The sequence below is a fragment of the Gavia stellata genome, chromosome 8, assembly GCF_030936135.1.
Source record: "Gavia stellata isolate bGavSte3 chromosome 8, bGavSte3.hap2, whole genome shotgun sequence".
In the NCBI taxonomy this organism is placed as follows: domain Eukaryota; kingdom Metazoa; phylum Chordata; class Aves; order Gaviiformes; family Gaviidae; genus Gavia; species Gavia stellata.
The window spans coordinates 18,712,315-18,827,795 of NC_082601.1; the positions used below are offsets into that span (position 1 = coordinate 18,712,315).

The 115,481-nt window shown below is 65.8% G+C and overlaps 7 protein-coding genes across 13 annotated transcripts; 4 read left to right on the forward strand and 3 right to left on the reverse strand.

Annotated features, from left to right (window-relative positions):
* The first annotated feature begins 5,168 nt into the window (after positions 1–5,168).
* Positions 5,169–10,330, forward strand: DNAJB2 (DnaJ heat shock protein family (Hsp40) member B2). Of its 2 annotated transcripts, none has more exons than XM_059820411.1 (10): positions 5,169–5,190; positions 6,158–6,231; positions 7,224–7,333; positions 7,749–7,802; positions 7,955–8,074; positions 8,257–8,346; positions 8,475–8,580; positions 8,706–8,776; positions 8,973–9,194; positions 10,149–10,330. In XM_059820411.1, exons 2-10 carry the CDS (start codon positions 6,167–6,169, stop codon positions 10,157–10,159), a joined length of 849 nt encoding a protein of 282 aa, XP_059676394.1. In that variant the 5' UTR covers positions 5,169–5,190; positions 6,158–6,166; the 3' UTR covers positions 10,160–10,330. The 2 variants fall into 2 exon arrangements, with proteins under 2 accessions (XP_059676394.1, XP_059676395.1); XM_059820412.1 differs by having other exon boundaries at positions 7,958–8,074.
* Positions 10,331–11,307: 977 nt separating this feature from the next.
* On the reverse strand, positions 11,308–20,426 carry PTPRN (protein tyrosine phosphatase receptor type N). Its single transcript, XM_059820357.1, has 21 exons — positions 20,402–20,426; positions 20,040–20,145; positions 19,708–19,906; positions 19,218–19,542; positions 18,899–19,015; positions 18,695–18,774; positions 18,324–18,610; positions 17,787–17,873; positions 17,556–17,635; positions 17,249–17,313; positions 14,676–14,888; positions 14,339–14,548; positions 14,103–14,250; positions 13,879–13,952; positions 13,503–13,580; positions 13,250–13,369; positions 12,969–13,135; positions 11,836–11,889; positions 11,655–11,719; positions 11,475–11,548; positions 11,308–11,379 (listed from the first exon to the last, which is right to left on the reverse strand). The coding sequence occupies exons 1-21, from the start codon at positions 20,409–20,411 to the stop codon at positions 11,308–11,310; spliced, it is 2,631 nt and encodes an 876-aa protein (XP_059676340.1). The 5' UTR covers positions 20,412–20,426.
* Positions 20,427–23,392: 2,966 nt separating this feature from the next.
* Positions 23,393–28,745, reverse strand: DNPEP (aspartyl aminopeptidase). Its single transcript, XM_059820532.1, has 15 exons — positions 28,740–28,745; positions 28,525–28,612; positions 28,344–28,432; positions 28,142–28,255; positions 27,644–27,769; positions 27,375–27,505; positions 26,931–27,015; positions 26,341–26,442; positions 26,028–26,105; positions 25,589–25,672; positions 25,148–25,308; positions 24,954–24,993; positions 24,463–24,564; positions 23,934–24,101; positions 23,393–23,508 (listed from the first exon to the last, which is right to left on the reverse strand). Exons 1-15 carry the CDS (start codon positions 28,743–28,745, stop codon positions 23,458–23,460), a joined length of 1,425 nt encoding a protein of 474 aa, XP_059676515.1. The 3' UTR covers positions 23,393–23,457.
* Positions 28,746–35,177: 6,432 nt separating this feature from the next.
* On the forward strand, positions 35,178–40,940 carry DES (desmin). 6 transcript variants are annotated; one of them, XM_059820817.1, is made up of 9 exons: positions 35,178–35,784; positions 37,544–37,604; positions 37,808–37,903; positions 37,992–38,153; positions 38,245–38,370; positions 39,127–39,326; positions 39,461–39,510; positions 39,806–39,888; positions 40,029–40,935. In XM_059820817.1, exons 1-9 carry the CDS (start codon positions 35,231–35,233, stop codon positions 40,068–40,070), a joined length of 1,374 nt encoding a protein of 457 aa, XP_059676800.1. In that variant the 5' UTR covers positions 35,178–35,230; the 3' UTR covers positions 40,071–40,935. The 6 variants fall into 6 exon arrangements, with proteins under 6 accessions (XP_059676800.1, XP_059676801.1, XP_059676798.1 ...); XM_059820818.1 differs by having other exon boundaries at positions 39,175–39,326; XM_059820815.1 differs by having other exon boundaries at positions 39,106–39,326; positions 40,029–40,934.
* Positions 40,941–43,501: 2,561 nt separating this feature from the next.
* On the forward strand, positions 43,502–83,016 carry SPEG (striated muscle enriched protein kinase). The gene is made up of 41 exons (XM_059820449.1): positions 43,502–43,910; positions 57,029–57,118; positions 57,370–57,751; positions 58,875–60,406; positions 61,417–61,560; positions 62,312–62,494; positions 64,256–64,467; positions 64,755–64,843; positions 65,050–65,231; positions 67,360–67,620; positions 68,938–69,096; positions 69,245–69,434; positions 69,581–69,810; positions 69,989–70,108; positions 70,526–70,630; positions 70,753–70,959; positions 71,087–71,210; positions 71,629–71,801; positions 72,618–72,730; positions 72,941–73,109; positions 73,193–73,286; positions 73,627–73,827; positions 73,988–74,048; positions 74,246–74,323; positions 74,483–74,655; positions 74,761–74,787; positions 75,030–75,182; positions 75,396–75,438; positions 75,534–75,602; positions 75,759–77,943; positions 78,055–78,207; positions 78,278–78,394; positions 78,481–78,648; positions 78,929–79,051; positions 79,252–79,416; positions 79,596–80,286; positions 80,377–80,616; positions 80,689–80,912; positions 81,277–81,352; positions 81,596–81,745; positions 82,022–83,016. The coding sequence occupies exons 1-41, from the start codon at positions 43,502–43,504 to the stop codon at positions 82,227–82,229; spliced, it is 10,473 nt and encodes a 3,490-aa protein (XP_059676432.1). The 3' UTR covers positions 82,230–83,016.
* A 1,403-nt stretch (positions 83,017–84,419) lies between these two features.
* GMPPA (GDP-mannose pyrophosphorylase A) lies at positions 84,420–89,256 on the forward strand. Its single transcript, XM_059820356.1, has 13 exons — positions 84,420–84,462; positions 84,531–84,628; positions 84,754–84,857; positions 85,257–85,449; positions 85,620–85,679; positions 85,829–85,959; positions 86,096–86,110; positions 86,706–86,840; positions 87,018–87,115; positions 87,273–87,319; positions 87,417–87,509; positions 87,603–87,771; positions 87,863–89,256. The coding sequence occupies exons 1-13, from the start codon at positions 84,420–84,422 to the stop codon at positions 87,961–87,963; spliced, it is 1,287 nt and encodes a 428-aa protein (XP_059676339.1). The 3' UTR covers positions 87,964–89,256.
* A 945-nt stretch (positions 89,257–90,201) lies between these two features.
* LOC132317416 (rac GTPase-activating protein 1-like) lies at positions 90,202–94,889 on the reverse strand. The gene is made up of 16 exons (XM_059820645.1): positions 94,805–94,889; positions 94,477–94,679; positions 94,259–94,395; positions 93,959–94,037; positions 93,704–93,757; positions 93,016–93,093; positions 92,556–92,676; positions 92,125–92,285; positions 91,740–91,901; positions 91,492–91,587; positions 91,218–91,419; positions 91,034–91,139; positions 90,741–90,873; positions 90,563–90,665; positions 90,329–90,446; positions 90,202–90,253 (listed from the first exon to the last, which is right to left on the reverse strand). Exons 1-16 carry the CDS (start codon positions 94,887–94,889, stop codon positions 90,202–90,204), a joined length of 1,890 nt encoding a protein of 629 aa, XP_059676628.1.
* Between the last annotated feature and the right edge of the window lie 20,592 nt (positions 94,890–115,481).

Genomic DNA, 115,481 nt, shown 5'->3' on the forward strand with positions numbered 1-115,481 from the left:
AAAACAACAGCTATTTGGCAGGATTTCCCTGTCGTAAGTACTCAGGTGCCCCGGTTTGCTGAACTCCCATGCCTAATGTGGCCCTCCTTGTTAGGATGAGCCATCCCCAGGTGCCCTGTGCACTCCGGGGCTGTTGTGCCCTCCCCTGGGACGGTGTTGCTCTCGTGCTGCCATTTAATATCCCTGCACTGGACACAGCCAGGAGGGCTTTACCACCTCCCAGTCAGGAGGATGCAGATCCTGGCGAGAGCCGGGTACCAAGGGCTCCTGTGTGTGTTGGGGGACCCTCACCATCCTTAACAGGCGTCGATTAACCGTGGAAAATCCACCTTGCCAAATAAGCCTGGTTTCAATTCTTGAGATGACAGGTCTGCTCAGGGGAAAGGTTGAGATGTAACTGGCTTGTAGCGCGGAGGGTGCCCCGGGGAGCGAGCAGCAGTGTCGGCGCGGTGCCTGGCGAGGCAGCTTGGGGTACCCAAGTGCTGGCTGGCGATGATGAATCCTCAGCAAAGGGCTGCCGGGCTTCTGTGGGGATCCCTGCCAGGCACCGCCGGCTTCAGCGCTTTAATCAATGGTCTTGAAATGAATCCCAGATTATCGCTGATAAAGTTTGAGGGTGGCAAGTGGATGTGCAAGTAATAAGTGACAAGACTGCCCCTTCCTCCAAATTCCCAAATGAGTTACTTTGCATTTTACTATATTAAAGGAAATTTTCCTGCATTAAAGCAAATTTAACTGCAACATAGCCTTTTCATTGGGCAATTCTAAACCATCCCTACTAGTTAATTGTCCCCTTCCCTAGCTACTGCCCCACGAAGCTTAGTGTTAGCCCTACTTTTTCTTAGTAAACATTTCTTATCACCATGGGCCTTGCACCCATCCCTGGAGTTCCCTACTACAAAGACCCCTGGCAGTGTATCTCCTAGCTAACAGGTACACCTTTGCTATTGATGCACCTGGGGTGTCCTTAGCAATGCAGGAGTATAAACAGGCTGGCTTGGCATACTGAGATAAATATTCTGGGACAACACAAAATGTAGATCTGGAAAGACTTTTGGCAGCAGCTATGAGCCTCCTTCTTCCGTGGACATGGAAAACAGATTATTCCATCCCTCTTTGTGGCAATATCGTGATTTATGCAAATGCTGTTATCATTATCTCCTGCTAGCTGCCAAGTAAGGATGTCATGCCAGCGGTGTTGATCTGAATCAGCCAGACATGTAATCGTGCTGAAAGGTGACGACAAGTTTGAATAGCAATACCTGCCTTCCCTGACACAAGGCTGATCTGTACTAAATGCATTTTTCGGTCTTTAATTCTCTGCTGACAGAATCAAAATTAATTCTTCTGTTATTTTTTTTCTGGTATCATCAGTAATCTAGAGTTTTCTGGGTCAACCATTTTGTTTTCTTAATGATTGGAGTGATTTCTGTCCTTCAGTCCTTTGGAATTAGCCTAGTTTTCCTAGCTCTGTTAAAAATTACCATTAGTGGCTCAATAAGACCCTCAGTTAGGTCCATTAATACTCTCAGCATGAGCCTGATGTATTGAAAATGTCAATTTTAGCAGCTGATGCTTTACACGCTGGTTTGTTACAGGTGGCATCCAAATTACAGCCTTCTCCATTGCATCCACAGTGTTGCACTGGTATTTAGGCACCGACGGCTATGGAAAACAGCAGAAGGCTGCTTACCCGCATCCTTTTGAGCTTTTTCTTGTTCTCTTCTAATGCAAATGCATTTGCCCTATCTCCTTTTTTATTTCACCCTGCTTGGCTCGTTTTTCACCTTTGAGCCATACCTAGCATGAAGGCAATGGGCCAAAGCTGGGCATATAGCTGGAGGGCAAGGTGAGGACCAGACAGCCGGTGCCCCCAGTCCTATCGGGCACTGAGGGAAATCCTGGCCAAGGATGGACACGAGGGTCTTGGTGCTTGGGAGCATGTGGGCATGAGTGTGTTGGTGCGCGTGAGTGAAATCAGGTTTTGCTTTGCAATAAAATCCCTTCCAGTCCTGTGTCAGCTGCAGCTTCTGCTTCCCTCTGCGGCTGAAGGGCTCCCCAGCATTTGGAGGGGGTGCATGTGATATCAGTCTTTTCATTCCCCTGATCTCCCTTCCCTTGGGGACAGATCTAGACCATGCAGCCCCCAGCCTTACTCACGGGTGGGTCACAGGATTATCCAGACTCTGCAGCCCACCCTGTTCCCAACCGCGTGCCAGGGATGGAGGTGAAGCCCCTTGCCACCGTGAAGCTCAGCTGCTGCCTGGGCCCGTGCATGTGCTCGTCCTGGATAACCTATTTAGTCATGGGCTTCTGCCACCTCCGCCAGCCTCTGACTTGGTTGATTTAAAATCTGCAAGCATCTCGGTTTTGCCTGGGTTTTGGCTGGGGCAGCAGCCCCGGCGTCAGCACAGGCGAGCACTCCCGCGGGGCGGTGCCTGGGACGCACAGCCTGTGTCTAGCACATTGCTGAATCCAGCCCAAAGTCATTTCCCTGCTTGAATGAAAGTCACCCTGACTTTGCTGTTTCTCACTTCTCTGTCCTGCTACACTGACTTCTGCTAAAAGCACCCGGATGACTTTGCCTCCCTGGATACTCCCCAGCTCCTAGAAGGTGCAACTCTAGAAAAGCCGGCTGGGGTGAGAACAGAGCGGCTTGGGAAAGAGACGGGCAGGTGGCTGAGAGCGCGGCCATCGAGACAAACACAAGGACCGCCAAAAACACGAGAGTGTGGAGAAATTGGCTGTGCAGGGAAGCCAGGGGAGCTGGGCAGGGCTGTTCAGATGAGACAGTGGGACTGTAGGTGAAAGAATGAATGTGGATTTTTAAAATGGATGCTCCTCTCAAGTGATGTCCCTGGCTGTCACCAGCCCTCTACGCTTGGGCGTTCCCACCCCAGCACAGCCTTTCCAGGGATGAGCAAACCCACTGCTCCCACTGACCCCTTTTCTGGGGGCTGCACCAACCCGGTGGCTATGCCCAGAGATGGGGAGCATGGCCATAGCCGCTGCCATTGTCTCTCCTGGGAGCAGGTAGGCAGAGGAAGGCGGCATGGAAGTGGCACCCAGGAGCCTGCCTCGCTCTGCTCAACCACTTCTTACCCCATCCCACTGGCTCTGGCTCCTGCTCCCTCCCTGCTGCATCTCCACACGGCTGCCCCGGAGTTGGGACCTTCCCTCGGGGAGTGGGAAGAATGGGAGGGGAGACAGCTGGGTGCGACAAGGGGAGCAGTGGGCACGCGACTCCCCGCGCACATCACTCCACAGCTGAAAAATCACCAAGAATACGATTTTGCAGTACGTCATTGCCAGTTTTGAGGAGGCTGTGAAAGGGTTTGTGTTCTCCTGAGGAAATCAAAAGCTGAAATGCTGCATAGTGCTGAAAAAAATATCTCTCTTAAATGTGGTTTGCATAATAATATAGCACGAGTTTGTGACGCAATTCAGTTGGCTTCCTAAGAGATGGGGCAACCAGGATAAAAAAAATTGGTCCCTTGGGGTCCTGCTTTGCTCACCCAAAAGCTTTTCTCTCAGAAAGCCTCAAGAGTATTTCATGAGCATTTTTGTGACCCTGGGAAGCTAAAAACAGGGTTGCAACACACCAGTCCCCAGAATTTGTAAAGAAATAAGGGTCTTCTTGAGACACACTCAAGATGCCTGTGCTGGGTTCAAAGCTGTTGTGAGCCAGTTTGGCAGGTAGGTGCACTGGGACTTCAGGCAGACCTAGAAGGAAAGGGCAGGGAAAAGAGAGCCAGGTGCTGTGGCTGAAGGTGTGCGCCATGTGCGGCACCAGCGGGTGATGGGCTGCCTCTCTTTGGCTGCTGTAAGGTGGCTGGCTTCGCTCATGTGAGTAGGGCAGGGATTGTGGCAGAGGCGTGGTTGGCACAGCATCCTCTGTCCTACCACCGCCTCGGTGGGCTACTGCCCAACTCCGCACAGCCTCCCCTAAGAGCATTAGGGAGGTGTAAGTCCTTCTCACTGCATCTCCTGGTCTCATGGGTGAGGGACACACGTGCCATGAAGGCAGCAGCCATGCGTACCCCTGGCTCCAGAGTCCCGGCCAACGTGGGGGTTCCTCCCCTCTCCCTGGCAGGGAGGTCTCCCCAGCTGGTGGGCACAGAGCGGGCTGAGACCTGGCAGCTCTGGGGCCTCTTAGTCCCCACATCAGCTGCAAATGCCAGGGAAAGGCAAGCAAGGTGCGGAGACACGGCTAGGTCCCGGTGGCATCTGCACGGCTTCCCAGCCAGCAGGATGGGGTCCCCGTGAGGCAGCCTGTGGCTCCATCTAGTGCCCATGCCAGCCCGGCCCGGGCCAGCCCTGCACCCACCGCTGGGCAGATGGGCCAAATCAGAGCCCCCGGCAGCCGGCGAGGGCACCCTGGCCGGGGACAGCCACCCCCGGGAGCCCGCTCCCTGCTCCCGGGCTGGCAGGGACCTGTGCCCGCCAGCCTGCACCCCTCCGTCCTCCCCCACGGCGGGACGGCCCGGGCAAAGCGCTGAGTCACCCCAGCTGTCCCCTCCCGCTGTCCCCTCCCGCTGTCCCCTCCCGCTGGCCCCTCCGGCGGGGACCGGCCGGGCAGCTGACTCGGCGGGAGGCCAGGGGCCAGCGGAGCCCGGGGGCTGCCCCGGGGCGGTGGCCGTGCCCCGGCGTGCCCGCAGCACTGACTGCACCACCGGGGCCAGCGAGCGAGGTCAGTGCCGCCCCGGCCGGTGCCGCCCCGGGGAGCGGGGAGAGCCGGAGCGGAGCTCCGGGTCCCAGAGGCAGACCCTGCGGGCGCCCCCACCGCCGCCCGGTTTCTCCCGCAGCGCCCTGGAGGGTCCCTCGCGACCCGGCCCCGCTCCCCGCCCCCCGGGAGGCTCGCCCAGGGCTGGGGGGCGGCGGGGCGCAGCGGGGCTGGAGCCTCCCGCCAGGCCCCTCCCGGGCTGCGGGGCCGGGGAAGCGGGGCGGGGGCGGGGGCCGGGCACCGGCAAAGCCCCGCTCCGCGCTCGAGCACGCCTCCCTATGACCTCACCCGCTTGAAAGGCGAGCGCCTGACGTCACGAGGCGACGGCGCCGCGGTTGGCTGCAGCCGCCGCTCGTCGGCCAGCGGAGCCCGCCTCCAGGCCCCGCGGCGGCCCGGGCGGGGGGGACGTGCGACGCCGGCCGCGGGCGGCCCGGGGCGGGCGGGGAGGGCTCGGCGGTGGCACTCAGGTGGGCGCCGGGTCGGGGAGGGGGGCGGGGGGCGTGCGGGGGGAGCGGGGCGCCGGGGGGCGCCGGGGGGCCGTGGCGCACCGGGGGAGCGGCGCACGGGGGGAGCGGGGCCGGGCCGGTGCGGTCCCTTCCCGGGCTGCCGCCCCCGCCCCTCCCGGTGGCCTCGATCCGCTGGCCGCAGCCCCGCCGGTGGCGGCGAGGGGGGCGGGACGGAAACTTCCAGCAGCAGCGGCGGGCCGGGCAGACCCGGCAGCGCCGTGTTTACAGCCGGGCCGGGGGGGGGCGGTCCCCGGCGGCACCGCCCCGCCGCGCTCCCAGTGCCGTACTGGTGCCGGTGCCAGCGCCGCCCTCCCCGTCAGCTGATGCACCCGGGCAGCGCGGGCGGGGGGCGAGTACGTGTGTGTGGGGGGGTCGGCACCCCGGGGTTCGGGGTGGGGGGGGTCTGGGGAGGCGGCATCCCGCTCCCGTCCCCGATCCGGAGGGGGTCGGCCGGTTGAAGTGCCCCGGAGTGCCCCGGGCCGGGGCGGGTCCCCGCTGAGCCCTTAATCCGCTCCCGCCGCTAAGCACCTTAGGCTGCTCCCGCTGCTTCCCCCCCCCCGCTGCCCCAGGACAGAGCCCCCCGGGGGGGACGGGAGGGGAGCTGGGGGGGAGCGGGGCAGACATCGAGGATCCCTGTCCCCTTGCTTGGGCAAGTTGGGGTGATGCAGGTGGGATGGGGGTGCGGCAGCAGCAAGGGGTCCCCGGCTGGGGCTGTGCCTGCATCCCGGTGGCCGAGGCGCAGGCAGGGTGCTGGGAAGCCGTGTGCAGGGTTGCTACTGAGCCGCTGTCGGGGGGACCTGTGGGGTGGCCGGGGTGCCTGGGGAGGGCAGGGCAGCCCGCCCTTGCTCTCTCGCACCCGGCGCTGCCAGGGTGTGCCTGCAGACCCCCTGACATTGCCTTTCCCCCCCACGGTGACCCCGCGGGACAGCCGCACGTCATGGTGGACTACTACGAAGCACTGGGGGTGAGCCGCAATGCCACCGCTGAGGACATCAAGAAGGCGTAAGTGCGTGGCAGGTGTGACCCTGCTCCCCCGGGCAGAGCAGCCCGAGCCACCCACCCCCCCACCCCCGCCCTGCGCCAGGGCCGGTGGGGACAGGGCCCAGCTCCAGAGGTGACAATCCAGCCTTTGTTTCCTTTGTGCGGAGGCCAGAGTGGGGCCGGGCTTCGTTGCCGCACAAAGGCATCTCTTGGTGGGGTTTGGTCTCTTTGTCCCTGCTCTCAGCCCGGGACTGGGGATGGAGGCGGAAGGTGGGTCCCGCTGGTGTTTGGAGGCATCCCTTCTCTCTGCTGGAGGATACGGGGATAGCAGAGGGCTGGGGCGCGTGGGCTCTGCTGGCATCAGGGTCAGGGTGCTGGAGCTCGCGGGGTGAGGAGCAGCGTGTCCCCCGGCACAGGGACCAGGCCCCGTTGGCAGGTCCCGTGCTGCACCCCGGGCACTGCTGGGGAGCCCCGGAGGCGGACAGAGCCTCCCGCAGCTCCCACCTGGCACCTGCCGAGGTCATGCTGCTCTCACTGGGGAGAGGCATCACCCAGGGGGAATAGGTGCGGACTTGGGGCTTGCCTGGGGGGCAGAGGTTCGTAAGAGTGGATGAGAGAAGCTGGTCAGCCTGGGTTAAGCTCAGCTAGTTGCGGGTGGGAGGAAAGGGCTGCTTGTGCTCAGCTGGCCCCAGAAGCGCCCCAGCAACCCCTGGTCCATGCACACCCACGGCGGAGCCCCGGAAGGCTCCGGAGCAAACCTGTGAGCATCAACCAGAGAGGGCAGCTGGGGCAGGCACAGGCTGCGCTGCTGGGGTCATGCTGCAAATGCCTGGGAGGCAGAACCAGTCCAGGAAGCTCACCTTTGATGCCTGAGGCTGTAGGGCGCTGGGTGAAGCGGGCTTGGGATGCCCCTGTGCACAGGGTCGGACGTGTGTGTTCAGAGGGGGTTCGCTGACATGGGAGCCCCCGCCACCCGAGGGCTGCTGCGTGCCCATCGCTGCCCGTCTGTGCAGGTACAGGAAGGCCGCGCTGAAATGGCACCCGGATAAAAACCCAGACAACAAGGAGTATGCCGAGCAGAGATTCAAGGAGATCGCTGAGGCGTACGAAGTGTTGTCGGACAGTAAGAGGCCACAGTGCTGTCTCGCGTGTGTCCCCCGGCCCTTGGGGCAGCTCACCCTGGGGTGTCCTGCTGCTGGGCTCACCCAGGTGGCATCCCTGGACGTCCCCGGGAGGTAGCGGGTCCCTTCAGGTTTACTGCCCGGCTTGTGGGGCTTGGTTGCCTCCCCACGTATCCCCCAAAACGGCTCTTGGTAGAGATGCTGGGATGCTGGCCTCCAGGATGAGGTCTCCCCAGCGGGGCTGAGGCTTGCGCATCCTTGCTCGATGCCCCGACTTGGGTTTAGGAGCAGTGCCAGCGCCACCCCGCTCCTCTTGCTCCCTGCTGTTCTGCACCTCTCTTGGCTGGGGGAAGTGTCGGTGCTCCTGCCCACACCTAGCAGCCGGCTTCCCCACAGCCCCTTCTCTTCTCCTTCCAGAGCAGAAGCGCGATGTCTATGACCGTTATGGCAAGGATGGGCTCATGGGGGCAGGTGAGTGGGCAGGCGGGGCTGTGGGGGGTTAGTGCAGCCCTGGATACGGCCCCATCTGAAGACCTGGTGTGGGTCTGCACCCTCTGGGGCTCCCCGCCCTTCGGGGAGTTCACATGCAGAGCTCCACTTAACTCTGAGCCTTTTCCCTCCAGCAGGACCGGGGGGCTCCAGGGCTGATGCCGGGGCACCTGAATTCACCTTCACCTTCCGCAGCGCTCACGACGTCTTTCGGGAGTTCTTTGGCGGGCGAGACCCCTTCGCCGAATTCTTTGGTGCGTGCAGGGCAGGAGGGGCTGGGGGCCGGCTCTGGGGCACCTCTCTGGCCCTGGGGCAGCCACTGGGCTTGGGAACGGCGTGCGTGGCTGGTCCTGGGAGGGTGTTCCCCATGGCAGTGCTCTGCTTCTGGCTCACCAAGCTGTGGGGGTGATGCTGACGGGGGGTCCCTGCCTTCCAGACGAGATGCTGCCCTTCTCCGAGCTGCGAGGACCTGGTCTGCGGCACCACGGGGGAAGCCACTTCTTTTCCGCCTTCCCAGGATCCTCAGGTAGGAGATGCTGCCAGCCCCTACCCAGCAGGGGGGTCCTGGGACACCGCGTTCCCCTGCCCAGGATCCATCCCCTGCCTTCCTCGTGCCCCACACCTTGGCACCGGCCTTGTTGCTCCCTTCTCCAGATTTCTTCGCCTCGTCCTTCAGCTCCGGGGCTGACGCAGGGCTGGGCTTCCGCTCCGTCTCCACCTCCACCACCTTCGTTAACGGCAGGCGCATCACCACCAAGCGGTGAGGGCAGCGCCGGCCCACCTCGCCCCCGGGGACCCCGCTCATCGGCAGGCCTCGGACCTTGCAGCTTGCCACTGGGATACTCTGGCTGCCTGGCCCTTGACCGTCCATCTGTCTGTCTGCAGGATTATTGAGAACGGGCGGGAGCGGGTGGAAGTGGAGGAGGACGGGGAGCTGAAGTCAATCCACATTGATGGTGAGAAGTGGCACTGCAGACCGACTTGTTGCGGACTGGCAGGGCCACCTCCCAGTGCCCTTTCCCTTTGGGGACACCTCTCCTTTGGGGACCCTTCTCCTCCTTTGGGGTGGCAGGGGGGTGCTGCATCCAACCCTCTGCCAGCTCTGGGGAGCTGGAGCGGATGTGACCCCGTCCCCTGCCCTTGTCCCCACAGGCGTCCCCGATGACATGGCACTGGGGCTGGAGCTGAGCCGGCGGGAGCAGCAAGCCTTCCCCAGCCCGCGGCCCCCCTCGCCCCCGCCGCCCACCCCGCACCAGCCCCCGAGCTCCTCGCCCGTCTGCCTCTACACAGACAGCGAGGACGAGGACGAGGACTTGCAGCTGGCCATGGCCTACAGCCTCTCCGAGATGGAGGCCGCGGGGCACCACCGAGCAGGTGGGCACAGCCCCGGCGCCCCGCTGGCACCAGGGGACAGCTCTGGCACCCCGTCTTCCACCCGCAGAGCCCGCGGTCCCCGGGGGGGGCCAGAGCAGGAGCCGCCGGGGGCCGGCAGCCCCACCGCGGTGGGGCACGAACCTGCCCCCAAAGCGAAGCAGTGGCACTGCCCCCTGTTCTGAGCGTGGGGCTGGGGTTGTGCCCTCCCCGTGGGGCAGGGAGAGAAAAGGGGGGTGGGGGTCCACTGCGTGGGGCTCGGCTCCTGCCTCCCCTAGCAAGGGAGGGGTTCTCTCCTGCCCTGCCCCCTTGCTGCTGCTGGGGTGGGGGGGGTGGCTGGTGGCACCCCGGGGTGGGGGTGGGCTGCCAGAGTTGGGGGTTGTGGCTGGAAGAGGGGCCCTTGGTGGGGTCCCTGGAAGAGGGGCAGCTCCCTGCCCTGGCTCCTGGAAGTGCGGGGTGCGCAGGGGCAGGCGTGCCCTGGCTCTGCCGGCTGCTCTTTCCCTGCCTGCCCTGCAGATGGGCAGGGGCTCCAGCCGGTGCCTCCCTGGCTGCTGCCTGCCCCTGCCCAGGCTGGGGAGGACTGGGTCGGGCTCTCCCTCCTCGCAAGGAGGAGTGCGCATGTGGGCTCTGCTTGGTGCCTTGTGTCTGTCTCTCCCCTCTGGATGCTGTCGCTCCTGCCTGTACCCCCTCTTCCTTTTCCTCTGTCCCCCCATCGCAGACCTCCCCCCCTTCCCTATGCCTTGCACACCCTGCAGGGCACTGTCCCTCCCCGCTTCCCGCAGCAGCAGTGACCCTCAGTGATGCTCACAGGCATTCCCACCCTCGCCTTTGCCTGTGCTCCTGCCTTGGCTCTCCTCCTCCTGGGACCTTCCTCCCTCCCTCCCTGCCTCTCCCCAGCCCTGGGCCGAGGAGGGTTTCACGGATGCTGTTGTGTCCCCCCTCCGCTTGTCTCCCCAGGTGTGTTCTGAGGCCACTGCACCCGGGGACCGCGCACACCCGCTCGCCCGTGGAGCCTCTCCCAGCCAGGACTCTGCTTTGTCCCTGCACGGCCACCCCCTGCCACCCCCTTCCCCAGCACCCTCTGGCTCCGTAGGATGCGGTGGGGGGGCGGGGGGCTGGGGAGCATGACAGGGCTTATGGCCGAGCAATACCTGGGGGCTGGGGGGGGGTGCCCAGAGGGAGGGAGAGGCCCCAGGCATCACGAAGTGGTGAGGAGGGTGGTGGTGGGGGGGCTGGACAGGGGTTGCTGTAGATTAGGCTGCAGGGGTGCTGGCAGCAGGCAGTGAGGGGGGGCAAGGCTGGGCTCAGCCAGGGGGGCTGGGCTCTGCCCCCTCCTCGCTGCAGCCCCCCCCCCCCCAACCCCCTTCTGCTGACAGCCATCAATAAACTTGTTTGCAGTAGCTGCTGGCTGCAGGGTGTCTCTGGGCTGGGGGGCTGCAGGGTCCTCCCTTCTCTGCCTTTGGAGGGGGCAGTCCCTGCTGTGCTGATCGGGCTGTGCTCCTGCAGGGATGGGGGGAGGATGTGGGGGGGCTCCCTGTGCCCCTCCATACACACACACAGAGGCCAGACCTAGCTGCAGCTGCACGAACGCGACACGAGAACTTTATTCACATCAAGATACAAAATTATATTTCTCTAGAAATTTCTCTTCTGCTCAAGTGATGAGGTGGGGAGCACACGGAGGGGACAGGCCAGGCCCCTCTGCACCCAGTGCTCCTCCTCTGGGGGGGACCCTTGCCTAACCCCTGCCCCCTACTCTGGTGCAGAGAGGGAGGGCTGATGCAGGACTGCCAGGTTGGGGTGCAGGAGAGCAGCTGGGGGGGCCCCGCAGCCAACTCCCAGCAGCATCACCTGGTTCCCTCTTCCACGGGGGAGCAGGGACACAAGCCCAGTCCCCTCTGCAGTGGCAGCGGGTGCGAGGGGGCTCTGTGCACTGCCTGCAGAGGGGCTGAGCCATGTGTCCCTGGGGAGAGGGGCAGGGGGGGCTGGGGAAGGGAGAACAGAACCAGCAGCACAGACAGCATTTTATGGGGGGAGCAGCCCCATGGACAGGGCAAGAAGAGCGCACAAAGCCGGGGGGACATGGGGGGAGACGAGAGGGGAGGGCTCCTCGTCATCACTGCGGTAGCGCCTTCAGGATGGCGTTCACTTCCTCAGCCACAGCCGTCAGCGCAAACTCAAACTGGTCCTAGGGGAGCAGAGGAGAGGGGCATGAGGGTCTCCACTGGCCCGGGGGGCCGTGCGTCCGCAGGGAGGGAGGGGATCCCCGGTTTGGGTGCGTACCTTCGTCTGCACCATGCCAGGCCGCTGGTCTCGGATGTGCTCCAGCGTAGCAGCTATGTCTATCTCCTTCACCCCTGGGACAGAGGGGGAGAAGGGTGTTAGGAGAGAGGCCACGGGCCGAGCACACGGCCCCTCACCGCCCCCAGGGACGGGACAGAAGCGGTGCTGCCCCACACCTACCTTTGGCCATTCTGTTCAGGACCATGTCGACGAGGATGTATGTCCCGGTCCTGCCTGCACCGTCACTGCAAGACGCAGACACTTGGACCAGGGGGACGGGCTCCCGGGACTAGTCCTGGTCAGCAGGTCCCAGTCTAGCAGCCCCCCCAAGCCTGTGCCCCCCCTCCAGCCCCAGCAGTACCTGCAGTGCACGATAATAGGGCAGGAGCGACCCCGATAGCACTTGTTCACCTTCCTGCAAGGACAAGAGGGAGCAGGTCAGTGCCCTGCCATGCTGGGGACAAGGCTGTGCTAGGTGCCCCTTGCTGTTCTGAGCCAGGGGGCAGCGGGCACCCCACAATGTGGCCATGGCAGTCCGGCACATGGCTCCTCCTGCCTCCCCAGCAGTGCCGGGCACGGGACAGGGACCGCAGGTGGAAAGGGGCTGGGGCAGGGAGAGAAGGCCGGCTCCTTGGGTGCCCAGCCCAGGGAGGGGAGCAGCAGCAGGACCCCCGAGGGAGCAGCTCTGGTCCGGTGGGGCGCGAAGCTGGGGGCCAGGCGCCGGCGGGGCTCCCGGCATGCTCCATGCAGCAGGCACGGCTGCCAACGATCACTTTTGTGACTATGCAACTGGAGCCAGATTACTAGCTGCAAATCACAAAAATGACGGCGGCAGCTGCGAGAGAGACAGGGACAGACAGACAGACAGAGCGTGAGCGGGGTGGAGAGAAGGGCGATGTGCTCGGGGACCCCCCACTGCCCTAAGCAGGGGCCCTGGCCTCACAGGGCCTGGGGACAGTGACCAACCAGTCCCCAGCAGGAGCCCAATGCCACCCAGGGACCCCGAGAGCCCAGCAGGCAGTGCCTGCAAACCTCCCGGGCACAGTCCCGGCCCCACAGGCCTCTCTGGGCTAGCTGGGGACCCGCCACTGGCTGTAGGGAATGAGGAGCAATAGGCCACAGCTGTTCAAGGCTGGATCCAGGGGTTTTCTCTTGCACCCATGACTGTGGGGAGGGTGCCAGGTGGTGTTGTCCCCCATCCCAGCTCCCGGGAAGAGCATCTTCCCACCTCCCCACGAAGGCTGGAGAGCACCAGCAACCTCAGCTGATGGCTTCTTGCCCACTCAGGTCTGCCAAGCTTCATCCCAAGCTGGCCAGAGCCTGGTTCTTCTGCTCCTCCCCATGCATAGCAGCCCCACATCTCCACCAGCTGGTCCATGCCACAGCCCTGACCCTCATCACACCGGCAGCAATGTCCTTGCCCCTCAGTCCCCTGCGGGCTGGGGCCACCGCCGGCTCCCCGGGGGCTGGCACCGGCGAAGGGTGGGCACTCACCTGCGGAAGTCAAGGAGGGGCCGGGTGGTGGTGGGGATGCCCTCGGCCGGCCAGCTGAGGAAGTGGAACTGCGTCAGGGTGCGGGTCTCCTGCGACTGCACGTTCTTCAGGTAGAAGCTGCGCACCAGGAAATCCTCGCACCAGATGTGCTCTGACACCAGGTTCACCTGCCCGAGAGAGGCAGTCAGGAGGCGTCAGCACCGGGCAGGGGGGCTGCGCTCAGAAGGACGAGGACGGGGGCTGGAGGATGCTCCTTGCCCCGAGCTACTGGCCACACTTGCCTCGTAGATGTGGTAGAGAGAGGAGCCTTCGTCTGGCCAGTAGCGGTCACACTGCTTGACGCTGTCCTCTGCCAGCGGGCTCAGCATGACGATGACGGTGCAGCCGTGCTCCCACACCATCTGCAGGCAAGGCACAGCAGGTGTCACCGCTGGGCGACAGCCCAGGCAGGAGGGCGGCCGAGCTGCTGTGACCCGTCTGGTGGGTAGCACCCAGAGGGACCCCGACAGGCTGGCACAGCCAGGTGACGCTCACCTGCCAGAAGTCAGCGATGGTGTGGGACAGCGGCCCCTGCGTAGCGATGTACGCTGGCATCCGTGGGTCGTGCTCGATCTGGAGCAGGAAACGGGGTGTCAAGACTCTGCACTCTCCGGCCAGGGGTCAGGGACACTGGGAGGAGCAGGGGGATACCCCAGGGATGATGGAGGGCTGGGGAGGGAGCTTTGGGTGCCCCAGCCAGGAGGTAAATGGATTTTAACTACATCTGAGCAATGGGACAGACACGTTGCTCACATCCGTAGCCCACAGGGATGTGAGCTCGGTCCGGCTCCATCCCAGAGCGGGAGCCTCGCCTGGGCTGAGCGCATCACGGAGCGGGATGGCAGGGCAGGAGCCCCTGGTGATCACTCACGATCGGACTGGCATTGATGAAGTCGCTGCGGGATGGGTTGCTCTCGGCTTTCAGCTTGATCCGCACATGGTCATCTGGGGAAACAGAGGCAGGGGAGGTGGTGAGCACCTGGGGGAGCCGGGGACAAAGCCACACCTTGGCCCTAAGCATCCCCGTGCCCCATACCACCCTCCTGCCATGGCCCTGGGAGCCGGTCCCCAGGGCAGGGCAGCTGGGATGCTCACAGGGCACATAGTCAGGGTTGCGGTTCTTCTTCAGGTTGGCTTCGCTCTGGGCAACGGAGCAGACACTGGGCTCAGCCTGGTAGGCGCAGAGAGCCTGCCACTCCTTGGCCAGCCGGTCCCGGTTGCGGAGGTGGTCCTCCATGTAGGCCTGGGGCAGAGGGGCAGGGGTCAACCTGGCAGCCAGGGGTATGCGGGGGGCCAGGGAGGAGGGCTTCCACCCTGCTGGGCTGGCTCACCAGGATCATGTGTCCAGTGGAGATGTCCATGTTGGACTGGACGGGCTCCTCGCACCAGGAGGGTGTGCTGCTGTGGGAGCTGGGGCTGGGCTGTGGGGCGTCGCTGAACTGGGATGAGACGCTGCTGACCCGTGAGGTCTCCGCTGGTGCTGCTGGTGCCTCGGTGCGGCCGAAGAGTGATTTGGCAGCCATGTGCTGGCGGCACAGCTCCTGGGGGACCCCAGCAAGAGCCCTGTCCCTCCGCTGCAGCACTGCTGGGGGCAGCCCCGTGCACCCCCAGCGATGCTGATGCAGCGGTGCCACATCACACAGGGTCCCGCAACCTGCGGGGTCCTACCTGGTACTCAAAGGTGGTGTCGGCAGCACCCTCGGGCCCCAGGGCGGCCAGGCGCTCCTTTTCCCGCTGCTTGGCATGGCGCCGGAGGCAAAAGGCCGCAGCAGCCGCAATGGCGATGCCTGCCACACAGGCCAGCGCGATGAAGGTCAGCAGCACCGAGTGGAAGCTGTCCCCAAAGCGGGATGGGCGTGAGTAGGCGGCAGCCTCATTTCGCTGGGGGCAAAGCCGAGCAAGGGTTAGCAGGGGGCATCTGCATGCGGCTGTGGGGGCAGAGACCCCATTCTGCACCACATTTGGGGTTGTTGGGGTCTAAAACAGAGCAAGGGCATTCAGTGCTGCACTGATTCTCCCAGCATCCTCAGCTGGGGCAGAGCTGGTGTCTCTGGGGTGCCGGGTGTCACCGCGGTGAGGCTTGGTGTACCCACCTGCGTGTCGCATGGGGCGTTGCTTACACTCATGTCCCTGGGGCTGCAGGAGGGGGCAGAGCCTGGCCAAGCCCAGGCAGCAGTGACCCCCTGCTCCCCTGCTCCCAGCACCCAGGGCTGCTCCCTGGGGCACCCCCCCCCAGGGCCGCTAGTAGCCCCATGGATCTCGGGTTCAATGAGCTCCTGCCCAGCTGGAGGTCAACGAGGGCTGGATTCAGCCCAAGGGGTTAATGGCAAAGGATGGGCTGGGTCCAGGGCAGCAACTCCCAGGGGACTTCCCCAAATTCGGCTTGGCTCTCCCCTGTGGGCACTGCTCCATGGCACCCCCACACGGGGTGGGGGTGGCAGCACTGCCAGAGAGCTGGTGCCATCCCAGCTGTGGTAGCCAGGGGACCAGTCCTCCCCCTTGCTCTCCTCAGCTGGGACACAGAGCAGCCCCTGCCACCTTGCAGGCAGTGCCTCCACGGCTCCTTCCCCGTGGCTGGCGGGGCCAGCCAAATCCATGCCAGTCCCATGCTGGGACGGGATGGTGCTGAGCCCTTGCTGGATGAGGCCCCCCCAAGGCCTTGTCCCAGAGCCGCTGGTGATCAGGACGCTGCCCCCCAGCCAGCCAGGTCCTGGGGCATCACCACCACCCCCCTGTGCCCAGTGAGGTGCCAGAGCCCAGCATTACCTCACTGCCACGGCCTCCCATTGGCCACGAGCCTAATGAGGTTACCGAGGAAACACTGCATCATCATTGCCTACCTCCCATCATCACCTGGGGATGCCCTGGCCCCAGGGGTCCCGGCTGCTGCCTGCCCCTCAGCCTCATCAGCCCCAGCGCCTGGGGGCCAGTCTGTGGCCAGGGCCCCGCCAGCCCTGCAGCCAGGGGTACCCACCAGGGCTAGCACCTCCCAGCTCCCCAAGGCACCCAAGCAGGAGCAGCCCTGCAGCCCGGGGAGGTGTGTCAGAAGGTCTGGAGATGTCAGCAGGGCTGGGGAGACAGAAGGGACTTCCCTTCCAAGGCCTGCCTGGGCCCTGCTGTCCCCCTGCCTCTCCATATCCCTCCTTCCCCAAATCCTGCACCAGTCTCACTGAGTTCAGAGCCTGGGATGGGGACGAAGGAAAAGCACAAGCTGGTCTGGACCAGGGAGGTCCATGCAGAAGAGGGCTCGCAAAGCTGCTTCAGCCTCCTTTGAGCTCCAGCTCCGTCATCTCTGCCATCTCTCCCAGCTCCTGCCACTTGCCACATCAAAAGACATTGCCATAGCGACACTCCACATGCTGCTGATGGAGACAGGTTGCCTCAGCGGCCAGGCCACCCCTTCTCCATGGCCTCCTCCTCCACGGTCCCCCCTTCCTTCCTCCCTGCCCACAGCTACGGCCACAAGGCAGGAGGGTGGGAAACAGGGACCTCGGGTTGGGGATGTGCTGCACCACTTCCCCTCCCCAGGCTGCAGACACAGGAGCCAGGCTCGGTCCCCCATCTCCACGCCCCACTCCCCCACCAGGAGACTGTTCTTGGGGATCCCCAGAGGAGCACAGGGAGGGGGAGCCCCTCTCCAAGCAGATTGCTCCTGCTCCATCCCTGCCTTCAGCTGCTTTGCCATTCCCTGGGGGCAGGATGGCATTTTGCCTGCCTAGCTATGGTCTCTGGGGTGCTCTGGGCACAGCCCAGCGCTGGGGTACCCAAGCCACAGCCAGAATGAGGTGCGTAGGCTGGAGGGATGCAAGGGTGATGAGTCCTGTGGGGTGCAGCCTGCAGCCCCCCAGTCTTGGATGGAGGGGGGAAAGCCTTGGGGAAACCCTCCAAAATTCCCTTCAAACCTTGCAGAGCTTTTGTTTTAGAAAGAGCTGGGTGCCCTTGGGAGTGCAGGTGGCTGGGCACCATCTCACTGCCGGGTAGAACAGGGTCACTGGAGCAGTCCTGCTCCGGCCCATCCCAGATAACCTGAGTCTGTCTCCAACACAGCAGCCCAAACACTGCCCAGAGCCCTCTGCTCCCCAGCCACCCCACAGACCCACAGGGATGGCTCACTCACGAAGACCCCTGCACCCCTGGGCTGGGGCACAGCGCGCTTCCCGGCTCGTACCCAGCGGCAGCACCCCCGCTGCCCTGTCCTCCAGCCACCCCAGCCCCAAGGGACAGGCATGCCTTGCTCCTACCTCTCCCACTCCTGTTTGCACGATCTTCAGGCCCAACTCTGCCTCCAGCTCTGCCTTCACTTGCTCTGTGGATGGATAAGAGATGGTCAGAGGTGTGTTTCCCCTCCAGCTACAAGACCCACCCCGCCCCCAGAGACAGAGCCAAGGAATATCCCCAACAGCTGCCCACCCCATGCCAGCTCCCCAGTTCAGCCAACAGCCCTGGCATGTATGGTGGGAGACCCCTCTTCCCAGCCCCTGGGAAGGGGCACACCACAATCTGGGGAGGAAAGTGGGGCAGGACCAGGGGGACCCCTGCCCAACTCACCAGCCTGGCTGGCCACGTCCGCCAGTGAGAGGTTCTGGGGGTTCTGCCGGATGCGGAAGGTGAGCGCAGAGCCCACGACGCTGACAGGGAGGGGGGACACAGCGTGAAACCGGGGAGCGCAGACCCCCTCCCCATCCCCCCCCCAGTCCGGTCCCTCCTGGCCCCCCACTCAGGGCAGCTGTGCATGGCTAGGGCTGCGACAGCAGCTCCCCATGGCCCTGCTCCTCTCACCTGATGTTGATGAAGCTGGCTGTGGAGAGGTGGAGGCGCTTGGCGAGGAGCTCCAGCAGCCGCACGCCAGCAGCCAGCCCCAGGGGCCTGCAGGGACAGCATCAGGGTGAGGAGCGGGCGGCGAGGGGAGAGCCCACACTCCCTGCAGCTGGGGAAGGGGGACAGGCAGGCGTGGGGAATCCTCTGTGGAGCGAGGGCTGTCAGGGTGGGCAGGAGGTAAGGCAGAGCATGGGGACACGTGGTGATGGAGGTGAGCTGACCCCCCCTTGCACAGAAGTGTGCATGGAGGCAATTGGGCAGACACTCGGCTGAGCCTGTCCCAGTCTCCCGTCCTGCAGCCGTGAGCTCTAGCCTTGGTGGGGGCTGAGAGGAAGGCTTTGAGGTGAGACAAGGGCTGTGGGTGGAAGGGGATGGGGAAGCTGACCCCACTGCAAACCCAAACAGGCTCAGCCAAGCACGTGGAGCTGTGACAGCTGGCTGGGGGGGATATAGCCCCTCCACATGCACGCACCCCCTTGCCCGACCCCCGGCTCTCACTTCTGGTCCGTGACAACGTAGCCATACTCGTCTGGTGGCCGTGTGCCCCGCTGCACCCCACCATCCTTCGCCTCCGTGTAGCTCTTCTTCTCCACCGCTATCGGCTTCCCGGGGCTGAGCGTGTCCCCTCCATGTCCCCGCTGTGGCTCTGCCCGGGGGGCTGGCGAGGATGCTGCCCTGCCCCTTGGCCTATCCCCTGGGGAGCTGCTGGCTGGGATTTTGGGGGGCAGCACTGTGGAGGAAGGGGGCACTGGCTCCTCTCCGTGCTGCATATCCCCTTCCGTCACCTGGAGGGAGGGAAAGGGAGGAGCTGGGACCCCTGAGGAGAGCCCTGGGGGGCTGTCCCCCCCCTCCCCACACACACATCCCACCTGTGGCGTGGCACCTCCTCCAGCACCACCCTGCTGCAAACCCACCCGTTTTGCTGTGGGTGCTTCCGGGCCAGTAACACCTGGGAAGGAGAGAGAGGATCTGCAGCACCCACCCCGAGAGGCAACACCCCCTATCCCAAAACAGGGCGTGCTGGCACCCACCACTGCCAGTCCCTGCCCGCCCCATCCCTCCGCCCCGCTCACCAGAGCTCTGGAACAGCTGGAGGAGGGTGGAGAGGCTGCTCAGCTGCTGGGGGCTCAGCTCCGGCAGCCCCAGGCCATAGCTGGCCAGGAGGGAGGCCAGTCTCTTCAGGGCAGCGTCTGCAAGAGGATGCAGCATCAGGTCAAATGCCCTGCATCTGCACGGGGACCATGGGCTGGGGACACAGCAGCTGGGGCAGGTGGGGCCGGGGGGATACACAGGCATGAAGCCAAATATGAGGGAGTGTCCGAACCACGAGGAATGTGGCTTGTGGGGACAGGATGGGGATGAGGACTGGTGCCTGGCTGGAGGACACAGTACCTGTCTGTGCAGGGGGTGGCTGGGCGGCCAGGGGCACTGGCTGATCCCTCTCCTCCATGTCCCTGTAGTCACCGGGGAGCCGCAAGCTGTGCTGGAGCCTGGTGCCGGCAGGGTCCGGACGGCCAGCTTTCTCTCTGGGCAGGGAGAGCATGCCCAAGTCCTGGAAGAGATGCCCCCCATCCGTTCCTGGCTGCTCGCCATAGGAGGGCACAGGGCCGGCCCCAAAAAGTGCCTGCGCAGGGACCCGGCCCAGCAGCGAGGAGGTCTCCGGGGTCTGCCTGGCTGAGCCACCGGGGAGCTGGTGAGCACTGTCCTGGTAGCCGAACTGCAACCGAAACACAGAGCCACCACAGTCAAACCCCACAGGGCCCCTGTCACCCCATGGCGGTGTGCCCCAGCTCAGGCAAAAGGAGGGTGCTGGGAGAGCAGCAGCCCCCTGCCCATCTCTACCTTTCCGCCCGGGAGAGGGGGGCTTGCCCCCATTGCTTACCTTGTGGTAGGAGTAGGGGTTGAGCAGAGCCTCTTCGTAGCCCAGCTGGGGCGGGGGGGGCAGCAGGAGGTGCTCCAGGTACCGCTGCACCATGGGGGAGGGCAGCAGCGGCGGGGGCTGCCCCAGATGCTGAGCCGCTGGCAGGCCGGGGTCTGCAGGGAGCGGGGCTCGCCGAGGGGAGCCGCGGAGGGGCAGGAACCTCAGAGGCAAACAGCACTGGGGTGACTCACCTGGGTAAGGGGGAGGTCCCGCCCCAAAACCCCATTTGGGGGACAAAGCCCTTGCTGCCCTGCTGAGCTCTGCTCGCAGACTGGTGGCTGGTGCTGCCCTACCTGTCCCTGGCAGCCGGCTCCAGCGAGGGCGGCAGGCGGAGGCGGGGGATGCGCTCCATCTCCTGCGAGATCACATACTGGGTGATGCCATCCTGCCACGAGAACCCTGCCACGGGAGAGCGCTGTGAGACATGGAGAAGGCCCACGGGGCAAGCATGTGGGAGGCCGCCCTGGTGTCCTGATCCTGTGTCCCACAGCCTGAGTTTGGCCCCGCTCCTCCCAGAACCAGCTGGACCCCTCCTCAGCCCACCCTGGCCCCTGGGCCAGCAGGACCCCAGACAGCCCTAGTGCCACTAGGCAATGCTGCCTCACATCCCCTCCCTGCCGGGCCGCAGTGACCCCCCCCACACTCCCCCCTTCACCTTGTGCCATGAGATGCCGCAAGACATCCTGCAGGCGCTGAAGCACGGGAGAGGTGACCTGGAAGTAGGGTCTGTCCTGCACGGAGCCCACCTGGCACTGCCCAAACAGCCCATCTGCAAGAGAGGGGAGGCAGCGGGGCCGGATGGATGAACATCCCGCGGGGAGGGTCTCCAAGCACAGCTCCCACCTTTCTCCTGCCGTGCCCATCCACATTGCACCCCAAGTTCCCCTGCAAGGCAGCCCGGCACCCTCCACACCCCCTTGGGAAGGAAGACGGGATCCCCGCATCCCCTCTAGCCACTTACCCTGTACACACACCTCCTGGGGAGAGCACAGCCTCCGGTCAAACAGGCAGCCTAGGACAGACAGACAGGCCAGTCAGCACAGCCTCCAAGGGGGGGGGCCCAGCTGCTTGGCGACCTCCACTCTCCAGGGAAGTGCCATGGGGGTGCAATGTGGTGCGTGGGGGGCACAGCCTAGTACACCAGGGCAGGGCCTCAGTGCCAGCCTTCCCCCCCCCTCAAAGCCAAGATGGGGGCTGCATACAGAGCCTGCCCCTGGTTCTGGGGAGCTGGGGGAGGCCTGGAGCTTTTTGGGGTGCCAGCAGCCAGGAGGGGAAGGCTGAGGGGGCACAGACCTGCAAGACCACGTCTGTTGCCCTCCCACATGTGGCACTATGAGGCAGGGACACAGCCCTGCACCCTGTGACACTGGGGACCCACTCTCCCTGCGAGGGGGGACCCCAAAGCAGACATGCAGCAGTGTGGGGGTGTCTCTCCGCCGCCTTCGGGGGGCACCACTTGGGCAGGGGGCAGCTTCCCCCTTCCTCTCCCCCCCCCCGTCTCGGTCCAAGACCGTCAGCAGCGAGACGGCAGCAGGCGATGACTCAGCCCCGGATGGCGAGGAAGGAACGAGAAAACAACCGGGGGGAGGGGAGGGAGGGGCCCGCCGAGCCCGCCGCGGAGGAAGGGGCAAGTGGGGATGGGGGTCCCCGAAACCCGCGCACCCACGGGCCCGCTCCCCGGGGCGGGGGCCAACGCAGGCGCGGGGCACAGGACCCCGCTGTCGAGGGGCGACCCCCAGGGGGCGGTGGGAGCGGGGGGGGCGGGCCGGGGCGGCGGGGGCCTGGCGGGCGCTGTCCGCGGTGCTGAAGCGGCGCAGCCGCCTCCCGCCGGGAGGGGCAGTGGCACCGGCCCCGGGAGGCTCCCCCGGGCGGGACGGGGCTCGGCCGCAGCGGCTCCGGCACGGTCCCCGCCTGCTCCCGGAGACGGCTGGCCCCCCGCGGTTCGCCCGGACCCGTCCTGGTGCTCCCGGGCCCGCCGGAGGACGAGGGACGCAGCAGCCCCGGGCGCCCGGTAGTGAGTCAGCGGCCGCCGGGGCCGTGCCTTGCGGGGGAGGGCTGCAGCCCTGTTACCGGCAGCGGCACCCGGGTCCCCGAGAGCCCCGGGCAGGGGCCGCATGGGCCGAGCTAGCGGCGAGCAGCTGCACCGGCCCGCCCTCGCGTCCCGGGCCGGGCTTACCGGCGGAGGGTGGCTAAAGGGCGGCGGGGTCCCGGAGGGAGCCGCCGCTCAGGACCGCTGCCCCGGCCCTCCTGTCCCTGCGGCAGCCCCAGGCACTAGCTTTGCCCCGGACAGGGTCTCTGAGCGAGCACCGCCTTGCCCCCAACCCGTCCAACCGGCCCCGGGGGCGGCAGCAACTCTCCGGCCGGCGGGAGGCCCCGGGGCCAGCACCACCCCCAGCCCGACAGCCCCAGGAGAGAGGCGCCCCCGGGTACCAATGACGCACCCGTGGTGCCGGTACCAGGCTGCCTTCCCCCGCTCTCCACCGGGGGCCAGGCCCGCCGCTGCGCGCCGTGACAGCATCCACGGCAGCGGTGACAGCACCGGCCGCGGAACCCCCTGCTCTGCCGCTCCCCGGGAAGCGCCCCCCCGGTCCCCGCGCTGCCCGGGGCGCCGCCCTGCCCGGGGCGCCGGTCTCACCGTGCGCGGCGGTGGCAGTAGCGGAGGCGCCGCCGTCCCACAGCAGCCCGCGGCCGGCCAGGAGGAGGAGGCAGAGGAGCGCCCGGAGGAGCCGCCGCCCCATGCTCCGCTCACGGCCGCACCATGGCGCACCCGCCGGCCGCGCCCCCGCCGCCGCCGCCAACCCGCGCCCCGCCGCGCCGCGCACCCCGCCCACCGCCGCCTCCCCGCCAATGGCGCACGACCCACTGCTGCCGTGCCACGCCCCCCTGCGCCCCAACCAATCAGAGACTCGGACTTCTTTCCCCCCAAGTCGGGCTCACGCCCCCCTGTTATCGAGCGAGGCCAATTACGTCGCACCCCTGGGGGAGACCGTTAAGCACCGCGCCAATCGCAGCCTCCCTGGAGGCGAGCCACGCCCCCGGGGGTGTGCCACTGCACCGACATCACTTCCACCAATCACCGCCTGCCCCTTCCCAGGCCTGTGGTCCCACTGGCTCCCGCGCGGCCACGCCCCTGGGAAGAACCCAATGAGCAGCAAGCACCGAACCACACCCTCACACCCCCACCCAGCAGCACCGCCCTGGGAAGGGCAGGAGGAGCGCGAGCAGCCCCCGAGCCCCCAGCTGGTGCAGGCAGGGAGCACCCCCACCCCGGGCAGGGCCCCGGCCACAGGGAGCGGCTGCAGCTCTGGGGCTGGCGGGGGCTGCAGCGGCAGGGAGGACCCACCAGCAGGCCCCGAGCCATGGCAGGGCAGGCTCAGCCCCCCCTTGCTCCCCTGGGGACAGGGCAGCCCGAGCGCTGCAGGAGGCAGGGGACATCCTCCCCCAGACCTCCCTGGGGGGCAGAACCACATCCTGCCCCTTAGCTGGGACCCCCAGCAGCCCTCACCCAACACGGCACTGAGGGGGCCGCTGTGGGTGGGTGAGCGGGTCTCACTCCTGGCCCCAGGGGAGGGCTCAGGAGGGAGCCATGGGAGTCCCCAGGGGGACCCAGATCCGTCACCCCCAGCCGCACTCATGGACCACTTGCTGGCGAGACAGAGATGCTTTAATGGCCCCAGGGCTGAACCCACGGCCGCTCCCTCCCCGCTGCGCTCAGTCGACCACCAGGCTGCTGCTGACCGCCGGCAGGAGCTCGAAGAAGCCCTGGAAGGAGAGAGGCTGTCAGGGGGGGCCGGGCAGGGTGGGGTGGGGTGGGGTGGCATGGGGGGGGACAGGCAGTGGCTCCCTGTCGGGCTACGTGTGCAGCGTCATAGCAAGCAGCTACTCGCAGAGAGCAGGATCGCGTCGCCATAGTAACCCATCACTGACTCAAGGCTAGCGCCGGTTGCCATAGGAACCATTTGGGGATGGCAGTCACCAGGGAAGGCTGGGATGCGAGGGGGCACCTCCGGAAGCAGCCAGTACCTGCGCTGCTCCAGAGGGGTGGGCGCTGCTCCAGAGGGGTGGGCGGCCCGGCAGGATGACCGGGCTCAGCCCCAAGGCAGGGGCTGGGTGGGGACATGGGGATGCAAGAAATATGGAGCAGCAGGCAGGGGGCTTTGGTGCAGGATGGGGGACACGGGGCTCACCTTGAAGAGGGTGATGCTCTGCAGCACCCCCGAGGTGCAGCACATCTCCCGGATGGAGTGCATGGCCAGCTGCGGGCAGCCGATGTCCAGTACGCGCAGCCCCAGGCGGGAGGCCAGAATAGGGCCAATGGTGGTGCCGCAGGGCGTGTCGTTGCGCACCATGAACTCCTGCATGGGGGCACAGCCTCAGCAGCTTCCCCACGTTGCCCCACAGCCTCCCACATGGGCCCCTGGGCCTGAAGGGAGGTAACCTGGGATGGGGAAGCAGCACTGCCCCCAAGCCAGGGTGCAAAATCCCCCAGAGGTGGGACATGCTCAGGCCAGGCCCTCCCCCTCCTGTTCCCGAGCCTGCTCCCTGAGGCAGCGGAGGAGCCAGAGCCCCAGAGCAGCAGGCAGTGCAGACCGTGGTGGGGACAGACATGGTAACTGAGGAGTGGGGGTCTGGCACAGGCTGCCTCTCCTGAACCCAGGGGCAGGGCTGCCGCCCAAGCTGGTAATGTTCACAGAGGGCTCGCCCAGCCCTGCTCACCTGCAGAGGGACACCCACGCGGGCGGCGATGTCCCGTATGACTGCTTCGGTGACAGCCGTGGAGGCGTAGCGCTGGTTGCTGTTCACTTTGATGACGGGGCCCTGAACAAGGGAAGGCACCACAAGCCCACAAATGGCACCAGGGATAGTCGGTGGCTCCGGAAACACGCATGCCCAGGCAGCGCCGTCCCGCCCCAACCCACCCGTCCATTCTCCCCTCCCTGGGTGATCGGTGGGCATGGGGACAGCCCTGTCATGGGGACAGCCCCAGCTCAGAGCAGGGAAGGGCTCCAGGGCCAAGGCTGCGGTCCCAAGTGATTAACACCAGACATGTAGCACGGCCAAATCGTGCTGTGGGACAAACGTCTCCCATTTGAGTGCTGTTGAGTTGCACCCTGGGATCGTGGTCCAGGGAGCGGCTGGGCGTTTCACAGTGCTGCAGGACAGACGGACAGCGCCTGTCCCAGCCCAAAGCTGAGAGCTGCCCTCACCTTGTGGAATGCTGGCCGATGATTCTCCTCATGCTTGTCCCTGCAAAAGAGAAGCAGGAATTTCATGCTACAGACCTCCCTCCCAGCTGCAACAAGGATTTTCCTGTCTGTACTCCCTGGAGAATGATGGGGATATGTCCCCCCAGCCGGCAGGGCAGGATGCCCTGGCCTGCGGCACTGCTCAGACCACTCACACGTAGTTAGGGTGCACAGCGTGGGCCATATCGGCACTGATCATGTAGGACTTGGCCACGGCCTCCTCGAAGGCTGTCAGGTTGTGTGGCGATGCCGAGATCCGGCGCAGCACCAGCTCCGTCAGCAAGGACTCCGCGCCCTGTGCACTCTCTGACCCTACCTGCCAAGGAGCACCATCAGCACAACCCACATGGCGCAACCCCTTCGCGCCCCAGAGACCGACTAGTGACAGGGGGCTCTCCAAAGCCAGCAGAGCAGCTTCCAACCACACCAGTGCTTCCCACCCCCTGCGAGGGCCATGCTCCACGGAGGGGTAAGCAAACTGCTCCTTGCCCCACTGGGGCCTGGGATCTATCCCCTGCTAGGCATGGCTGAGGGAGAGTGAAGCACATGGAGCCACTCCCTGTGCCAGCCACCCCACAGCTGTGCCCCTCGCTCACCTCCTCATTGTCGTAGAGCGCGATGAGACGCACGTTGGGCTCCTGGGAGAGGGAGGAGGGTGCCGCGCATGAGTCAATCAAGGCCTGCAGCGTTAGAGGGGAAAGGACACCAGCTTGAGTGCCACCCCATCCCAGGAAGCTCAGCACTGAGCTGGCAGGAATTTCCCCAGGGGAGCCCAAAGCACTGAGGAAGGGAGCTGCGGGCACACACATTGCCCAGCGAGAGCAGGAGTCACCCCTGGGAGCTGCTGGGAACCCCACACACCTAGCAAAGTGGGCAGCCCCCATCCAACCCCAGATCCTCCAACAAGCCAGACCCACCCCATAGGAACACACACCCCCTGCAGAGCCTTGGGCCAGCCCATCGCCCCGCTGAGCTGAGCCGGGGTGTGTGGGGGCCACGCTGTGGCCTCCAGGCTCCTTTCCCCCTCCTGCTCACCTGCAGAGCGCAGTAGCAGCTGTGCAGGTTGTCCAGGCGTGGGGAGAAGATGAACTCGTCGAAGGCACCACCCAGTGTCTGCAGGCAGAGAGCCAGGAAGAGCAAGGCACAGGCTCTGGGTCACCAGAAAGTACCTGCGACTGGGTCCCCATTCCAGTCCCCTCATCTCTGCCCCTCAGGAGCTGCCTCCTCTTATTCCGCTCAGCTCCCAGCCCTGGCACGCCCCAGGCAGAGGAAGCGTGCCAGGTAAAACCTGTGCAGTGCCAGCCTGCAGGCTATGTGCAGGCAGAGGGAGGCTCCTGCCCTTACTCACCGCTGGCTGTGTATCTGCCAGGCATAGTTCCAGCTCCACAATCTGCTCCGGTTTCACCCCCAGCTGGGGGCAGAGCAGGGAAAGCAGGACAGGACTGTGCCGCTCTGCCTGGGAAGAAAGCAGAGCTGTGGGCAGGGCAGGCAGTGGATGGCAGGGGAAACTCCCTGTTCCCCCAGCAGAGCCGTCCCACACCCCACTCACATTGGCACGGTCCTCCCTCCTACTAACACGTCCTGTGTTCAAGCCCCCACCCCACAAAGGACAGCAGGGCCATTCACAGGGTGCAGCGAGGGGCTCTCTGCCCCCTGTGCAATCCCCCCCTCCCCGCCCTGCCTCCCCAGAGAGACTGTGACAGCTTTATGGGGGCTGCACCCCCTTCTATATGAAGGCTGCAGACCAACGTGGCAACAGAGAGATGGCTGAGCAGATGTGTCGTGTACAAAACTCTGGGGCAGAGTGGAAGGTTAACAGCAGTCCATAGGGAGAAGGGGAAGGGGAACCTGCTGTCAGGTCTCTAAGGACCAGAAATCAAAGGTCACAAGTGTGAGGTCCTAGCACATGCCCCTGCTAGTCCTTGGAACCCAGCTCACCTGAGCCGCAGCATTGCAAGGTGTGGCCTCCATGAGCACCTCCTTTTCCAGCTCCTCCTGCACAGCAGTGGCCAGAATGGGAACCCTGTGGGGAGATGATGCCACTTTGCTCAGCTGTCCTGCTTGGGTCACACACAACCAACCCTTCTAGGGTGCCTGCCTTGCTCCTCCAGGGAGCAATTGCCATGCCGAACAGAGCAAGGATGCACAACGTTTCAAGCACAGATCTATTGTGCCACCTCAGGACACGCCGCTGCCCTCTCCCAAATCCCAAGCTTGGAAGCGTCTCCTGGGAGGTTCCTATGGGGCTAAGAAAAGCCATTGCAGACCTCCCCACGGCAATGAGCGGCCACCAAAGGGAGAGAGTTGAGGCTGGGCACCGCTCCAGCTGAGTCCCAGCGCTCCCAAGTGCTGGCTGGGGGTCGGGGCCGAGACAGTCCTTACAGGTGGTGCTCAGTGTTGGGCCCGAAGTTCTCATTGATACTGCGCTGCAGATGGATGGCCAGGTGGGGAATGCGGAGGACGGGCCGCTCCACACGTACCAGGCGCTGCTCCAGGCGCCCCGTGGCCGGGTCCTGAAACACAAGGAGGACTGCTGGGGCCAGGTCTGCATGGCTGAGAGGATGCAGTAGGTCCCACTCTGGGTCAGAGTTACGGACACAGAGCCAGGGGCACACAGCTAGCCCACCGTGCCTGTCCCAAATCAGGCTCACCTTTATGATCACCCTCCCGGCCACGGTGAGGTCACGGTCAAACCAGGTATTCCAGATGCCCCCTCCATAGGTCTCCACGCCGACCTGCACCATGCCCACCTGTCCCCGCTTAGAGCGCCGCTTCACCTGGGCGAGAGCAAAGGTGTCACTGCCGGCACTGCAAAGCCCCAGGGACCGGGTCACCGGTGGGGACTGGGCAGAGCACATCCAGAGTCTCATCGCTGATCCTGTCAGCGCAGGGTGCTGTGAGGTGCTTTGTGGGACAGAGGACACAGAGGTAATAACAGCAGGTGAAGCAATGCAGGGACTCGGCATGGGCCGCTCTGGGTGGCAGCTTTGGGAGGTGTAGGAACCCAGCAATGGTGCTGTGAAGCACAGGGGGAGTCAGGGTAGTTTCTGCCCGTGGAGTGACTCCGGAGGGCAGCAGAGAAGGCCCCAGCCCCGGGGGAAGGCAGCCGGCTGGCCGGCCTTACCCTGAGGCAGGGGCTGTCGCCTTACCCTGAGGCAGGGGCTGTCGGTGTGGGCCCCCAGCAGGCTGAACCCATTCCCGGGCTGGAACTGGCCGCCGACGGCGAAGGCGATGAGGGTGGAGTAGTTCCTGGTGACGAAGTACTGGGGGCAGAGGGGCAGGGGTGAGGGTGAGGGTGAGGGCCGGCCGCCGGCCCCCCCTCCCCGCCGCCCTGCCCCCGGCCGGGCCCACCTTCTGCGCGGGCCGCACCTCCCAGTGCTCCGTCTCCTTCAGCTCCTGGAAGCCGGCCTGCAGCAGCCGGCTGCGGCACTCGGCCACCACTGCGGGGGGGAAGAGCCGTCAGGGGGGCCGCACCGAGGGGAGGGGAAGGAAGGAGGGGAGGGGGGGCCGGGCGGGCCCGGCGGCTCCTCACCGTGGTAGGGCGAGGGGCTCCGGTTCACGAACTTCACCAGCTCCTGCGCCGCCGCCTGCGCGGCCTGCTTCGAGCCCTGCGCCGCCGCCTGCGGGCACCACCGTCACCGGACAGCGCCGACACCATCCCCACCCCGGGTCGGGACCCCCCGGGTTGGGACCCCCAAAACCCCGGGCAGAACCCGACCCCCGCGCCGCGCCGCGCCCGCCCGCTACCTGCATGGCCGCCGCCGCCCCGCCCCGCTGCCCCGCCCCGCGCGCCCCCTGCTGGCGTGGAGGAACGCCCCACAGCGCGCACCCTCCGCCCCGCACCCCACGATCCGCACCCTGCACTTTGCACCCCGCGCCCTGTCACCCTGGGCCGGGGCCAGGCAAACCCGGCGCCTGCCAAAGCCAGGGCAGAACTGGGGGCTGGGTGGGTGGAAGCGGGGCGCAGCCGGGAGGGGCTGGAAGGTGCAGGGACGGGTTTCCAGGGAGCGTCACCCAGCGCTGCCCCGGGGTGCCCCGGCTCTGGGCACCGGGCGAGTAGGGTCCGCCCTGAAACGGGGCTTGGCCCGCCTGCAGCTGTCCCCATGCTGCCCATGGGTGCAAGCGCTCAGGGGAACACACACGCTTCCCAAAGGCTGCGTGTCTTTGGGGTGAGTGACCGGTGAGCCAAGCTGCGCGGCCCTCCCATCGCTGCTGCTCCCCAGCCTTGGCACTGCCCAGCCTTCACAGAAAACAAGGCACAAGCCTTTGGTGCCATGTTGGGGACCAACATCCCCGAGTGACAGCGCTGCACGGGGCTCCTGGGAGTTGACACGGTGGCAGGACAGACCCCAGCTGCCTGCCAGCCCCAGGAGGTGCACGGTCTGAGCACATCCAGGGGATGGGACCCCTGGGCCTGGCGCGGATCGGGGTGGCTCCTGCCCTTGTCTGGGTGCCCTGCATGGGCTGGGTGTGGCAGCGGGATAAAGGTTTCCATCAGTGCTTATGCATCATTTCCCAGCAGGATCCTGTCTTCCTGGCAATGGGTGCGTGGCCTTAGGAGGGACATTTCAGCCTGTGAGCAGTGCATGGGGCCCAGGTGCTCAGTGCCAGACGGATTCCCAGCTCCTGAGTCACCAGCATGGGCATCCTGTTAGCTGGAGACACTGTCCGTGTCCTGGGGACTGGAAACTGGCGGTCCTGCTGCCCCTGACCCCGGGACCTGCCGTGCCAAGAGCTCATGACAGTCCTGGATTTATGGTCCCACCCCCCAGCACCTGCCTCCCCCCGCAAAAGGGAACGAGCACCCCCACCGCCTGGCACCCAGCGAGCAGACAGCTGGGAGGGTCTCCATGTCAACCACAGCCACCACAGCAAAACACAGGTCCAGCGCCCCGCCGAGACGGGACCAGGCTGGGAGCAGGCACCCTGCACCCCAGCCCGGAGCTGGGCCACACGTGCCCCCTGCCCAGCACCCTCCTGCCGAAGGGATATGGGTGCCAGGCAGCTGTCCCCCTGCTCCTCCTGCCAGCACGACCCCTTGCTGCTACAGGCACCTAGCTCAGGGCCGGGTGCTTCTCGGTGGTCCCCAGGCCATGCCTGGGGGACATCTGGGGACGTTTGCAGTGTGGGTGCCTGGAGCCCATGGCCCCCCCAGCTGGTGGCTGCCTGGAGCAGGTGGGTGCCTGGAGGATGCGGGTGCCTGGGGCAGATGGGTCTTGGGGGAGTGGGTGCGGGAGTGGGGGGTGCCCAGATCTGGGGTGGCCGGAGCAGGGGGTGAGTGGCAGGGCCGGGTGTGGCCCTTGCCCAGCCCCACAGGCACAAGCAAAGGGCAGCGCCCTGGCATGCCGCAGCTATTCCCGGAGCAGCGGGGCTTCCAGAAAAAGCTCCCGCTGGCTATTTCCGGGTGGGCTCTGACTCACCCCTGGCTGGACGCCGGGGGCTGCACAGCACCTGCTGCGGCCACCCCCACCCCATCAGTGCGCTCCTGGGAACGCACTGCTCCTGTCCCCATCCCTCTCTGCCCCATGGACCCCCTGGTGCAGCAGGGAGCCCCAGGCAGTGCCCCAGAACTGGCGCCAGCTCCTCCTCGGGGTGCTTGCACCCTGCTGCTGGGCTCATATGTGTGCCCAGGAGTGCCTGGCAGGGGCAGGACCGGTGGGCACAGGGCACCATGCCCCATCCCACATGTGCTGGCAGCCCAGGGTGGGGTGCCATGCAGGCGTTCCCTGGGGCGGCTGGTGGCTCTGTGGATGGGCAGCCCCGGAGCTGGAGTTGGAAGGGGTTAACAGAGAGATTGCCCAGGACAGAGCCTGTAAACATAGCTCCAGGAAGTGCCACCCCCTTCTCCTGCTGCCTGCCAGGCTGCCTGGACCCCCTCCCTGCCTGCCCTGCCAGGATGAGCGCAGGGATGGCACCCATTGAGGCGGTCCCCCCCATCCCAGCCCACGTGTCTGAGCATGGGAAAGTGAAATCACTGCCCGGGCATTGCTGGAGGCTGAGCGAATGGCCACCATGCCTTACATGAGCCGCCAGTGATGCAGCGGGTAACCACTACCTCATCTCACTGGCATGGGTGATGCTACCGAGGCCTGCGGGAGGGCAGACAGACACCCCAGGATCCTCATTGACCACGAGAGCAGCCAGTCATCCCTACGTCCATGTGGACCGCGAGGGCAGCTGGGCACCCACAGCATCCCCATGGCCACAGGGGCAGGTGGATATCCCCATGGACCACAAGGGCAAGTGGACATCCCCAACCTGCCCATGGGCTGTGGGGACAGGTGAATACCTCCAGCATTCCCACAGATCACAGGGCTAGCCGGAGATGAGTGATGAGGGCAGTCATGCACCTCAAACATCAGCATGGACATGGAGGTAACTGGTCTCCTTCAGCATCTACATGGCCCTGGGGGCAACAGGTCACCCCCAGCATCCTCGTGGACCATGGAGGCAGCAACTCACCCTGAGGACCTACACAGACCCAGGGGGACAAGCAAACACCCCCCAGCATCCATACAGGTTACAGGGGATAGTTGGTCACCCCCAGCATCAACACATGCCACGGGGGCAGCCAAGCACCCCCAGCATCCCTGTGCCACTTGGAGACAGGCCATCATCCCCAGCATCCCCATCACCTGGGGACACAGGGGTGGGGACCAGGGGCAGTCAGATGGGCTGTGCGCCCACACTGCCAGCCCTGAGCCCTGGGGTGGGTGAAGGCATGGGGGCAGCCAGTGTGAGCAACATGCAGGGGGCTGCAGCCTGTAGGACACCCACCAGCTCCTGGGACCCCGGCGGGCCAGGTTGGGCCATGGTCCAGACAGGGAAGGAGAACCATCTCCTATTTAGACAATAGCACGCGCCCTGGGTCCGTCAGCACCGGGGAATGGGCTGCACGGTCCTTCCCTCTTAGGGTAAAGGCGCCTGGGAGGCTCATGGCTGTAAAAGGAGTGGGATGGAGGAAGACGGCTGGGGGCCAGGAAGGAGGGGGATGAACGGCCTCGCTGCTTCATTCTCATCTCTCTGCTCACCCCTGAGCCAGGGCCAGGCGTGAGGGGGCCCCGGTGGCAGGGTATGGGGCTGAGGAGCAGCCGGCACCCCGTCTCTGCATCCTGCCCGGCTCCAAGGCCCAAGATCCCTGCAGCCTGGGGAGGCTGAGCCCGGCTCCCCGAGCGGCTTAAATCCTGGGGGAGCAGCGGGGAGGGAGGGCCGGGGAGGAGGGGCGGCCGCGGGATGCAGCTGGCTTCGCTCACTGGGATGTCATGACCGGAGGGAGTTGTTTGACATTCCAGCTCCCAACGCCTTCCCGGCAGCAGCCTCGTCCCAGGGCTCAGCGGGAGCTGGGGCCAGGCCAGCGCGGGGGCTCGGGGGCTGCTTCCCAGGCTCCGCTGGTCTGGGTCAGCCTGGCCTGGGATGGAGCTGTGGGGAGGCTGAATGGGGCTGGGCAGGACAGGAGGCACCACTGCTCTCTGAAGCCTCCTCACCTTGCACAGCCCCTGGGGCTTTGGCTGGCACAGAGTGCTTGGGGACATGTCCCTGGGATGGGGCTCTGGCAGGGTCCCCGGGTCCTGCTCCTCGCCCCCTGCTTCCCGTGCCGCTGGGTTCCGCATACAGACAGGGCTTTCCTAAGAGTCTGCGGAAAGTCCAAGGCGTCCATCCACCCTCTGCCAGCCATGGGGCCCCTGCCTGCACAGAGCCGTCCCAGGAAGGCTGTCACAGCAGCCAAGAAAAGGCAACTTCAAACAGTTTGTCCTAGAGTGGGGTCAGGAGGATGCTCATGGTTAACTCCTCTGAGCTCCTTCCCCTCCTCCTAGCACCAAGAGTTTGTTGCCCCTCCCTGGGGCATGCCAATCCTGCACCCCCCTGCTCTGTGGGATGGGGAAAAGGGCTCTCCAGGCCTGGGGTGGAGTTTGCATCACCCTATTTGAAGCACCAGGGCAAGGTGCTGAGCACCGCTGGACACGCCACCCCTGGGGGGCCCATCCTCCCCACACCCCTAGCCGGCGGGGCAGTGGGATGGGGTCACGGGAAGGGATGGCTGAACAGTATGGCTGGCACTGTGGTGGCCCAGACCCCTGGGGTCCCCCGCACTGGTGTGGGCACCCACCTGCCCCTCTGCACACCAGCCAAGGGCTGGTGTGCCGCCGTGCCGGCACTCATGGGGCAGGCAGGGTACACGTGAGGGGCTCAGGGTTGCGCAGGGTGCGCTCGGAGCAGGGCCAGGAGAAGGAAGGATGCTGTCTGTTTTTCCATCTTCTCCCCCCCCACACCCCACAAGCCCCCCTTCCTTCCATCCTCCCCCCTGCGCTGGGATGAAACAACCCCATCTGGAAATACCTTCCCTTTTAAAGGCAGGCTCCGCCAGGCAGCGTGCACCCTCCGGGAAGCCGCCACATTACACTGCGACTAGGCGGCTGGGAGGGAGGGCTCCAGGGATGGGGGCTTGGGGAGGGCAGCCTGGATGTGGGCCATCGAGCATGGCCACGGGGCCCAGACCTTTGCTGGCTCCCCAGATGGCAGGGGGCTGGCAGGGAGCAGGCAGGAGTGCCTCCCAGAGCTGGGGCAGTTGAGGATGCTGCTGTGATCAAGCTCAAGCCTTTGCCGTGCCGCTGCTGCCATGGGCAAGCCCTGGCACCGCTCAGCATCTGCATTGCAGACTGGGTGGGGGGCCGGGAGGTGTGGGGCCGGGCAGAGCTGAGCGCTGCTCCTGCTGCTGAATCACCCGGTGCCCGGTGGCACGGCAGTCCCCTCCACCAGGGCTGCCAGGGACAGAGGCGCTGGGGCTGTGCCAGCTGATGTCAGCCAAAACAGCCCAGCTTGGGCAGGGCTGGGCGTCACCAGGTTGTGCTGGGGGGCCTGGGGTGGAGGGGGTGCTGCCCAGGCAAGGGGGACCCCCCCGAGGGGGTCTCCCAGCACAGCTCCCTTCTGACAGAACGTCCTCTTTAGCTGGCATGGGTTTGTCTGTGGCCCCAGGAGTCCTTGCCCTGGCCCACTGCCTGTCCAGGAGGTGGGAAGCTGTGGTGGGGGTCCTGGGGTGAACTGGGGTATTCCCCGTTCTGGGAGGGTCTGGGGAGCTGGGCTAGGCTTTCTGCTTCCCAAAGTACTGCCAGGCCAACAGGGAGGCTGAGGAGACAGGGCAGAGCCTGCAGCACCCTGGGATGACCTGGGGACCTTGTCCTGCTCTCAGGGTGACGGGGACCAGGGAGGGGCTGGGCAGGGTCCCCGTCCAGCCATGCTCTCCATATGCCTGGCGCAAGAAGGGTTAAGAGCGTGCCTCCCCTGGCTATAAATACCACGTATGTCCCACGCGTATGAGCTCGGGAGGCTATTTTAGTTGGGTGCCTGCTGCTTTGGGAATGTGCAGGAGCGAGGACCCGCGAGGGTGACGTCACCGTCACCGGGGCCGCTTGGACCCAGCACCTGCTCAGGGTCACTCAGCAGCACCCTGAAAGCACCCAGCCCTGGGCCGGCGCTCAGCCCCCCGTATCAGAAAGGGGGGGTTTGGGTGGTGGGTCAGCGCAAGCACACTCAGGGCAGAGGTCCCTCCACATCACCCCCTCCCCAGGGCCCTCCCTTGTCCCCCCTCTGGATGGGGGGGCTGGAGTCTGGCCCCACATGGAGAGCAGAGCCTGGTGCTCTTCCTGTGGGGTGGGTCAGGGCACCATCAGCGTCATTTTGGGGTGCTCAAGGCCAATTTGGGAAGCAGGGCCAGTGGTGCATGAGGTCTGGCTCAAGGCGGGGCAAGTGATGGTGTGAAGGGCTGAGTCCCCTTCTTTCCCCCCCAGCATCAGCCCAGGCCATCTGTTTGTCCGGGCCCTCCGTGGGTGTCACTGTGCCCCAATGGGCTTCTGGGCAGTGCTGGGGGGCTCACCACCAGCCTGCCCCACTTCCTTCCCCCGCACCCCCAGGGATGGGGCAGTGCGGTGGCGACCGGGGTGGAGACTGATACACCAGTGTGGTCTGGGGGTGCCTGGGGGTCCATGGTCATCGTTGTTGTCCGCCCAGGGGTCCGCAGCCCGGCAGTGCAGGCAGGTGAGGAGCAGTGGGCGGGGGCTGGCGGCCGTCCCCCCCCCGCAGCAGCATCCCCCAGCTGCCCGGCAGCAGGAGGGGCGGGTGATGTCAGCAGGATACAAATAGCGGCGGCTCGGGTCCCCTCCCGACGCCTCGCCGAGCTGCCGGCCGCTCGCCAGCTCTGCCGCCTGCTCCCTGCTCCGGCCTCGCCGCCCCACGCCGCCACCATGAGCCAGTCCTACTCCTCCAGCCAGCGGGTCTCTTCCTACCGCCGCACCTTCGGCGGCGCCTCCCCGGTCTTCTCCCGTGCCTCCTTTGGGGGCAAGGGCAGCAGTGGCAGCTCCGTCACCTCCCGTGTCTACCAGGTGTCCCGCACCTCTGCTGTCCCCAGCCTGTCCAGCTTCCGCACCACCCGTGTGACACCCCTGCACTCCTACCCAAGTGCCTACCAAGGTGCCGGCGAGCTGCTGGACTTCAGCCTGGCCGATGCCATGAACCAGGAGTTCCTCCAGACCCGCACTAATGAGAAGGTAGAGCTGCAGGAGCTCAACGACCGCTTCGCCAACTACATCGAGAAGGTGCGCTTCTTGGAGCAGCAGAATGCACTGATGGTGGCCGAGGTGAACCGCCTGCGGGGCAAGGAGCCCACCCGTGTGGCCGAGATGTACGAGGAGGAGCTGCGGGAGCTCCGGCGCCAGGTGGACCTGCTCACCAGCCAGCGGGCTCGTGTAGAAGTCGAGCGCGACAACCTGCTTGATGACCTGCAGAAGCTCAAGCAGAGGTGAGGAGGGGCCCCGGTGTGTCCCTGTGGGCATCCATCCCTGCATCTCCATCCCTAGGGATGGGCGGTGGATGAGGTTGCCCTGGCAGCCCCTTGGGGTGCTCACTGTCGTCCTTGTGCCCCATGCTCGGAGCCCATTGTGGCCCCACTCCTCCGTCCTCCTCACCCTATCCCCCAGGGTAGGAGAGCACCCCAGCCATGCCTCTTGCTGGCTGTACCCGCCTGCAGGGCACTTTGCAGGATGCCAGGTCCTGGCACGGTTGCTGCGAGTTTTGGGAGGGAGAAGGGCACCCACAACCCGCTACACCAGTGCTGGGTGCTCCCCGACCCACGGCGTGGGGCAGGGAAGGGGGAGCTGGCCCAGTGGCGTGGGGCAGGGCGAAGGAAGTGCCCACAGCCTGGGCCTCTCAGCAGGGCACTCCGGACGGGTGCTGCCAGCCCTTGCCAGACGCCCAGGCATCACCCAGCGGGCAGAACGTTTCTGGCAGCAGCGGTGTCCCCTGCGCCCTCCCTTGCAACGGGGGCCGAGGCTGGGCTGTGATGCCACGGGACCTCCAGAGCTGGGGAATAGGAGTGCCCCCCCCAGGGTCCCCATCCCCGCTCACACCCCGGAGGGCTGGCCAGCCCATGGGTGCACTGAGCCTGTGGGATAGACAGACAGACAGACAGAGCCAGCCAGGCAGGCGGAAGTGGGGGGGAAGGGTGACCCGGGGGTGTGTTCTGCCAGCTCCGGAGGTGAAGGAGGGAGAGGAGGAAGACACACTTCCGGAGGCCAGGGATGCTCCAGGCCTGCTGTGGGAGTCCACGGTGCCCTGGGAGCAGCAGGGACCCCACAGAGATGCCATGGGCCTGGCTGGTGGCAGAGAGGGGGCTGGGGCCGGGGGGGGAATAGCCACAGGGGTGGCCGGGCTGAGTGACTCCCCAGGGACTGACCAGCGTGGGGACACCTGGCAGCAGGGGTGGATGCTTGGTGGGAGCCGCTTGTTCTGGTGCTGGTCTGCACCTTCCCTCCTGGCCTCTGTGCTCCTGGGATGCCGAGTCCCCATCTCCCGGGGTGACACAGCCTGCTGCCTCCCCCTCGCAGCCTCAGCCTCTGCCCCAGGTGGCTGGCGCTGAGTAGCCGGTGGGGCAGAGCCCCTGATGCTGGGAGGCTGGGGGTGGCATCATGGAGGACCCCTGAATGTCAGGGGAGGAGCAGGGCACAGAACAAACAAGTGTTGGGTTCCTGGCACCCTGTGTGCCAGCACTGCCCAGCACCTCCCGGCTGCCTTCCCCCTGACCAGCAGCCTGTGGCACTGCCCCATCCTCTGGCACAGCCTGGCTCCCCAGCCCTGACCTTGGGCTCACACCCCAGTGGTCCCCTCTCCATACCCCCGTCCCACAGCATCGCTGAGACCCGCCTGTCCTCCTGCTGTCCCCAGGATGGCTCAGCCGGCCGCCATCCCTTGGGGCCCCCCGTGCCGGGTCCTGCACCCCGTCCCCCCGGCTGCCGGCCACTCTACCCTATAAGGGCCGGGGCAGCGCACGTGGCACCGAGCTGACCTCATGGCTTTGTGCTCTCTCTGGCGTTGACTATAATAGGGAATGGGAGGAAGAGCCCCTGGCCCCCCGCCAGCTCTCCCGCCACCCGCCGGGAATGCAGGACAATCCACCGTCTTTCCACCAGGCCACTCTGGGCTCAGGGACGGCGAGGGGGGACATCGCTGCCAGGGGACGGGGCTCCCTCTGGGTGCCCCTGACCTTCCTTCTTTGTCCCCAGGCTGCAAGAGGAGATTCAGCTGAAGGAGGAGGCTGAGAACAACCTGGCTGCTTTCAGAGCCGTGAGTACCTGTCCCCTCCATGCGGCGTGGGACCCCCGCCTCCCCGCCCAGCCCCATCTCCCCCCCAGCAGTCCAGCCCCAGCGCCAGGGCATTGCCCTGGGCACAGCTTTGCCCCTTCCCGCCCTGACGTGTGGTTCCTGCACTCCCCCTACGCCCCCAGGATGTTCACCCCCCTGCTACCCCTCACTCTGTGTCCCCCCAGGACGTGGACGCGGCCACGCTGGCACGCATTGACCTGGAAAGACGCATCGAGTCCCTGCAGGAGGAGATTGCCTTCCTCAAGAAGGTGCATGAAGAGGTAGGTTGGGGGCGGCCCCGTTTCCCGTGGGCACCCATGGGGACAGGGGAGAGAGTGGGTGCCCTGAGGTGTCACCTTGTCTCTCCAGGAAATCCGGGAGCTGCAGGCTCAGCTGCAGGAGCAGCACATCCAGGTGGAGATGGACATCTCCAAGCCCGACCTGACGGCTGCGCTGCGGGACATCCGCGCCCAGTACGAGAGCATTGCTGCCAAGAACATCGCCGAGGCCGAGGAGTGGTACAAGTCCAAGGTGCGGGAGGCGGCGGGCTCAGCGCTGGCCCCGGCGTGGTGGCTCTCGGCCATCCTGGTGGCTGTGCCCGCTGACCATGGCCTCTCCCCAGGTGTCTGACCTGACGCAGGCGGCCAACAAGAACAACGATGCGCTGCGGCAGGCGAAACAGGAGATGCTGGAGTACCGGCACCAGATCCAGTCCTACACCTGCGAGATCGATGCCCTCAAGGGCACGGTGAGCCATGGGCAGCATTGGGGAGACCCCCAGCTTCCCTGCAAAGATGCACTGCTCCAGGGCTGCTTGGGGACCTCTGGGACATCTCTGGGGTGGGGGGCTGTTCCCAGCTTTTGGAGTTGCTGCTGTGGGGGGACTTGTCCCCCAGATTTGGGCTGCGCCTCCCCCAGCAGCAGTCTGGGCCTCTGCGAGGTGTTTTTCAGATCCCCAGGGTCAAGGCGCAGATTGCAAAAGGTGCCCCAGCCTGGGAGGCTCCAGGCAGGCGGGCGCAGGGCTCGGGGTGTCTGGTTGCAGGCTGGGAAGGTGGTTGCAAACAAACAGGGCACAACAGTCCCGCTCCGGCATGGTCACGGTCACGGGAGCCAGCCAGCAGCCACCAGTTTGGCAGTGCTACCCCCGGGCAGCTGGCCAGTGCTCCTGCACCTTTCTGTGCCCTCCCGCCAGCATAGGATGGCTTTGCTGGGGGGCCTGGGCACCCGGGCAGAGGGTGCTGGGGTTGCCCAGCACCTGCCCAGCTTACCCCCACCAGATCCTGCTGCTCAGCACTGAGCAGACGGAGGGTGACAGCCACCCATCAAGGTTCCACGTCAGCTGGACCCAGCCCAGGGCTGACCATGGCTCTCCCCAGGTCCCTGGCCCTACCCTAGGACCCTCCCAGCCCCCCCAGCTCACACGCCAGGTGCCCCCTGGCCTCTCCAGGTCTGCCCCCCTTGCTGAACCCACCTGTCCCCCCAGAACGACTCGCTGATGCGCCAGATGCGGGAGATGGAGGAGCGCTTCGCGGGGGAGGCTGGCGGGTACCAGGACACCATCGCCCGGCTGGAGGAGGAGATCCGGCACCTGAAGGATGAGATGGCCCGGCACCTGCGCGAGTACCAGGACCTGCTCAACGTCAAGATGGCCCTGGACGTGGAGATCGCCACGTACCGCAAGCTGCTGGAGGGCGAGGAGAACCGGTGAGCAGTGAGGGGGGCAGGACAAGGTGGGGGGACCAGCGGAGTCAGCTGGTTTTTGGGGCTTCCACCCCGTGAGCAGCCGCCTGAGGGCTGGGGCTGGCTGGTGCTGAGCTCTCCCCTCTATGTCCCTGCAGGATCAGCATCCCCATGCACCAGACCTTCGCCTCTGCACTCAATTTCCGAGGTGAGCATCGCCCCGTGAGGAGGGGGGCCTGGGACAAGTCCCCAGGGGTCCCCAGTGTGGGAACCCTCCTGTAAATCTCCCTCCTGGGGGGCTGCAGCCAGGCTGGCAGGTCAGGGACCCATGGGTGCCACACTGAGCGCCTGGGGTGGGTGCACTTGATAGGGTGCTGCCACAAGTTGGGGGGGGGGGGGTGTAATCCAGGGCTCCTGAAGCCCCCCAGTGGCCCCAGACCCACCACTGTTCCCCCATGCCACATGTCCCCATGGGCCCATCCCCTGTGTCCCTGTGCCCACAGAGACCAGCCCAGAGCAGCGTGGCTCCGAGGTGCACACCAAAAAGACCGTGATGATCAAAACCATTGAAACGCGTGATGGGGAGGTGAGTGCAGGGCTGCACCGGAGGTGGCGGGGAGGTGGGGTCTGAGCATGGTGACTGTCCCCGTGCTCAGTGCCTGTCCCCATGCTCGGGGTTCCGGTGCTGGCACGGCATGGTGTCTCACGGTGCCTCTCTCCCTGCAGGTGGTGAGCGAGGCGACCCAGCAGCAGCATGAAGTGCTGTAGAGGAGGCTGCCCTGGCAGCCCACCGGCACCTTCCGTCCCTGCCTCCGTCCTGCTGCCAAGCCCCCCTCCTGCCCCCCACCTCGCCCCCCCGAGCTCCCCTGGCACCACCCGAGGGGTCTCCCCTGCGCAGCTGCCTCCGGGCCCCCTGCACCCCCTGGGCTCTCTCCTTCGGCTTCAAAAGGCTCGCTCTGCTTTCGCAGCTTCGCAGCGGCAATGCCAGCGTCAGGATCAGGCCCGGGCCGGGGGGGCGGCAGGAGAGAGGGAGGGGACAGGCAGGAGGGGCTGGGGGGAGCAGGTGGTGGCCTGGGCCAGCTCCCCAGAGAGCCGGACGGTCCCAGCAAGGGGTTCTGGATCCCCCTGCAGCCCCCTCCCCGCGCTGGGCACGGGCTTGGGTTTTGTCCCGCCAGAGCAGGGACCCGTTTCCCCGCGCCAGCACCGCTGGCCTCCCTGGAGCTGGCACTTCTGCGGGTGGATGGCAGCGATGCCAGGGATGGGGAGAAGTGGGGTCTGGGCCAAGCCCCCCATTCTCCGCCCGGCTCGGAGCCACGGTGCTCCCAGCCTGTGTCCCCCCCCGGCCCGGGGGCCCGGGGTCCTGCGCTCCCCCTGGCCTAAGAAGCAGCCCCGTGGGGCAGAGGAGGGCAGTGCCCGCCCCCCCACATCGCGGGGACCCCCAGCAGCAGGAGGCTGCACGGGGCCAGGCTCAGTGAGCCAAGAGGGTACCCGTAGGTGGACACAGGAGAGAGGAGGAGTGAGTGAGTGGGAGAGAGGGGGGAGAGTAGGAGAGGAACTGGAGAGAGGCCCGGGGGCCAGGGCAGGCGCCCCCACCCCTCGCCCCACTGCACCCCCACCCCACCGCGTCTACGTGACTCTTCAGGCAGCTGAAATAAACAGCGGAGCATCACCCCTTCCTCCCGGCGCATCTCTGGGGCAGAGATGGGATAGGGTGGTGGGGAGGTGGCACCTGGAGGGGCATCACATGGGCCACCGGGGCTGGGCTGGGGTGGATGCAGGGGCCAGCATCCCCCCGAGCCATGTCTTCCCTAGGTCCCCCCAAAATACGGGTGTCCCTCAAACTGAAGGTGCCCCAGAGCATTTTGCTGCCCGTGGTGTTGGGTTTCCCAGTTGCACTGGGTGGGGGAGCCCTGCTGGCAGCACGGGCTGTGGCAGCCAAGCCCTGAGCAGTTTCGGAGGGGCTCTGGGTGACCATCCCCTGTCCCCCCCATACACCCAGGCCCCCACATCACTGCCTGGTTGCTCTCAGCTCCACAGCTGCCCCCTTTCCCCCCTCTCCCGGGCCAGCCCTGCCCCAGACCCACACCTGCCCGGGACCTCTCCAAGCACCCCCATTGCCACTGACCTGCAAGTAGAATGCCCTTCACACCGAATCTAGCTCCTCCCTGGTGCCCCACGGGCATCAGCCCCACCACGCCACACCTGCCCCCACCCCAGGCTCAACCTCCAGGCTCAATACACGTGTCCCCATCCCCGCGGTTGGGGTGTGGGACTCTTGGCTTTGGCTCCTTCGGCCCAGTGATGGGGGATGCAGCAGGGGAACCTGGGGTGGAGCATCGCATGGGGAGAGAGGGATTTAGGGTTGCTCTGCCCCGGGAGGTGTCGGAGGGCCTGCACTCCCCTGCCAGGCAGGAGAGCACTGGGAAGGCAGTGGGCTTGGCAGCGGGTGGTATTTTGGGGACAAGGCAAGTACTGCTGCCAGCAGTGGGGCTGGGGCTGGGGGGTCCCTGATGGAGAGGCTAGTGTGGTGAACCCTAGTTTTGGCTGCGGGGACGGCCAGGGCCAAGGGGGTGTTGGATCTCAAGGGCTGTCTCCAGCAGGTGGCCCTGTGACATCAAGGACGGTCCCCAGGTCTGCCCTGGGGAGAGACGACACCTCATTCCCTTCCCCACCCAGGCTGGCAGGGCCAGGGCTCTGCCCGTGGGGCTGGGGGGGACAGACAGGGGACAGATCAGCCCTTTGCCCGCAGGGCAGCTCAAGCAGGGAAAAAGCTGGTCAGGGCTCTGGCAGCTTCTCCTCCAGCCCCCAGAGACCCTGGGGTTTGCTCAGCTGCTCTGCAGCCAGGCTGTAGGTCTAGCAGGGCATCCCGCTCCGGCATGCCCCAGCCACCCAAGCTGGAGGGATCCCGGGATCTTCTCCTTGCTGGTGATGCTCCACCGATGCCGGTGCCCCCAGGCTGGCGGTGACAGGCTGTGCCAAAGCTGATGGGGCTGGTCTGCAACTGGGAGGCAGCGTGCCATGTCGCTCGCATCCTGCTCACCCAGATTTACAGCCCCCAGCGAGGGTGGATGGGGCCAGGTGCTGAGACATGTGCCATCCTGCCCGGAGCTGGGAAGCCCTGCCTTGCCCGGGGCTGGTGAGGCAGCGGGTGGCACAGGCAGTCCCTGGTCACTCCCTGCCTGGAGCACAGCATGTGGGAGCTCTCATGGGCCATCCCAAACCTGAACGGTGGGGTGCTTCTGCTCCAAGCAGGGCTTGAATGGGGGGCTGGCCGGGACCCACACTGCCCAGGGCAGTGAGGCAGGGGCTTGGTGAGAGAAATGGGGTTTTGCTGTGTTGGCAGCCTCCCAGCAGGGTGGATTTGGGGTGAGCAGGGATGCAGCGATCCCCGTCTCTGCTGCCTGCTGGGGATGGGGCAAAGGGGCCCCACGGGGCTGGCTCCTGCCCGGGGTCTCGCATTGCAGGAAGCGTGACGGTGTCCTTTCCCTCCACATGCCACCAGGGTCTCTCTGTCCCGATCCAGTAACACCACCGGAGAAGGGGAAGGGGGGGAGGAAGGCTGGGTCCCCCCCCCCGAGCCTCGCTGCTAATATGGAAAGGTGCTGGCCCCTTTCTATCTTTGCAAGTGGAGCTGGGCTCCAGGGCCGAGGCCGCGGGCGCGGAGAGGGGGAGCCCGGCCAAGGAATGTGACATATCAGAGGCAGCTGCCACTTCAGGAGAGGGGGCAGAGGGAGCGCAGCTCGCCGGGGGCCGCGCGGGACGGAACGGGTGAGGGGGGGGACGCCACGGCCCCAGCGCTGGGACGGCTCAGCGGGCGGCCAGCACCCGCCGGACGCGCACCCAGGCTGGCGGAGGAGCAGGTGCCGAGGCGCTGGGCGGGCTCGGGGTCGCAGTGGAGCGTGAGGTGTGGGTGCCGCACCGCACTGGGTGCTCGGTGAGTGGCGGCTCGGCGAGCAGCAACCCGAGCCCCCGCCTAAAAATAGCCCCTTGCTTGCCCACGGCGCTGCGACCTTCGGGGCTGCAGCCGGTGGGGGGGAGGCACCGAACCGGACGGCACCTGGACCGGGGGGCCGCCTCTGCCCCGGCACCCCTGGCAGGCACCCAGCACCCCCAGGCTGCAGGCAAGGGGTGAAGAGGGGCACGGCGCTGCCGGCGTGGGGTGGCGGGGGTCGCAGGTGTGGGCAGGGGAGCTGTAGACCATGCACCGGGCGCAGGGACGCGGTGGCATGAGTAGGGCCGGTGGGGAGCCCCGGGCGGCCCCGCCGAGCCCCGGCATCCCCCCGAAGCGCGCCAAGGTCACGGCAGAGCCAGGGGCACCCGAGGAGGGCCCGGCTCGCCCAGCGGCGCCAGTTTTTGTGCGGAAGCTGAAGAATGCGGCGATCGGCACCGGCTGCGACATCCGGCTGCGGGTGGTGGCGGTGGGCAACCCCCGGCCCAACCTCCGCTGGTACCGAAACGAGGAGCTGCTGGCCCCACGAGGGGAGGAGTATGGCACCCTCTGGATCCGGGACAGCAAGAAGGAGGATGCCGGCGTGTACACCTGCATCGCTGAGAATGAGCGGGGAGAGGCCATGACCAGTGCTGTGCTGGCCATCATTGACATGGAAGGTAAGGGTGGCGTGGCCGCTGGCACGGCTGTGCTGGCACGGCTGCGGGTACGCATTTTCTGAGGGTGGCAACGGTGCTTTGCAGGCTCCCGCTGCGGTGCATGCCCGGGGCCAGCCAGGGCTGGGCTTTGCTGTGTCTGCCCCGCTGCAGGCTGGGGTGCCTGGTGCCGGCAGCACCAGGGCAGCTCTCTGGCCTGGAGCGAGCATGTGGCTGCAGCACCGGCTGCCAGGCCAGGCAGGGTGCCAGGGCTGGGCACGGCAGTGTCAGGAGCATGTGATGCCAAGCCTCCTTGGGGCAGGAGGGGAGAGAGAGAGAGGCAGCTTGGGTGCACGGCACCAGTGGTGCCACCTTCCGCAGCCACCGACACGGACCCCGGTATCCCTTGGTGCCCCTGCATGAGGCACCCCCATGCACCAGCTGCTCATGGGCAGAGCTGCCCGTGGCATCACCATCACCTCTGTACCAGGCACTGGGCTTGCACTGGGAGAACTGGGACCCTCCGGGGCTGGGGCTGGGGGAGGAGCCTATCATTGCAGGAGGTGGGGCTGTCAAGTGGGTGGGGTCTATGTCATGCAGTGGGCGGGGCTTGATGGTTATTAGCAGGGGTGGGGCCAACTTTTGCTGACCCCCGAGAGCCCTATGGCAGCCCCTCTGCTGATTGCCCCGGGTGCAGCAGTGAGGCATGCTCCTCTGGTGCACAGAGAGTGCATGGGGTCTACTGTGGGCCCTTGCATGGGTGAGCCTTATCCTGCACAGCAGCCAAGCAGGTTTGGGGCTCAGCCCCCTCTGCCCCAGGATGGATGCCACCTCCCTGGGGCATTGCAGACCTGGGTGTTGGGGAGCGTGTGGTGCTGGCTGGTGGCACTGCTGTGAGACATGAGCTGTGCCATCTGCATGGGGACCGTGAGGGAGGCGGTGCTGAGCCCTGAGGCTCCAGGGAAGGAACTGCACCTGGGGATTTGCAGTACAGGAGGTGTGCTGGAGATGCTGCACCTCAAGGGGGGACTGGGTGGCAGTGGGGGGGCAGAAGAAGCCTTTGCAGTGCTGAAGGGGAGCAATGGAGGAAGAGGAGGAGTTGCTCTGTGTGAGCCAGGAGGCTGGAGGAGCAGTGTTTGGGGAATGGAGGAAGGTGTATGTGCTGCTCATGGGCCTCGTGTGGGGACAAGGGGAGCGGAGAAGTGTGCAGCAGGGGTCCTGTCCTGCAGTGGATCTGTGCGGGGTCACTGTGCAGCGCACGTTTGGGGACCGTGGCACTGTGTAGTTGGATGCATGGTGCTCTGTGTGCAGAGGGAGTGGGAGACATGCACCGACCGCCCCACCAGGCGGAAGCAGCCTGTGCCGGGACGGGGGGCTGAGGAGAGGGGCTGTCACCCTGTTCTCACATTCCGGTGTGCAGCTGCACTTCTCCATGGCACTGCCGGCCTGGGCCCCCCTGCCTCTGCCCAGCAGCGCAGCACTGCCTGATTTCCCCAGGTGCCCGTTCCCGTTGTGCTGACGCACTTGTCCCGGCTCCCAATTCCCAGCCGTCGGCCCTCGCCGCCGCCTTTCTGGAGCAGCTGAGGGAGGGACAGAGCAGCCAGGATTGCCTAATGTGTGGGGTGAATGTCACCCTGCCCCGGGCACTCCTCCCTGCAGGCGGGTGGCTGTGGATGCACAGCCGTTGAGCAAACAGACACCCAAAAAGCTGGCCCTGGGGCAGAGATGCCTCTGGAGCCGTGGAGGCTCCAGGGCACCGGGCTGGGCAAGGAGTGCGGCAGCCCTTGGTGTGGCTTTGTCCCTGCCCCGAGGCAGAACGGTCTCTGCAGCGTGCTGCGGCAGTGCCCAGGGAGCACCGTGTCACACCAGGTGCTGGAGAGGGGTGCTGCTGTAGAGGTGATGGGACGTGGTGTGGGGACCTGTCCTATCACCTGGCCCCATTTCAGGGCACTGGCACTCAGCGTGTTGTTCCCCTGAGGCCATTTTCTCCATGCCGCAGCCGAGCAGTGAGACAGGTCATCATGTGAAATGGAGGAGCTGTGGCACTGCTCTGCATCTGCCTGCCCTGACACCCTGCCAGCATGTGTGCCATGGCTTGCTGGCCTCTGGCATGGAGGCCCCAACTGCTCAGGGGCTCCCCACACTCCCTGCCAATACCCAGCTCCCTGGGGACCATGGAAGTTCCACTGGTGGCTGCGTCGTCCCTGTGCCAGGCAGGGACACCCTGTCCTTGTTCCCTGGGGGGCCCTGTGAGCCGGGTCGTCGGCCAGTTATGGGGCAAGGGGGATGTATGCAATGTTCCTGGGCAGGATGAGGTCTTTCTCTGGGCGTGCAGTCCCAGCCCCCTGTGTCTGGAGGTATTGGCGTGCCCTTGCTCTGTTCACCTCTGCTGGGTCACGGTCTCTGGTGGGCACAGAGCCCTGTTCTCCACCTTCTCTCCCTGGCGCACGGGCCAGGCTGCAGCTCTCTGGGGGGCCAGCATCAGCTCTCCCCAAGGTGGCTCAGGTCAGTGCTGGTGGGGTGGGGGGGCTCTGCGCTGTCTGGCTCCGTGCTCGACCCCGGCAGGCCCTCCTGCACCAGCTCAGCATTCCCCCTTGCTCACACGAGCTCAATTTAGCTCCTCTAATCCCTTGCCCTGAATCTGTTGCTCCACCCCACTAATGATTTTCTCTTGCTCTTCTCTCAGGTCCCCTGAGTGTGTCAGTGCCCGGCATGCAGAGCAGTGAGCGCATGCATGGGGCTAGCTGGGCACAGGGGCTCCTGGGGTCACACCATCCCCACCATGTCCCACTGTCCCCACTGGGGTCCCACAGCTCTGCCTCTGTCTTGCTGCAGGTTCTCCCTTGTGCCCTGGCTCCATGGGCACAGGTGGGGTGCGTTGGACCTTCTCACACCAGCACCAGGCTGGTCCAGGGGCTTCCCAGGTCCATCCAGGGACCCTCCAAACCCTTCTAGCCAGCCCTGGTCTGCACCATGGCTCCATTGCCCCCAGGGTCACTAAAGCCTGTATCACCTCTCAGCTGCATCTCCTGAATTTTTCCCCATAAACTGGATTAAATCACCTCTTAACAACCCGAGCTAATCTTTTAGAGCCCAGCCTTCCGTCGCCATGCCAGTGCTGTCTGATCCTCCCCGCCAGGCCTGCCTCTTGTTTCAAGGTTGGATGTGTCCGTCTTGGGCTCCCAGTGCAGGGTCTTGCTCCACTCGCCTCCACCTGCACTCAGCAATCAAACTGCCTTGGAATCTTTCCTCTGCCCAGGGAACAGCCTGCACCTGCCTGGATTTGGGGTCAGGGAAGGGGGCAGGAGCTGCCTGCGTGCAGCAGCCCTGCGTGGCCCCTTCCCATCCAGCCCAGAGTTACAGCGGGGCACCATGGGCACGCTTTTGTGGCTGATGGTGTGCGGTGATGGCAATGGCACCCTGGCAGGGATGGCTGTGCTGGCAGTGTCCCTGGTGGCTCAGCACCTCTGGCTGTTTATCTCAGCGCCTAATTTTAGTCCCTTACTTTGCAGTGCTGTGCCCATGTTTAATGCCAACTGCCCCTTCCCTCCAGAGCCCTGCCAGCCCTGCTCAGGGACCTAATGGGACCTAATGGCTCCCTTTGCCATCTCCTCCCTCCTGTGGGACTCTCTGGGGCTGCCTCAGTTTCCCCTTACTGTCCCTCCAGCCCCAGGGCACAGCAGCATCTCGGAGGAGCTCAGGATGCAAGGCTCCAGCTCAGGCTGACTTGCCCCACCGTGGGGTGGGCACCATGCCCAGCTGTGCCAGCGCAGGGGCTGCCTCTGCAGAGCTGCTTGGCTGGTGCCACCCCGGCTGCTGGTCTCAGCTGGCGCAGGGACAGGTCCCCGGGGCTGGGCAATGCCGGGCGATGGGGCTGGACCTGGCCCTCAGGATGCCCACAACCAGCAGGGCCGGCGCGTGGACTGGCTGTGCAGCCGCCAGTCCCCAAACACAGCCACGTGCCCTGGGGCTGTGCCTGTTCCCTGGCCCCAGGGGCGGCACCGAGGCCAGCCCATGGGCAGCTGCCAGAGATGCAGGCTCCCAGCTCTGTCCCCAGCCACCTGGGCAGGGGGCTGGCGTGGTGGCCACGCGTGCCGGGTCCCTGTCTGGGGGTGCTGCAGACTGGGAGAGCTGCTCCCCGCTGAGCGGAGCGGCGGGTGCAGCTGTCCAGTCAGTCATCTGCACCCCTGCCCTCTCGCCTGCTGCCGGGGGTTTATTTTTGCTGAGGAATGTGCCGTCCCCTCGGATTCTGGCGGGCTGCAGGGTTTCTGTTACAGGCGAGAGGCTGAGACCTGGGCCTGCGGGTGGGTAAATATAGCACCACCGCTCAGGGCTGCGTGATGGGATGACGGCCTCTTCCTCCTCCCGGGGCGGCTCAGCACTCCCTGTGGCCCTCCTGCCTCTCGACACCAGGTTGCTGGCTTGTGCCCTGGCGCAGTGGCACTGGGAAGGGGCTAGCTGCTTCTACCCTGCTGCCCGCACTCTTGCCTGCTTCTCCCCCTGCCCTCTTCACGCAGCCCCTCAGCCCCAAGCAGGGGGGATGCCGGGAGCGGGGCTGGCAGGGCAGGGACAAAATGCCTCCTGCCATCCCGCTCTGTGCCCAGGCACCCAGAGCCAAGGTCACATTGCTGTCCTGTGTCCCCACGTCCTCCACCTGCAGCGGGCACCATGTGCTCAGGCATCCTTCTAGTGGCAGCAAGGGGAGGTGATGCTGGGGAGGGCACCTGGGGTCTCCCTAGCCCTCGGGAGAGGGGTCACAGCAGAGCACTGCTCTTCCCCAGGGCCAGAAAGCTGCTGTGGTGCTGTATTTCCCCCTGGGGACAGGACTGGGGACGGTCCCCATCTCCCCAGGCTCGCAGCACATCCCCACCTCCTGCAGACCATCCCCAGCAGCTCCAGGAGGCGCAAACACATGAAAGATTCATGCCCAGACCTCCTCCTACCCGAGACGGCTGCATGCGCCTGCTGCCATCAATTATTCAAGCACCGAGACAAGGGGGCTGATGGCCGGGGTGGGGTGGCCGGTGTCTGGCCAGTGCTGGGGTGCAGGGGCAGGATCTGTGCGGAGCTGCCGGGGAGGCCCAGCAAGGCGTGGGGAGCTGCGGCTCTCTGAGCAGTGTAATTAATGCTGCATTTTGAGCAGTGTTTGCTATCTGCTCTGCTCGGGGCTGGTGTGTGTCCAGCAGGCAAAGCTGGAGCTTGGTGGCAACAGGGTCACCTGCTCCCGCTCTGCCCCTTGTCCATGCCATGGCCACGCTGGCCCCCGTCCCCTGCCCTGTGTCCCTATCCTGCAGAGGAGCAGGACAGTGCCAGGGCTGCCCCTGGGCTAGGATAGGGCAGAGGAGCTGCCCTGGGTGCAGGCTGCCGTCCTCTCACACCGGACACCTTCTGCAGGGACTCCCTCTTTGCACTTGCAGGGGGATTTGCAGGAGCTGCTGCCTCTGGAAAGGACTTTTGGGCGCTGCAGCAGGCGCAGCCCCTCGGAGGTGACCCAGCTGCTCCCAGCGGTGCAGCAGCTCTGCGCCAGCCCAGAGCCACCCCTGAGGCTTTTGCTGAAGAATGGCTGAGCGGCAGAGCCACAGTCAGAGGGAAGGTCTGTGTGCCCGGCCAGCCAGGAGCCATGGCCGATGGGGCAACAGATCTGTCAATCGGAGGATACCTGAATGACTGCATTTTGGCTGGGCACATGTGGTCCCTCCCTGGGGTCAGCCCTGGGTCTGTCCCTGCAGGTGCTGTGGTGGCAGCACCCTTGCCCTGGCATCGCTGTGTGCCAAGCCCAAGCTTCGGTGCTCCTTCCCGGCATCCCTGACCAGGCTTTTGTCCCATGCGAGTGTGAAAAAAAGGCACAGGCTGGGCAGGTCTGCAGCAGGACCACAGGCATGCACAGCCTGCGTGAGAGCACCTGGCAGTGAGACCCTTGGTGCGGGGACCCTGGCAGACATGAGCCCCACAGCCCACCCCTTTACCCAGCCCTGGCTCAGGGGTACCCATCTCTGTCCCGACCCAGGGCTGGAGGGCCCAGCAGAGTCCTCTGGCTCCAACAGGAGATTCCCTTAGTGCCAGCTCTGGCATTCGTGGGACTCGCCTGACGTGCAGGGTCTCCACGGAAACCCCGCAGCATCACTCGAATTGTGGGACTGTCAGAAATGTTGTATAAACAGCTCCTTTTGTACTGGGTAATTTGCAAGTTATTATGGAGCCATGAAAAGCCTCACGTTGGGAGTCATGGACTGGGAGGGGAAGTGGAGAAAAGCTGCTGGAGCTGCCAAGTGTCGTGGGGAGCGTGATGCCTGTGTGCAGCCCCACGTGGGACTGCCAGCTCCCTAGGGGACAGGTGAGCAGCATGGGGACAAGCACTGGGTGGGGAGGCCTCCAGCAGCGTCCCCATGGATGCTCTGCAGTGGGAGTAGTCAGCGCAGACAGCCGGTGGGGCTGGAACCTTGGCAGCCTCTCCAAGAGCCTGGAAATGGGGCTGGTGGGTGCTGTGGGGCTCAACAGCTCGGTGAGCTGGTGATGCAGAGCACCGAGAGCTGTGGGGGGCATGGGAGGCAGGAAAGGTCCCGCTGAGGCTGTGGGGCTGGGACTGCCCCTCTGGCTTATTTGCAGCATCACCCAGAGAACAAGGACAGGCCGGCAGGGCTGGGGAAGGCGTGCGGGGTTGTGCCAGCACCCTGGGACCACTAATAGGTCTTAATGGCCCTGACCAGCCCCACCAGGGACCCCCACCCACAGCTTCTGCCCACACTCTTGGAGCCCTATCACAGCTCAGTCCTGGGCACCCAGTCCTGCGCTGAACAGTGCTGTGGGTCCTCACCCCAGCATGAGGGGTGGTCTCGTGTGTGTCATGCAGTATGGACAGGGACAACAGCCTACCTCCCCGGGTCAAGCTTGTGTCCCCACCAGCCACAAAGCAGTGATGCTAGCCCAGGGCTGAGCAGTCCAGCCCTGCCATCCCGCATGGGTCATGAGGCACCCGGGGGGTAGGGTGCAAGGTCTGCCTTAGGACACTGGGTGCCTTGGGCGGGAGGCTGTGTGGTTTGCAAGGGGGGCTCATGCCATGATGTGGGCAATGCCAGGCCAGGGGGATTGCTGTGAAGGACTGTGCCCATATATTATCTCTTGTTCTTGTGCAGGCGGGTCAGCAGTGCTGGGACCCACACCCATGTCTTGGTAAGGGGACTCTTCTGCATCGCCGATGGCTGGAGGATGTGGAGGGGCTGAGCAGAAGCTGGCAGAGTGCTGGCGAGCCTGGATCTTGGGTGGGCAGTGCCATAGCACACTGCTGCTGTGCTGCTGTGTGCAGGGTTGTGGCAGCTGTGGCAGTGGAGCTGCCCTGTTTGGGGGCACTTTGGGGGCAGTGCAGGGAGGGCAGTTGCGTGCAGCGCTGGTGTGGTGTGTTGTATTATTCTTGTCCCCACTGGGGTGTGTGTGGGAGCTGAGGTGGTGGGCTGTGCCCCACGGTGCTGAGCATGGGAGAGAAGAGCAGCCCCTGCCCAGGACGGTGGGGCAGGATGGACCCATGGCAGGGGACAGTGGTAGAGCCACTGCTGGGCAGGGGGCTCGGACCCCTCGGTGCCGTGGAGCCAAAGCCAGCAGGGTGAGGACGTGTGACCCCCCGCCCCGCGGCTGCCCTCGCCCCCCGCCACCTGTGCCCTGCCTGTCCCCCGCCGCTGCCACTGCGTGCCAGGGCTGGCGGGGAGGCGGAGGCGGAGGCAGGCGGGGGAAGGATGGAGGGAGGAGCACTCCAGTGATGCTTCATGCTCACAGCTCCAGCCCTCTCGAGAGCCCAACCTGGCGAGCCCCTTCCTCTCCCCCCGCCGTCCCCGGCTGCCGGCGGTGGAGGATGCTCGGAGCATCGCTTGCCCCCCCGGCGTGCTGACAGCGGGGACCCCGCCGGGAGCGGGCTGGCGTCCTGCCGGGCCTGAGCCGGTGTGACCGGGCCAGCGGGGCTCTGCAGAAGCATGAAGAAGATCTGGGTGAAGAAGCGTTTCCAGGTAAGGGCTCCGGGCTGCCGCGCCGGCGGGTGCCGGGAGGAGGGGGCAGTGCCGGGGAGCGGGAGCGCATCGGGATGGGGATGGGGATAGGGGTGCCCCTCCGGCCCTGCTGCTGCCACCCGGGGCTCCCCAGGGCTTCGCCCATCGCCGGCTCCAGCTCCGCTTGCGGAGCCGCCTGTTCTCGCCAGCCCGGGCAGGAGGGGCAGAGGGCAGGTGCTCAGCACCGCTTGTGCCAGCAGCGGGGCTGGGACCCCTGCGGGGGGCTTCCCCCCGGCACCATCCTCTCCCCTCTCTGCCCTCCGGAGCCGGGGCGGCAAATGGAGGCTGCTTCATGGCTCCCCCCAGCCCCGCTGCTGGTGGTCACGGAGCTGGAGACGAGGCTTTGCATGCGTCATCCCCTCCGCGTCAGGAGCATGCCTGGCACAGGCAAGGCTCCTCCGCGGGCCCCGCCACACGCTCTGCCACCGAGCAAGGAACAAGGACGTCACTTGGCCTCGGCGTGGGGTGGAGGATGGGGGGCACCTTTCGAGGAAGCCCCTGGCTCCCCCAGGGCGCACAAGCCCACCCCGCTGCTCCACCCAGCGCGGGTGCGTAGCCTCCCCGCTGTCACCCTGCCTGGTGGCCCAGCAGGGGCTGGGGAGGGGCTGTCACCTGCAGGCCCTTCCCAGGGGTGCGGGATGTATGGGGGGACACAGGTCCCCAGGGATGCTGGGAGCCAGGTGGGGACATTCCTCTGGGGCAGGGTGGATGGCACTGCCTGGCTGCCCCATCTGCCCTTGGGGGCAGCAAGCCCAGGGGCTTGCCCGAGTGGTGGGGCAGGGTCCTGCTCCGCTGGCTGAGCATGGCCCATAGTGGCTGTCCCTCTGCACCAGGCAAGCCACCCACTGCCTCCCCACCTCACCCCGTCCCTGCTCCCTGTCTGCCTGTCTTGCACCAGTGGCACCAGTGCCATGTGGTGCTGGGCTCCACATGCCAGGTGGTGGCAGGCTGCACGGGCTGTGCTCCATAGCCCCAGGAGACCCTTCTCCCCCCTGACTCCCCTTGGCCCCATGGCCATGGCTAGGGATGCCCCATGCCAGGGCCAGGGCAGGACCCCAGCCCAGGCAGGGAGGTCTGTGCCTGGCACGGGGGAAAGAGGCGGTGCCAGGTCTCAGTCAGCTGCCCCATGGAGCAGGGCTGAAGCTGGGTGCTGTTCCCAGCCAGCCCGTCTCACCTCAGGCTGGGTGCACAAAGAGCGGGCTCCTGGGACTCCCCCACCCCTTTTCCCAGGGTGCAAACGAAATCCCAGGCAGGGAGCGCACCCCCACTCTCTGGCTGGCCCCTTCGCCCAGGCCCCAGCCCACATTGAGCCTCCAGCTGCTCCTGCCACCTTTCCACGTCCTTGCTCGGGGATGACCCTGCATCACCCAGCACTCGCTCCCTGCCGAGCTGCGGGTGGGTGCTGCACCAGAGGGGGGTCTGCGCTGCGGGGTGCCCCAATCCCGCAGGGACCTGTTGCGGGGCAGGGGGAAAGGGGCTCAGCCACCCCACAGCTCTGGGCAATGGAGCCCAGCCCAGGCCCACTGGGTGCAGTCACCATATTTGATGGGGAGCTGATGGCGTCAGTCCCTGGGGAAGCCACTAGAGCACCCGATAATGGCACTCAATTGCATTTTCATTTTTTAATGGGGGAATTATCCGCCGATGGTGCAGTTAATCACTCATCTATCTTTCCCTGGCCTGGAAGACGGGCTTCCAGCCAGAACCGGCAGTCAGCCGAGGAGGGGAGGTGAAGCCTGGCTCAGCCTGAATACAAATGTGTCTCGTGCAGCCACTGCCCTGTGGCCAGCACCGCATGCAGGCAGGGGGCTGGTGGGAGCCCTCAAGCGCTGCCCACGAGCAGGGGCTGCTGTTGCAGTGGCAGCAGCTTTGGGGCATGCAAAATAAGCCTGCTGCCCTTCCAAGGGCAACTAGCTGCTGGCCATGCTTGGCTGGCTGTGCCCAGGGGCTGTCTGTCCCTGCGGGCTGTTTATCCGTGACCCTGCCTGGGAGCTGTGGGGAGGCAGGAGGGGCTGGCAGGCCAAAAGGCTGCAAGAAAGCTGGGTGTCCAGCCCTGGGCCCCATGCTGGGGAGACAGGGCATGGGGCGTCAGTGTCCTGGGGAGACCCCGTCACCCAGACTGGCTGGGAAGGATGCTCAGTCCTGGCAGCCCAACCCTGCCTGTCTGCACGCTGCATCCCTGTGTCTGCCTTGGAGATCACCCCATACCTCTGCTTCCCTGGGAGACAGCGTTGGTGCACGCCAGGGCTGGCAGCTGGGTCGCTCTCAGCCGGTCCCTCCCTTGGCAAGTGGGTTCCTGGCCCTGGGCTGTGGCGCAGAGGGCAGCCAAGCTGGCAGGGAGCTCCCGGCGCCTCCGCCCTGTGCTTGGGTCCTGCCTGCCTGCCCAGACAGCGCAGGCAAGCATGGCTCCCACGCCTCCAGCCCCGCGCAGACAGGCTGGTCCCATGCCGCTTGTGCCAGGCAGCATCTCTCGCAGCTGGCACGGCCTCCACCGGGGATAGGGGATGCTGTCCCCGTGTTGGGCCGGTGCCTGTGGCGGTGTCTGGGCCAGCGCCTGGAAGACGCTTTGCTGGCCCGGTCCCCACGCTGGTGCGGGCGGTGGCTTCAAAGGGGCTGCGGAGCATTTGGGCACCTGCCAGGGCAAAGACCTTGCTGCAGGTGGTGCTGGCTGCAGGCAGCGGTGCCGGGGCAGCTGTGCTGCCCAGGGCTGTCACTGCCTGGGCATGGGCTGCAGAACAGGGCTGGGGTGCACAATGTCACCCCCAGGCACGGGCAGTGGCACAGGGCTGGGGTGCACGGGTGTCACCCCCCAGGCACGGGCAGCGGCGCAGGGCTGGGGTGCACAGTGCCATCACCAAGGAATGTGTGTGTGTGTGTGTGTGTGTGCACGCGCACGCACGCACATGTAGGTGCGTGCGATTGTGTGTGTGCACGGCTGGGCATGCGCTACATGTGTCCACCTACACCCATCCACGGCTGTGAGCGCGGGGGTGTGTGCCTGTGGGTACCCCGTGGGTGTGCATCTGGGGGGGGTGAGCGTGTGTGTGAGTGGTGCCGGGTGTGCCCTGTCAGCGGGAGGGTGTGAGCGGCACCAGGTGTGCTGTGCCAGTGTGTATGTGAGCGATTGTGGGTGTGAGCGGTGCCGCATGTGCCATGATGGGGTGTGTGCGTGTGGGTGTGCCGTGCCAGCAGTGTGAGTGCGTGTGTGAGCAGGCGCGTGGCACCGTGCCGTGGGTAATGTTCTCTTCTCTTTTCCTTTGCAGAAGACCGGCCACTCACGGCGCTTCGGGCGCTTCACGCATGGTGCGTTGAGTTACCAGGACCCGGCTCCCCCACCGCTCTGAGTGCGCCGGGATGGGGTCCAGCCCCACCGCCATTCCGCAGTGGGGCAGTGAGCAGAGGCTGGGCAGGGATGGGCTGCAGCTTGCCAGCCCCGAAACAGGGTCCCGGTCAGCCGGGAGCTCCCGCTGTCCTCCACAAGGCCAGGCTGCTCCTGGCCCCGCAAGCTCCGGCTCCTCGGGGGCTGCCAGGCTGTTGTGGCCAGGCTGGGGATCCTGGTGTGGTGCCAGTGCATGGGGCAGCTGGCGGTGTGTTGAGCTGTGGAGGGGCAGATTGGAGTCAGGGGGGAGCAGTGTGGCCCCCCACCACGCTGTGGCAGTGCAGTGGAGGGGAGTGGTGGTAGGGCAGGGAACACGACCCTTGCCACAGGGGTCCGTTGCGGCAGCTTGTGAGGACTCGGGCAGCAGCAGGGAGGAAAGGCTGGCCCTCCCTGGCTGCACAGCGTCGGCTTTCCTGGAACAGGACATTAGGGCAGCACTGATCTGGCCTGGCTGCATCCTGCCCATGGGGAGGTTCTCACTGATGCTCTACCTCGAGCATCCCTGCTTTATCAGCTGGGGCCGTGCTCTGGGGCATGGCTGTATCGCACAGCACTTGCCACCGATGGGGTAGGGGATGAATGTGTGTGTGCCAGTGGGAGGGTGCTTGCACATGGACACACATGTCCGTGTGCCCCAGCACCCCCAGGAGCACCCAGCTGGGGCATGGGCTTAGGGGTACAGCCCCAAGTTGCGGTGCCCTGCAGAGAAGAGGGATGTGCAGGTGCTGCGGTGGCAAGGCCAGCCCACAGGGTAGCTCCAGCCACTCCTAGGACAGGAGGTGGCTGTTCTACCAGGCAGGATGTGGCCATGGCATTGGGAGGGGATGGTGCCGTGCACTGCGCAGGCGGGATGGTCTGTGTGCGAGAAGGGTCTGTGTGCAATGCCGGAGCAGCGTGCTGTGAACGTGGGTGCAGAGTGGAGACATGGTGGGGAAGTCTGGGGAACCAGACTGTTTCCATGCCCCATGAGCACCTGGCCCTTGCCATGGGGCTGGGCAGGACATGGGGTGCTCCTCCTGGGATCCTGAGATGGCCAAACGCCCAGTCCTGGTCCCATCCCTGGACCCAAAGCCCAGCACAGAGTGCCAGGCTCTCCAAGCCGGCATGGCCCACCCAGGCGCTGCCCTGGCAGGTCCCTGCCCCACGGCAGCGCGGGGAGATGCTGGGGACAAGGTCCCTCCCCGCTGCCCCCCGCGTCTCCGCAGGCCGGGCCGATAACCGGGTGTTGATGTCTCTCTCTCTCTTGCTGCCCCTATGGAAGCGAAGTTTTCCGCTCCTGCAGGAAACAAAGTTACGGTAGGAAGATCCCTGCCCGATGCCAGCCCCGTCCCCAGAGCAGGCCCTGTGCCCCAGCCTGCCGCCCTGCCCCATCGCTGCCACTGTTCCCCTGCCCTGCCTCCCTGTCCCCACGCCACCTCCTCCAGCCGCCTTCCCACCGCCAGCATGGTCTCCCTTCCTCCCATTATCTAATGCTGCTCCTGCCAGCTTTGCCTGCCCTCCCCTGCCTGCCCTTGCCCTGATGGACTTTCCCAGCCCTGGTCCTGCCTTTCCCTGCTGGCAGCTTGTCCCTGCAGGTCACAGTCATGCCCCCTGCCCTGGCGCTGCCTCTTCCCAGAGCTGCCCGGGCACTGCTCTCCTGCCCCTGGACCCCGTGGGTCTGCAAGGGGCAGCGCCAGCCTGGCCTGCTGTCCCTGTGTCTCCTGACCCCCAGCTCTCCCCCCAATCCCCAGACTCGGAGACGGGCGAGGATGAGCCCAGCGACCCCCAGGTGACGCAGCGCAGTGAGCTCCAGGATGAGACGGCCTTCAGCACCCCCACGGGTGAGCAGGGGGCACCCGGCTTGCACGGGGCCCCGGCACCGGCTGCTGGGCACAGCCCCCCTGCAAGGGCTCTGCTGGCCCAGCTTTGGGGGTCTCCATGGCGGGGGGAGGAGCTGTGGTCCACCCATGCAAAGGGGAGAGGGCTTGGGGCAGCCTGCTCTGGACACCCTGTGGTGGCTCAGTCCTCTCTGAGCAGGGTGCTGGGCTCATCCCCACGGGCACCCAGTGTTGGCTCATCCCTCTCCTTCCAGGTGGGTCCGACACCCTTGTGGACGCCTCCATGAACACAACGCCGACCTCTGTGCTGGCCCTGTCACAGACGGAGGAGCGCTCCAGCTGGTCTGGCAGCCAGCAGACCGTGGTGGAGAAGGAGACGGATGCCAGCCTCCTGGCACGGGGACCCTACCTCCGCCCCGCTGCCTGGCAGCAGCCACAGGGAACCCCAAGGCAAGCAAATGCGCCGGCCCTGCGCGGCGCCGAGGTCCGGCACCTGGGTGTGGAGCCGCTGGTGCGGGCATCACGGGCTAATCTGGTGGGCACGAGCTGGGGGTCAGAGGATAGCCTTTCAGTGGCCAGCGACCCGTACGGCAGCGCCTTCAGCCTGTACCGAGGACGGGCGCTCTCACTCCATGTGTAAGTAGCCTGGGGAAGCGTGCGGAAGGGACATCACGCTGGGGCCATCTCCTTCCAACCCCCACAGCCATCTCCTCTCCTCCCCTCCACCTGAGCTTTCTTTGCCTTCGCCATGCCCGGATGAGGATCGGGGGCTCTGAGCAGTAGGCAGCCTGTCCCGGTGAGCTGGTGGCAGCAATCAGGGCTGGGGGGGACAGGCCCATGGGTGAGGGAGGGGACATGGAGTGGGATACCTTTCTGCTGTGGCCAGGTTGAGGCTGGGGGTAACCCCTGCGCTGCTGCATGCACCACAGCATCCCACCCGCAGGCTGTGCCATGGGTGTCCCCGTGTCCCACCCAGCTGCGGGGGCTCTGCACAGCGCAGGGTGTGGGGACCAGGGGGTGCGTGGCAGCCTGGGACACCCACTGGCAAGGCTCTGCCGCCTGCAGTCCCCACCGCCCAGGGACCACAGCAGCAGGGGACAGGGACATGCTGCCTCCCCAGGACCTGCTGACCTGCTCAGAGACCCCGTCCCTCCCCATTGTCTTCAGTCCCCATCCCCACAGGCCTGCTCCTTCAACCTCCATCCCGCCCCTTTTTTTTGTTCAAGGCTGCTTGTTCCACCAGAACCTCATCTCCACCTTACGATTTCTGCACCATGATTGATGAGTCCCCCTGGGAGCAGCGGGGCGGGGGGATGCGCCTGCAGCAGCATGTGTGCCAGGGGATGGCTTGTAGACTCAGGGACCCGCTCTGCCTTGTGGAAGAGCTGGCCTGTGCCACACTGCCTCGGCACACCAGGACGCCCAGGCAAACTGGGGCACCCCCCGGACCCTGGTTCTGCCTGCATGGCGGCCCTGGGGAGGGGACTTGCTGGGTATCCCAGCATCACTCTGCTGTCCCACATGGGTACCCCTGAGCAAGGGGACACCGCTGTGTCACAGCAGCCCAGGACTCTCATCCAACCCAGCCGGCTCCCGGTGGTCTCCGGGTAGCTGGATTCTCTTGCTGGGGCCCCTCGAGGCTCCCCGGTCCCGGGGCTGCCATGCCTCATTGGGCACTGTGGTGCAGGCTGGGAGCAGGGATGCAGCCAGGTGGTGAGGGTGGGCTCTGAACCGCGGTCCTCTGTCTCTCCCCTTGCAGCAGCATCCCCCAGGGGGGGTACCGGAGAGATGACCCCCACAGCGGCCCTGTCTCTCCTAAGCCCGGCGCCGAGCCCCCGAGGTCCCCTGCTGCCTTGCCGCTGACTGCCAAGCCACCCATCCTCCGCTCGCCGTCTCCCCGTGCTGGCCTGTGCCTGCCGCCACCCGCCGCTGCCACATCCCAGCCTGCTGCCCGTGGCCCTGGCGTCCCCTCCTTCACACCCGTGACCCCCCGCAAGAAGTCCTCAGTGCCGACCGAGTACCAGGACACAGTCCCCGAGGAGTACGAGGAGAAGATCAAAAAGCCCAAGTCCTCAGGGTACTCACAGGGCAGCACACAAGAGTCCCGTCCCCAGACACCCATGAGCGACGCCTCCGGTCGTGTCTCTGTCCGGGCATCCCCCAAGCTGGTGCGTGCTGGCTCCAAGATCTTCGAGAGGCTGCAGTACTTTGAGGAGCGGCGGAGAAGCCTGGAGCAGGCGGACAGCCCCTTCCCCGCACACCCCTGCCTGCCCTTGCGCAAGGCGCGGTCCTTCGACCAGCCCGGCTCTGGCTCGCGCCGTGCTGGCACACTGGGTGGCTCGCGGGAGGACGTGCGGGAAGGCAGCCGCTGGGAGCCGGGCGGCACGGCAGCATGCCGGCGTTTGGCTTTCCGGCAGAAAGCTGCATCCTTTGATGAGCGGGGCAAGTTCGCTGGCCGTGTCTACGCCATTGAGCACAAGTTTGCGGAGGAGCTGACCCGCATCAAGCGGACGGTCTCCAAGCAGCAGCTGCGGCGCTCCCAGGAGCTGTGCAAAGCTGGGCTGCCCCCGGCACCCTCGCCCCCGGCGGCCGGCGAGCCTGCTGCCCCCCGTGCCCCCCGCACCCCCTCCTCACAGGGCGCCGGTGGGCGCAAGGCACTGCTGCCGAAGACCTTCCCACCAGCGGAGAGCACGCACGTCATCCAGCACCTGGCACTTTCCAGCGTGGCGCTGGTGGGACCCGACGGGGAGCCGGAGCCTGGGGGGCAGCGGGGGAGAAAAGCCCCGGCGCGGGGCGGCGTGGCAGCCGGTCAGCCCACCGAGGTGGAGGATGCAGGTGCCAGGAAGGGTCCACAGCAAGAAGGCACTGGTGAAGTGAAGAAGAAGGAGCAGTGGCCATTAGCGCAAGCCACCCCGCAGGGACGGGCGGCCCTTTCGCAGGCGGGTCCCGCTGAAGGCACCCTGTGCCCGGATGGGGGCCCCGCCAGTGGAGCCCGTGGTCCTGGGGCAGTAAGCGAAGCCGTGGCTGCCCGACTGGCTGTGCCCCATGGGCTGTACCGGCGGCCGGAGGCGCCCGTGGAGGTGCGGTTCCTGCCCTGGGCAAAGCCAGGGATGGAGCAGGAGGCTCGCCTGGAGAGGAGCTGGGCAGGGCAGCACGGCCTGGGCAGGGAGGTGGAGAGAAGGCAGACGAAAGTGTCAGAGAAGAAAGACAGTGGCCGGACGGCTCAAGAAGGCAGGAGCACGAGGAGTAAAGGGAAGGGGCGCCGAGCCAGGCCCACCTCTCCGGAGCTAGGTAGGAGCATGGCTTTCTGCCCACCTGTGGGGCGAGCTGGCGTGGCCAGCCCCTAAGCGGGATGGGGGACCCCCAGCCTGCCCCTGGGAGGCATGGGGAGCCCAGGCTGTGCCAGAGAGCACAGGGGTGGGGCGGTACGACACAGCTCTGGATGTTGGGGATGTTGGCACCAGCCAGTGCTGTAAGACAGAGCAGCCTGGGTACCTGCTTGCTGGGCCTTGAGATCATGATGCTTGCTGATGTCTCCATCCCTCCTGCCTGGCATGGGAAGGACGCAGGGTACTGACCTCTGGCACCCAGGCCTGGGCTGCTCTGGCCCCACAGGGCACAGGGCACCCGTTGCAGCTTGTCCCGGCTGGACCATGCTCAGCGCTCCAGGCAGGGTGTGCAGCACAAGTGTCCACAGGGAATGCAGTGGTTTAGCTGGGGGAGAGATGCCCTGCCCATCCCGGCACGCAGGGTTGAGACCAGACTGCGCCCGTGCCAGGAGCTCCTTCCAGGCTCTGCTCTGGTTGGAGCAGTGCCAGGCCCACGCAAGGCTCCTGGTGCAGCCCCAGGACCTTTGCCCGTGTGCTGGGGCCATGGGAGGGGAGGGAGCTGTGAGGCTGATGCTGATGTAGCATGGCAGAGCAGCCAGCACCCCATGGAGTCTGGCAGGAGCTTGGAGAGGGGGCTGCAGTGGGCTGTACAACCTTCCTTCTTCCACACCCCGCTGTCACCGCATCCCTTATGCTGTATGGGGATGTACAGCAAGCTGTGCGCTCCCTGCCCCGTAGTCCTCTGCCTCGTCCCGCTGCAGGCACTGTGCCATGGTGGTCCCTGATGTGGTCCTTTCCTCCATTGCATGGTGTGGGGTGGCCTAATGCCCCAGCGAGGGTGTGGGGCATGTGGTATCAGGGATGGGCAGAGGGTTGCGAGGCCCCTGCTCTGCCTGCATGCAGCCCAGTGCAGCCCAGGACCCACTCGCTCCATCCTGCTGATGACCATGGGGCCCGTCTCTCCCTGTCCAGAGTCATCTGACGACTCCTACGTCTCAGCGGGTGAAGACCCCCTAGAAGCCCCCATCTTTGAGATCCCCATCCAGGACATGGCGGTGGCTGTGGGGGCAGAGGTGCTGCTCAAGTGCATTGTCACGGCCAACCCCCAGCCAGAAGGTGAGCGACCACGGGGCGGGGGGATCGGGGGGGGGTCAGGTGTGTGAGTGTGGCAGAGGGCCTCTGCATGTCCACGTCCCACCTGCTGAGCCGTCCCTTGGGGCCACCTGAGCTGTGCTGTGTGGGGGACACAGCCCCAAGCTGGGTGTCTCAGGGAGGTGGTGTGCCCACCCTGGGAGCATGCCTTCCACCCTGCCTTCCCCCAGGCAGGAGTGAAGTGCTTGGGCACCGCCTGCCAGGGCAGGCTGTGGAGGGCAGGGTGCGGGCAGGGTGTCTGCTATTCCCCTGTGCCTGGCTGGGCTGTTGGGAGAGCAGGAGAAGGGCTGCTGCGTACTGTGCGGGCAGGGAGGGGTGATGCTCTGGGCTGCTGTTGGGACGGCTCAGGTGGTTTCCCGCGGGCAGAGCCCCGGTGCCCGGCTCAGGGCTGATGGGCTCCGGCCACGCTGTAGCCAGGAGGTGGGCAGGGGCAGCTGGGCAGCCAGAGCCGGTACCAGCCGACAGAGCCGGGCAGAAGCGAAGCGGCTTTGATTCCCTCCTCCAGCCTCCACTGGAGGGCGGGAGGATGCCAGGAATCGGGCAGGGGCCGGCCCCGCTCTCTCCGTCAGGGGCCGTGGGAACCCGGGGCGGCTCCCCATGGCAAAGGGGTCCCCAGGCCAGGCAGGGGAGCCCCTGGCCTCGCCGGCACCTTGCGCAGACCCCCGGCGGAGCTTGGGCTGTCCCGCCCGCCAGTGACCCTCGCCTCTGCCGGCAGTGTCCTGGAGGAAGGACGGGGTCCCGCTGCGGAGCAGCACGACGCGGCCCATCAAGGCGGAGGGCGAGCGTCATACCCTGCTGGTCAGGAGCGCCCGGGTAGCCGACGCTGGCCTCTACACCGTCACCGCGGCCAACGAGGTGGGGGCGACCTGCTGCAGTGCCATCCTCAGCGTGCGGCCCGGTGAGTGCAGTGCCATCCTCAGCGTGCGCGGCCCGGTGAGTGCCGGCGGGCGGGCGGCGGGAGCGCGGCCGGCGGTGGGAGGGCCGGCGCCGCGGCAGGCTGGCTGCCAGCTCGGCCGCTGCTGTCACTGGGAAGAAAGCGGCTTCCTTACCCTACAAGGCTCTGTCTGAACCAAAGCAGCTGACGTGCTCCCGGCGAGCACGGAGGGATCCTGCCGTGGGGAGGAGCGGGGTCAGGCTGTGAGCATCCCCCGGCACCTAGCAAGCAGCCCAGTGTCCGGCCTCCCCCACACCTGCCCTGCACCCCACTAGCCATGGGGATACCCCAGCCTGCCCTCCAACCCGCAAACCGTGGGGATACCCCTGCCTCCAGCCTGCAAACCATGGGGACACCCCTGCCTGCCCTCCAACCTGCAAATTGTGGGGATACCCCTGCCCCCCAGCCCGCTAGCCGTGGGGATACCACTGCCCCACAAGCTATTAGCTGTGGGGATACCCAGCCTGCCCATCAAGCCGCTAGCCGGGGGGTACCCAGCCTGTCCTCCACCCCGCTGGCCGTGGGGATACCCAGCCCGCCGCAGCCCCCGGGCGCTCCCCATCCTGAGAGTGTCCCCGGGGAGCGTGCGGAGGCTCAGAGCTGCCCTGGGGGCTTGTAGCACCCAAAAAACCACCCGCTCCGTGCTGCAGCCGGGCTGTACACCCAGGGGCAGCAGCGGCCGGGTAGGGCCAGCCGCGGGCCCAGCGGCGGGGGGGCAGGAAGGGGCCCGGCAGCCCCCGGCCCCGCGGCGGGCCCTCCCCCGCGCTGCTGGCCCAGCCCCGGGGGCCGGGCGGCGCTGGGGCGGGGAGGGCTCAGCGGGCCGGCGGCGCTGCGGGCTGGAGGCGCGCGCGGTACCGCCGCACCGGCCCCAGCAGCGGCAGCGGCGGCTCGGCGGTGCGGCCCGGCCCGGCCCGGCCCGGCGCGGCTCGCCCCGGGGCGGGGGCTGCCGGGGCCGCGCCCCCCGGTGAGTGCGGGGGACGGCGGGGGGATGCGGGAGGGCGGGCGGGGGAGAGCTGGGGGTCGGCCCCCCCAGCTCTCTGCCCTGCGGCTGCCCGCGGGCATCGCGGGGGCGCGGCGGGGCACAGCCCTCGCCCTGCACCGGGCAGCCCGCCCGCCTCCCCCCCGGTAAGGGGAGGGGGGGGTTGAGGGCGCTCCGGCAGCCGGGCTGGAGGGGGGCCAGCACCCCCAGCGCGGCGGCCGGGCTCTGCCAGCACCCCGCGCCGCTCGCGGCTCCCCGCCTCGCACCACCCGCCCGCGGCCCCCACACGCATCCCGCACCCCGCTGGTCCCCCATGCCGGCCCCGGGTGGGCTCCCCACGCAGGCGGGTCCGACCCCCGGGGAGCGAGCAGGACGGCCGGGCGGGCTGCTGGGGGAGTGCAGCTGCCAATGTCACCTTCAGCCCTCGCCGGCTCGGGGCAGGGACAGCCATCCCGGGAATCCGGGCGGCTTAAGGATGGGAGCGCGGGCTGCTGCGTAAGAGCCACTTGAGCCCTGCTGTCGCCTTGCGGGATATCGCGTCCCTTATCGTCCCGTGGAGTGCTTCTCACCCCCTCCCCCTGCGCGGCCCCGCACCCCTTCGCTGCTGGCTGCTGCCGATCTGGGATGTGCCGAGGGATGGGTGTCCCCGGGCACCCCTGGGGTGCAGGGTAGTGGGGAGGGGTGCCCTGACCCACCTGCCCAGCTCTGCCTGCTGCCAGCTCCTTATCCAGCCTTTCCTGTATTAGCCCCCGCCGTGGAGCGGCACGGGAACTTGGCACCCCCCCTCGGCCAGGCCAGCCCCATCACCTCGGACGAGGAGTACCTGAGCCCCCTGGAAGAGTTCCCCGAGTCTGGCACTCCCCAGCACCGACCAGCCATGAAGTTGCAGCCTAGAGCCGAGCATGGGGCTGCCCACGGCTCCCCGGAGAGCACCTTCAAGTCTGCACCCACCTTTGAGGTAAGCTGACAACCCCCCCGGGACTTGGCAGAGGGGGAGCAGTGCCCTGTTACTGCAGCCCTGCGGGCCCCAGTGCCAGGAGGGTCAGGCCTTCCTACCTCCTGATCTGGGTGCTCCCAGCACCCGGGCAGCCTGCACCCCACCAGTTCGCCTAGCAACTCCAGCGCCCTGTGGTGCTCCAGAGCTGTCGTCGTGATGGGCAACACATGGTCCTGGGTGTAGTGGTGGGGACGCGTGGTCCTGGGTGCAGGCGGGTGCTCACTGCTCTCTGACCCCTGCTTCCCCAGGTGGCCCTGTTGGACCAGTCGGTGCTGGAGGGGCAGGATGTCAGCATGAGTGTCCGCGTACGTGGGGAGCCCAAGCCCATCATTTACTGGTGAGTCCCGGTGCGGTGCTCGCTGAGTCACAACTGGGCAGGGAAGGAGGGGATGGGCATGGTCACCTCCCCTTTTGGGGACAGCCAGCTTGGAGCTCTGGTCCCAAACAGGGCTGGGAGTGGAGGAGAGGGAGGCTTTTGAAGACTGGCAGGCTGGGTGTGCAAGGCCAGGTGTGACCGTGCCGATCTGCCCATGTCCCGAGCAGGCTGAGGAACCGGCAGCCAGTGAAGTACGGCCGCCGGCACCACACGGAGGAGGCGGAGGGGGCTCGGGGGCTCTTCACGCTGCACATCCTGGCGGCGGAGCGCACGGACACCGGCTTCTACACCTGCAAGGCCGTCAATGAGTACGGCACCAAGCAGTGCGAGGCCAAGCTGGAGGTCAGAGGTAAAGGTCCCCAAGCGCGTCACCCCCCGGCCTCGAGGGCCCAACTGGCTCCAGTGCCCTGCATGAGCTGTGTGGGGAAGGGGCCACTGCAGACCCCCCCCCTTGGGGGTGCTGCAGGAGAAGGGGATGAGGCAGCCTGCCCTTCCTTGCTGCAGTGCGGGCAGGTGCAAGCCGGGAGCAGGAAGGTGGAGCTGCGTGCCTGGGGCTGCCCGCAGAGGCTGGGCCTGCAGCAGAAGGCAGGCTGCCCTGCTGCCCCATCCAGATGTGCAACCCCACGGCCCTGGGCCCCACCGCCCAGCTGTGCCAGGGCACCCCCGCTGGCCTGACCCAAAGCCTGCTGCTCCCTGCAGCCCAGCTTCATTTCACATCGCCCCGTCCCCCCACATATGCACTGCTGGGGCCAGGTGCTGACCCGGGCTGCGCAGGGAGGGCTTTTGCCCTTGGTGGCCCTTCAGGGGACATCTCCCCCTGCTCTGCCATGCTGGCAGCTCCCTCCCTCCCTGCCCCTGGCAGCCTACAAGCTGCCTGCCAGGCACAGGGCAGCTTGGAGAGGTCCTGCCTTGCCTGTTTCCAGCGATAGCCCATATGCACAGGGCTGGGCTGTCCAGCCCCCTTCCCTTGCTGTCCCACTCCAGCCCTGCTGTGGTCCTCCTAGGACCCCTATATACGTGTGCAAATGTGGGGGGGGGGGGGCTCGGAACCTGGGGCCAGGGTCTGCCTGGTGTGCCCCGAGGCCAGGGAAGGAGCCTGCAGGGATGAGTGATGCTGCCTCCCTCCTTTTGCCCTTTGCTGTGTGTGCCCTGCTCCCCCCAGCCCTCCCCGCTGATGGCTGCCTGAGCCCGCCGGGCTGCGCCCATCCCACCCTGGCCTTGGCTGCACTGCTTGTACCCTGCCAGGACCCTGCTCCCAGCCTCCAGCAAAGCGCAGCGGCACTGGGGTGGGAGCAGGAGCCAGCCCCGTGCCCCACAGCCGGGAGGAACCGGGCTGTGGGGGCAACGGCCCAAGCCCTGGCCCCTCTCAGGGGGCTCAGTGGGTGGCTCTGTGCCTTGGTGCGAGCTCGAACCCCTCGTGCCAGCGCTGGCGTGTGCGTGCGTGTGTGCCAGTCCCGTCACTGCTGCACTAACCCTTCCGCTTGCTGACTGCGGTTTTTGTCTGTACGCAGGGGGAGTACGATAAGGGGGTGCATCTCTCAGAGCCGCGGCCGCGGGGCTCTTAGTTGGACACCTCTTAGGCAGTGGACCTCACCTTGTGTTATTACCTTCTGCTCCATCCACCGCCTCGTCCTGGACACACCGCGGGGACGCGTGGGCCCTCGACTTCGGGCAGGGGCTCGCCGGATGGCTGGGGGAGGCGTAACCGAGGCAGGGTGGGGGGAGCGGTGGGGGAGCACCAGGGACCCCCTCAGCTGGGCCAGGGCGGCCGTATGATGCTGTCTTGTCTCTTGGTCCGTCCGTTTGTCCCTGTCTGTGTCCTGCCGCTCCTCTCCTTGCTGCCCAGGGAAGGGGAGCAGGGAGCTGAGCCACGGTCGCCGCCGTGCCGGCTGGGGCTGTAGGGAAGGGGCTGTGGCGCGGTGGCAGCTCTGCAACGGTCACCTTGGAGTGTGGGGGACAGGAGACCCCGGGGACCCCCATGGCGGAGTACCCTGCCCCAGCCTCAGGGGGAGGGAGAGCATCGGCCCCTTAGGCTTTGCAGCGGCCATCCAGGCACCTGCCTGGCCACCGGGAGACATCTCTCGCAGCCCCAGGGCTCAGGGTCTGCCCAGAGCACCCACCAGCTCCGGGTCTCTTCTCCCCAGGGAGGGGGCTCGGCGGGGGGACGGGCTGCGAGGCCGTGACCCTTTTTTTTGTAGCTCTAATAAAATCTGTTTGGTAAAGCGCTGTGTGGTGTGTTCCTGGCACGGACACCTCCCCTCACCCCCAGCTCCCTCCCCGGCTCAGCTCTGCTTTCCACATCTCGCCCTCCCCCCTGCCCTTCCCCGCTGCACCCTCTGCCCGCCATGCTGGGCCCCCTCCCCGCATGCCCCCCGTGCCCCGCACGTTCACCTCCATCCCCGCCACCTCTCATGGTTGCTTTTCAGTTGCTGAGACGCGTCTCTCTCTCTTTCTCTCTCTCCCCCCTTCCCGGGCAGCTCGCCCCGAGTGCCAGTCCCTGGCCGTCGTGGTTCCCCTGCAGGACGTGGTGGTCGGGGCGGGGGAGCTGGCACTCTTTGAGTGCCTGGTGGCTGGCCCGCCAGACATGGACGTGGACTGGCTGTCCCGGGGCCGGCTGCTCCAGCCCGCCCTGCTCAAATGCAAGATGCATTTTGACGGGCGCAAGTGCAAGCTGCTGCTCACCTCCGTGCACGAGGACGACAGCGGGATCTACACCTGCAAGCTCAGCACTGCCAAAGGTAAGCGGCGGTCATGCAGCTCCCCGGGGGTTCTCACTCGGGGCATGGCCCTAGGGGGTTGCTGGGGGTGGACAGCCCCCCCTGCCCCTGCCTTCGGGGCTCTGGTCCCCCTGGGATGTAGCTGTAAGTGCTGGAGGTTGGAGCTGGGGGGCCAGGGCGTGGTTGCTGCCCTGGGAGCTGGGGACCTTTCCCCAGCTGGGAGACCTGGTGCGCATCAGTCCTTGGGCTCCAGCACCCTGAGCCCTGCAACCCTGACCCACCCCACTCAGCTCCTCCACTGGCATGCATGCAGCTCCCAGAAATGCGGGGCGATGCATTTGCACTGTGGTTGCAGTGGTTGGATGCAGCCCTGGAACCCAGCTGTCCCTGTCCCCTGGCTCTAGAGCCTTCGGGCACCTGGCTCCGGTACTGACCTGTCTGCTAGCTTGGGAGGTGGCAGGGGCAGTGGGCAGGGGGTCAGGGCCACCCACCCTCTCCCACCAAGCCATCACTGGTGGCAGCTGAGGAAGAGCAGCAGGACCTGGCCTCTGTCCCATGGCTCCAACACCCTCCTGTTCCTGTGCATGCTGCACACAGCCTTTGTCACCCACAGAGGGGCAGGGACAAGGGTCCCTTTCCCATTCCCTAGCTTGCCTGGGCAGCCCCTCAGCAGTAACCCAGGCTGCAGTGGGTGCAGGGGGCAGTGGCACTCCCAGCACCCTGTGGCTGGTGCCTGTGCATGCCTCCATGCAGGAGGCTGTATGCCTGCTGGGATTTGAAGGCAGCAGTAGTTCTGGGTGCAGGGAGGAGAGGCTGCGCCTGAGCATGGTGCCAATCCCTGCCCGCGGTGGGTGACGACTCCATCATTGCAAAGCGGTCCCTGCTGCAACCCCCTCATCTGCCGCATCCAGCTTGCGCCCGTCCCCATGCTGCCCCTAGGTGCTGCATGTGCTGGCGCTGCCTGCTTCAGCATCACCACCCTGTCCCCATGGGGCTATGTCAGCTGTGACCCCCTGCCCTACAGGGACGACAGGGCATCCTCCCGCCCCACCTTGCTGCTGGCATCTGTACTGCTGTGAGGGGAGGAAAGAGGCACCCTGCTGCCAGCAGAGCCCCAGCCCTGGGCATGGGGACCTTGCACAGGCTTGTACCCCACCTACCCTGTGCAGGGACAGAGCCTGGCACCCAGCACATCTGGCTCAGCCCCCACTGGGCGTGCGGTATGCTCAGCTACAACCACGTTCACTGCTGGGGCTGCAGCTGGGGGGTCGCAGGCTGCCTCCTGTCCTGCACACATGCCTGCTGCGCAGGTCTCACCCCTACCCACTCTCCCTGCAGACGAGCTGACCTGCAGCGCTCGGCTGACGGTGCAGCCTTCCGTGCAGCCACTCTTCACCCGCAAGCTGGAGGACGTGGACGTGGTGGAAGGGCGGACGGCGCGTTTTGACTGCATGATCAGTGGCACTCCCCCCCCGGCAGTCACCTGGACCCATTTTGGTAACCTCCAAGCCCAGAGAGCTTGCCCAGGGCCTTGCAGGGAGATGTCTCCCCATCCCCTCGGGGGCTGCACCCAAGGGCTCGTGCCTGGCCAGGGCTAGGAGGGGTGCTGACACTGATGCTGATGCTGGCGTGTGTCTCTGTGCAGGCCAGCCGGTGCAGGAGGGGGAGAACGTGCGGATTCAGCGGGATGGGGGGCTGCACTCACTGGTCATTGTGCACGTGGGCAGCGAGGATGAGGGGCAGTACGCAGTGACCGCCAGGAATGCCCACGGCCATGTGGAGTGCTCTGCAGAGCTCTATGTGGAGGAGCCACGGCCATCTGCTGCCTCCCAGATGTAAGAGCTGAGGGTCTCCGGGATCTGCATCCCCTCTGCTTGCTCCCCCCTGGGATTTGGGGGACAATGGGCTTGTGCAAAGCCTGGGGTCAGGGCTGGGCTGGGGGCAGTGTGCTCCCGCCACAAGCGTGTGCGGGCTCTCGCAGCTCCAAGCTGGAGAAGATGCCATCCATCCCGGAGGAGCCAGAGCAGGCGGAGACAGAGGCAGAGTGCTTCACCATGCCCGATTTCCTGAAGCCACTGCATAACCTGGACGTGGTGGAGTCGAAGGAGGCCGTGCTGGAGTGCCAAGTGGCCGGACTGCCCTACCCCTCCATCACCTGGTTCCACAATGGCTCCCGCATCGACAGTACTGATGACCGCAAGATGATGCAGTGTAGGGCTTCCTGCTGCCCTCCCCGCCCCCTTGGGGTTCCTCTGCCCAGGGTGGAGGAAGGGGGGACACCCCAGGAGGAGGCATCACCCCTCAGACCTTCATGCCCTGTGAGGCAGAGAGGGAGCTCTGCGCCACTTGGCTGGTGGGGTCTTACCCTTGTCCCCCTGTTCCCCCCCAGATAAGGATGTCCATCGTCTGGTGTTCACGGCCGTCAGCCACGCGCATGCTGGCGTCTATAAAAGTGTCATCGCCAACAAAGTGGGGAAGGCCACATGCTACGCACACCTCTATGTCACTGGTAAGCAGCAGCGGGCACCACTGGCGATGTGCAGCCACTCGCTGCCACCCTGCCAGGCTGTGCTCTGGGGCTGGGGGTCGGTGGCCCTGTAGTGAGGTCCTAGGGTGACAGGATCACTGGGCAGTTCAGGTTGGAGGGGACCTCAGGAGGTCTCTAATCCAACCTAAAAGTGGGATCAGCTGTGCAGTCCTCACCTTGCAGGGTCAGGACCCATCCCTGGACCCCCAGGTCCCACATGGGACTTGCTGGCAGCACCAGCACCTCAGGGGCTGCCAGGCTGAGCCCCCACCGGGGAACCAGTGAGGGTCGCTGGCCCCATCCATCCCCTCCAGGCCACGTCTCCTGGGGCATAAGGCAAATGCCCCAAGGAGCTGTGGCAGTGGCCATGCTCACACCCCTCCCCGCCTCCCCATGCAGACGTGGTGCCAACCCCCCCGGACGGGCCCCCCACTGTGGCCTCGGTGACCGGCAGAGCCATCACGCTGACCTGGAACAAGCCCAAGTGGCTGGACACCGCCATAGGTGAGGGGGATGGGGGCGGGCAGGGGCTGGGCAGGAGGTGGGCAGGGGGTGGGCAACACTGTGATGGGCTCCACGGGCCAGCCCAATGCTGGGCGCTCTGTACCGACCCTCTTCCCCTGCAGACCCCAACTCGGTGACCTACGTGGTGCAAATGCAAGTGCTGGGCACGACGCAGTGGCTGGTGCTGGTGGCTGGCGTGCGGGACACCACCTACACGGTGCATGGGCTGACCAAGGGTGCCCAGTACCTCTTCCGTGTCATCACCGCCACCCCCAAGACCAACAGCAAGCCCTCCCCACCTGTGGGGCCTGTGCAGCTCCTGGACCGGGGTGAGAGGGGCAGTGGGGAGGGGACAGGTGGCTGTGGTGGAGGGGTCTTTGTTGCTGGTGGGGTGGTAAGCTGGCCAGGGCTGGGTGACGTGGGGTCCAGAGGTGGTGGTGATGATGTGTGTGGCAGGTCCCTACCTGGAAGAGGCCCCCGTCATCCTGGACAAGCCAGATGTGGTGTACGTGGTGGAGGGTCAGCCAGCCTCCATCACCATCACTATCAACCACGTGGAGGCCACCGTCACCTGGAAGAGGTAGAACATGGCACTGTGCCCGTTGCCTGCCCCATGCCCAGCATCACCCCACAGGGTGCACAAAGAGGGGCTCCTGCACCAGCTCCCTGTGCAGCCTGTGGTGGGTCCTTCCCTGGGGCTGGGCTGGGCGTGCACCCAAGGGTGATATCTAGGGCTGTGTAGAGCTGCATGGAGCGGGGGGGGGGGGCTTTTTTATGGAAGGGTGCTGTCTGTGGGGTGCTAGGGGTTGAGAGCCGTTCAGGAGGCAGAACGAGCAATGGGGTGCGAGCTGTTTGCGGGGGCTGCGGGGTGGGAGCTGGGGCCGGGGCTGTCTGTGGGTCAGGAGGTGGCCATGGGGCTGTGGGGTGGGAGCTATTGACGGGGCAGTGGGTCTGGGGCTGCCTGTGGGGCTGTGATGTGGCAGCTGGTGTGCCCACAGGGGCGGGCAGGTGCTGGAGGAACAGGAGGGCACGTGCGAGGTGACGATGCCGGATGATGACCAGCACTGCCTGCGGCTGCTGCGCGTGGGCCGGGCGGCCACAGGGCCGCTGGCCTGCGAGGTGAGCAACTGCCACGGTACTGCCCGCTGCACCCTCCGCCTCCGCCTCGCAGGTAGGTGCCCCTGTGCGGGGGGCCATGCCCCTCTGCCAGGGGGTGGCATCGCCCTACAGTGCTCCAAGCCCGTGTGCCATGGGGGGGGTGTTGCCCCACAGGGTGGCACTGCTCCATGGTGTCCCATGCCCATGTGCCATGGGGGCACTGCCCCATAGCATGGCACCGCTCCTCAGTGCTCCATACTCATATGCCATGGGGATGCTGCTCTATAGGGTGGCAATGCCCCACGGGGCTGAAACCCCATGAACCATGTGTTGATACTGCTGCCTGGTGTCCTATACCCATATCTGACTTGGGTGGAAGTGTCCCATGTGCCCCATGACCATGTGCATGGGGTGGCACTGCCCCATGGTGTCCCTCAGCCATGTGTTATGGGTGGCACTGTTGCAGGGTGTCCCATACCTGTGTATAATGAGGTGGCACTGCCCCTCAGTGCCCTACAGCCAAGAGCCATGGGGGACACCTCCACAATGCTCCACAGAGGTGTCATGGGTGGCACTGCCCTACAGTGCCCCACATTCACGTGTAACAGGGAGATGCAACCCCACAGTGCCCCACGCCCATGTGCCATGAGTGGCACTGCCCCACGGTGCCCCACAGCAATGGGTGACTGCCCCACAGTGCTGCAAGCACATGCCATTGGTGGCCTGCCCCGTAGTAACCTGCTCCTGTGTGCATTGGGGTGGCACTGCCCCATGGCACTCCATGCCCCTATACCATGGGCTGGCACTTTGTCACAGTGCCCCACAGCCATACACCAGCAGCAGGGGGGTGGCACTGCCCCACGGTGCCCCACACCCCATCTCTTGGCAGAGGCACCGCGCTTTGAGTCCATCATGGAGGACATTGATGCCCAGGAAGGGGAGACACCGCGCTTCGCCGTGGTGGTGGAGGGGAAACCACTGCCGGACATCATGTGGTACAAGGTGGGCTGGGACCCCCCACCTCCTTCCTGACCCACAGCCCCCCCAGACTCACACTCTCTAGTGCCTCACCTGGGTCGCTGTGTTGGGGCTTTGGGGTTGTGTTCACCTCTGGTGATGCAGGATACACCCCATGCCCCATCCACAGGGAAAGGGTGGTGGGAGCTGGACGGGAACGGGACGGGACCCCCCTAATGACCCTGCCACCCCCAGGACGGGGAGCTCCTGGAGGAGAGCAGCCACCTGAGCTTTGTGTATGAGGACAACGAGTGCTCGCTGGTGGTGCTGGGTGCCGCCGAGCCCGACAGCGGCGTCTACACCTGCACTGCCAAGAACCTGGCTGGGGAGGTCTCCTGCAAGGCAGAGCTGGTGGTGCGGGCAGGTACGGCTGGCCGGTCCCCCAGCCCCAGGGGGGAGAGCCTGCATGCCCGGCTTGCGCCCTGCCATCGCCTTTCCTTCCCCCAGCCCAGCCCACTGCTGACGCTGCCATGGAGGAAGAGGCGCTGCACAAGGCACGACGCCTGACCGACTACTACGACGTGCACGAGGAGATTGGGAGGTGCGGGACCGCCGGCATGGTGGGCAATGGGGCACTCCAGGCACCGCAGGGACAGGGGTGCTGGAGCCAGGCTGCACCCTGGGACTCTGCCCCTTGGGACTGATGTGCTGGGGCTGCTCTCGGTTATTGTTGGATGCCCGGGTGCTGGCTCAGGGTGGGGAGCTGGGGCGGCCGGAGCAAAGCCAGGCCTGAGGTCCCTCTGTGGATGGTCCCGGAGGGCTGCCGGGGCTGTGGGCAGCTCCCTGTGGAGCACGTGCGCCTGCCCCAGCTGCTCGGGGAAGGGGAGTTCTCCTGCTCCCCCACCTTCTTATCCCCCCTTGCACCCATTGCTGCATTGCAGGGGGGCTTTCTCCTACCTGCGGAGGGTGACGGAGAAGAGCAGCCTGCTGGACTTTGCCGCCAAGTTCGTCCCTGGGAGGACCAAGGCCAAGCAGTCGGCACGCCGGGAGCTGCACATCCTCTCACAGCTGGACCACGAGCGCATTGTCTTCTTCCACGACGCCTTCGAGAAGAAGAATGCCGTCATCATGGTCATGGAGCTGTATCCTCCAGACGCTGCTCCGGGAGCGCGTGGCGCAGGGGATGAGGGGAGGCTTTTGGAGGGGGTGGGTGGGCAGAGCGGGTGTGGAGGAGCTAGGAGCCCAGGAGGGTGCAGGGCGTGGCGGAGCATGGAGTTTCTGTGCTCCTTGACTGGGGCTCAGCTGTGCTGAGGAAGAGCTGCTGGACAGGATGGCAAGGAAGCCCTCCGTGTGTGAGTCGGAGGTGGGTGAACCCTGTGGGGGCAAAGTGATGGGGGAGGGAGGGAGCCTGGGGACACTGGGGTCCGACCCAGCCCAGGGACGTGCAACGCTCATTGTATCAGGCTACAAAGGGGTCTACAGCCCGCACCCTCTCTGCACAGGGCCAGCGTGGGGCCGACCCATGCTCAGGGGGCCCACCCTTCCTCTGCTCTCTCGCAGGTCCGGTCCTACATGCGGCAGGTCCTGGAGGGGATCTGCTACCTGCACCAGCACAGCATCCTGCACCTGGACATCAAAGTGAGTGCAGGGCTCTCCCACTCCCTCCCGCCCCGCGCCCGCATGGATGGGCTCCTGCCCCGCTGCGGGGGGCTCGCTCCTGCTGACGGGGAACATCCCTTCCCTGGGGGGAGCCCCTGCCTCCTGCCAAGCTCCCCTCCGCCCTGCGCTGTCCTGTAGCCAGAAAACCTCCTGATGGCGGATTCGAGCAGCGAGCAGGTCCGGATCTGCGACTTTGGCAACGCACAGGAGCTGACGCCTGAGGAGCCTCAGTACTGCAAGTATGGCACCCCCGAGTTCGTGGGCCCTGAGATTGTCAACCAGAGCCCCATCTCCAGCGTCACTGACATCTGGTAAGGGCAGCCCTGGGGTGGATGGTGGGCTCCCTGCTGTGCCAGGAGGGTCTGGGCACCCTGGAGGGCTCGTGCTGTGCAGTAACCGCGCTCTCCTCTCCGCAGGCCCGTGGGGGTCATTGCCTACCTCTGGTAAGTGCCCCAGTGGGCCCCCATGGGATGGACCCCCTTCCTGCCCCCTTGCTGGTTGCAGTGCTGGGGCTGCAGCCATGCACATCGCAACTTGCAGACTCAGCCTCCTCCCTGGCTGCTCCTGCCTCTGCTCTCCCCATGGCACCGGGTCTGGGGACCGGGGTCCTGTCCTCGGTCCCTGACACTTGCCATGGTGTTCCCCATGTCCCCCCGGCCCAATGACAGTGTCCCCTCCTCGGCAGCCTGACGGGGATCTCTCCCTTTGTGGGGGAGAATGACAAGACGACGCTGATGAACATCCGCAACTACAACGTGGCCTTCGAGGAGAGGATGTTCCAGGGGCTCACCCGGGAAGCCAAGGGCTTCGTCATCAAAGTGCTGGTCAATGACAGGCTGTGAGTGCTGCGGGGTTCCTGGCCCCCACCCCTCTGGCATGAGCCTTGTGCTCAAGGGAGGGTGTGGACCCCCGTGCATTGGGGTGCCCGAGGGCAGGCTGGCTGCACAGCCCTGCCAGGGTGCAGCACGGGCAGCCAAACCCTCCTGCCCTTCCCCGGGCTGGCCAAAGCCCCCAGCCTGGGCCGTTCTCACCCGGCGGTGTTGGTTCACAGGAGACCCAATGCGGAACAGACCCTGGAGCATCCTTGGTTCAAGGTGAGCCTGGACAGGGAGCCAGCACCTGGCAGCAGCGGGGTTCCCCTGAGCCTGCTGTAGGCTCCGTGGGACACTGCTGTCCCCTCGTCCCACAGACGCTGGCCAAGGGGAAGGTCATCAGCACCGACCACCTAAAGCTCTTCCTTTCCCGTCGGAAATGGCAGGTGAAGGCAGGAGCTGGGGCAGGAGGGGGGCAGGCAGAGCTGTGTGCTGGGCAGGACAGGGTGACGTGCCCTGGGCAGGATGGGGTGATGTACTCTGGGCAGGATGATGCCATGCCACCTGCCTGGGCCTGATCCAGCCCTCTCCCCCCACTACAGCGCTCGCAGATCAGCTACAAGTGCAACATGGTGCTGCGGCCGATCCCAGAGCTGCTGGAGGACACGTCCAACCATCTCTCCATTGCCGTGCCCCGGCACCTCAAGGAGTCACCGGCACTGTCGTCCTCCTCGGACTCGGACGACCTGGACGAGCTGCCCTTTATCCCCATGCCGCACCAGGTGGAGTTCTCCGGCTCCCGCATGTCGCTCAATGAGATCCCCACAGACGACGAGGCCATCGGGCCATCTGAGGGACCGCGGCAGGAGGGGGTTGTGCCGGGGGACATCTCCGCCATGGAGTGGCAAAGCCAGGGTGTGGGGAAGCCTGGGGTGGCCCTGGGGAAGCGGCCGAGGGGCACTGGGCCGCGGCGGCCGTGTGCAGAGACAGAGGCACCCGGCTCCTCTGACGAAGAAGCCCCTGAAGCCCAGAAGCGGCCGGAGTACCCCCGCAAAGCCATGAGGAAGGGCTCCAGCCTGGAGTCCCCGGGGAGCGCCCGGCGGGGAGAGCTGAAGAGAGGCGGCTCAGCTGACAGTGCCCTGCTGCTCCACCAGCCCCCGGGGACAGAGGAGGGGACCGAGACAGGCCGGGACCCCCGCCGGGCCCTGGCCAAGGCGGCCTCCATGGAGCTGCTGCGGCGGAAGGGGGCCTGGGGGGAGGACGATCACGCCCAGCGCCTGGAGCTGATGCGCCAGCGGCTGCTGCGGGGTGGCCCCGGGGACGGCAAGGTCAGCGGCCTGCGGGGTCCCCTCCTGGAAACCCTGGGGGTCGGCCCTGACAAGAAGGTTCCCCGTCCGACCCGGTTGGAGCCGCCGGTGCCGGCGGTGCCGCGGCTGGTGCGGGCAGCCTCCAGCGAGGCCACCTCGCCGCGCCTCCTCCCCGCCGAGCACCAGCTGCAGAAGAGCAGCTCCTTCAGCCATGGGGATGCTGAGCCTGTTGTCCGACACCGCCGTTCCGGTGCACCCCTGGAGATCCCAGTGGCCTGCCTGGAGGCCCAGCGCCTCAAAGAGTCCCCGTCGCTCTCAGCCCTCTCCGACGCCCGGCCCCCAGCGCCACCAGACGCCCCTGGCCCGCCGACACCCCCCGCGGTGGAGGCCACCGTCCCCCGAGCCCCTGCAGCCAAGGCTGCCCTGGGGAGGAGGCATGTCCCCGAGGAGCACAGCCAGCCCGGGGCCAGCACAGCTGCCACCACCACGGGGAAGAAGCCCACGGCCGGGGGGCAGGAGGAAAAGACGCCCACCAAGGCCGCTGGAGCCAGCAGGGAGGGGACTGCCAGGACGGGAGCACCTGCCCCGCTGCAGCCCCCGGTTCCTGGCACCCAAGCCCCCAAAATGTCTTCCTACGCCAAGGTCATGCAAGCCATGGGAGCTGTGCAAAGCGGGGAGCCAGCCACCGAGGAAGCCCCCCGGCCCCTGCCGGCCACCCCCACTGAGTCCCCCGTGCCAGCACCAGCACCGGCATTGAGGAAGGAGGTGAAGCCCGCCAGCTCCTCCAGCTCCCTGCTCATCCAGGACATCGACTCGGAGGAGATCTTTGAGGCCAAGTTCAAGCGGGGCCGGGAGTCGTCGCTCAGCCGGGGGCTGAAGCTCCTCACCCGCTCCCGCTCCGAGGATCGGCACCTGGCTGGCCCCCCAGTCCCCGATGAGGGCATCTACCGTCCCACACCGGCCGGCGTGCCCCTGGAGCTGCGCAGGGACCGGCCTGCCGGGCTGGCAGCCAAGTCCAAGTCAGTGCAGGACCTGCACGAGGTGGAGAAGGACAGGGGCTTCCTCCGGAGGATGTCCGTGCTCCTCAAACGGACCCCGCCTGCAGAGAGGAAGAAGAGCAGGGGGGAGGACGGGGGTGGTGAGACCCCATCCAGCGGGCGCCGCTTCTCCTGGAGCCTGGCCCTGGGTGGCTCCAAGGAGCGGAGGGACTCAGAGAGCCTCAAGTCGGAGTCAGGGGCCGGCGGGGAGAGCGAGTCGCCGGCAGTGGCTGTGCGGAGGAAGATCAGTGCCACGGTGGAGCGGGTCTCTGCGCGGCTGCGCAGCCTGTCAGACGAGCGGCCGGAGGGTGAGGGGCCTGGGGATCTCCGCCGTGCCAGCTCCGAGGGGGAGAGCCTGCGGCCGGGGCCCCCCCCGGCACCCGCACCCTCCTCTGAGTCCCTGCGCTCAGAGGGCAGCACCCACTCCTCCGCCTCTGCCAAAGGTGAGCGACGAGGGGGGGTCCCGCTGGCACCCCGTGGCCCAGCCGCCCTGGGCGCAGCGGGCACAGCCGCCTCGGCTCGGCCCCACTGTCAGCCGCCCCGGGTGCCCGCAGGTGGGGGTGAAAGCCAGAAGCGGTCCCGCTGGGAGCGCTGGGGGCTCTCGCGGGGCAAGAAGGAGAAGGTGGCCTCGCAGCCCAGCATCCCCTCCAGCCTGCTGCGGGAGGAGGGACCTGCTGCCGGCCGGCCGCACACGCCCAGCGAGTCGGGTAGGTGCAGCACCGGGATGGGATGGCGGGTGCCCATTCTGCCCCAACCTGACCCCCCTCTGCTTTCCAGATTTCCCCCCTGTTTTCCACATCAAGCTGAAGGACCAGGTGCTGCTGGAGGGTGAGGCGCTGACCCTCTGCTGCCTGCCCGCTGGCAGCCCGACCCCCAGGATCGTCTGGATGAAAGGTGGGGGTGCTGCCTGCGCTGCCTCGGCGGGTGAATGCTGGGGGTAGGGCACTGTAGCATCCTTCTCTTCTGCTCTGCCCCCGCAGACAAGAGGTCCCTGCAGCCAGACAATGTGCTGAATGTCGTCTCCTGCAAGGACGGCCGGCAGATGCTCACCATTGCCAAGGTCTCCAGGAAGGATGCGGGGCTGTACGAGTGTGCAGCCGCCAACGCCCTGGGCACAGCCATCAGCTCCTGCACACTGGCTGTGGCACGTAAGGAGGGGGGGGAGGACCTCTGGGGACAGAGGTGCTGCCCCGTGGGGAGAGAGCATATGCTAGGCACGCACCCCAGGGCTGGGGACTGGTCGGAGCAGGTCACTTGAGATCCACTCTCTGCATCTGCAAGAGACTGGGACTTTTGATGGGGGACAGGCTGGTTTTGCACGGGCACCTCCAGCATCTCCAAGGTCATGTGTTGTGTTGCCCTCGCCACGCAGCAGCTCTGCCCTGCCCCTGGCCAGGCACGCAGCCCACCCTGTCTGTCCCCTTGCAGGGCTCCCTGGGCGGCCGGGCACCCCGGAGATCCCCCAGAAGTACAAGAACACGGTGCTGGTGCTGTGGAAGCCCGCGGAGAGCAAAGCCCCCTGCACCTACACGCTGGAGCGCAGGCTGGACGGTACGTGGGGCTGCCTTCCGTCCTCCTGGGAGCTGCAGCCAGAAAGATGGGCTCACCCGGGGACACCAAGCCAGGACAAAAGTGCCTAATGTCCTTGCTGTCCCCCGGGGCTCAGCAGGGTCCCAGGTCAGGGCTGGGGGACAGGGGGCTGCCCCCTGCCCCCAGCTCATGCCCGCCTCACTTTGCCCCCGCGCCGGCAGGGGAGCACGAGTGGAAGATCGTCAGCACTGGCATCGCTGACTGCTACTTCAACGTGACGGAGCTGCCCCCCAGGAGTGCCGCCAAGTTTCGGGTGGCCTGTGTCAACAAGGCTGGCCAGGGGCCCTACAGCACCCCTTCAGGGAAGGTGTACCTCGAGGCAGCAGGTGAGCAAGCCCTGTCCCATGGGGCATGGGGCAGCCGTGGGGCTGTGGCCTGTGGGATGCTCTGGGGGTCCTTGAGTCCTGGGGGATCTCCCCATCAGGGCTTTGGGGAACAGGGCACCGCTTGCACCCTGCCGCTGGCCTCCCCCTGCCTGGCTCACACCTCCCTTTGCTCCCCACAGATGCCCAAGCTGCCCCAGCCAAGGACATCGCCATCCCTGTGCCCGTGCCTGACAAGGTAGCTTCCAGCCGATCGACCCAGACACCCGTGGGGCAGCTGGAGCCACCGGCCACGGGCCTCCCCCCCACCACGCCGCCCCGCAAGCACAAGGGAGTGGTGCAGAAGGCAGACGGGGCGGCGCAGGCAGGCATGCCCCCCGGGGTCCTCCAGTCCCCTGCGCCCCGTGAGGAGGGGCTGCGGCCAGACCCCAAGCTCCCGCCTGACATCACCGTCTGCATGCCCCCGGAGCTGATATTCACCCCCCCTCAGACTGTTGCCTCACCCCACACAGACACCCCCACTCGGGGCTCCCCCGCACCCCCCACGGACACAGGCCCCCCGTCCCGGGCTCCATCTCCTTCCAAGTTCTCCCCCATTTCCCCAGTGTCGACCACCCCCGATTCAGCCCCCACACTGTCCCCCACCCCCAATGCCGCGCCCACACGGAAGATGCCCCCCTACATGGTCACCTCCTTCGTCTCCATGCCCCCCACGTCGCCCCCCACGTCACCCCCCACACAGGACACCCCCCCCACCGCCCCATCCTCCAAGGAGACCCCGGCTGAGAGCGGGGTCCCAGGGGCTAAGGATGGCACAGCGCTGCGGCAGGGCGTCCCTCAAAAGCCCTACACCTTCCTGGACGAGAAGGCCAGGTGAGTGTGAGTGGCACGGGGTGCTCTGCTGGGAGTGCCCCCCCCCCAGCACCCCACATGGGGGATGCTCAGCGCCACCCTGTGCCGCAGGGGCCGTTTCGGGGTGATCCGGCTGTGCAAGGAGAACGCCACGGGGAAACACTTCATGGCCAAGATTGTGCCCTACGAGGCGGAGAGGAAGCAGAGTGTGCTGCAGGAGTACGAAATCCTCAAGGCGCTGCACCATGAGCGCATCATGGCCCTGCACGAGGCATACATCACCCCCCGCTACCTGGTGCTCATCTGCGAGAATTGCGCTGGGAAGGAGATCCTCTACAGCATCGTGGATAGGTAAGGGCGGGCATGGGGCCACCAGCAGTGTCCGCTGGCACAGGGCCACCCACTGATGCCGTTTGCCCCCAGGTTTCGCTACTCGGAGGACGACGTGGTGAGCTACGTGCTACAGCTCCTGCAGGGCCTCGAGTACCTGCACAGCCGCCGCATTGTGCACCTTGACATCAAGCCGGACAATGTCGTCGTCTCAGGCATGAACGCCCTCAAGATCATTGATTTCGGCAGCGCCCAGACCTACAACCCCCTCGTGCTGCGGCAGCTGGGGCGGCGTGTTGGCACCCTGGAGTACATGTGTGAGTGGGGCACTGGGGGTGCAGTGGCACGGGGACAGGGACGGGTGCTCAAGGTGTGCATTTGTGCCCATGGACTGGGGGGGGCTCAGGACTGGGAGGAGTTGAGATGTCCTCGGGGAAGTTGGAGGGGGTTTTTGGGGTGCTGGGGGTGTCTACTGAGGCATTCTGTAGGGTTTCTGTGCTCAGTGGGAGAGTTTGGGTGCTGTGGGGCAGTTGGGGTATCCTTGGAGGTGCTGGGCTCTGTCAGGGTATTGGGGTGTCAGGGAGGGGTGCAGGAGGGTGTAGTGGTGGGGTGCTGGAGATGCTGTGGGTGCTGGGGCTGGCCCCCTCCATGCATATGACAGCCCTCCTCCCCTGCCCGCAGCACCGGAGGTGGTGAAAGGCGACCCAGTGGGCTCTGCAGCAGATGTCTGGGGCGTTGGCGTCCTCACCTACATCATGTAAGCGAAGGGACCGGGGGGACAAGCACCCAGAGGTGTAGTCAGCCCCACCCAGGGCTCAGTGCTATGGGGGACACCAGGCTGGTGGTGAGCTGGGGGTTGCAGACCCTTCCCAGCTGGACATGGGGATCGAGACACCCTGGGCAGCTGTGGCTGTCCCGAACCAGGGATGGGTGGGTAGGGGGTCCCGGGTGCCCTCCCACCACTGTCCCCCAGCCTGTGCGACCCCTTCCACCCTTGCAGGCTCAGCGGGCGGTCACCATTCTTTGAACTGGACCCCATTGAGACAGAGAACCGCATCCTGGCAGGGCGCTTTGATGCCTTCAAACTGTACCCCAACGTCTCGCAGAGCGCTGCCCTCTTCATCCGCAAGGTCCTCGCTGTCCACCCCTGGTGAGTGCCTGGCCCAGCCAGGGAGGACATGTGGCCCTGGACTGGGCTCCCTGCCCCACAGGGCCCCTCCAGACATCATCAATGGGACCCCGGGGTCCATCCCTGCTCCTGAAGAGGGCTGGGATCTCCTGAGCCCAGGACCCTGGGGTCCATCCCTGCTCTCGGAGAGGGCTGGGACCCCCCGGGTGTTTCGGGGCAGGGGTGGTGGCCAGGTTTGGGGACTGCAGTGGTGGTGGGCACCCCGCAGCCCCTGACTCGCCACCACCCCTGCCCCAGGAGCCGCCCCACAGTGAAGGACTGCTTTGCCAACGCCTGGCTCCAAGACGCCTACCTGATGAAGCTGCGCCGCCAGACCCTGACCTTCACCACCAACCGCCTCAAGGAGTTCCTGGTGGAGCACCAGCGGCGCCGCGGCGAGGCTGTCACCAAGCACAAGGTCTTACTCCGCTCATACCAGGGCGGCCAGCCACCGGGGCCGCAGTAGCCTGTGCCTCGGCCGTGGCCACGAGGGGCCGAGGAGCCAGAGGAACATTCCAGGGGCCGCGGGATGGGGCGGCCAAGGAGGAGCCGGATGCGCCGGGACAAGCCCGCGGACCTCACGCGCCACTGCTGAGGATACTGGCGGCCGGGCATCATTTTGGCGGTGCCGAGAGAGAGGGGAGGTGCTGCCCCAGCCAGCCCAGTGGTGGAGTCCAGCAGCAGGCGGGTGATGGGAAGCCTTGCTGGGAGGAACGGAGAATGGGGCAGAGGGTTGGAGGAAGGATGGGATGGGGGGCCGAGGGAAGCCCCAGGCAGGAGTGGGAGAGCCGCCAGCGTGCCGGCCAGCCCTGGCCATGCGGGTCCTGTCAGCTGTGTGCCTTACGCCGCAGCCTGCAGCTGCCCCCGGCCACAGCGCGGGGGGCCCTGCGCCCCCACGGTTTGCACGCCAGCGCCCGAGGACTGAGGCTGTTCCAGTGGTTCCTGCAGAGAAAGGCCCGCTCGCAGCCCCGCCGCCAGCCGGCACAGCCCTGGTCCTCACGGCTGGGAGCGGGGGCTGCCCGCCCCCCGCCTTCTGCTCCTCCCAGCCCCGGTCCTGGCAAGCAGGTTTGTGGCCCCAGGACCGATGCCGGTGCCTTCCCCGGGGCTGTCAGCTGCCCCCCGTGCCAGGGCAGGGGGCTGGCTGGCACTCCCCCCCTTTGCAAAGGGGCACCCACATGCCACGCACACCTCCTGCGCCTGCTCAGGCCCACGCTGCTCGCGCTCTGCCCGCCCGGCTCCGGTCTTCGCCCTGTGCCCGCCTGTCCCCAGACCCCCCCATGCACCCCCCTGCGCCACCTCCCACCCGACCCCCCGTGCCACGGCACAGCCCCACGGGTGCCTTGCGGAGCCCCGCGCCCTCTCCTCGCCGCCTCCCCGGCTGGCGGCAGGATGCTCCGGTGTGGCCGGGGTGCCCTGGGTGGGGGGACGGGGGCATCGGTCGGGCACCCGCCTTCCAGATGCTGCTGTAGCAATAGGGCTTTATTTATTGACTTTGGGGAGAAGGCCTCTGCCCCGTCCCCGTCCCCGTCCCCTCCTCTCTGCCGGGCTCCGGAGTTGCCAGCGTCCCCGTGGTTCGGAGCAAGCAACGTGCCAGAGCAGCAATAAAGACCCTGAGCAGCCCGTCCTGTCTCCATGTCTCGCTGGGGGGGACAGGGGGTGGGCAGAGCAGCCCCCGGCTGCCACCGAGGGCTGGGCACCTCGGGAGGGTCCTGTCCCAAAATCCGGAGACCCGAAGCCAGGAAGACTTCCAGGTGGGGCCGGGCTGGGAAGGGTGTTGGAAACTCGGGGAAAGGAGCCAGGGAAGCTGCGAAGCGCCGGGGCGGCCGCGGGGCGGGGGGGGGGCGGCTCACGGGGCGCTCGCGTCATGGAGCGAAAATACCGGCTGCTGGAGGGCAGCCCATATGAGGCCGGGCCGGCCGCGCCGGCGGGGGCCGCTCCGGTTACAGCCCGGGCTGCCCCCCCGGCCCCGGCCCCGGCAGCCCCCTCGGTGCACGCCCGCCCCCCGCCGCGTGCTCCCCGCGCCCGTAGCGCACGGCTGCGGGCGCGCGTGTGTGCAAAGCGTGCACACGCCTGGGCGCGTGGCACGCTCGTGCCTGCGCTCAGCGGGGCACGCGCACGCTCACGGTGACGCTCCCGTGCGCACGCCCACGGAGGGAGCCGCGCCCTCGCACGCACCCACGGGCAGTGACCCGCCCACGGGCAGTGACCCGCCCACGCCGCTGCTCCTTCGCGCCTCTGCCGCGCGCGCGCAGCTGCTCCCTTGCACCTGCACGCGCAACGCCAGCCCCTCGCACACGCACTGCTGCTCCCTGTCACGCGCGCGGCACGCGCACAGCTGCGGGGGTACACGTGCGCGGCCGCCCCCGTGCCCGCGCGCAGCGCACCCTTGCACGCCGCCGGCCGACACCTTGCGCACGCGGGCGGGCACGCGCGGGCGCAGCTCCCTCCTCCCGCAGCTGCGGCGCCCCCTGGCGCTCGGCGGGCGTTCTCGGCAGCACCGCCCGGTGCGGTGACGCGGCGGGGAGGCGGGGGCCCTACGCGCTGACGTGTTGCATCTACGTGTGCGGAAGCGGAGGGCGGCCCGGCGGAGGCGGGAGCGGCGGCGGGGCCGGGCGGGCCGGGCGTGCGGGGGCCGCCGGAGCGGAGGGGAGCCGCGATGCCGCTGAAGGCGGTGATCCTCATCGGGGGCCCGCAGAAGGGTAAGTGCGCCGGGCCCGCGGGGCGTCCCGCCGGCGCCGGGCCTCGCCGACCCCTCTCTGCGCCGCAGGGACCCGGTTCCGGCCGCTGTCCTTCGAGGTGCCCAAGCCGCTCTTCCCCGTGGCCGGGGTGCCCATGGTGCAGCACCACATCGAGGCCTGCGCCAAGGTACGGGGGGCCGGGGCCGGGGGGCCGGGGCTGAGGCCGGGGGGCCGGGGCCGGGGGGCCGGGGCTGAGGCCGGGGGGCTGGGGCCGCCCTCCCCACACTGCCCTCTCCCTGTGTCCCTCCCCAGGTGCCCGGCATGAAGGAGATCCTGCTGATGGGCTTCTACCAGCCCCACGAGGCCCTCAGCCGCTTCCTGGTGTCAGCACAGCAGGAGTTCAAGATCCCCATCAGGTGGGCAGGAGCTCTCCCTGCTCTGGGGTACCCATGGCGGCACAGCCCGGCTCGGCCCCGCACCTGCGTCCCCTGGGCTGGCAGCCCCCAGCCAGTGCCTGGGCGCCTGGCCGGTGGGCCATATCCCCGCGTGGATGGGCGCAGCTGGCCTCCCGTGTTAGTTCTGCCAAATCTCCCTTGCCCCAGACCCTGCTCTGGCTGGTTCCTGCTCCAAAGATGCCTCTTCAGTGCAGCTCCAAGCTCCCACTGCCTCCTTCCCCTGTGCCAAAGTGAGCCCTGTCGCTGCATGGCAGGATTATGTCTCTCCAGCCCCTGCCAGCCCTTCCCTGCCCTGCTGCCAGGCGGTGCCACCAGACCCCCACTTCCCTAAGCCCTCACTTTTCCCTGCTTGGCTCGCAGGTATCTCCAGGAGTATGCGGCGCTGGGCACGGGTGGTGGCATCTATCACTTCCGAGACCAGATCCTGTCGGGTGGTGCTGAGGCCTTCTTTGTCCTCAACGCGGACGTGTGCTCAGAGTTCCCCTTGCAGGAGATGCTGGAGTTCCAGCAGCGGCACGGGGATGCGCACAGCTTTGTCATTCTGGGTACCACAGTGAGTGGCAGTGGTGCGGAGCAGAGGAGCAGTGGTGCTCTGCCGTGGGCTTGTCTACAAGCCAGCGGCTCCTGCAGTGGATGGGTCCCTGGGTGTGAGCTCTGGGTCTCATCTGTTCTGCATCCGCATGCTCGCTGCTCCACCATTGCTAACTCGTCCTCGCTCCGCAGGCCAACAGGACGCAGGCGCTGAATTATGGCTGTATCGTGGCAACCACGGACACGCAGGAGGTACTGCAGGCCCTTAGGGAGGCGGGCACGGCGTGGGCAGCGGGTGCTGCGCTGCTCACATGGTTGCATGTTTCTGGCGTGCCACAGATGGTGTGATGCTGGGCACGGGGGCTGCGCTCTTGGACTCACGTCTCTTCCCTCGCCTTCAGGTCCAGCACTACGTGGAGAAGCCCAGCACGTTTGTCAGTGAGATCATTAACTGTGGCATCTACCTGTTCACACCTGCCATCTTCCAGCACATCGGTGAGGTCTTCCAGAGGAACCAGCAGGAGCTAGTGCTGTGAGTGCTCCTCTCTGCCCCACGTCCCTCCCACCCCACTGCTTCCCAGGGCTGCAGCGGCACGCTCATCCTCCATTCTTTCTCTATCTTCTCTCCTCCTCTGCCATCACTCACTTGTTTCCTGGTCCTGCACCAGCTGTCCTTACCTTGGGTAAGTCTTCGTCTGTGTCTGCACTGGCTGCTCTCCGGGCTGGATCGTCCCTAGTGATAACGCATGCTTTCCTCCCTGCTCCAGGCTGCTCTGCAAGGCTGTTCTTTTCCTCTGCTCCCCTCCTGGTCAGCCTGAGAACTCCCCCTCTCCCTTCCTCTCCTCCCACTCCATCCTCATCCAGTTCTGAACAAGGGGCTGAGCGAGCCTTTCAGCTGGGAATGCTCTGCTCCCACCTCCAGCTCTCTGCACCAGCCAGACTGTCACCTGGTGTCTCTGCCACCACCCAAGCAAAAATCCAGCTGTGCAGGGTTCTGGAGTGGGGGCAGGATCTGTCGTTCATACACCCACCTGGACTGGGTGGGACTCTTGCACCATCACCTTCTGGCTGAGAGCTTGTTTCAGCTGGCAGAGCCCTGTCCCTCTGGGGCTCAGTGGGGCGGGGCAGGACTAGCCTGACAGCTGGGGGTGTCCCCACATTTGGGGAGAAATGCATGGCTAGGATCACTGTAGCCCTCAGATTTGGGGAGGGTAGCTGCTGGGGTCCCTGGCTGAGGTTGTGATTGGGGTGGGTGTCTAATGGGCCTCTCATTTGCAGAGAGGAGAGCTCTAACGGCTGGCAGCGCGCAGAAGTGATCCGGCTAGAGCAGGACGTTTTCACAGCACTGGCTGGGAGCGGCAAACTCTATGTCTACAAAACTGATGGCTTCTGGAGCCAGATCAAGTCAGCTGGGTAAGGGCTGGGGCTAGAGCTGGTGCAGCTGGGGCGCCGAGCGGTCCATACCAGAGATGGGAGAGGAGGGTGCCTAAGCAGGGCCCTGGGGGTGGGTGTAGGGTGTTGAATTCAGACCCTTCTCTGCCCTGGTAGTGCCAGAGTGGTAATAACAATCATTTGCGTTTCCTCCCCCAGTTCTGCTATCTATGCCAGCCGCCTTTACCTGAACCAGTACAGCAAAAGCCACCCCGAGAGGCTGGCCCAGAACAAGCCTGGAGGCCCTGTCATTCGAGGTACTCCTCTGACACCCCCCACTGCCTTGGGAGCTGCCTTATGTGGGGACAGGGGTGCCTGGGGAGGCAGTGGGACCTGTGGGCAGGACCTCCCCTGATCTGAGAGGCGGGTGCTCCTGCAAGCTGCCTCTCCTGATGCAGCTGCCTTGTGTTGCAGGCAATGTGTACATCCACCCGACGGCCTCCATCGACAGCAGTGCAGTGGTGAGTGCAGGCCTGGGGCACCCTGCAGCAGGGCAATGCTCAGGGATGCTGTGGGTGCCATTGTCCTTGACCTTATTGCCCCCCTCTGTCCTCATAGCTGGGCCCCAACGTCTCCATTGGGCAGGGGGTGACGGTGGGAGCTGGTGTGCGTGTGCGAGAGTCCATCGTCCTGCATGGTGCCTCACTCCATGTAAGTAGAGTTTCCCTGAGGGTATAGGCATCAACCCCCACCCTTGCGGGGAGGCAGCAGCAGCACCCTTCATCCCCCTCTCCTTCGCCCCAGGACCACACCTGTGTCCTCAATACCATCGTGGGCTGGGACAGCACCATCGGGCGCTGGGCACGTGTTGAAGGAACACCCAGTGACCCCAACCCCAATGATCCCTATGCCAAGATCGACAGCGAGACACTCTTTCGGGATGGGCGCCTCACCCCCTCCATCACAATCCTGGGTATGTCCCCTCTGTACCCAGCACCCCCCAGCCCTGTGCCATAGGGCAGAGACTCTCCCAGCTTGCTAATCCCCTTGTGCTGTCCCCGCAGGCTGCAGTGTCACCATCCCTGCTGAGGTAGTTATTCTTAACTCCATCGTCCTTCCTCACAAGGAGCTGAGCCGCAGCTACAAGAACCAGATTATCCTGTGAGTCAGTGGCTTGCTGGATTGCAGGGGGCCAGCACCAGCACCCCAGTCCCTGCTGTGCCTCACAGCAAGAGCCTGTGCTGGGGCTTTGCCTCCTGGGAGGTTCCCAGCACCCCCAGAAGGGTAGCTGCAGGCCAGGAGCCCTGCAAGTGCCTGACTCCTACTCCAGACAGACATTAAAGCTGGTGAGCATCAGCTTCGTGTGCTGCTTCTCTTGCAGCTCAGGGACCGTGTCGAAGGCTTCAGGGACAGCGTGTGGCCCTGACCCCCATCTGTGTGCCTGTGCAGGGAGGCCTGAGCTGAGGCTGTTGAGGGAGCACTTGCTGCCTGTAGCATCTTGGGTCCAGCTTTGGGTGTTTCTCTACCAAAGGGCACTACCAGCACATTATCTTGCCACCTGTCACGAGGCTCTCCCTGCATCAGTTGCTGTCTGCAACTCTCTGGAAGATCTTGGCTCATCTCAGAGGCTGGGGAGCTTTCAATCTGCCTGTCCTGTGTAGGCAGCTCACCCTGCAGGAGCTGGTTATGAAGATCCCTATTCCAGCAGCATGATTGCAACAGCCTGAGCTGGGCTCCTGCCTACAGCTGGGAAAATAGAGCAGAACGAGGCTGTTCTAAGGGTACTGGCACAAAAGGGCTGGGTTGGACAGGCAGGCTGCTGACCCTGGAAGGAGCTGCAAAAGGCCCCCCTTCCCCCAGCACCACCTCTGCCCTCAAGGGCTCTGTACGAGCCAGGAGAGCTGCCAGCCCTGCTGAGACTGCTCCGGTCAGGCTGAAACCTGCACAGGCTGCCTAGGCAGGGCTCATGGTGATAGCAGCAGGCCCCTGCCACCCCGGTGGGCCAACAGCCTCCTCCACACCAGCATGGCTCTAGCTCGCTGCATGTCTGCCCTCACACCAGCCATGTCTACAAGGCACCAGAGCAATCAACTTGTATGTGTGCAGGTGGCAGAGATCTACCACCTTGCTGTGTCTCAAACCCCCTGTTTTTATTGAAGGCAGGTCCCTGCTGATCCTGGCACACTGTCTATAGTAACCAACACCACTGCCCTTTACCCACTTAACCTCCCTGTCTTCTCCTCTGGTCTTGAAGCCCGGCCCTCCCTCAAGGGCCCCATCATGCCTCTCGCCTTCAGTGAGGCACTGCATTAGGGATTCTCCATCCATTCAGTACCACCCCATTTCACTGGATTTGCAGTAAATGCTTGTTCCCAGCCTGTGCCTTCCTGTACCAGTTCTCCTGTGGTCCTGGGTGCAGATTAGTTGTTCCCTGGCTTTAAGCACATTAAACTCCTTCAGTTTTGCCTCTGCCTTGGATGTGCTAATTTCCTTGCCCGCTGGTGAACACCTCTGTGCTGGGGGAAACTGAGCCAAAGTACTTGCTTTCAGGATTGTACATGAATTTTCTCTTGTGTCCCGCATCTGGCCTGGCGTTTAGTATGGGCAAAGGTTTCTCAGCTGCTAGACATAGTCCTGGGGCAGTTCTCAGCCCTGTTGTGTAACACCCCTTTTCCCTAAGCTCCCGTTGGGCCAAGTTATTATTTGGGGCACAAGCCCTTCCTAGGCCCTTGCTCTATTTACAGCCTCAGTCAGCTTCCCCCTCTTGGGACAGAGAGGGCTGTGTATCCCAGCCCTGCTTGGGCTTTGCGGCTGCAGCACCAGGGCTGGGAGGGGAGGAAGGAGTTAAAGGGGCCTCTGCTGAGGTGCCAGGAAGTCTGGAAATGCTTTAAGGTTGTCCTGCCTTGAGCAGCAGCAGCTCCGATTACTTGAGGCCAGCATCTGGGCTGAAAGAGGGGCCTCCTGCATCCTGGGCTCCAGGGCAGGGAGAAGATGGCTTCAGCTAGAGCAGGAGGGGGCTCTGCCTGCCCTCCCCTCCCTGTCCAGCAAAAGCAGGGGCTTTGGGGAGCACTGCTCACCCTTGCTGCCAGTAAAGCTCTTGTCTGCTGCCCAGCCAGGCTGTCATAGCAGCAAGCCCCAAACCCTGGCAGCAGGGAGGGACAGACAGCAGCCACAGCCAGGCTTGTTTTGCTGCAAACATTTAATACAAACAAGCCCCTAAGTACAGCACTGGGGTAGCATCCCTGCCACTGCAGCTGGGCAGAGCCAGCCCTGCTCACTAGTCCCTAGGGAAGCAGAGCAGGGCTTGGAGCTCAGCACCACCAGCCCACAGGCAGCTGCCTGGTCCTGCAGGCTTCACTCCTCCCGTGCCAGCTCCGTGTCCCCAGGGAGCCACTGCTGCAGGCTACACTGGAGAAGGGAAGAACCGACCCACCTTCCTTGGGGCCGGCCCCTGCCTGCGTGGGGAGAGATGAGTCAGGGGTGCAAAGGAAGCTCCCCTGGGCCCCCCACCCACCCCCGGCAGCACTCACGGGGGCCGGGCAGCCGTGCCCACACAGCTCCGCAGGGCGCTGGGGAGGCAGCAGGTACCGGCTGGGCTCAGCTGGCCCGGCTTGGGCTCCAGGGAGGCAATGGGGCGGAAGAACGGCTCTGTGGGACAGAGCGGGGGAGACAGCTATCACACCCCATCCCAGCCACGGGCAGCCAGGACCTTTCAGCAGCCACAGGGCAAGGGCCAGGAGGGGGCCAGGGCTCCTATGGCTCACCGCGTCCGCCCCCCAGGGCTGGTGTCCGCACTAGGTTCTCCTGCTCCGTCCCCACGAAGCCTCTCCAGAAGTCAGGCGGCAGTGAGAGGAGCCGAGACACCACCTGGGCAGGGAGGGATGGAGGATGGGGATGCTGGCACCACCCAGGGTACACCCCACACCTTGGGGACCCCCTCACCTTGCACTGCCGTGGCGTGTCCTCCATGATGACAAGTGGTGCGGGGTTGGCTGAGCCATGTCCCACCAGTGTGGGACCAAACACGCGGGACAGGTTGAGGACATCCATCTTGCAGTCAGGGCTGTGTGACACCCTGCGAGGGGGGATGGATGGTGTGAGCACGGTGCCCAGCCCAGGGGCCCCTCATCCTCAGCCCAGCTTCCCTGCTCTGAGGCATGGAGCCTGGGTGGGGGGCAGAGAGCCAGGACATGGGGACAGATCCACAGGAGACCATGCCAGGTCAAGCCCCTCACCTGAGCAGGTGCAGCATGAGGAAGGCCAGGGTGTCCCTGTTGGCCGGGGGCAGCTTGCTCACCACGTGGCGCAGGGCTGTGCCGCAGGCAGCATCGTCCGGGATGTCTGCAGCAGCACCGGGGAGGGATGTTTCGGGAGGAACAGCCCCTTCCCACCCCCCCCCGGCTTGGGCCCCCCGCTCACCAGCAGCCCGCAGGAAGGCAGGGTGGAGGCTGAAGGTGACCAGCGGCTCCTTGAGCCCCCGAAGAAAGTCCTTGAGCACTCCGCACACCACATGGATGTCGGACACACTGCTGAGGGCAGGCAGGGTGCCCCCGGCCTGCAGCAGCCTCTGCTTCCACTCCCGCACCAGCTGCTCCGCACCCGGCACCCGGTACAGCCCTGTCTGGGGTGCAGGGAAAGGGGCTCAGCCCCACAGGGACTGCAGCATCACCACCCCCACTGCCCCAACCCCTACCTCTGTCAAGCCTCGCGTCTCCACCTCGGTCACACACTGCACCACCAGCGCCGGCACCAAGGGCGGCGTGGCAGGGGCGAAGTCAGCCAGCACGCCCTGGGGAGGACAACACCGACCTGCTCTGTGCCCACCACCCAGCCCTGCGGCCAGGGCAGGCAGAGCCCCAGCATCCCAGGGCCGATAGCCAAGCAGCCCCACAGGGACATGGAGCAACCCCCAAGCACTGCTGTGCCCCCCTCGCCCCTCACCTCACGGGGCCAGGCACGGCGGCGAGGCCGGGGCGTGCAGGGGCTGGGGCACTGCTCCCGGCACTTGGGGTGCAGCAGCAGCTGGCACTGGCGGCACTTGACAGCAGCCTTCCCGAAACGGATGCGGGAGCCGCAGACGCCGCATGGCTCAGGACGGATCACCTGGGACAAGGGGAGCAGGGTCAGGGCCCCCCCCTTCTTGCAGGTACCCAATATCATTCCTTCATCCCCCCCTGCCTCCATCCATCCCCCGTTCAGGCAGAGCTGGGGTGGGGGGGATGGAGGAAAGCTTTGCGTCTGGCCCCCCCCCCCCCCGCCCCACTACCCCTCCCCTGCTCCCTTCTCCATAGCAGCCAAGAAGAGGGAGACAGGCTGGGGCACACACCGTTTTGGAAGCGAACTGGTGCTGGAGTGGCAGGAGGCCCCGTGGAGGTGAGGGGAAGGGGGCTGGCGCTGCCTGGCCCACGGAGCTGCCCTCGGTGTGGCTCTCCTGCCCCACAGCATGGCAGCCTGGATCCCCGCTGGTGCCCCACACCGTGGTCAGCTCTGCAGAGAGAGGAGGCAGAGGAGTGGGCCCTGAAAGGCAAACCGCCCCAGCTCCTGGCTGGGATGTGGGGAGGCTTCCCACCTCCCAGGGAGCCCCTGCAGCATCCCAGCTGCCCTGGGACAGTGGCATTTGGCATGTCCAGAGGACCCCAGTACCCCCATGGTGGGGACAAGCATCCCCCAGCAGATCCCCTCCCTCCCCCATGACAGCAGCACCCTGAGGCTGGTCCCACAACATCCATGAGCCCCCTCCCCAGCCCCTACTGTAACCTGCTTGCGTGGAGACACGGTGTCCCTGGCGAGAGCGGCGGCATGGCACCAAAGCAGTGGGCAGAAGGCTGCCAGCAGGGCCTGGGACTTCGTCAGGAGGGGGCACAGCGGGGACACTCACCTGCTGAGATGGGGGGCAGTGAGAACGTGCCTGGCTGCAGCCCCATGGTGCTCCAACATCTCCCCATGAGCTCTGCTCTGCCTGCTCCCCGTCCATGTGGTCCTGCACAGCCTGGGATCCTGTCACCATGGGTATGCGGGGATACAGGCTGCAGGGTACTGGTACAGCACAGCCAGGGATGCTGTCCCCACTGGGACCAGGGGGATACAGGCTGCAGGAACCCAGAGGGGTGGCTGAGCACCCCCAGACCCCACAGCACCCACAGGCCTGCAGGACTGAGGGTTTCAGTGTTGCCTTCTGGCAACACCCTACCCAGGGCACCCTGGGGTCCCTACTCACGGCATTGTGGGTTGCCACAGAAGACCGGTGCCGCTTCGCCACCACCACAGGGCCGATCTGAGGGGCCAGGGACGCACGCTGGGGACAGAGAAGATGGGGTGAAGGGCAGGAAAGGACCCCTCCCTGATTCTGCCCCCCCACCCCAGAGCACCCAAGCCAAGTGGTCTCAGCCCCACTAAAGGTCCTGGTCTCACCCTGCCCCCCATCAGGCACCGTGGGGACCCGTGGGCACCCAGGCCCCCCAACTGGGTCAGAGCCAGCCCTCAGGCTGGGGGAGGCCAGGCCAGGCCTGCAATGCAGAGGCGTGAGCAGGGTGCAGGATGCCTACACGTGGGGATGAATTATTGAGGAGCCCAGCTGGGCCACAGTGGAGGGTAATGGAGTTTCTATTGATTGCAGGAGGTTTGCTGAGAGATGACGTTCCCAGCCCAGCATCAATAAATTAAACCCCCTGCCAGGCTCCTGGCAGCCTCCCATGTGGGGACAGGGAAGTATCTGGGTGTCCCAACCCTGCATGGCCCAGAGCCAGCACCCCAGCCTGGGCTACTGACCTGTGCGGGCAGAGGGTCCCCACGGGCACGGTGCAGGAGAGTGGAGCAGACCCGGGGGATCCTCACCCACGCAGGGGCACAGATCCCGCCTCAGCAGCGGCCCCCAGGGCTGCCGCATCCCAGCATTTCCCTCGTACCTGCCTCTCCTGGGCTTTGCGCTTCAGGGTCCGCACCACCGTCATATCAACATCCTGAAAAGGCGGCGGGAAGGCTGGGGGCTGGCAGGGCGGCCAGGGCACCCCCAGCATCCATGCTCTGACAGCACCCTGGGGCGGCTCGCCCCTAACCACAGCCATGCAAAGGGACTGCCCCACTGCGTGAGCGGGGCAAAACCACCCCCTCGCCGCTGGGGAGAAGCCAAACCCCAGGACTCGCAGCAGGTCACTCCTTACCACATCATCCTCGGTGCGGTCATAGCTGATGTCTGAGTGGGACAGAAGGGACTGGCACGACTTGTCCACCGCAGATGACCTGCGGAGCAAGCTGGGGGTCAGCCTGGCTTGGGCATTCCCCCCCCACCAGCACCTACTTGTAGGGCCACTCCTGGGAGCCCAGGGCTGACGCCTCTGCAGAGCCCAAGCACCCCCATGCCCAGCCAGCCCCTTGAACCCAGCAGAGGTGAGGGGGAGAGGGGCACAGCTGAGCCCAGGGCTGCCCGAGGGCCTGGGGTGAGGACCACCAGCCCTGCTCACCTCCTGCCTGGTGCCAGGGCTGCCCCAAGGCGCCGGCCGGCCAGGGCGCTGAGGACGGAGCACTGGTCCCCACTCAGCACCCCACTGCCCCATGGCTCCCGCATCAGGGACTCGAAGACTAGTTGAAGTTTGCGCTCCTGCAAGCAAAACAGGGTGGCAATGAGCAGGCTGGGTACCAGCCACCGGGTACCCCTGCGGCCAGCCCCACCCCCCCAGACCTGCTTCTCCAGCTCAGCCTCTGCCCGGTGCCGCTTCTTCATCTCCACCTCCACCTGGTTGCGGGCATGCTTGAGCTTCACCTCCAGCGCCGCCCGCTCGGCCTCCACGCGGGCCAGCTGCTCGCGGGCCCGCCGCCCGTCCTGCTCCAGGCGGCAGCATCTCTGGCGCGTCGCCTCGAAGCACTGAGCAATCTGGATGTAGTCTGGGGGTAACACAAGCGGGTGGCCAGCCGGGATGGGGGGGCTGGTCCCCAGCTCCCCCAGCCCCCGCTGGCAGCAGAGCCGGGGGTCCCGCGGTGCCCCAGGCCGAGGGGCTGCGCGCACCCACCTTCCTCCGCGCTGCCGCCGAGCTCCAGCAGCTGCAGCGCCCGCTCCAGCCGGGCCAGGAGCCGCCCGCAGCGCTGCCGCAGCATCCTGCCGCCCTGGGACGGGGCGGGACCCCCCGCAGCCCCCCTGGAGGGAGGCAGCACGACCCCCCGCCCGCAGCTCCTGCCCCACGCTCTCCCCCAGCCGCCGGGGTCCGCCGTGCGCCCCTAAGACGGCGCAGGCTCCGGGGGCGAAGGGTCCTCCCGGCAGGCCTATGTGGGCCGGGGGCCGGGGTGGAGCCCGGCCCGGCTCCGCCTCCGCCTCCTGCTGCCGCCGGGGCCCGGCCCGTCGCCCCGACGGCTCCCGACGAGGGGGAGCCCTCCGGGACGCCTTGGGCGTGGGGTGCCCCGGGGTGCGGGGCGGCAGTGCTGGCTGCAGGGGTGCAGGGCAAGAGCCCGGGGCAGGATGAGGGTGCTGTGTGGCGGTCGCCTTTGGAGGTGGGGTGCCCAGGCACCGGGGCTACCAGCTGAGAGCACTTGAGGGGTGCAGGCGCAGTGGGTGCGGGGTGCTCTGGGGGGTGCAAGGGTGCGGGAGGGGGCTGGCTCCCGGCACCGCTTCCCTCAGCCCCGCTTCCCGGGAGCGGCGTGCGTGGGAGCCGGGGGAGCCGGAGGAGCCGGAGGAGCCGGTGTCCTTGTCCGCTGTCCCCCACCGCTGTGCCCCGCATGCAAAGCGGCTGGCGGCCGGCCGGGACGGCGGGGAGCCGCCGGCTGCCTGTGGCGGCGGGGACCCCCAGCACCGGGGCTCCCGGCCGAGGCCGTGTCCTGCAGATGGAGCCACCTCCCCGCCTCAAAGCCCAGCCGCTGCCCGGCGCTGCAGGGGTGCTGTGCCCCCCGGGGTCCCCTGCCCAGGGGCTCCCCGGCGCAGCCTCCAGCCCCGGGACCCCCTCCCTGGCGCAGCCCCCAGGTCCTGGTGGCCCTGCGTCAGCGCGGGGGCTCCGGGCGGGTTTGCGGGGGGCCTCGGTGAACGGCAGCTCCCCCTCCTCTGCCTGTCCCGACCTGCTGCGAATACCGGGAATAGCAGCGGGGCTGGCGGCAGGGCTGGGCGTGCAAGCCCGTGCACACACGCACACGCTCGCAGGCACCTCGCTGCCTTCACACCTCCCCGGCTGCCTCTGACCTGCAGAAGGGGTTTTGCACCCCGTAGGCACGCGGCAGCAGGCCCCCCCCAGCACCCTGGTACCTCTCGGGGGTGGCAACAGGGCTCCTCTCCCGGCACCGGTCCCGCACAGGGCCTGGGAAGTTACAAGCAAGGGGCATGGGGGAGCACCCCCACATCCCAGGGACATGTCTGAGGTGCTTGGTGAGAAAATAGCTTGGGCTCATCCTGTGCTATAGGATCGGGGTGGCACGGACCCCACCCCAAGCGCTGAACCTCACCAGGGTCACTGCCGGGCTGTGCAGTGCTGGGATACCAGCTGGGATGCTGCCTGATGGGATGCTGCTGCCCTGGGCCCCAGGGGAGCAGGGTGCACCCTGGGGACAGAGCCCGGCGGGGGGCTGGGACAGGCTGGCAGCACCCCGGTGGGGCTGAGCTCCCTGCTGTGCCAGCGTGCAGGGAGCAGAAGGTGTGTCTGAGAGAAGCTCCTTCCTCTCAAGGTTGAATATGAGTCAGGTTTTGGAGCGACTTTAATTACTACCGGATCAATAGGCTCGGCATGGCCAAGCAAAATCCAATCGCAGCCCTGGGGGTCTGCCTGCTCAGCCCTCCGCTGCCTGCTCACCTCTGGGGAGCAATGTGCTCCCCGGCTGCGGTTGCTCCCCAGTGCCTGCCAGCCCGGCACCCAGCCCTGGGAGGTGGGACCCCATCCTGCACGTGGAGCCAGCACCCCGCTCGCTCAGCCCTAGCAGGAGACACGCATCCCCCAGAGCAGTGTGGCAGATGGAGATGCCCCAGCCTCGCAGGGCAGGGCCAGCACTGCCTGGGGGACCCCACGCACCCCTGAGTGGCTTCCCTCACCCAATGCACCAAGCAGGTCTGTGGCACCCGAACCCACCTCGCACCCTGGGCACAAGCCTGGGAGCTCCCAGGAGGGCAGAGTTGCCCCGGCAGCATGTGGGCAGCCCCTCTCACACCCAGGGATGGTTGGGGGGCACTTGCCATCCACCCTGTGTCCCCCCTTGCCTGCTCCCCCCTCCTGAGACACCCCGGCTTGGCCAGGCACTGCATAAATAGCTGTTTGTGTCTCCGCTCGGCCCCTGCGTGGGAAATAATATCGGCTGATGGAACATAATGCCCTGCTTCACATGTTCAATTTTATCATTTTCCGAGGCAGGCAATCTTCGTTTAAAGCTGAATGGGCTGGGGAATGTTAATGAAGCACCGGCGCTGCTCTGCACCGCGCTTTATCTCTTGGAGAATAATTTGGGTGAGCTCGGAAATAGAGTTCCCAGTCCCAATTCAAGCGGCGGCAGCACCGCGTGCCGATAAAAGTGTAATTCCTGGCCAGCGCATGGCCCTGAATACATGACAACTTAACCCTTGGGGCCTCGCTGGGATGGTGCTGCCTGCAGCTCCCTGCCTGCCTGCATCAGGTCCGGCTGCCCTGCATGCCCAGCACCAGCCTTGGCGCTCAGCCCGGGCAGGATGGGGTCTATCGCTCCCGCTCGCCCAGGCCGCGGAGCAAGGCATGCAGCTTGGGGAGGAGAGATAAGAGGGCAGGAGCAGAGCTGGAGGAAATCCGTCTCCCTGGACAGACAGGACCCCACAGGCAGATCTGCAGCAGCGCCAGCCTGCAGGGTGCCCAGGGATGGGGGCTCTGCCAGGAGAAGGATGCCCCAGATCCAAGGATGCCCAGGCACTGGGGTCAGGGAAGGATGGAGAGGCGAGGAGCCTGGGAAGGGGGTAGGGGCTGGGCTTGGGGGAGCAGGCTGAAGGGAGCGGGCAGGGGAGATGGGTCCAAGGGAGCAGCTGCAAGTGTGAGCATCCCATCCTGGAGAGACTGGCAGAGCAGGGCGGGTGTTTACGGGCCGAGGGCACATGCCTGTCCCGACAGCTGAGTGAGGGGCTCCCCCAGGAAGGGCCCTGGGCCCCGGTGCTGACTGAAGGGAGCGACGTGAATTTGCAGGAGGTGTTTGCTGGTCCGCGGAAGGAGAAACACAGGTTAGGAGGAGCAGGCAGCTTGGACCCCAAGGAGAAAGCCTTTGGTGGTCTGCCTGGTCCTGCTCTGAGCCCAAGCCACGGGACTGGCTGCAGCTCCCATCAGCCATGCTCTGGCAGCAGGTCCCTGCATGGGGTGACCCTGGGGCTCTGCCCTCCCCATCCTGTGTGCAGCTCCCTCGGGCTCCAGACGCAGCGGATGGCTGTGCCCAGGGCAGCGCAGCACCCTCTAAGCGATGGTCCCGACATTCTGGGCCATACCAACCCAAAGATTCTGGGACGGGAGCACCTTGGCCCAGCGAGGGGTCAGCAGAGTCCCTCGGGCACCAGCCTGGCCCCCCCAGCAGGGCAGCGAGTGGGTGCCGGGACGGACCCTTCCCCTGGGAACGAGCAGGATGGGCAGGTTTCCAGCACCGTTAATCAGGGCTGCAAGAGCCGGGATTAATGTGCACTCCAAGGCTCTCCAGTCCCAGCTGTGATCCAGCCCTCTGCTCTCAGCCAGAGCCGCCTCCACGCGCTGAATTATCAGCCTGAGTAATTAAGTGGAGAGCTTTGTTTTAATGCAGACATCTGATGCCTTCGCACCAAGGAGCACAACAACTGTCGCGGGTGTTTATGCTCCGTGCAACACATCTGGCTCACAGGGAGAAAATCCATCCCTGCTGCTGTGCAAGATTAAAGGGAACGCGGCGCGGGTGTGGAGAGAGGAGGGATGGCTTGGCAGCCAGCGTGGCGGGCAGGATTCGTCCCCGAGCATCGCCCCGCTGGCTCCTTGAACTCTGCCGGCAGTAGGCTGTGGTCCAGGGCTGCCCAGCAATGCACGCATCCCCTCCGCTCCTCAGTGCACAAGGCAGCACAACACGTTGCGAGATCAGGGATAATTATGGGCTCAGAGATAAATGGAAATAGGGCAAAATAAAACATGGGTTTATGGGAGGTAGATGGTGCCTGGCTCACCTGATACCTGCTGCTCATAAGGGAGCTGGCTTTCTGGGGAGGAGGGATGCAGATCTCAAACCAGCTGCTGTGCCACGCAGAAAATTGTTTTGCACAGATTAGGGGATTAGCACCAGCGCGAGGAGCTGGAAAAGAGGCTGAGGCTGGAAGGAGCCAGGCTGTGGGGGGAGAAGAGATAGCAGGAAGGGTAGAGGCTGCTGCTGGGACCACTGTGGATGCGCCTCATTTAATACCTTCCTCTGTCACCCCAAAAGTGGGGGGCGTGGGGGAATCTGCTGATACCACAAAAACACAGGTCTTTTCTCTCTGCTTGGCCCCTGAATTACTGGTGCTTTGCTTGTCACACCCACTTGGATGTCTGAATGGTCTCACAGATACTTAGTGCCTTTCTTACGGAGCAGCATAGCTGGCCAGGCACCGGGGTGAGCTGTGCCTTCGCAAGCCCCTTCTCCACCAGCTTCCCCTGGCACCTCTCGGCTCCCGGGGACCCCAGCACTTTGTGGGCGCTGCTGGCAGAAGGACTCCCTCGCTCGCTGCCCTGTGGCAGGGCTGTTTTCATGAGGGAGTCTGCCATTGCCTCCGGCACCTCCAGCCCCCGACTCCTTGGCAGTGCTGGGACAGGGGAAGAGGCTGTCGGGGATGAAGGGGACAGCAAGAGGGACTCCTTGGTGAGGGAAAGGAGGCTCTAGCCGGGAGTGTAACTGCTGCGTGTGGTGCTCCCAGTGTGAGTGTCAAAGGAACCCCGTCGGGAGAAACTGTTTTCAAGGAGAAATGCTCCATGTGGTTTCCAGCAAAACCCACGCTCTGGGCTGCTCCCCCGCTGAGAAAAACATGTCAAAATTTGGCCTGGGACCTCTGACCCTGCGCTGATCCGGCCGAGGAGCAAATGCCGTTCTGCTTGAGTGAAGCTGCCTTGCCGAGGCTCGTCCGGCTCCCCGCAGCACTGAAGAGCTGGAGCTGGCACAGCTCTGCCCCTGGCAGGGCTGCCCGCGGGGACCAAGCGCTGGGAGCTGCTGCTCCTGGGCACAGGGACACTCAAGGGCCTTTGGCAAAATCTGGCAACAGAAACGGAGCTGGGGGAGTTCAGATGAGCAGTACAAAACCAGCTGGCTCTCAGGCAGCCTGGAGTAATCTGAGGCTGGGAAATTCGTGCGGAAGCAGCAGGGGCCGCACAGCCACCTCCGGGCAAGCAGGCTGATTTATTGCCTGTATGAGTCGAAATTGCCGCCCATGCTGGGCAGAGAGGCAGGACCAGATCCCCTGCCTGGAGACACTCATGGCAGAAGATCAGAAATGCCGTGCAAAGGAGACGCACAGGAACGGCTTGAGAAATCCCAGTCAGTCGTGCCTAGCTGGGCATGACCGCTGCCCACGTTCGATGCTGCTTCCCAGCCGGAGCTCTGCAGGCAGAGCCCATGGCAGGAGCAGAAGAGCCCTGAAGCTGCAGGACGGCCCTGGGCACGTGGAGGTGGCGGCCCCGAATGGGTGCAGTGGAGGCACGGGGCGGGCTGCAGTCACTGCCCCATGGGGACTGGGCATGGGGCTGCACCCAGTTTGTCCAGGTGCAACCCTGGTGCTCCCAGGCACAGCCGCCCTGGGAGCCAGGTCATGGAGTGGGACCTGTGGCACGTTCACCTGGGGTGGGAGAAGAGGGGCTTGCCCCTGCCGGCACTGCGTACACCGATGTCACAGGATGCCACCATACTGCCCTGGCACCTTGGGGCCTCCCCATCACCCTCGTCTCCTCGGCTGCACCCAGCCCAGGGTGTCCCTACCCTGGGGGTGGCTGTCCCCACCAACTGGAATTAATTCCCTGAAATGCTATATTAAATGCTTTAATAAAAGCCTGATATATCACACCTCTTGTCTCCTCTCCATCGATTCATTTAGCAATTTTACCCAAAAAAGGCAATCAAGTCGGACTGGGCAGATTTATTCTGTGTGAGCTCCGAGGACAGCTTTATTGCTCCCTGTTCCCCTGCCCTCAAGGTCCTCAGAAGCATTTTTCTCTTAATATTTGTTCTATTATTTTACTAGGGATGAAGCTCTGTTGATGGGCAGTAATTGCCTGGACTGCCCTGCCTTCCCATGATGAAGATTGGTACCTTACTGGTGGCTGCCTGCCGCTGCCCTGCTCTCCTGTCCTTCCTCAGCAATGTTATTGACTAGGAAAGTTCATTAACAAGCCCCTTAATGACTGCAGCCGCGCCAACCCAGCCCACGACGCTAAACTCTCCTGTGGTTTCCCTTGGTGGCTGCTTGCAGGAGGAGACGTTGCAGGATGTTTTCTGCACAGCCAGAGCCATGTGGGTGCCTGAGCCACTTCTAAAACCCTGCTGACTTCCCTTACCAGCAGATGCTGTCCCTGCATGGGCTCTCATCCCCTCGTTTTTGGTGACTGACCCCTCTGGGCTGTCTGTCTTGGCCAGGCAGTGCAGGGGATGTCCACGTCACCGGTGGTGGAGAGCTTTTGGGGGGTCCTGGGAGCATCCCTGAGGCCCCCTGGCAGGGGTCCCCTGTGCCGGTGTTTGCTCTGCTGCCTGCCGTCCCAGCGCCGGCAGCCTTGTGAGCCAGGCTGGCGCCGAGCCAAGCGCGATGCCGGGATTAGGCACTGCCTCCTACAAATGAGCTGTTAATTATCATAATCTGGTAATTGAGAAAAATCTAATTATGCAAAGCTAATGGATTTAGAGCTGTGCTGGGGAGCACAGGCCAGGGGAGTGCAGCTGGGCAGGGTTGGCATCGCCAGCCCGTGGCTGCAGGCACCGCGGGGCTTTGCAGTGCCTTTTGCTCCACGCCGGGGCCCCGCTGGGTGCCCTGCCAGGTCCCAGCACCTGCAGGAGAGAACCCAGCCCTCTCGCCCCCCTCCAGCCCCACTGGGCCTGGGCACCACCTCCTCCCTTTGCCCGGGCATCTTCGCCTCTGATTTCCCCACCTTCCCTCCTGGGAAGTTCCTATGCCCAGTGTGGTGAGCAGGGAGGGGGAACGCAGCACCACCCCCTGATCCCGACCTGTCCTCCCCAGCCCCACAGACATGGCTCTGCTCTGCGTCTCTGCTCTGCTCTCACTGCCAGTGAAACAGCGCTGCAGGATCTGCCCAGGCGAGCCCAGTAAGGAAGGGCAGCATCTTTTTCTAGACCAACTGAGGTGGTTCAGAAAGGCAGACAAGCTTTTGGGCACACAGGTTCTTCTCAGTGCTCACAAGCAACTGTTTTCCTCAGCTATATCGCTGGCCTCATAAAAGACTTTGCCTCTTCCTGCGCACCTCGAGGGCGAGGGATGCTGAGCTGTGCCAGCCCCAGCACCGCGCCAGAGCTCCCGGCCTCGAGGTAGCACCATGCTGGAAAGCCTGGCAGCATCCCCAGGGTGGCATGCAGGTGGGTACCAGCACCCAGCGCTCCCCTGGAGCCTGTGTCGCTGCCCCTCGAGTGCCCTGCCACCCCCCACCCTCACCCTGTGCTTGCAGGAGCCCCACCTCTCGCAGCTTTTGGGGAGCCCAGAGGAGGAGCTTGAGCCCAAGGGTGCAGGAGCTGTGACAAAAGTGACATTCGGCAGCTCAGCTCCTTGGCCAGCCCGATGTCTCAGAGCTGTGCTCCTGCGAGGCTGTTGCGGAGCTTGGGGTCCCCCCACATCCCCATGGCCAAAGAGCCGTTGGCCCCCCGAGACACGCCTGTCTACACACCTCTCCTGAGCCTGAGGCCGTGCAGCGCTGCCCGGGCGGCTCCTACATGTCCTGGCAGGGGGATGTGAGGAGTTTGCTCGCCTCTCCCTCCCCGGGAGCGTAAGCTAAGTGCATAGAAGTGGTGGAAGTGAGCAGGACTCCAGCTAATTGCCTCCACCCCCGGGGGACAGGCAGTGAGAGAGCCCCAAGCTTTCCAGAACATTTCAGCCTCTGGCTCCGGTTCCTGCAGGATGCGGCGATCGCTAAGTACGTCTGTGGTCTCGGCACTCAGCGAGCTTCCCGCTCAGGGCAGGGTGCGGGCAGCACCACGCTGCGCCAGTCTCGCCCCGGCACTGGCACACGCTGCCTGCCGCACAGCCCAGCCTGCCCGCCCGCCCGTCGCCGTGCTGGTCATCCACTCCTCAAACCTCCTCCAGTGCCTTGGGCTCAGCGGGGAGAGGCAGAGCTGGGCAGCAGCATGTGGCTGGAGGAAGCCCGGAGAACCTCCCCACGCCCCTGGGGTCCCCCCCGGCCCTCGGCAGGCCTTCCCGTGGGGGGCTGCCCCGCTGGGCACCCAGCATGCGATGCCCTAGCCCCACAGCGGCACCCGTGCAGCCTAGAGGAGTTTGTCGGCCGCTCCACCCTCCACGGCATCCAGCACATCTTCCGGCACCGGCGCTACACCGCCCGCAACCTGCTGTGGCTGCTGGCCTTCCTGGGCTCGCTGGCCCTCCTCGTCCATGCCTATGCCAAGTGCGTGGGCTTGTACTTCCAGTACCCCCACAGCACCCAGCTGGAGGAGGAGACGGCGCGCAACAAGACCTTCCCTGCTGTCACGCTCTGCAACCTCAACCCTGCCCGCTTCTCGCGGCTCTCCGGCAATGACCTCTACTGGGCAGGGGAGATGCTGGGTCTCCTGGACGGGGCTGGCCGGCCCCTGGTGCCGGAGAGCGTGGAGAGGAGCAGGCTGGAGTCTCTGCTGGGGACGCTGGCCATAAGCGAGGAGGAGAAGAGCCGCCCCTTCGACCTGGAGGAGTTTTATGGGCGCGTGGGCCACCAGCTGGACCTGGGTGAGATGCTTGTCCGCTGCATGTTCGTCGATGAGGAGTGCAACAGCAGCGACTTCCAGACAGTGAGTGCCCAGTGGCAGGATGTCCTGGGGGGCAGGGAGGGCTGGGCAGTGCGGGGCACTGCTGGGGTGCTGACACGGGGATCCCAGCCCTCGGTGATCAGGGATCAGGGAAGGGGAAAGCTGCCAGGGGCCAGTTTTTGCAGGCTGTAAGGCTGCCTGGTTTGATGTGGGGTTTGTTGGGGCCAGGGCAGAGCCCTGTGCAGAGCAGGGGTGCGCTGGGCTGGGCTGGCGATGTTCCGGCAGGGTTTGTGCTGTGAAGCTGGGCTGAGAGGCACAGGGAAAGGATGGGCTGGGGAGCCCAGCCCTGGGACTCGCCCAGGCTGGCTCAGCCCCAGCAGAGGCAGGCTACGACCCGTAGCCTTGCTCCAGCCCGGCTGGGAAGTCTGGCTCCTTACCCCTCCCGCAGCCTCTGGGTGAGAGCAGGGCTCTCGAGGGCTTGGAGAGGGACTAAGGCAAATCCCTGCCTGGAGGGCTTTGGAAGGGCACATCCTGCCTTAGCAGAGCAGGGGCCAGGGGATGGGCTGCATCCAAGCAGTAGTTAGTGTAAGTGAACAGAGGGAGGTACAATCCTGCCCTCCCAGCCAGCATGGGGAGATGCCTGCGGGTACCAGCACAGGGAGTTGGCTGAGCTCTCTAGTGTTATCGGAGCTGGAAGAATTACAAAAGCTCACGAAAGTCCCAGTGATGGACGCCACACAAGTGCCCTTGCCTCAGATGCTCAGCACAGGTTTGCGTGATCCCAGCTCGGCCCAGGGTGAGTGAGAGTGGTGGGGGGCTTGTGGGGAGCTGCAGTCCCGGCGTAGGGGTCCAGGGAGCCACCCGTGCCCTGCTGGAGTGAGGAGAGCCAACGCACAGGGGCAGGGGCAGGCAGGGCTGTGCAAGGCCAGCGCCCCACATGGGGAGCCAGCACCCCAGCCCTGCCGTGCCACTGGCTGGTGGGCAGCCTGGAGGGCTGCCTATCCCTGCCTGCAGCTTCCCTGGAGCACCGAGTGGGTGCCCACCGCTGCCGTGCTGGGCTCTCCTGGCTGGCAGCCGCTGCCAGCTTGGCAGATGCAGAGCTGTGAGTTGGGAGGGTCCCTAATTTAGCGTGATGGCTCCGCTCATCGCACTACTGAGAACAAAGCGGGGCTGCGCGCGGGGCCCTGTGACCAGGTGTCAGGCAGCTGGTGGGAGGCGTAGCCCCACACCGGGAGAGCACCGACGGCAAGGGGGTATGCACAGCTGCCTGAGCAGGCCAGCTCATGCAGGGTGGTGGCCACTGCCACAGCCAGGCTCATGCCATGGTGGCACCCTCCATTGTCATCCCGGGGGCCGCACCGCCTCCCCACTGGCCACGGAGACCCTGGTGCCCAGCCAGGCGCTGCAGGGCTTGGGTGCATGTCACCCTGGTGCGCCAGAGCCAGGCGGGCATTGCGTGGGGATGCAGGCAGGGCAGAGGCGATGGCCAAGAGGGAGCCACCTTCTCCCTCTTCTCCTCTTTGCTCCTGAGTCAACAGCTGAGGATTACTGGGGCTGTAAACAAGGGGATCAATGGTGCTGATGGGAACATTTCCTGGTAATAGCTCCGGCCTGTAAAACACAGCAGAAGGGGGAGGAAGGGGAGGCTCTGCTTTCACAGCTGTTAACCCTTCCCACGCGCAGCCATGTGCTGGATTCTTGGACGTGAGGACTTGGGCTTGGGCTTGCTGGGGCTGGGCTGGGTGCCCCAGGCCAGGTGAGGGCTGGGTGCCGCTGTGTCCCAGGGACAGGAGTGCCAGTGGCTCGCAGGGCTATTGCAGCCCTGGGGACCTGGGTGACCAGCTGTGGGCCAGGCTGCTGTGCCTCGGCTTGGGCAGGCACCCTGAGCCGCTGGGCACGCAGCAAGGTCAACGTCTGCTCAGTGGTGGGATGCCAAGCCAGCGCTGCTGGAGGAGGCATCCTGACCTCTGTGGCTGTGGGGCAGCTGGCCCGCGCTGCTCGGAAATGGCTGTGAAGAGGCAAGTGTCATGGCTGTGAGGAGGCAAGTGTCATCCCAAGGAGGAGCTGCCAGCACTGATGGGAAATTTTAATGCCATCATGGAAGGATGCTCAGCCCTGGTCCATGTGCATGGGAAGATAGGGGCTGCTGCGGGCTGATGGAGAGGTGGGAGCAGCCACTGCGGCATCCCCTGGCTCCTGAGCAGGGCAGACAGTGCCGCCAGCCCTTCCCGGCAGCCCAGGCTGCAGGCCTTCGGACAGGTGAAGAGGCCTCTTTCTGCTGGTTGCAGGGGAGGGTGCCCAGGCGGGTTTCCTTCACCTTCCTCAGGCACCCCCCAGGGCACCTCTACTGGGGATCCCAGCCCTGCCTGTTCTCTTCACAACCATCCCCCCGGGAGGAACAAGTACCCCAGCAAGCTCCAGGCTCGGGCACCAGCCCTGCCCCAAGCTCACCCCCCTGCCCATGCCACAGCTGCCCACCTTGCTGCCAGCCACCTTGCTGCCCACCTCCACACACAGCCTGTCCTGAGCACGCCACAGCCCCGGCGCACACGCCTGGCTGTCCCATCACCCTGCGTGTGCCTGCGTGTGCCCTGCACGCGCCCCTGCCTCAGCAGGACTTCCCCATCGTCGGTGCAGCCCCAGGACACTGCCCTGCAGGCACACAGCCACACTGCTGCATGCCGCCCAGTGTCCCCACAGCCTGAGCAGGACGGCAGATGGTGAGTGCCTGGCACTTGAGCGGGTGGACACAGCCTGGTGACGGTGCCCTCCACCCACCCTGCTCGGGGCTGGCAGGTAAATGTCAGCCTATTTTTATCTGCTCCCCGACAGGGCGGCTGTTCCTTCCATTCAGATGAGCAGATGTACCTCCGTTTCCTATCCCTCTGGGGACCAGGGTTAATCTGCCTGAAATTCACCTTCCCTGCTTCCCGGAGCCACCCTCGTTGGGTCTGGGCAGTGGGGGATCATGGACTAATCCTCCCGAAATGAGCCTGGCTGCGTTCGGCTCTCGGCAGCGCAGTGGCTCCCAAGAGCATCACCTGCGGGCAGGGAGGGCCAGCTCCCCCCTCCAGGCTGGCAGGGGCTGCCTCCTGCCTGCGGCTCAGCCAGGCTGCGCAGGGCCAGGCTGGCTTCGGAGGATGGAGATGGCGCTGGGGTGGAGCAGGGATGTGCCACGGGGTTTGCTCGGTGCTGGCTCGCTGTGGGGCTGGGGACACGGGACTGGGAGGACAACTCAGGCAGCATTGAACAGCATCAGTGCAATGTATAGCTAGCGGCACGGGTAACGGGGCTGGAGCCGAACACCCCTGGTGAGCACCGTCTGTGTAATTATACCTGTTTCCAGTGGTTTTACTGGCCGGCGCGGTCTGAGGCACTGCCCAGGGGCTGGCGTGGCGGCCGCAGCCACGCGCTGAGTGATGGTGTGTGTAATAGCAGGGCTGGCGGGTAATAGCAGCCTTGGAGTCCATCAATAACCCCGCTCCCTGATGGGTGCCACCCTCCCCTCTCCTGGCACAGCTGGCGATTAGTTACAACAACGCTTGCCACTCTCCCCACCGCGCTGGCACCAGTAGCACTGTCTCTTTTGGCAGGACCAGGAGGTGGCTGTGCAGGACATCCAGGCACCCTCACCTTCACTCCCACCTTCGTGCCTCAGACAAGAGCGGATATTTTAATGTTCCATTAATAGTTTTACCCCCTTAAATTATTGATCTGAATTTACAGCCAGAGCTGCCAGCTTAACAACAGGATTTTTCAGGAATCAGTCTGGGATCCTGCACAGGAGATTGGGTGCAGAGGGGAGGGTGGGGGCAGAGCTGGCCAGGCTGGGGGCGCGGTGCAGGGCTGGGCATGGGGGTCAGTACGGTGTGGGGCTCCCCGGCCACCCTGTTCACCTCCCACCTCTGCTGAGTTGTCTCAGGATGATGGTCTCAGTGCTTTTCTCCGTGAAGAGCGAGCCCAGGCCCTTCCTTCCCAGCTGGCAGGTGCCAGCAGGCCCTGGGCAGCCGGCGGGGACGGCACCGCTATCTCTGCCGCCCAGCCACTGCCTGCCTGCTCGCACCCAGCTGCCTGCGGGAGCATCTGTGCTCGAGCTCACCTCCGTGAATTATTTAAAGCTTCCCCTGGTGCCGCGGAAAGACGATAACGTCGGAACCGGGGATGAATGTGGAGTTGGGGATGTGGGGCAGCCGGTAAGGAGCTGCTCCTGCCTGCGCTCGGGGTCTATACCACCCCCCAGATGGGTGCCTCTGCAGCTGGGCTGGCTTTGGGGACGGGGCTGACCCCTCCAGAGGAGCTGGCATGGGGCTGCAACCCTGGAGCTGCCGGGGGAGATGTGCCCAATACAGGAGAGGAGTGTGTTGCCCCTCCTGCAAGCATCCAGGACTGTCCCCAAGGGTGCAGGCAGGCAGGTCGTGCGGCGGGCAGGGAGCCGCGGCGGGCAGAGGCGGCAGGGCCAGGCAAGGTGCCCCAGCGTGGGGGTGGCGAGGCAGTGGGGAGGGCAGGAGGGGCACGCAGGTGGGGGAGCCCCGGGCCCTCTCGACTCTGATTGCGGATCCGCCTGGCAGGGGATGCGGAACCTGCCGAAATAGCAGATTTAATTATCTCCGTGGAGCAGCAGGAAACCAGCAAGTGGGGAGGGGTGTGGGTACACGGGGCTGGGGCGTCTCAGAGGGGGCACAGTGAGGGCTTGAACTAGCAGGGCTGTGCTCCCCACAACCTCCAGCCCCATGGCAGCCATGCACTGCTCCCATGCCAGGAGCCCCCCTCCCGCCTCCCCTCCAGACCCATGCTGCGGAGCAGCCCGCCCAGTCAGGGTCCCCATGCGGTGCTGGGGACCCCCTCGGCTGTGCACCCCCCTGCAGCCCCCTCCCCAGCCCCTGCTCAGTATGCTGCACACTCCCTCTGGGCACTGGGCAGGAACTCTTCATTTCACACATCGTTTCCTGCTTCTGCTACAGAGCCACCCGCAATCCCATTCCCGTCCCCCCTTGGCTGCCCCCCATCCTCTTGGCATCAGCCCCTTGGCTGGCCCTGGGACTGCTTGGTGCATGCTTCTGCCCCTGTGCCCTTGGCACTGCCTGTGGCCAACACACCCTGTCCCCTGGGCACTGTCCCTTTGTCACCACCTGCCATCCCCGTAAGCTCAGCACAAATCCCTGGCGCCATGCCCCATCCCTTCCATGCTTTTCCCTTATCACTGCCTGCCATCCCTGTCCCCTTGGCTCCTCCAGCCCCCTCTGCCCCCTTGACCCCCCTCCTTGCCAAGGGGCGCCCTCCACTGCCAGCCCAGCCAAACCACCCCTGCCCGCTCTGTTCTGAGCCCTGGCCAGGGAAAACCCTGCTATTCTCCCAAGAGATGGGCCCTGGCATCCCAACCCGCCTGGACCTGGGGTGCTCCTTGGTGGCCTGGCTGCTGCAGCACAGAGGGGTGCCTTGCCCCGGGGGTCCCCAGGTCTGGAAGAGTTAACAGGCAGGGCTGGCTTGCCTGCCTCACCAGGCAGGAGGGGCTGGGAGGTGAGGGAGCAGCAGGAGCAACCAGGAGTGATCAATACCGTGTGCTGGAGCCGAGCACAAATCGCAGCTCGGAGCCATAAATCTCCCTCCCGTCACACACGATGAGGATGAGAGGGGAGCTTATCTCCCTGCTGCGGCGCTGCCAGCCGCTGCTCCTCCTACACGCGCCCGGCCGTGCGCCGCCGTGGGACTGCGCCAAGCCGGCCGGGAGCTGCAGCCTCCTGCCTCGCCAGGCACACGTGGCCTCCACAGGGCGGGCGGTGGGGCAACGGCGGGGAGGCTGGTGGCTCCCGGGCACGGGTATAGCCGGGCTGCGTCCACGAGGAGCGCCTTCACATGAGTGGGTGCATGAGTCCAGCCAAGGGCTGGTGGCCAGGGTGATGGGCTGTCCCCAGTTGAGACATCCCGGCGTGGCTGAAGCCGCCCTGGCTCTCCCTCTGCTCCTGCCAGCTGTCTGGGATGAATCATCCGGGGGGGGTGTGGGGGGGGTGAGTCACCTGCCAGCCCCCCCAGCCCTAGCCACCTTGGCAGCAGGGCTCCGCAGCAGCATCTGCCGCTCCTCCTCACCCACCCCTCAGCACAGCAGCGGAGCTGTAGCTGCTCAGCTTTACGCAAGGGAAGAGCAGCATGGGGGATGTCCAAGGGCTTGGGGAGGGACAGACAGCACCAGGGACTTGGCCAGATGCTGGCTGACACCCATCCGAGCACCAAACACTCCAGACAAGCTCGGACCACGGGCACGTGGCAAGCAGCCTGCCACTGGCACCTGGCCGGGATCAACTTTATCCATCCAACCCAAGGAAATCCAGCTCAGCCAGTTCTGGAAAGCACCAGCGCCTGGAGCTGCAGGAAGGCAGGCAGGCTGTGCTCACAACCCCATGCCGCGGCCCTGCCCAGCCTCCAGCTGCCCCGGTATGGCATAGCTGGTCGCTCACCGGAGTTGAGGTGAGGCCGGGGCTGCTCTGGCTGCATCCAGCTCACCGCCGGCTCTGTGCCGGCAGGCTGCTGCCCAGACCGTCTCCCAGCTGAGCCAACCAACATCCTGTGCCCAGAGGAGGGCACACACGCCGCCACTTGCACCACTGCATGCGAGCCTGGGGGCTCCTACCAACCAAAGCCCAGCCCTGTGCAGGCAGCACCGGGCAGTGGTGCGCTGGGCAGTGGTACCCTGGCCAGGGGAGGACCAGGACCCATCACTGGGCTCTGCCTGGACCCAAGCTGGAAGCAGTCCTGGCTGCCAAGGGCTGGCAGCTGCCACCATCGTGCCTGAGAGCCCTGGCTGGCGTGGATGACGTGTCACTAGCCCAGTGTGGCATCAGCCATGAGCTGAGCCCCTGAAGCAGGCAGGGGTGGATGCTGGGACCATGTGCCCCCCCGGGATCTCCAAACCAAGCCTGCTCGGGAGCAAAGGGCTGTGCAGTCAGCAGCTGAGCCAGGATTGATTTATTGATCCGGCATCCATAGGGGCGGCAGCTGGGAGGGGCTTGGGCTTTGATCAGCCTCCCGCAGATGAGGCAGACATCAAAGGCTGGTGTGTGGGCAGCGGTGGCCTCTCTCCGGGACAGTGGGGAAATCTGGCTGCTGTCCTGCTGGGCATGGCCTGGGCTAGGGGCCCGGCTGCCCACAGGGAGCTGGGGCTGGGCTTGGGCAGCCAGAACTGGCACCCCTACCCTTTCTGGTGGTGCTGGGGAGGGAAGAGGGCTGGCAGGGGCCAGGGCATCCCTGGATGAAGCTGATCCCCAGGGAGACAGGGGGTGCCACGAGAATAGGCAGCCAGACTCCCTCTCTGTTCTGCTGGCACTGGGGCATCCACCACCACTGGGAGAAGGAGCAGACTGGGCTGCAGCTGCGTCCCAGGGAATGATGGGCAGCAGCATGGGGCAGCATGGGCCCCACAGCTGTGCCCAGCTCTGCCCTGAAGCTAGAGGAGCAGGAGAGGTGAAGGGAGCAGGGCAGATGTTAGTGCAGCTGCTAAGCAGGGGTGACAGGTGGGATAAACGAGCCCAGGCTCTCCAGGGGCCAGTAAATTAGAATCAATAGGAAGCAGGAATAATTTATTTGTTTGATATCGCCTGTTAATTAACTGGGCTGATGTGTGTGATGGGGAGCAGCAGGAACCCCTCCACCTGCTCAGCTGGTGACTCTCCATGGGGGCTGGGAATGGTGTGGGGGAGTCCTGTCCCACCAGTGCAGCATCCGTCCCCACTCTCAGCAGTGGGGCAGGACGGGGACAGGAAGGGATGGTGTGCAAGAGCTCCCTGCAATGGCCTGACCGCCTGTGGCAGGGCACGAGGTGGGGAAGGGGCGTGCATGGGGATGCGACATGGCTGGAGGGCCAGCATTGTGCACGGTCCCCTGGCTCAGCATCCCCTCCCTGCCCTGGGAGTCTGCGGGGAGCAGGGGCTTGGGGCCATGGGCACCACCAGACCTCAGCTCCTGCACCTCCCCAGCTGCTGCGGCACCAGTGTGGGCCATGTGCCCACTCCACCAGCCAAGCGTGCCTACCACCGGGGCCACCTCTGCAGGCTGCCTCTGCCTCCTCCCCCATCTGCTCTGTCCCCAGAGCACCTGGTGGCCGCCCCAGCAGGGTGGCTGGCTGGGTGCTCACCCCTGTGTCGCCTGTGCTCCCGGCACATGTCCTTGGCCCTGTCTTGCCCACATCCTGCCAGCCTCACACATGTCCTTGGCAGCTCTGGTGGGAATGGCTGTGAGCACAGCTGGCTGGAGATGTGGCCCAAGGCAGCGGCACCCTCGCCGGTGTGCGGGCACAGAGCCGTCCCCAGGCCCCCGCCGGCGGGGTGCTAGGCTGCCCCCGCTCCACAGCCCTGCCTCAGCCCCCCGGCCCCAGGCAGCACCATCACCTCCCTCTGTTTTTTTTTTAAAGAATAACATTTCTGCTAAATACTTTAATCAGATTAGTAGCAGTGTGTCTGCAGTGCTGGTAAATCAATGCTCCCCAACACATCTCGGCGGCTAGAAATCAATTACTGTTTAAGCCGTGCCTTGGTCCCTGGCCTGCGATCAATATGGGAGATGTATTACTCTCCCGGAGTCTTTCCCACTAAAAACCTTTCATTTGTATAACAGGAGCTCAGGCAAAGTGCCGGTACCCTCCCCTCCCGCCTGCTCCCCGGGGACCCGGCAGCCCCATCCCAGCCCCGTGCTGGGTGGCTGCTGGGTATTAGCTGGCTCAGGGGCTGCGTGCCACCAGGTTAGGACAGTCCCTGCTCCATGGGGAGATGTGCAAGGCTGGGCCAGCACGAAGGGTTCCCCTACACACTGGGGTGGCAGGTTAGAGACCCATGGGCAGGGCTGCCCGGAGCCCCCAGGGCTGCCTGGCCCCCACTCCAGCCTGGCTGGATCCTCTGCCTGCCCCAGCGCCCACTGCCCCAGCTTCTGCCTGACCAGGGGCACTGCCAGACCCAGGCACCCCACAAGGAGGGTGCCACCACTCTCCCTCGTGCCCCTGCCCCAGAGCTTTGCCCCTCTGCAACCCACTCTCCCCACAGGGCTTTTTCCCCCCTCCTCCATCCTTGTCCCATAATTTGGAGAGTGAGCTCCATTATTCATGATAAGGATCTTTAATTATCTGTGAATATTAATCACTTACTCTGTAATTAATCATGCTTTGCATGCCGGGGAGGGGGTAGCTCCCACCACCACCATGGCTAAGTATGGGTGGGGAGACCTGCTCCAGTGTGGGGGCAGCCCCGGGGTCTCACCCCATCCTGGGTGAGATGTGGGGCTCGGGGGAGGTTGCATGGAGTGCTGAGCTGAGACCCTGCATGTGGGGCTGGCGTCATCAGCCTGTCCTGCTGCTTTGGGGTCAGCATTCCCACCTGCCCCATGTGACGATGGGGAGAAACTGGCCCTCCATAAACACACTGGCAGCTTCCCAGCCGGGGGTCCAGCCTCCTGACCCCAGGCCGGGGCTGAGGGCTGCTGTGAGGCACAGCGGTGTGCTGTTCTCACCATGCTCCCTGCCCTGGTCCTGCTTCAAGAGCTGGGGGCAACCTGGGCTGTGCTGGGATCATATCCCCCCGCCCAGCTCCTGGGGATGCCTGGTGAGGGATGAAGAGTGGCTTTCAAGGCATCACGTCCTCTTCTGTCCCATGCAGTGGGCTCTGGCAGGCTCCAGGCTGGGTCCTGCCCGGGCGCTGCCAGGCCAAAGCACCTGCCTGCACAGGGCAGCTCTGCATTTGCCAAATCCCAGTCTCACCCCTACGCAGCTGTGTGTGTCCTGCCTGAAGCAGGCAGGTGTCATCCTGGCCACAGCTCCCTGGACTCTCTGCCTGCACATCGCCTCTCGGCTCCTGCTGGCAGGGAATTTGCATAGTCCCAAATCCTGCCTGGTCACCCCAAATGTGGCTTTCACCTTCCCTGCACCGAGGGGAAACTGAGGCACCGGGGCTGGCAGTGCGGGGAGAGCCCCCACGCTGGTGTCACATGCCTGTCCCCACCCTGGCACGATGGGGACGTCCCAGGTGCTGGGTGGGAGTGCCAGGGCTGGGTGCCCCAGCTGCCCCGGCGGCGGGTGGCAAGCGGAGGCGCCCGCTGCCCACCACAGTCCCCCGCCTGCCCACGCCAAGCGCTCCCGCGAGGGCAGAGTTTGCTTAAACAGAGACAGATTTAACTATTTCCATTACAGCTAAATGATGAGGCCCATAAACTTTATGGCTCCGTGCGCGCGAGAGCGGCTCTAATGGCCTTCGCCATCTGGAGGAGACGGCTCCGTGGGGGACCCGCAGCCCGCCTGCCCGCCCACCGCCAGGACCCGCGTGCCGAGCCAGCACCTTCCTGGTGCAGAGCTGCCAGCACCTGCGGGTGGCACGATGCCACCGGCTCTCCATGCAGGGCTGGCTGTGTTTGACCCTGGTGTGATCCTGCTGTGGAGCAGATGAGATGGCTGTGGAGGTGGCCAGGCTAACACTAGTGCTTCTGGGGGTCTGCAGCCCTGCCTGCACCCACGCTGCAGCAGGGTGATGGGAGGGCACCCCTGGGTGTCTCTTCCTCTCGTCCTCTGCCTCACTGCTCCACAGGGGTGGGCTGGGGGTAGGTACTCGCTTTGGTCCTGCCTCGGCCTCCAAATGCTGCGGCCTCCAGCATGCTCCCCGCCACTTCGCCGCCGGTGCCGTGCTGCAGGATCCATCCCTGGTGGGAGCAGGCAGGCTGCCTGGCGAGGCCGTGCTCTGCACGCCTGACTGCCCCTGAATAGCCCCTGCCTGATGCCTGCTGGCTGCTGATTGTGGCGGGGATGTGGGGGGGCTGTGGGGCACCGGCACCAATTAGCCCCTACAAAGGGCTGTTGGAGGTATCGCTGCAATCCGTGCAGGGATGCTGCTGGGCTGGTGGTCCAGGCAGGGTGCTGCAGGCACAGCCCTCGCCTCTGGAGGGGTGCAAGGACGGACGGATGCAGGTGAGGATACACAAACCACTGTCTCTGTGCTGCTAACCCCTGATTTTTGTGGCTCCCATGGCAGTACCCCCATGGTACTGCCTCATGATCATGGGCCAGGCTAGCCATGGGGGAGCAGGAGCAGTGGGTGCGTGACTGCGTGGCCACTGCTGGCCAGGGCAGGAGTGCTCTGGGGCTGCCAGCTGCCAACCCTGCGCTGCGAGTGAGGGCTGCTGGCACGGTGCTGCAGCAGAGGATTAGGTTTGGTGCAGGAGAGCCAGGCGAGATGCTTTGAAGTCTCATGAATATGAAACAGTGGCTTGGGGCGGGAGCGGAGGGTCTACGGCTAATCTCTCCCTTGCCATGGTGACAGGTGTGACAAACAGCATGGGGGCCGGGAGGCGAGGGCAGGGAGCAGGCACGGCACAAGGGATGGGGCTGCCCTGCTGGCACGAAGGGCAGCCCTGGTGAAGGGGGGCAGGTGGCTGGGGCATGCTGGGGTGCTGCACCTGGGGCTCTGCGGTGCACCACAGGGAGCCTCCCCCATCCTTATGCACACCCCAGCTCCCCGTGCCCCCACTCCGGCAAGGTGCTGTCCCCATGGATGCTGGCATCCCGCCGGGCTGCGGGCCGCGGGGCAGAGGCGGCGTTGCGGCTGCTGGCAGTGCCCGGCTGGCACGGCACTGAGGGTGCCCGAGCTTGCCACCAGCGGTCAGGCAGGGAGTGCAACGCAGGCAGGTTGCGGCCCCTCAGCACCAGCCATGTGGGCAGCGTGCAGCCACCTCAGCTCAGCCCTGCTGGGTGCTCGGGCAGGGGTCCAGGCACAGCTGGGACTGGGGGGACCACAGCTGGGGACGGGACCCACTCCTGTCCCTGGCTCATGCCACCACCAGCCCAGCCCTGTATGAGCTCTTAGAGCCCCC

Excerpts from the sequence above, each read along its gene's own strand:
- PTPRN (XM_059820357.1), bottom strand. Across the intron at positions 13,953-14,102 it reads CAACCCTGACTATGTGCCCT|ATGACCATGTGCGGATCAAG; the intron begins GTGAGCATCCCA and ends CTGTTTCCCCAG. Across the intron at positions 13,136-13,249 it reads CTCTCTACCACATCTACGAG|GTGAACCTGGTGTCAGAGCA; the intron begins GCAAGTGTGGCC and ends TCTCTCGGGCAG.
- DES (XM_059820815.1), top strand. The coding sequence starts at position 35,231 with ATGAGCCAGTCCTACTCCTCCAGCCAGCGGGTCTCTTCCTACCGCCGC. Across the intron at positions 39,327-39,460 it reads CTGGAGGGCGAGGAGAACCG|GATCAGCATCCCCATGCACC; the intron begins GTGAGCAGTGAG and ends ATGTCCCTGCAG. Across the intron at positions 39,511-39,805 it reads CTCTGCACTCAATTTCCGAG|AGACCAGCCCAGAGCAGCGT; the intron begins GTGAGCATCGCC and ends CTGTGCCCACAG.
- SPEG (XM_059820449.1), top strand. The coding sequence starts at position 43,502 with ATGCACCGGGCGCAGGGACGCGGTGGCATGAGTAGGGCCGGTGGGGAG. Across the intron at positions 57,119-57,369 it reads GGCCTTCAGCACCCCCACGG|GTGGGTCCGACACCCTTGTG; the intron begins GTGAGCAGGGGG and ends CTCTCCTTCCAG. Across the intron at positions 65,232-67,359 it reads GGCCAAGCTGGAGGTCAGAG|CTCGCCCCGAGTGCCAGTCC; the intron begins GTAAAGGTCCCC and ends CTTCCCGGGCAG.
- DNAJB2 (XM_059820411.1), top strand. The coding sequence starts at position 6,167 with ATGGTGGACTACTACGAAGCACTGGGGGTGAGCCGCAATGCCACCGCT. Across the intron at positions 7,334-7,748 it reads GTACGAAGTGTTGTCGGACA|AGCAGAAGCGCGATGTCTAT; the intron begins GTAAGAGGCCAC and ends TTCTCCTTCCAG. Across the intron at positions 7,803-7,954 it reads GGATGGGCTCATGGGGGCAG|CAGGACCGGGGGGCTCCAGG; the intron begins GTGAGTGGGCAG and ends TTTTCCCTCCAG.
- GMPPA (XM_059820356.1), top strand. The coding sequence starts at position 84,420 with ATGCCGCTGAAGGCGGTGATCCTCATCGGGGGCCCGCAGAAGG. Across the intron at positions 85,680-85,828 it reads CAACCACGGACACGCAGGAG|GTCCAGCACTACGTGGAGAA; the intron begins GTACTGCAGGCC and ends CCTCGCCTTCAG. Across the intron at positions 87,320-87,416 it reads CCATCGACAGCAGTGCAGTG|CTGGGCCCCAACGTCTCCAT; the intron begins GTGAGTGCAGGC and ends CTGTCCTCATAG.
- DNPEP (XM_059820532.1), bottom strand. Across the intron at positions 26,443-26,930 it reads CTTGCAATGCTGCGGCTCAG|CGGCACAGTCCTGTCCTGCT; the intron begins GTGAGCTGGGTT and ends TCCCAGGCAGAG. Across the intron at positions 24,994-25,147 it reads GCTGTGCACCCTAACTACGT|GGACAAGCATGAGGAGAATC; the intron begins GTGAGTGGTCTG and ends TCTCTTTTGCAG.
- LOC132317416 (XM_059820645.1), bottom strand. The coding sequence starts at position 94,889 with ATGCTGCGGCAGCGCTGCGGGCGGCTCCTGGCCCGGCTGGAGCGGGCG. Across the intron at positions 91,902-92,124 it reads ACCAGTTCGCTTCCAAAACG|GTGATCCGTCCTGAGCCATG; the intron begins GTGTGTGCCCCA and ends CCCTTGTCCCAG. Across the intron at positions 91,420-91,491 it reads AGACGCGAGGCTTGACAGAG|ACAGGGCTGTACCGGGTGCC; the intron begins GTAGGGGTTGGG and ends CCTGCACCCCAG.